Source organism: Ovis aries, chromosome 14 (genome assembly GCF_016772045.2).
Source record: "Ovis aries strain OAR_USU_Benz2616 breed Rambouillet chromosome 14, ARS-UI_Ramb_v3.0, whole genome shotgun sequence".
NCBI lineage: Eukaryota > Metazoa > Chordata > Mammalia > Artiodactyla > Bovidae > Ovis > Ovis aries.
This window is the reverse complement of record NC_056067.1, coordinates 62,773,691-62,888,107: the sequence shown is the minus strand read 5'-3', so window position 1 is coordinate 62,888,107 and position 114,417 is coordinate 62,773,691. Positions and strand designations below refer to the sequence as shown.

Genomic DNA, 114,417 nt, shown 5'->3' with positions numbered 1-114,417 from the left:
CCCCAACGTCCCTGTTTGCTCAGATTTCTCCTGGGGCCTCGGGACTGTCGGGACTCATTAGGGGCGAAGTCCAAGGACAAGGAGATGGACAAAGCCTCTGCCCTCGAGGAGCTCCTGGACATAATCACGAGCTGTCCTGATGGAGGTGACATAAGGCCCTGTCAATCCTGTTCACTTGGGAGCCTCGCCAGGCCCTGTGCTGGCCAGGCTGCAACAGAGGTGTATCAGGCGAGGCTCCTTCCCCTTAAGGAGGACCCCGACAACAGAAAAGAAAAGATTCATAAAGTGTAACGGCCGTGAACGGTGCTGGTGGGAATGGGGCGCCAGGCCGCAACGCACAGGGAAGAGGGGAAACAGGAATGGAAGCTCTAAGCGAACCAGAGGTTTCGCAGGCAAACCTCCTCTCCTCCAACACAACTCGCCCTTAGAGGAAATCCACGTCCCCCGAGGGTGGTGGACTGCGAGAAAGTTTCGTCCAGCTTCTCTCTAGACTCACAGGGTTCAGGCGTTGAAGAGGGGCCGGAGGAAGGCGAATTGAGAGAAGGGGCTCCCGGGGATAGCCGAAGCTTTCCGAAGGTGGCCGAATGGAGACCGAGTGTTTCCGAAGCGATCCGAAGTGGGCAGGAGGCAAGAGGACGGACGGCGGCCCTCCTTCCGAAGGGCGTTTCCGGAGAGTTCCGAAAATGTCCGAGCGGGCTTGCTGCCTTCGTCGGGAATAGCCGACGGTCTACGAAGCTGGAGGCCCTTGAAGTCCCTGGAACTGGGGTTAAACAGTGCACGCACTCACAGGTTCATTTATCAGACAGACGTGTACTGAGCACCCATACTGTGCCAAGCATTGGGTGGCCATGTTGGAAAGAAGTCGCTGAGGAAGGGGACTTGGGGGGGGGGGGTCTCTGGAGCGAGACTTGTTCGGAAATCCGACCGTGGAGTTCCTAGGACACATGAAGGGTCCTCCCTAGCGGAAGGCTTCCGAAGGGCCCCGAACGGTTAGCGACTGGCTGGCGGAAATAGCCGAACCTTGACGAGCTGCCTCGGAGGCGGGGGGAGCCGACCGCACGCGCGTGCCCAGACAGGAAGCGGAAATGCGTGTCGGTATTAAAGGCGTCGCCCCGCCCCCGGCTTGCCTCTTTCCGTCTCCGGCCGCCGCACCGAGAGGAGGTGAGTGGAGGCCTCTTCCTCCTCCCGCGTGCCTAGCCCTCGTGCCCGATGCCCGTGTTTGTGCCCTGGCCTGGTCGCTCTCACCGCGCCCCTCTCGTTCTTGGCTGCTTTCCGGCGCTGCCGCCTTAGGTCTCTGGGTTCTCATCGCCTCGTCCCCTGTAGTGAGTCTCGGCCGCCTGAGTTCAGCCCCGCCTGGCAGACTTCTAGGCGCCCTCGGCCCACGTGGTGTCCCCCCCTCATTCCCCGCGACCCCCCAAAACACCTCTTTTCTGTGGTCAGGTTTCTGCCTGCTGCTCTCCTGACGGTTCCCCGCGCCCCTTTCCCCGCAGTCGCCGCCATGTCCGCGCATCTTCAGTGGATGGTCGTGCGGAACTGCTCCAGCTTCTTGATCAAGAGAAACAAGCAGACGTACAGCACCGTAAGTGGGGCCCCGACACGTCGGTCGGAGGGAGGGGCCTGCACTATCGCCCCTCACGACCGCGATGCGTTCCCGTTCCCAGGAGCCGAATAACCTGAAAGCGCGCAACTCCTTCCGCTACAATGGGCTCATTCACCGCAAGACCGTGGGTGTGGAGCCGGCGGCGGATGGCAAAGGAGTCGTGGTGGTGATGAAGCGGAGATCCGGTGAGACTTTACCCTGGCTGGGCCCAGGCAACTGACCCCCATCCGGCGCAGGGGGCTGTGGCTTTTCAGTGTTGGTGCTTGTGCTGTTGAATCAGAATTCCTGGGCTCGGGGTGTTTGCTTGGGAGGCTGGTTCCTTTCCAAGCGAGCCTGCCAGTTACACGAGCTCATCATCTGAAAAGTGGAGCAATTAATAGGACCTGAGTCAGGACTACAAAATTGCTGCTGTTTGATGATTTTTTAAGAATAAATCCTTGAAGCACCCCAGGTGGAGGTGGGCGTTAGTCTCTCCAGAAGTGGGGAAACGGAAGCAAACGGGTGAGGGACCGACCGTTAGTTCCCACATGTGGGAAGTGAAGCTTCTGAAGCAGTAGATTCCCGTTGTGGCTGGAGGAGCGCAGAAGGAGGTCTCAGCATTCCACTACCCCCGTCCGCCGTAAACTGGTTTCCCCCACAGACTTGCTCTTTAGACTCTTAGAGGGGGGTCACGGGGAGGAGGGGTTTCTGGATAACAGCTGAGTTAGTGTAGCCCACCTTCAACACTTGCTTTTAAATGGGCGCTGGGTTTTATGAGAGAGGAACGAGTTTTTCCAGGTTCCTAGTTGATTTCTCTGTGGGTTTTGACCTCTGTGTCCTGTTCAGTGACAGCATCGGGCACAGCTGCTGCCTCGTGGTCTCAGGGACAAGGGTTAGCCTCTCTTCCCAAGAGTGCAGCCAGGGGCAGCCAGTTGCTTATGCTGTTAGGCTGCCCAGATCCCCACACTCTTGAGAACCCTGTTCTGGGGTGCTGGGTCCCCAAAACCTTGCTTTGCCTTGTTGGTGGCTCTTTCTGGGCTGTGAGAAACTGGGTTGACCTGAGGGGGTAATGTGGGCTCCCTTCTGGGGTCAGCGAAGGCTAACATCAAACCTCCAGTGTGGTACGGGGTCCTGGGCTTCTTGGGGGCACCCAGAGGCGCAGGATGCAACCAGGACCCCATCAGCTCTGAGGCACAGTAAAGGGGGGTGGGGTTTCGTTTCCATCCTGCCTGGGCAGTAAAGGGCAGACTCCAGCTGTGTGCAGGTGAGAGGCGGGTGCTCAGCACACACACCCAGACGCTCACACCGCCCCACCGCGCCCCCCCCCCCCCACTGCTGCCCTTCCTCCTCCAGTCCCTCCTGTGGCTCCAAATCACCCCTCATTGATCAGGGCCAGGCCTCAGAGCTCGGCCTTTTGGATTTTTGTTGCCCAGACTGGTAGCTTGGGCCTGGGAGGGTGTGGACGTGAGAGGAGCAGAGCTGCTTTCTGGGGAGCACTCACTACCTGGCCCATGCGGTGCCAAGTGCCTGCCTCGCTTGGGTTCGGACAACTGCTGTGCACATGTGACCTTACACGTGAGAGTCCATCTTTTGTCCAGTGAGCTGAGCAGCGTTGTCTCCGGGTTGGGGTAGGGAGGAGACACCTGCATCAGTGCAGGGCCTGGCCTGTGGTCGTCGCTGTGATTGCTCCCTAAGTGGAGCTGGGAGATGAGGCAGCCTCCCGCACTCAACACGGCCCAGCCACTCGGACTCTCTGGGTGGGATTCTGCCCTCACAACAGGTGTGGGCACCGACATTCCAGACCCCTCCTCTGACCCTTGGGGCCCCTCTTCTCCCCATCGCCCGCCAGGCCAGCGCAAGCCGGCCACTTCCTACGTGCGGACCACCATCAACAAGAACGCCCGGGCCACCCTCAGCAGCATCCGGCACATGATCCGGAAGAATAAGTACCGCCCGGATTTGCGCATGGTGAGCGGGGCTGGACCCGTGAGGCGGGCAGGGGCCCGGGGCACCTGGGCGGTGCTGCAAGGGGCAGTCCTCTCCTGACTGTGGAGCCGGACCTGCGCTCTGGGAACACAAGGTGGGGGGCACAGACTCCCAGGGAGGTGACCTGAGCCCGCCTCGCCTACAGGCCGCCATCCGCAGAGCCAGCGCCATCCTGCGCAGCCAGAAGCCTGTGATGGTAAAGAGGAAGCCGAGCCGCCCCACCAAGAGCTCCTGAGCCTCTGGCCTCCCTTCCCCAGAGCAATAAAGCTGTCAGCCGCCTCCACCTGCGTTTTCTGTGCAGCCGCGAGTGCGTCCCCGCTCCCATCTGTCCCCCAGGGACTGCTAACGCCACAGGTTCCCCAGCATCTTCGGTCTGAAGGGCCAGCTCCAGGCGGGGGGCCTGAGTCCATGGCCCAGCGTTTCTACCTGTCTGGTGGTTGGTGCACATTCAGACACTCGGGAAACTAGGAACTGCACGTGAAATAAAGCCTGTAATCATCACAGCACCGCACGCTGCCAGCGCATGCTGAAGCTTCAGGATAGACCTATGTGGAAGTTCCTGGTCTCCGAGTAGTGTCTCTCCTGAGGGGTGGGCATCTGGATGGAGGCTCAGCGCACCTCCTGTTTGGGTAGTTCTGTGGCCTGTGAAGGTGACGTGTGTGCTGTCTGGGACCTTGGCTGTGGACTGTTGTTCTCTGGGGTGGTCTGGAAGCCCCACGACTGACTGTGGTGGGAAGGAGGGGTGCAGACTGACCCTGCCCTCAGCTGAGGGTCCTGGGTAGCCCACAGTCTCCAAGGGGACCCTGCAGGTGTGAACTGAGGATCTTGGGACTTAGGGGTGGGCAGGGCCCACTCATTCCTTGGCCTTAGGTTCAGGGCCAAGTGCCCATCTGGGAAAGGAGCCTGCCTTTGGGGGCACCAGGCAGCTCCTGAGTCCAGGACCCTGTGGGGCCCTGTCCCCAGCAGCAGAGGGGAAGGAAGGCAGGCTGCAACGGCCACATCCTTGCACAGCCTCTTGGCTAGGAACCCGCCTGGCCAGCTGTTTGCCTCCTGCTGCATTGGGAGTGAGCCCTCAGGCCCTACAACCCTGACTTCACCTGCTGCCTCAGATGCCTGCCCCCGCTGCGCCCAGCCCCCCTCAGCTCTCCCTGCTCGCTCTGCGGCAGAGCCTGCCTCCAGCCCTTGGCAGGCGCACAGCTCTGCCTCTAGGGTCTGTTTGCTGGGTCTGAAGTCAGGTTCTGCTGCTGGCTTCCCGGTGTCTGTTACAACCCGGATGTAGCACCGCAGCTGGGTGCCTCCCGGGCACCTTCCAGCTGTTTCTAGCCTTCCAGCTGTTTCTAGCCGTGTGGTCTTGGGCAAGTGCGTGCGGCTTTCTGTGCCTCTTAGAATTGAGGAGGTTCATGAGTGCCTGGGGGACAGCCTGCACGTGGGAAGTGTGGTAATCAGCTGTCGGTACGAGGTCGACCTGTGCCACGTGTACGCGTGTGTACACAAAAGCATCTGCACACACTCGTGGAGTGGCTGGCTTCCAGACACCCCGTGAAGCAGACATCCCATCCCCACCTCATACATGGAGAAAGTGAGGCTCAGATGAGTAAAGGTTCCCCACGTCACGTCTCCTGGCATGTTCCTGGTGTACCTACTGCGTGCCAGCCATCCTGTCTTCCTGAGGACCCTGCCCCAGCTCTGAGCTGGGATCAGGAGCTCCATCTTTCCTCAGCGGACATGATCTGTTCTCAAGCCTGGTGGGGCAGTCTATAGTTCCGGTGGAACTTCAGTGGCTTAACACTTGCTCAGAGCTCTCTCACGGTTCCTGTCCCACTCCATGGAGAGGCAGCCCCTGGCCGTGGCCAATACCCCCCCTCCCCCGCCCCCGAGCTGCCACCCGGCCGCCTCTCACTGAGCCTCACTGTTCTTTGGGAGGTGCTTGCCCACACTGAGCCTTGGTCCTGGGCACACCCACCCCAGTGAGTGTTTAGCCCAGCAGGTCAGAGGCATGCAGCCGTGGGTGTCCACTGTGCCGCGTGGCAACTGATGGTCAGATGCAGGGGTCTCCTTGTCTGCCCCGGATCCCTGCTGCTGTGGGCGCTCAGCACACGTGCAGTCCAGCTGGGCAGATAAACATCCTGGCAAAAATGCTGGACGCCGTGACAAAGGGAAAATCTGGAAAGCAGCAAGAGAAAAGCAACTCGCGAGGGAGGGCCAGACTGACTGCTGTCTTCTCAGCGGGGACCGCGGGGCCAGGGTGGGGAGAGCGGAAGACGAGTGCCCAGAGATGGGCCCCTGCCCCCCCACAACACCCCTCTCCGTGCCAGTGGCCAAGCTGCCTGGGTGCCAGTTCTGGGCTGCGGCACTAGTCTCTCTGGGCCTCGGCTTCCCTCTGTGCTAAGCGAGCTCCTTTCTTGTCTGACCCCTTGGGGCTCTGAGAAGCAGAGATCTTGGCTCCGTGTGTTGCATTGTGTCCGGCGGTAACCTAGGAACGTTTACAGAGTTGAGTGTCGGGCACGCCCTTGGCAGCTGCCCCACACAGGGTCACTCAGTAGTGGAAACCTGCTCCTGTCGAGGGAGAGGCTGGCCTTGAGTGGACTTCTGTCTGTATGGTTACCTCAGGGCTCCACCACTCCGAGGCTGTGCAGCCTTGGGCGGGTCCCTTGACCTCTCTGTGCCTATGACACGTCTACTTCAGTAGATCTTACTTCCTAGGGTTGTTGAGGTTAAATGTGCAAAGAGCTTGTGAAACGGCCTGCTGGGACAAGTCCGCAGATCTCCCTTGCATGTATGAATGGGTGCAGTTTATCTTGAGCAGATGGACTCAGAACGAACACAAACGTCCTTCCTTGTCTACAGCTATTTGCACACAAAACGGTGCTCGGGCGCTTTCTGAGCACTCGGAGGACAAATCCAGGTGGTAATGCCTGCTGCTCCCAGTCTTTGTGAGCTATGTGAATACCCCTGTGCCCTCTGCTGCATTTCCTCCAGGCTGTCTCTACCTTGTCCAGGAATTTTAAAATGTTACTCTTGTAGTCATCTGCTGTAATAAAACCTACTCTTTGAAGTCTTCTGTTAGGAAAATAACGTGTGCATGTGGTTTGGAGACATGCAAGGAGCCCAGGATCCCAGTTGGGGACCCAACCATGCCATGTGGCATGTGGGATCTTAGTTCCCTGACCAGGTATCGAACCCACGCCCCCTGTAGAGGAAGCACAGGGTCCTCACCACTGGAGAGCCAGGGAAGTGCTCGCGCCCCTTGGCCAGGCTCTCTCAGCCACACCAGCACAGTGATTTCAGCAACTTCGCGTTTACAGAGGAGACGCAGCCAGGAGGCACCCCGTACTGTCTTCACAATTTCTGTGTAAATCCCAAACTGTTGTTAAGCCTATTAAAGATGACTAAGTGTTCGCCTCTCAGGTTGAGAAAAAGCCAAGTTGGATAAAAATCAGTGCTGTTGAGGCTGTGGGCAGGGGTGGGGTGGGGGTGGACACAGGTTGCTGGCCGTGTCAAGCGGTGCAAACCCTCGGGGGACGACTTGGCAGTATCTGTACAGTTACACACGGATGTACCCTCTGGCACAGGAATGTCACAGAAAAGGGTGACTGCAGACTTCTTGTGTGTCCCGGGCTCCATGCACCGAGGTCATTTCTTCCAGTGTTGTTGGTTTTTTTGCCATACATTGGGGCGCGACTGAGAGCATGGAAGGGCTGGGTGCTACAGGCCAGCCTGCCAGACATGCCAAGTCCAAAAGCCCAGGTGTGACATGTGCAGGTCACTGCCAGGTACACACAAACGAGACAATGGACGTGAGAGCGCAGGTGTTAGGGGACTTGCCCTGCTGGTCCAGCGGTTAGGGCTTTGCGCTTTCACTGCCGAGGGCACGGGTTCAATCTGGCCAAGGAACTAAGATCCCACAAGCCGCGTTGTATGGCCTAAAAATAGAAATAATAAAAAGAACATATGCTTAAATTTGGGGGGCTTTCTTGGTGGCTCAGTAGTAAAGAACCCACCTACCAATGCAGGAGATGCAGCTTCGATTCCTGAGTCAGGAAGATCCCCTGGAGAAGGAAATGGCAGCCCACTCCAGTATTCTTGCCTGGAAAATCCCATGGACCGCGGAGCCTGATAGGTTACGGTCCATGGGGTCGCACAGAGTCAGACACGACTGAGCGACTTCACTTGCAGGTGCCAATGTCACCTTCTGGTTAAGTCTGAAAAGAGAAATGGTAGCATATTTTATACAGTGTTGGCATGTTGCTCTTTCTTACGTAGTATGTTTTGGACATTGGTCCATCTCATAATGTGCTTCTTCATGTTCTTTTTTTGTGTGTGTTCTTTTTTTAAAAATCAATTAATTTTAATTGGAGGCTAATAACTTTACAATATTGTAGTGGTTTTTGCCATACATCGACATGAATCAGCCATGGGCGCACATGTGTTCCCCATCCAGAACACGCCTCCCACCTCCCTCCCTCCACGTTCTTAAAATCCTGAAAGCCAGCAGATGCGCAGAGAGGCACACATGTACACACTCCTGCTTTGCTCCGGGGCTCCTTGCTGGTCAGGGGTAACCGGTATCCTGAGCCTTGCGGAAACAGTCTTGCTGTCAAACACAGCGTGACCACCGAGGTACGTGTGTTTAGCAGCAGAGCTGGGTCTTGATGGTTCTGGAACAGCATGCGATGGCATTCGGACTGGGGGTCTCCTGAAACTTGCTTGTTTGGCTGATGGCAAGCTTTTCTATGCTGCTGGGAGTGATGGCCCACTGCTCTGGTGTTGCATAGTATTGCTCCTCAACTGTATACAGGCATGTTTATGCTGCTTGCAACTTGGGACAAATGTGTATATTTACACAAATGTGTATATATTATACAAGCTTTGCAGCTCGTGGTGTGTGCAAGAGCGCTGAGTAATGACATACTTGTGCTTCCGGCCTTTCCAGTGTGTCTCCATGTGACTGATTTCCCGCTCCTGCCAAGGGTGCACCGTGGACTGGGAGAGCATCCGTGGCTCTGCACTTGGCCTTGCCAGGGCTAGCGGGGTCATGGGCTTCTGCTGTATTCTTCCCACCACTCGTGATGGTGGGAATCTTGTCTGTTTGCCTGGTGGTTGCTGGGATTCCCCCTTTTGTGACGGTGTTTGTGCAAGAGCCTCTGCTTTCACATTTCTACTGACCTGTAGGCGCTCTTCACACATTTCGATTTGTCTTTTCCCTTGTGTCTTGTTAACTGTCATCTTTCCCACTGAACAGAATGCCTTGATTTAAATTACATCAAATTCTGGGATGTACTTTACAGAGTGCAATACACCGATTTTAAATATACACTTTCACATAATTATGCAGCCATGTGAGCCCCACGGTAACCGATGTCTGGAATGTGCTCATCACCAAGGCTCTGTGTCCTTGATCCTCCCTGATACCAGCCAGCCAAGGGTCTGCTTTTGGCTGCCTTCTAGAATTTCACGGAAGTGGAACCAAATATTTTGTACTTGTACACGGCCTCACTCAGCATTTTGTGTGCTTAAGTTTTCTGCCGAGTGACTGCACAGCTCCTTCACTCATCTGTTGATGAACGCGTCCGCTGCCTCCAGTCTCATTACAAAAGAATCAACTGTGAAAGTTGGCATACCAGTCTGACGGGCCTTCATTTCTCTTTGTGCTTTTTGATCACTTCTGACGTTGTCCTAAGGCCCTGCAGAACCTGATGGCGTCCCCCTCTGTGCCTTCAGCTCCCTGCTGTCCCTTCGTGCTTCTCCAGGCTTTGCAGCCTCACCCTGGCCCTCCACAGGTGCAGTGACTGCCACTCTGCACTCCTGCAGATGAGGAAACTGGGCAGGGAGGAGGGCCACGACCCAGACCCACCCCTCTTCCCACAGGGACAAGCTCCTGCAGACAAGTTTTCCCCAAGGGTTCATCAAACAGCTCCATCTAATCAACTAGGCCCTGCCAAAGGGCCAGGTCAGCCACAAATGGGGGCCATGGGGTGAGGACCCTAGCAGCTTCCAGCTGAGGACAGCCCCAGGCCCACAACCCAGGAATAGAAGCCTGCAGAGAACCCGAGAAAGGAGCGGGGCCTGATCAGCTTCACCTGAGACCTGAGCAGCAACCTGCCCACCACAAAACCGGTGTCATGAGGCCTGGCAGGAGAGTCAGAGGCCCCCGAGAGCATGCTCTGCAGCCAGAGCTGGACCAAGAACCCGGAGCAGGGCAGACACATGGGGCCCGCACCTGCCGCCTGGCCAGACCCCACCAGTCCACTGTGCCTGTTTCAGGACAAGGTCAGGAGCGATCGGGACCAGGCCCCACCAACCACTGCACCCCAGACGGGCCAGGGTGCTCGCTGCTCACAGCCCAGGCGGTGGAGGCGCAGAGCTGCTTTTCCAACTTTATTTAGAAAAACAAATCCAGGTCCCAGTGCCCTCATGCCCTCCCCCACCCCAGCCATAATTTAAATAACTTAGAGACAGAGTCGGGTCAGGTGGGAAGGGAGGGGAGAGAGCCCACTACAGGCGCCGCAGTGCCCGCTTCTTGTCCGTCTTTTTCTTGGCTGCCAGCTTCTTGTCACGCTCACCCGCGTGCTTCTTGGCCATGGGCCCCTCAGCCCCTGCTGGGCCCCCTGGAGCTGTGGGGTCAGCAGTGGAGGCCGCTGCCCCGCTGGCCGTTGCCCGGCCGGGCTCGGGCCTCCCGCCGCTGGGCCCGCAGGCGCCGCCGTGGATCTCGGTGAGCAGGCGCGCGCGGGCTGCATACTCCTCGTAGTTTTCCAGCAGCAGGCGGCCCGCCTCCTCATTGAGGGCCGACTCGGGGTTGGGGTGGATCAGCAGGCACTTGATGGTCTGTGGGGAGAGGGCCAGGGTCAGGGGCCCGCCCCCAAACCTCTCAAACCCCACACTGCCCCGCCATCAGTGCCCCGGCGGGACAGGGGAGCCCAGGTACCGGCCCGGCAGGCCACACTCACCACCCAGTGGGCACACGGGTGCTCGGTGAGCTCACCCGCAATCTCTCTGGCAGCCGCTACCAATGCTCCAGGGAGAGGAGGAACAGGTCTGGGGTCAGTTTACTCTGGTGCTCGACCCTCCCCATGCCCTGCTGCAAACCCCAACTCTCCGTCCTCCCTACTGTTTGCCCTAGGGGCTCATTAGAAAGTCAGATTTTTAAAAAACTTTTACCTTGTGAGGCAGGTGGGGAGAGGCACCAGGTGACCTCCATGCTCTAAGGGGCCCACAGGGACCCTGGGGCCCCACCTGGGGGGCAGGTGGGCATGGCTCTCCAAGGGGCAGCAGCTCTTTAGCGTCCTCCCACTGAGGGTGGAGCACCCCAGCAGCGACAATTAAAGACGTCCCGGGGGCACAGAGCCACCCCTGGGTGAGAAACAGCGGAATCACAGCGCTGACGGCTGCACTCGCCGTTCGGTGTCGGAAAGGCTCTCCAACCAGACACTCGGCCTGCGCCTGCAGAAAACTATCCCCACACAAGCCCCTCACCCGCCCCGTGGCAGAGTTCCCTGGGCGCTGCCTACCCTTCTAGAAAAGCTGGAAACCTGGACTCTCATGTGGAGGCCCCCACCACTTCAGCGTTGATTGTTTTAAAGAGGAACAAGGCTCTGTGGCTTGGACGTGACTGGGCCGGCCAGGAGGCAGGCCGGGTGCAGCAGAACTCACCAGAAGCACGTGCCGGATGCCCAGCTCAGCGGTCCAGTCCCTCTTGAGCACGTTGACACATATCTCGCCATTGGCGCCCACATTCGGGTGGAAGATCTTTGTCAGGAAGTAGCCCTTGGGCGGGGAGGCAGGGAAGTCCTTCCCCAGCAGGAGTTTCATGCGGAAGAGGCCTCCGGCGTAAGGGGTCCCCTCTGGAATGCAAGGAGGGGATGCATCAGGAGGCTCAGGTCTTCCAGGCACCCCCAACACCCAGCCTCCCCAGTCTGTCGGTGAGGCAAATGCCCCCTCGTTTACTTCCCCAGACTGGAGAGGACAGGGCTAGGTTCCCAGGTGCCTGCAGGCACTCCCCCCCAACCCCAGCTCAGAGCTAACCAGACTGGTGGTCCCCACCCACGGAGGCTCCTCAGTCCCTGCTGAAGCCACAGCACACCATTCCCAAGTGGCACAGACATATATGGCCCCTCTGTCCCCCGGAAAAACATGTTTGCAAGTCTCTCAGGCAAGACTCAGGACAGTTCTGTCCACTCCAAGGTCTCCCTGCTGCAGCCACAGCCCTCTCGATCACTCTCCTGATCAGGTCAAAAACCCGTGGGAGCCGTTTCCAGGGCTGTTCTTGGTGCTCCAGCCCCCATGTCCAACCCATCCAGTTCCCCCCATAAATGTGAGGCCCCCTCCAAGTCCAGCAGAACCACTTCACTCACCTGATGGATGCCAGCCTCCAGCCTGCAACCCCACCCAAACCCCCACCGAAGTCACAGTGAAGTCCTGCTTTAAACCCACCAAGGGCTTCCTTTCTAAACTCCTGAAGAGACCTACAGACCCTAAAAGATCTGCTTCCTGTAAGCTTCACCAATCGTTTTTCTTCTGTTCTTATAAAATATCTAATACACCCCAAGACTGCCAAAAGCTTTTTGGGATCCTCACCTCCCACCGAGCCCGCATCAGCATGGGGGTGAATCACCTTCTCACCATCTCAGAAAGCCTTCCCGGACCCACTGCCCACAAACCTGATTCCAAACTAGGTCTTTTCGTTACATGCTCTTCATTTAAGTCGTAAAAATTCAATAATCTAAACGTAGTGCACGTGAAGTGACACGTTACACCAACCTACAAGATCAAACACCCTAGTGGCGTGGTTATTATCTCCCCCAAGCCTGCGTCTGGCTTATTCTCTGCCTGGTTCCCAGAGCCCCCGACACTGCCGACAGGAAGGAATCTGAGATGGTCCACCCCGCCCTCCAGGCCTTTGCTGACACTTCTCCCCACCTGGCATCCTTCTCCCAATCCCACAGAACTCCTACCCAACTTCAGGATGGAGGAAACACGCAGAGCCAAGCTAAGGACCCATTACATGCTCTCTTTGTCCCCAGTTTTTCTCACCAACATTTAATGGAGAGTACACAATTATTTGTCACTCCTAGTGTCCAGCCCTGCACACCAGGAACACACGTAACAGGTGTGTGTGCTTGTCCTGCCCACCCTTGCGTCCCCAGGGTCTGGCAATCCACTTAAGAGTGGGAGCTTCCTATCCTGGCTCTAGGGTGACTAGGACCTAGGAAGCGCACTCCTCCCTGTCGATCCGACACTCACCAGGGCCCTCAATGGTGACCTGCAGGTCGGTAAGGTCCTCCTCGTTGGGAAAGACCTTGATGCCATCAGGTGGGTCAGCGGTCAGCGTCGTCACCTCCTTGTACACCAGGCGGATGATGTGGGGGGGCAGGTTCTCCACGTTGGAGTTCTAGGTATGGAGACAAACAGGTGAGCCACGGGCAGAGCCAGGGCCTGGAGCCTCTTGCAGGATCTAGGAGTCGGTGGAGTCCCGGGCTGGTCAATCAATCACCCCGAGCTCCCGAAACTCCCAACCCAGGAAGACTCAAGCGACAGCCCCAGGCTAATCCACTAGAAATGGGAAGCATCTCCGAGCTCCTGCGGACGACTCCACCTTCCCCAGAAGCCCCCGAAGCCCGTTCGTAGCTCCGCACAGGCTCCCCAATGATTCTGGGTAAGCCCGATGCCTACCTGGGTCCCTTTCCCCCATCTAATCTTGTTAAGACCATCCTGGAAACCCCAGATCGGTCCTGGAGACGGCCGCAGAGTGGTGTTGTTCCCGGAGCACCCACAGGCCTGCCCCAAAGGCCGGAGCCCTCCCCGGGACTCGGCCGGGCCTTCCCCTCCGCCCCGCCTACATGAAGGCCCCTGGGCCCAACTCAGGCCTCGGACCTCCAGGTGGGCTCTCCAACCCCTCAAACCGCCCGCGAGAGGGTCCTGAGACCACGCCTCTTCCTCTACGGGGGGGTACCTCGCCTACCCTTCCCGGGCCTGGGCGCCGCACTCACCATGACTGCAGCCGGCCGGGGGCGGGTCCCCCCGGCCCCCTTCCCGCGCTCTCCGGCCGCCTGCCGGGGCGGGGGGCCCAACTGCTGTCGCTGCGGCCCTAACGAGGCCCCAGCGGCCCCGCTCTGCTCCTCTCAGCCTCCGACGTCCGCCGCGAACCGCAAAGCAGCTTCACCCGCCCGAGTGACCGGCCGCAGGAAGCCGGCCGCGCGCGCACGGCCACCCTTTTATATCCGCCCACAGGCCACGCCCCCCTCACGGGCCCCTCTCGCGGCGCCTCGACCCGTGACGTCAGCGCGCACGGTCTTCGGCGTTCGACGGGCTCGCTCCCTTCCTGCAAACTGCTGGCAGAAGTTGGAGAGGGGGCGCGCGGCGGGCTGGCCACTCGGGGCGCGTATGGGTCCGGGAGGGGATCCGGGAGAATGGAGAGGTGGAGAAGGGGGAAGCAGAAAGGAAGAGGACGTAAAGGGCGACGCGAACGCTGATTGGGCCGTTTGAATGAGACGCCTGCGTACGCGCGCGCCCTGACGCCCAGAAATCGCGCACGCGACTAACGGTCGGCCGTGGAGCCTGGGCGGGGCGAAAAGAGGTGGGACTCGCGGGGTTTAAAAGGATGATAGAAGGCATTCCGACCAATAGGGACGCGCAGTCGTGGAGTGGCGTCACGAGACACGAGCGGGCCAATCCTTGACGTAGAAGGCGGTACCAGAGGGGCAGAGAAAAGGAGAATGACCAATGGGGGCTCTGCCTAGCGCGGACCCAGACTCTCACAGCCAATGAAGTTCGTTGGTTTTGTGTATGCAAATAAGTTCGCGGACATTCGAGCCCCTTCCTCAGCCCGTCGTGGGGGTGGGCGCTGGCCGTCGCGGTACGTTTCTCTTCGAGGCGCCATTTTGTGGTGGGAATGACGTGTGACCTGCGTGCTGCATAGCGGAGGTCCCAAGGCCAGTCAGCCCGGCGCTGAAGGCTTAGAAGCCTTGACCTCCAATGTGTGACCTCTGGCCCCGGCCGGGCCTCAGCCTCCTGTGAGGACGGTGTCTAATAAAGGAAGAGCCTTCAGGCCTTGCTGAGGGCCGGGCCTTACCTGTGACTGACCCCGTTCTTCCGCCAACCAGGCCTCGTCAGGACTCCTTTTCCCTGTCTGGGGACCCGGCCCGGCGGCCACGTGTCGGCGCCCTTACAGCAGGACCCCCGGGAGTTGAACCACCGCCACAGCTACTGTGTGGCCCAGCGCCCCCGCCAAGGTCTCTCAGACCCTCTAGAGAGGGTCCCGACAAGACCCCAAGTGGGACCCTAGCTTCTAGAACTGGGGCAGAAACATGCAGAGACGGCCACCGCCCTAGCCAAAACCAGTGTGTGGCGGGTTGACTGCACTCGGGCACCCCCCACTCCTCACCTTAAGTCCGGCCTAGTTAACACGCAAGGACTCTGATGGAAGAGGGGTTCTAGTGACTTGCCCAGGGGCCCCCACTCGAGACGAGGTGGAGTTGGGGGTCAGACTGAGCTGTAGCTCCGGAGTCCACCCGACTGACAAGGACTGATGGTGCTCATTAGAGTGATGGTTACTGATTCATGCTTGCTGGCCAAGGCACTGTTGTAATTTATTTGCATGTCTGATCTCATTGAAACCTCGAAACAACCCGGTCAGGTGGATGTTATGAGGTTCCTCTCTGGACACTGGCAGTTATTCAGTATGCTTTGGGTTTTTGAGCACCTTCCTTGGTGACTCAGTGGTAAAGTCAATGGAAGAGACTCCCCTTCGATTCCTGGGTTAGGAAGATCACCTGGAGAAGGACATGGCTATTCACTCCAGTATTCTTATCTGGAGAATCCCATGGGCAGAGGAGCCTGGCGGTCTACGGTCCATGAGGTTGCAGAGAGTTGGGCAAGACTTAGTGACTAAACAGCAACAGCCCTGTGGCAGGTAAGATGCTTTGGGGATACAGCTGAGAGTAAAAGGGACAAAATCCCTGTGCTCAGGGTGCTGACAACCTCGTGGGGAAGCCAGACAGTAAACAAGTAAGTATATCCTATTACGTCGGCGAGTGATAAAGACATCGGATCAGTCAGGGCCCGGGGTGCAGGGAGAGAGGGCTAGGGCTTCTCACTGACTTGTCGGAGGAAGAATTGCCTGAGCACCATATGGCAAAAGCTCTTCAGAAAAAGGAACAGCCCATACAAAGGCGAGGCGAGGGGATCACGTGTGGTTTGTTTGGGGCGCCACCGGGAAGCCGGTGAGGCTGAGTGGGTGGTGTGTTGAAGCGTTCAGGTCCTGGAGAGCCGTTGGAGGCTTTGATGGGGCATGGGTGGGAGCAGACAGGCCGGTGAGCACGTTGATGGCAGGGCGGGTGGGAGACGTGCTAGGGATCCCTGACGTGGACAGGTCCTGAGGGAGAAGGAAGGACTCTCCCGCAGCCTCAAAATTGGGCTCAGCGAACCTTCTCAGTCAAGGTTTTTGATTCTGCAGGCCACCCATCTCTGTCCCAACCGACTCCGTTCTGCTGCCCTAGGCAGAGCAGTCAAGTGGATGTGCAGATGAAGGGCGCTGCTGTGTCCCAGTCAGCCTTTGTTGACAGAAACAGGTAGTAGCTGGGGCCGGTCCTCAGGGAGGCTGCCCTTTACCGACACCTGAAATTCCAATAGGCCCCATCTCTGCTAAGAACTTCTCATGATCTTTGCCTTTTTTGGGGTTTCCTGTGGTAAGGGAAAATAGACACAGAAGCAAAAGGTAATAAATAAAATACATGGTAGGTTAGAAGGGAGTGAGTGCCATGGAAAAAGAGAAAAGTAGAGCAAGGGAGGAGGAGTTCGGGTGGGGGTGCCAGATTGTGGGATGCCAGCTGGAATGAATTTTAAGCCAGGTGGCCAGGGAAACCTCACCACTCAGGTGTCATGTGAACACAAGTTTGAAGGAAGAGAGGAAATGAGCTATGTGCTTATCAGGAAGCTGTATTTGGGCAGTTGAAACAGCTGGAGCAGAGGTCTAGCACATTTGAGGAACTGCAAAGGAGGCCAGTGTGGTTGGAACAGAGTGGGCAAGGGGAGAGTATGGGGAGATGAGGTCAGAGAAATGTCTGTGTGGATGGAGTTGGGGAGGGGATATCATGCAGGACCTTGAAGGCCGTGATTAGGACTGTGGTCTTGTCTCTGAGGGAATAGGGAGGCACTGTCAGATTTTGAGCAGAGGACTGCAGTGGTCTCACTATGACTGCTGGATGGAGAAGAGGATGAAGGAGGATGCTCATGGGGATGTGGGCAGAGCCAGGGAGGCCAGAGAAGAGGCTGTTGGAATAACCCTGAGAAGACATGGTGCTGCTGGTCAAAGATATATAAATGGCCGGTAAGCACATGATAAGATGCTCAGTGTCATCAGCTATCAGGGAAAGGAGAATCAAAACTGCAATGAGATATCATCTCACACCACCAGGGTGGCTGTAATCAAAAAGTGAGATAATAGGTGTTGGGAAAGATGTGGAAAAATTGGAACCCTCACACAGCTGGTGGGAATGAAAAATGGTGTAGCTGCTTTGGCAAACAGTATGGCAGTTCATCAAAGGGTTAAACCTAGAGTTACCATATGACCCAGCAATTCCACAGCTAGGTACATACCCCAGAGAAATAGAAACATGTCTACACAGAAAGTCATACACAGATATTCATAGCTGTGCAAATATGCATATCATGTTTGTAATACCCAAAAGATGGAAATAACCAACATATTCGATACCTGGGGAATGGGTAAACTAAATGTGTATGCTTACAGTGTCAGATCAATACACATAGAATGGAATGAAGCACTGTCACCTACTACAGAATGGACAAACCTCCAAAACGCTGTGCCAAGGGAAAGAAGCCGGTTACAAAGGACTGCATTTGTATGATGCCATTTATGTGTAATGTCTAGAACAGCTGAATCCATGCAAACAGAAAGTAGATGAGTGAGTGTCTAGGGCTGAGGGATGGGAAATTGCTGTCTAATGGGTAGATTTGGGGGCAATGAAAATACTCTAAACATGACTGTGGTGATGGCATAGATGTGTGACTCTGCGAGTATACCAAAACACTTTAAATTGGTGAGTTTTGTGTATGGTGTGTGAGTTATATCTCAAAAAGCTGTTGTTTCTTAAAAGAATTTTTTGAAAACCCTCAGATGGGAGGAACTGAGAGAAGGGCAGAGGAGTGGGGAAAGAAAGGTCTGACTGGGAAAAGTTCTGGGCTGGGAGAGGTGGGCGTGGTCGGTAGGGCACTAGGGAGCCAATGAGGAATTCGGACCCAGAGACGTGAATGGATTTGTTGTGATTCTAGCTCAAGGCTGCTGGTTAGAGGCTTGACTGGAGGGCCCAGAGTGGAGGCAAAACTTCAACAGGAAGTTGGTTGTGGCTTGGGCTGGGATGGTGGCCATAGCCATGGTGGGAGAAAAGTGGGCAGATCTGAGGAGTCGGGAGGTGGCCTAGTGATGGGGCCTTTTGAGTTAGTTTGGGAGATGGATGGGCAGGAGATGGGCTGGGAGAGGGGTGTCCTTCCTTTGCTAAGTGCTGGAGGCCCAGAAACTTAACTTTTGCTCAGTGAAACCCAAATTTCTAGCTTTAGAAATGAACCTTCATTTCTTCTGTTCATATGTATTAAGTCATGAAAGAAATACATGTTTGGAGGGAAATTCACAGTGATTGCAGTGAAAGGAGGAAGCACAGCTCTAGTCCTCCTTCCCCTCTCACGTTCCCATTCACCACCCCTCACGTAGCTGCCGTGAATATCTGGTGTCTTCCTCCCCACACTACTTGCACATTTACATTCCCACACATCCTTCCTCAGCAGCGTGCACTCTGATCCTCCATAAGAACCTAGGAGTTTCTAGCATTCTCCAGCTAATGGGTGTTTACGCTGGTCTAGTGTGTGGTTAGGAGCTGCAGTGAGCATCCTTGGGCAAAGCTGTGAGCTTTCCTGAAGGGGAAGTTCCTAGAAGTGGAATTGCAGGCTCAAAGAGCACAAGTGTCTGAAGTTCTGCCAAGTAGCCCTTGGCAGGGCTCTCCTTATTTGGATCCCCACCACTAGGATCTGGTCCCTTCATTCAAGTATTTATTTATAGCCAGCTGTCTGCCAGGCTCTGTTCTGTGTGCTTGGGATACATCAGTGACCAAGACAGGAAGCAAGGAACCACCTTCCTGGGGCATCCATTCTGTGGGGAGACAGATGATAAACAGTAAGCACTAAATTCAGGGTGGCCAACTGTCCAGGTTGCCCACAATGCCAAACTTTAGTGCTGACACGGGGAAAGTCCCAGGCTAGTTGGTAAGAAAAGTTGGTGGTACAAAAAGATAATTACTATAAAAATTAGAGCAGCTAAGGCAAGACGGTTCAGTAACACTAGGCGGAGAGGAAGGGGGAGGGGGAGAATTTTTAGATTAGAGGAGTCAGGGTAGACCTTTATTGAGAAGGAAACATTTCCATAAACATTTAAAGGAAGTGAGGGAGCAAGTTTTGTGAATATCCAGAAGAGAAAGACTGTTCCAGGCAGAGGAGGCTGCCGATGTCAATGTCCTGATGCAGAAATGAGACCAAGCATCAGCAGTCTCTGAAACGTGTGTCCGTCATGGAAAGACAGAAGTGCCTTGTCTCTCTCCTGTGTTCCCCTTCTTCTCAGTGAGGCCGAGCATCTTTTCGTGGGTACATGCCTCCATATTTATTACTGAGTCCGTGGTCTGTGGTTGCTGACAAGTTCTCTGCCCCTTAGTGGCCATAGTATTTTAAAACGGCATCTGTAGGGGCTGTGGTAGGTGATTAACAAGAACCACTTTCTTCTGTGTCCCTGAGCAGAACTTAGAACTCTCTCCAGTGGTCAGAGCTAGTTAATCGGTAAATATAAATTCTTAAAGAGATGGGAATATCAGACCACCTTACCTGTCTCCTGAGAAACCTGTATGCAGGTCAAGAAGCAACAATTAGAACTGAACACAGAACAACGGACTGGTTCAAAATTGGGGAAACACTGGGAAAAGAGTACATCAAGGCTGTATATTGTCACCTTGCTTACTGAACTTATATATAGAGTACCTCATGTGAAATGCCAGGCTGGAGGAATCACAAGCATCAGCCTGGAGAAGTATCAACAACCTCAGAGATACAGATGATAACACTCTAATGGCAGAAAGCAAAGAGGAACTAAAGAGCCTCTTGATGAGGTTGAAAGAGGAGAGTGAAAAAGCTGGCTTAAAAAACTCAACATTTAAAAAACTAAGATCATGGCATCTGGTCCCATCACTTCATGGCAAATAGGTTGGGAAACAGTGGAAACAGTGACAGACTTTTATTTTCGTGGGCTCCAAAATCACAGAATGGTGGTTGCAGCCATGAAATTAAAAGACACTTGCTCCTTGGAAGAAAAGCTATGATGAACTTAGTATATTAAAAAGCAGAGACATCACTTTGCTGTTAAAGGTCCCTGTACTCAAAGCTATGGTTTTTCCAGTAGTCATGTATATATGTGAGAGTTGGACCATAAAGAAGGCTGCTGCTGCTGCTAAGTCACTTCAGTCGTGTCCGACTCTGTGCGACCCCATAGATGGCAGCCTACCAGGCTCCCCCGTCCCTGGGATTCTCCAGGCTGAGTGCCACATAATTGCTGCTTTGGAATTGTGTTGCTGGAGAAGACTCTTGAAAGTCTTTGGGACAGCAAAGAGATCAAACCAGTCAATCCTAAAGGAAGTCAACCCTGAATAGTCATTGGAAAGACTGCTGCTGAAGCTGAAGCTCTAATTCCTTTGGCCGCCAGATGTGAAGAGCTGACCATTGGAAAAGACCCTGATGCTAGGCAGGAGAAGGGGGTGATGACAGAGGATGAGATGGTTGGATGGCATCACCAACTCAGTGGAAATGAGTCTGAGCAAACTCAGGGAGATAGTGAAGGACAGGGAAGCCTGGAGTGCTGCAGAGCATGGAGCCCCAAAGAGTCAGACCCTACTTAGCGATGGGACAACAGTGCCTGCAGTGGATCAGGTGCTCCCTCTAGTGACAGCAACAGTGAACTGCACTGCCTGGCTCTCAACTTGCTCCAAAACCCCAGACTGCAGGGCTGACTTCGCCTTGGATAAAAACCGACTTTAGCTGCCAGAGGATTCCTTAAATGGTTGTAAAACTGACTTCTCTGATGCGCGACAAGGTTAACTAGAACAATGCCTGATGCTGGCAACTGTGGGAGCAAATGAGCATTCTCACATACATGGACTTGGCAAGGCTCTAGGAACTGCATCTTGGCCTCATGTAGCAAGTCTTAAAAACACACCTCCCTCCAACCCAGAAGTTCACCCTCCTAGGAGCTCATCCCAGGGAAAACTATGTAAATGCTCCATGTGGTGTGCAAAAACATATTCCTTAAAGTATTGTTTATCATAGTGGAAAATGGGAAAACCCCAGATGTCTACTGGTAGGGACTGAAATAAAAATTATGCTGCTCCTTGGACTCCAAAACTCATGAAAGATACTGAGAAGCTGTTCAAGTCTCGAGAGACACAAGAACTATTTACAACACCTAATCCCAGGGTAGCAGGGGCTGAAAAGAGAATTTCTCCAAAGGACAATATTGGGACAGTTGGTGAAACTTCAACATGGACTTCATCAATGTTAAGTCCTTGATTTTTGATAACTGTACTGTAACTGTGTAAGAGAATGTCTGTGTTTTTCAGAAATGTTCCTTAGGGGCTGCTCACTCTCAACTGTCTTAAAAAAATATTTATGTGGGAATAAAACTGGAAAGCAGTGTAATGTATTGCTAACAATTGGTGAGTTGACAAAAGCTGTGCAGGAGTTCTTGGGCTTATTCTTGTAGTTCTTGTACATTTGAAACTTTATAAAGTTAAAAAGACACGAAAAGAAAAAAAGGCATGTGCAGGAGAAGGCAATGGAACCCACTCCAGTACTCTTGCCTGGAAAATCCCATGGATGGAGGAGCCTGGTAGGCTGCAGTCCATGGGGTTGCTAAGAGTCGGATATGACTGAGCGACTTCACTTTCATGCATTAGAGAAGGAAATGGCAACCCACTCCAGTGTTCTTGCCTGGAGAATCCCAGGGATGGGGGAGCCTGGTGGGCTGCCGTCTATGGGGTTGCACACAGTCGGACACGACTGAAGTGACTTAGCAGCAGCAGCATACAGCATCTGGTACAGATATCAGAAGTTCACAAGCCTACCCCGGCAAATGCAGGTTAAGAATACCTGCTCAGAGGCTGAACTTTTTTTAATCAACACAGTGAAGTTGCAAATTGAGCAAGTGTTAGGTTACAAAGGCAAAACTCTTGCGCCAGATCTTGTCCTTGACTTGCCCAACCAAAGCATGGGACATGTGGATCAGATTACTTTCTTGTTTGAGCAGAAATGAAATAGTTGACAGGCACATAGAGGGTACGTTGAATGAAAAATAGGTAACATTTAAGCCCTGGCATTACAACTGCATGGGAAGGGAATGAGACTCCTGTCTCCCATATCACCCTCACTCCTGGGCATCTATCTACTTAGTGAGGGCAATGGCAGCCGAAGTTGGCACTGTTGACATTCAGATTTAAACTTTTTTTAAATTTGAAAATATAAAAAAAATTTAAAAAACAAATTTAAACTTTATTTTTAAAAACTAGGTGTAAAAAAGTGTTAGTTGCTCAGTTGTGAGCAACTCTTTGCGACCCCGTGGACTGTAGCCTGCCAGGCTCCTCTGTCTATGATATTCTCCAGGCAAGAATACTGGAATGGGTAGAATTCCCTTCCTTCTCCAGGGGATCTTCCCAACCCAAGGATTAAACCCTGGTCTCCTGCATTGCAGATGGATTCTTTACCATCTGAGCCACCAGGAAAGCCTAAAGGTAGGTTAAACAAATACAAAAGAGTCACAAGTGCAAGTCAGTCAGTCAGTTCAGTTGCTCAGTCGTGTCTGACTCTTTGGAACCCCACGGACTGCAGCACGCCAGGACTCCCTGTCCATCACCAACTCCCGGAGCTTGCTCAAACTCATGTCTGTGGAGTCAGTGATACCATCCAACCATCTCATCCTCTGCCACCTCCTTCTCCTCTTGCCTTCAATCTTTCCCAGCATCAGGGTCTTTTCCAGTGGGTCAGTTCTTCCTATCAGGTGGCCAAAGTATTGGAGTTTCAGCTCAGCGTCAGTCCTTCCAATGAACACCCAGGACTGATCTCCTTTAGAATGGACTGGTTGGATCTCCTTGTAGTCCAAAGGACACTCAAGAGTCTTCTCCAACACCACAGTTCAAAAGCATCAATTCTTCAGTGCTCAGCTTTCTTCATAGTCCAACTCTCACATCCATACATGACTACTGGAAAAACCATAGCCTTGACTAGACGGACCTTTGTTGGCAAAGTAACGTCTCTGCTTTTTAATATGCTGTCTAGGTTGGTCATAGCTTTTCTTCCAAGGAGCAAGCGTCTTTTAATTTCATAGCTGCAGTCACCATCTGCAGTGATTTTGGAGCCCAAGAAGAGAAAATCTGTCACTGTTTCCGTTGTTTCCCCATCTATTTGCTGTGAAGTGATGGGACTGGATGCCATCATCTTAATTTTCTGAATGTTGAGTTTTAAGCCAGCTTTTTCACTCTTCTCTTTTGCTTTCATCAAGAGGCTCTTCAGTTCCTCTTCACTTTCAGCCATAAGGGTGGTGTCATCTGTGTTTCTGAGGATATTGATGTTTCTCCTGACAACCTTGATTCTGCCTTGTGCTTCATCCAGCGTGGCATTTCACATGATGCTCTCTGCATATAAGTTAAATAAGCAGGGTGACAATATACAACCTTGACATACTCCTTTCCCAATTTGGAACCAGTCAGTTGTTCCATGTCAAGTTCTAACTTGCTTCTTGACCTGCATACAGATTTCTCAGGACGCAGGTAAGATACAAATGCAAGAGAGTACAGCAAATAGCCCCCAGCCATCCAGTCCCCTTCTCCACAGGCAAGGTGCATCAGCAGAATAGGCTGCAGGGTCCCACAGTAACAGCAGCCCCAGGTGCTAAAGCAACAGGGTTTGTTTATATCTGGCATGTCTAATAACGTCTGGGAGGCAGGAAAGTACTTTCCTAGTCTGTGCCCAGGAGGAGAACCTCTGAGTGCTCAGTGATCCCATACTTAGATGCAGTGCATCACCACGCTGCCTCTCCTTCCGCCCCACCCTCCAATTACCTGCAGACAAAGCCTCCAACACAAAGAATAGATGGACGAACAACCCTTACATGGACCAGATGGGGGCATTTTACCAGTGACCCGACATCAGTGTTTGAAGGCATTACTCCCTTCTCCTCCCATTAATCTAGAGTCAAACAAATGGACCCAAGCAGGTGAAATCTAGCCGGTGGTGAACATGTCACGGAAGGGGAGGAGTCTTTCTCAACTGCACATCACACTCTGTCTCCCAGCGAGCGCTTCCCTGCAAGGATGGTTAGGTTTCATGTGTCAGCTTGGCCAGGTGACAGTGCCTGGTTGTTGGTTCAGACACAGCCCTGCTATTGCTGTGAAGGTATTCTGTAGACACCTACAGCCAGCTAACTTTGAGTAATGGAGGTTATCCTAAATCATACGGTGGGCCACATGCAATCAGTCGAAAGCCTTAGAGCAAAAACCGGAGGTTTCCGGGAAAAGAATGAATCCTGCCTCAAGACTGCAGCCTAGAAAACCTGCCTGAGTTTCTGAAGTGCCTTACAGACTGAATTTTCCAGCCCCCACAGGAGATGCAGGACACACAGTTTCGATCACTGGGTCAGGGAAGATCCCGTGGAAGAGGGCATGGCAACTCACTCCAGTATTCGTGCCTGGAGAATCCCATGGACAGAGGAGCCTGATGGGCTCTAGTCCTTGGGGTCACAAAGAGTTGAACACTGCTAAAGCGACTGAGCAGGCACACTCACACAGGCCAGTTCCTTGACAGAAATAGACACACACACACACACACAGACACACACACAGAGGCCAGTTCCTTGACAGAAATAGACACACGCACACACACACACACACACACACACACACACACACACACACAGGTTCTGTTTCTCTGGAGTACCCTGACTGATACAGAATAAAATCTAATATTTGAGATGCAAACACTTAAATCCACTAGAGGGGAAGGGGTTTTCTTGGTGATAAAACTGATACTGGAATGCCCTGCACACACGACTCAGAGAGGCCAGCAAACTCATGCTTTTGATGTAATGAGAGCTGGCAGTTGGTAAACAAGCATTTAGATGCTCCTGGAGTAGGCTGGCCTAAAGTTCATAAAGCCCTGCCTTTGGGGCACCTCCTGAGACAGAGGGAGGGGACAGTTCTGTCTTCACTATGCATATATGTTAATACACTGGGCGGGAAGAGAGAGGTGTGGAAAATGCTTCCTGGTTATCACAAAAACTGACACTTAGACTGTATTCTGTCACACGTCTTGTTATGGGTTGAATTTTGTCCCCTCCTCCCACCAAAAAAAAAAACTGTTTTAGTCCTAACCTCCAGGACCTGTGAATATGGCCTTGTTTGGAAATAGGGTCTTTGCAGGGAAAATCATTGGGGTGAGCCCTATTCTGTCATGACTGGTGTCCTTATGAAACGGGACATTTTGCCAAGGAGTCGGGCGTACAGAGGGAAGATGATGTGTTGAGTGCCAGCACTGCCCGCAAGCCCCCAGAAGCTGGGGGGGGTGGGGAGGGCACGGAGAGATCCTCCCACCCAGCCTCAGGAGGAGGGGGCCCTGCCGGCACCTCCCCCTCAGACCTGTGGCCTCCAGCAGCTCCAGGTGGTACTACTGTTACCACAGCCTAAGGAAACTAACAGCTCCCCCAACACACACACTTTAATGATATTCAGTCAAAAAAATTGATGTAAGGAGGTGCAAACAAATAGAATCTGCAAACAAATGCTTAAATGCTTAGAGTCAAGACATGTAGGAAGAAATGAAGGATTTAAAAGCATCTGGCAGGGCAGCCTGACTCCTCACCACCCATCTGCAAAGACACGCAGATGCTCACCCTGCCTCGGCCACAGCGAGGACTCCCCAGTGACCTGCAGACGCGGAGGTGGAACCCCATCCTTTCCACAGTAAACCTGAGGCCGGGGATCAGGAAAACGTGTTTATTAAAAAACAAAAATACCCAGTGCAGCTTGGCTGGCTGTCCTCAGTAAGGAGCTGGGGCGAGCCTGGTGTTGGGTGGAGGAGCAGGGTGGGGAGGGGTAAGGAAGCAGGCAGAGCTGCAGGTCTTCTGGTCCAGAATGGATCATCTTCTCTCCATACCGCCCTCCACTGCCCCCTCACTGGAATGGTTGTGTGTGTGCGCGCGCACACGTGCGCACACAAGCCTGTATGGTGTAGAAGGCGGCAGGGCAGGGGGGAGACAGACGGCGAGGTCTCAGCTCTGGAAGCATCAAGGGAGTCTGGCAGGACATGCCCACTTCCTCACCCACCTCGAGACCTCTCCCCACTATGGCTTATTTGAGATAAGAGGTCAAGGCCCCAGGGTCGGGCAGCCTGTGTCGAGTGAGTGATGTGTGGTGGGTGGCGGGGGGTGAGATGCCTGGAATCCAGGCCAGGAAAGAGCGAGTGGAAGGGGAGGGGGCATAGAAAAGATGAGAGGCCCCAAACCCTGCAGATGTGGGGGCTGGAGAAGGCTGAGTGCTCCCTGGGGGTGGTGAGTGGAGGGGAGGGGCTCTGGCAGGGCAGGTGCTCAAGCTGGCTCCTTTTGGGGGAAGTCACAGTCTGCCCTAGGGACCCTGGGCGTGTTGAGGCCCTTGCAGGGATTGGAGGAGCCCAGCGGAGCAGCTGCAAGCAGGGGGCTGAAAAACTGGCGCTGGGGCCCTGGTAGCCTGGGGCTGGCCCCTCAGTGTCCTCAATGTGGTGGGAGCTGTGCTGTGCGTGCTCAGTTGCTCAGGCGTGTCCAACTCTTTAGACCCCATGAGTGCTGCCCTCCAGGCTCCTCTGTCCATGGGGTTTCCCAGGCAAGAGTACTGGAGGGGGTTGCCGTTTCCTCCTCCAGGGGACCACGGTGGGAGTCGAGGGCCAAGTTTCTGCCCCAGGCTCCTGACAATAAGGGATGAGCTGAGGTGCCGTTATTTGTGGGGAGAGGAGAGGAAGGGGGGCGGCCCAGAGGAGGGAGAAGAGGCCCCCCGACCTGGCCCTCGGGGCTGGGAGAGGGGGCGTGTAGCCCTTTAAGAGTGGGGGAATGGCCGCCCCCCAACATGGCTATGTACAAAGAGAATTTGGGCAAATTGTGCGTTGGGTGTTGGGGACTCCCCAGAGGGTGAGGGGGCAAGGGGAGGGAGTGGTGCTCCTCTGCCATCCCGGGGAGATGCAGAGCACACCCTGCCCCGCGGCTGGCAGGGGCGGTGGCCGCCGTGCTCCAGATGTGCCCTTCTGGGGCCAGGCAGCAGCAGACACCACTGAAGGCCCCGGGCAGGTCGGCAGCTGTTGGCCCGGCCCTGGGCGTCTCCAGGGAGAGTTTGGCCCAAGCCAATGGCATGCGGCACTGGGTGCGGCTCCGGTGCCAGGGACGGGACTGGGGCTGTGACATCACCCAAGAACTGGAAGGCCCCCCTCTGGGGATGGTAAGAGGTCTCTGTGTTGACCCTGTCACCGGTCAGATGGTTGGGTGAAGGGCAGTAATCCGGAGGGACTGCCAGGGGTGAGGGGGCACTGGCCAAGGCCAAGTCTCTGGTCAGGTTGAGGCAGGCATCAGCCTGAGTCAGGAGCAAGGCGGTGACATCACCAAGAAGGGCTGGGTAGGATGATGTCATCAGAGGGAGCCCCACCCCACACTCTTTTTGAGGGAGGGGGGAGAGAACACATATTGTGCTGGTTCCTCTAAAGGGAACGACTGTAGGTGACCCCACAAGACAATTGAAATACAGCTGTCATAGCACTTGGCTCCCAAGGGGATGGGTCTTGGAAGGTGATGATACACGGTTGACTTGGATCCTGATGAAGGACATAATTGGGTGTCTGGGATCCTGGGAGATGATGATGTCACAGTCATGGTGTATCCCAGTTGATGACGGTACCAAGGTTGAAGTGGATCCCGGGAGAGGATGATGTTGGATGTCATGGGTCCCAGGACACCATCAACTCTCATGGATGCTGGGGGCTGGTGGCATCGTGGCTGAATCAGATCCTGGGAGGTGATGACAGCACAGTTGTGAGGGTCTGTGGGAAACTGGGGCATCATCAGTCCTAGTGGATCCTGGTAGAAGATGTCACCATCAGCCATACTGGGTTCTGGAAGGTGATGACATCACTGGTCATGGTGGATTCTGGGGGATGATGACATCATCAGCTGTGATGAATCCTGGGAGATGATGACACCGTGTTGGTGGAGAATCATGGAAGATGGTGACGCCACTGGCTCTCGGCTACCTTAGAAGGTGACACTATAGTTATGATGAATCTTGGATGAGAACGAGACCCTCGCTGTGGTGGATCCTGGGAGATGAACACGCCGTAGATCACAGGGAACCCTGGGAAATGACGTCATCATCAGGCATGGTTACCACGGGACCCCAGGTGCAATGCGGCCATGAGTGGTGGAAGTCTTGTCAATAGCAGGCACACCCCACTCCCCACCCCAACAGGAGGCCAGGACTTTGCAGAGTTGATGATGTCTGTAGTTGTGGCAGAGAGATGTGGGGCCGCCTGAGTCCCCAGGACTCCAGGAGCAGTGGAGTGGCCTCCTCGGGAGCAGAAGCCAGTCTGGGAGTGCGTGCTGTCCTCCAGGAGTCACCAGGAGGTGACATCCCTGCACGGGGGGAGGACCCCTGGCGCAGCCTCGCTTGAGGGGAGGGTCTGGTGGAAATAGCACAGGGCTTGTCCCTGGGGTCAGGGGAGAGAGCAACCAAGCTAAGTCATGGTGGGACAAGGCATAAACTCTGGTGACACCATCACAAGGAATGGCCTTCCAGAGCAGGCAGTGTCTCCGGTGGTGACGTCACAGCTCCGGGGCCCCAGGGGCGGGCTGTCACCTCTGGCCGCAGCTTCCCCACAGGGAAGCCGCCCCAGCAATGACACCCGGGGTAGCATCTCAGGACCGGTCCCTTCCTTGGCAGCCCCCAGGTTAGTCGTGGGCTCTGGGCGGCCCACCTTGTGGATGCTGGGCCATCGCAGTGGACGTGTCTCACGGGGACATAATCTCTGCGCAGGCAGAGTCTGGTGCTGTGGTGCAGAAGGGCCTCACCCCGGAGAAGTCCCGAGCGGGCTGCCCGTCTTCGGGGATGACATCACAGGGCAAGCCAGCTCCTCTGGCGATGGTGTCACAGGAAGGAAGCAGAGCCCCCGTGGCGACGTCCTAGAAAGGAGGCCTTGTGTCTCGTGAGGATGTGAGGCTTTTTTCCCTGTGGCGCGTCCCGGGAAGATGGCTTTGTCCGCAGGCACGGCTTCATAGACAGAGGCATCTTCTTTGGAAGAAAATATTTTCCTGGTGACGATGAGGTCCACAGAGGCCTTTGGTGCCAGAGACAACATCAGAGGGTGAGACTTATCTGTGTAGTGACGTCACAGGAGGGCTCCTTGTCTCTCGGGACGATGTCATGGGACAAGGCATTGCTCCTCTTACGACGTCACTGGAGGGAGGTCTTCGTGATGACACTGTGGAGCAGACATGGCCTCCAGCGATGACTGTAGTGGGCCTGTTCCTCTGCGATGACCTCATGGGAAGCAGGGTTTGTCCCTGTGATGAACACAGACGTTTTTTGCTACCGATGACCTCACATACAGGCCCCTTCCTCTGTGATGACGTCATGGGAAGGAGGCCCTGCTTCAGACTGTGTCAGGATGAGGATCTTATCTGCCACGACATTGCAGAAGGAAACTTTTTCTTTCGTGAGTGTTTCGTCCAAAGCCATGTCCTTGGAGGTAGCCCTCCTGGCCCCCGCAGGTCTGGATTCCAGGCCCGCCAGCCGGGTGTGGCAGGGGGTGCAGGCTGGGATGGGGGCCGCAGGCCACAGCGCCCCAGCCCCCAGCCCGGCCTCGGACACTCAGACAGTCACCTCGTTCTTGCTGGCCGTGCGGAGGTGTTGGGGCAGGTGATGGCCGGGGATGAACTGCAGCTGCTCCAGCGTGCCCTGGCGCTGGAAGGGCGGCCTGCGGGCCAGCGTGCCCCCACCCCCACCGGCGTCTGACATCCAAGCTGGCTGCGGCGAGCCGTGCAGGGCGTGGTGGTGGTGCGCGTGCAGGCCGGGTGGCGGCGGCAGGCCATGCAGCGGCGTGGGGGGGCCCCCGGGCCCCAGCAACAGGTTGGAGTGGGAGGCGGCCAGGCTGGTGCGCGCAGTGGGCTCGGGGGGCAGCGCGGGGCTGCGCGGGGGCGACAGGAGGCGCTCGCGGCTCTGGCGCAGAGCCTCAGGCGACGACAGAAGCAGATGCTCCTGGGACACGAGGCGCGCGCGCGGCAGCGTGAACTCGTAGCGCGACCGGCCCCCGTCGCCCAGCAGGTGCTCCTGGGACATGACGCGCCGAGGGTGGGGCGCGGGGGCCAGGCCCAGCTCCTCGGGGCCGCCCCAGCCTTCCATGCGGTAGCCGCCCCCCGTGCCGGGTCGCCGCAGCGCATGCAGGGGCAGCGTCCCGCGGGGCACCTCCGCCAGGTGCCGGCGCTTCAGGTAGGCCTCGTCCAGGTCCTTCTCGGCTGCGGGAGAAGCGGGGGAAACCATAGAGCTGGGCCCCTAGCCGGCCCAGAAGCTGCCTGCCTCCCTGGGCCATCCCTCTGCCTCTCCTTGCACTGGGCTCCCACCCCCAGGGAGCTCCAGACATCACTGGAACTTCCTGGGCATTAGCCTGGGCAGGGGCACGGTTTTAACCAGTGGGAGCAGTCAAGCTAGAAGAATGCATGTTCCCAGGCCCAGCTTGTGGTCCTGGCGCGGTAGATGAGGAGGGGGATTGTTTTTTAAATCGCTTGGGAATATCCTTTCTTTTGGGCGTAGAACCTAGCTCTTGCTTTTTGAGGAAACTTCCTTCTCTTTCATACTGTAGAAAGTGTTTTTCGATTCGACCCATTCATGGATTGTAAAGTCAATGTTGTGGGTAGAGACAGTATTTTACAAAATGAAATAGGATAGAAAATTATTAGAAAGTTTCCCACAATAAGAAAAAAGTGAAAGAAAGTGAAGTCGCTCAGTCATGTCCGACTCTTTGCGACCTCATGGACTGTGGCCCACCAGGCTCCTCAGTCCATGGGATTTTCCAGGCAAGAGTACTGGAAATGGGTTGCCATTTCCTTCTCCAGGGGATCTTCCCAACCCAGGGGTTGAACCCGGGTCTCCTGCACTGCAGGCAGACACTTTACTGCCTGAGCCCCCAGGGAAGCCCATCGAGAGAATAAGGGTGAGTGCTGTGCATACAATTTTTGTTTCAGCTGTGTGTGTTATTGAAATATCAGTGGTTGAAGTGACATAGTGTCTGGGATTTGTTTTGAAATAATCCACCAAAAGATGGGGTGGGGGAAGGAGGGAGCAAGAAAATGTTAACGCTGGGTGATAGGAACCTAGGGGTTCATTTTGTCATTTCTCTGCTCTTGAACCTCTTTGAAAATGTCCACAATAGCAAGTTTCAAAACTTCGCTGTAATTTAAAAATTGCCAGTGTATGTGGGTTTCATGAGACACAGTATAAAAACCCTTTCTGATCATGAATCTGTTTAAAATGTGTGGCGCCTCCTCCACGACCAGGAATGTCCAATCAAGAGTCACGGTGACTGGATCTGGGACAAGCTCCTGACCCTTTCTTGGCCAGTGGGGTTCAGGTTTGGGAATTTTGCTGCAATCACTTGGAGACACTCTTCTGGTAAGAACTGCCCTGAAGATTCTCAGGGCAGTCTTTGCCATCACAGGGGGAGATTCTGTCTGAAAACGAAGCCAGCCCACTGTTCAGCAGAGCTGAGAGAGATAGAATCTTGGTGCCAGCTCTTGAGCACCTGGGTTCAGCCACACCTGAAGTTTGTGGCACACAGAATTTGCCTTATCAAGCCAGCGTAATTGCCTTTCTTTTCTAAGTTGTGTTTCAGCATAGTTACCTTTTTTTTTCCCTTTAAATTGTGTTTCTATTAATTGCAAATACAAGTCCTGATGAATGCAATAGATCTTGTGGAGAGGACCATGGATTTGCATTTATGAAGCACCCTAAGTGGTTAATTGCGATGCAGAATGACCTTGGGTCTTTCTGGAAGCCCTTGGAGAAAAAAAAAGAACCCTAAACGGGTAATCGAGAGCTTGAGCAAACGCTCGAGCCACTGTCCAGGGTCCTGAACCCAGGCCCTGCCCCTGCCCCGCCACCCAAGCAGCCTCCCTCCCGGGACTCACCGAGCCTCTTGAGAGAGGAGTAGCGGTTGAGCTCCGATTTCACGGCAGCCTCGTAGGACGGGGGAAGATGTGAGAGGTTGTGGAAGGACCGCGAGCAGGACAGCGTGGAGTAGCGCAAGGAGGGGCTGGGCGGCGGGACGGCCCGCCAGTCTGGGGCAGGGGGCACGGCCGGGGTCAGTCCAGGCCAGTCTGGGGCAGAGGCACGGCCGTGGTCAGTCCGGCCCTGCTCCCTCGGACCCCGCGGTCCCGCCCCCGCCCCCTTGGAACTTCAGCAGCCTGGGGTTCCAGCCCTCAAAGCTGCAGCAGGCCAAGCTCCCTGTGCTCACCCCACCACGCCCCCTCGGGGGCTCCTTGCTGGGGAAGGAGCAGGAGGCGCAGCCGGCGCATCCTGTGTGCCCCACCCCAGGCAGGAGGGCGCACTGCAGGCCGCTTCCCGCGGACCGCTTCGGGGTTATCCGGCTGGTCCGTGAGGACAGGCTCCCATGGCATCCCCCGTCCTACCGGGGCGCCTGGCTCCGACTTAGTGCCAGGTGGGGAGGGAAGGAGCCCTGCCGCCCGGGTGCATACCCAGAGTGGCAGCGCGGTGTTTGGGGCTGCTGACGCTGAGGTGCAGGTAGTTGTGGTGCAGGTTATCTGTGGGGACCAAGAGGGGCGTCACTGCCGTTGCCGGCGGCCAGCGGGCACCCCGTCCTGGTGCGTGCGCAGGGCTTCCTGCTCGCGCCTTCCTGGTCCCCAGCTCTGCAGTCTCTGCCCTGACTTCCTTCTCCCTCCTGGATCGTCACACCAGCCTTCCGCCCAGCTCCAAGACCAGCCCTGCCACGGCGCTACACACACACACACACACACACACAGACACACACACACACACGCACACACAGACACACACACACACACACACACACACACACACACACACCCCTCTGCTGCACGAAACCCTCCGCCGGTCTCACCATCACCGATGGGACATAGTCTAAGCTGGGGGCGGCCTCTGAGGCCTTCCGACCTGCCCTCAGCCTCATCTCTCACCCTCCCCTCAAGCCCTGCTCCCCTCTGATGCCCAGCGGGCCAGCTCAGCTCTGCCACAGGGCCTCTGCACGTGCTGTTCCGCTGTTTTCCGCGCGTTGAACCCCTTCCTCCCCTTCTTTGCCTGAAGACCTCCTTCCTGCTCATCCCTCCAGATCCAGGTCAAATGTCTCTTCTTCATCGCTAGTATTCAAAGCCCTCTTTTCTCCTGCGTTCCTGACCTCAGATCAATCCGCATACTTTACTGCCTGGACCCGCCTCCCAGCCTCCTGCGGAGCCTTCCTCCTCTCATTTCATTCCCTGCATAAGGGTCCCAGAGACATAGTCCTGCCCACTCGGCACTCTGCTCCTCTCCTGCTCTAAACTCCTCCCTGGCTTGCCATTGCCCTCAGGACACAGAGCTACTCAGCTCAGCCCGGTGCCTGCCCACCCTCTCCCCAGACTCAGCTCTGGGCGCCTCACAAGCTGAGCTCCCCCTGCCCAAGAAACTCCCCTCCGTCCCCTGGCCACTGCCCCGAAATCTCTTTCTGAGGGCGCCTCCTCTGCCTCCCCAGACGAGACCCTCTGACCCTCTCCAGCCGCCTGGACCTCTCTGCCGACGCTCTGGCCACGCCCCGTAAGAAGAGCGGTGATGTGAGGCGACCCCTCCTCTGATGCTCATTTTATGGATGAGGAAACTGAGGCCCAGAGAACTGAAGCCGGTCGCCCCAGGCCACAGTGGTAGAACTAGGATTCTAACCAGGCGTCTAGCTCCAGACATTCTAACTCAATGGCTACCTGCGTCCTTGTGTGTCACCAGCTGCTGGGTGGTCTGACATGAGTTTCTCAAGCGCAGTGGCTTGAGAAACCGTCGACGCGCCCACGGTACCCACCTAGGGTGCCCACGGAAGGGCAGGGAGGGGGGCGGACTCACTGCAGCGTCCGGAGCAGTGTCCGGAACAGGGCTCAGCCCGGACTGTGCGGGGAAGGCAGATTCCGGGGCGGTGGGAGGCGGGGCCACATGATGGGGCGGGGCCGAGGGCCTCCTCAGCCCCGCCTCTGCTCACCGAGATTGGACGGCTTCACCGGGTTGTAGAGGTTCTTGGGCGTCCTCGGCGGCATGCTGTCTGGGCCTCCGACCCCTGGGGTAAGGGAGCTGCTTCGTGCCCGGTCCGGGCGGGCCCCGGGCCCCGCCTGATGTCTCAGAATGTCCACCAGAGCCCTGGAAGGGGCAGAGGGATGGTCAGTGGCCTGGGGGCTGCGGGTAGGGATGGAGAGAGGGAGGGCGCAGGCCTCTTTCTCCTCCCCTTCTCACCTTTGCGGGTGTCTTAGTTCGGCTCGACTTCTCGCCTTTGGCCACGCCCCTTGCTAGCGTCAGTCTGAGCTCCGCCTGCCTCAGGGTCCCTCCGACTCACTTTCCCAATTCATCTGGACCCTACCCCTTGTGTGGTCCCTTCCACAGCGTCCTCTCTGTGGCTCTGCGCCACCCCGAACCTGGGACCTTACCCCTGTTTCTTTTGCTGCCGTCCCCACGGCGCTAAAACCTTAGATTCACCCTAGACTCTTCTCTGTCTTTCCTCCATGGCCCTTAGTAATTCCCTGGATTCGCTCTCCAAAATATATCCCAACCATTTGTCGCCACCTCTGCGGCTAGCAGCCTGCTTCTCGCCATGGACCCCCCTGCCCTGCCCGTTTCTGCCCTTGTTCCTTGCGGCTAAGTTCACATGCACAGCCCAGGGCTCAGGTGGCCGCACACGGAGCTCAGGACACTCCAGTGCCCCCCCCCCCCCCACGCACTTAGGGTGAACCCACCTCCGCCTGTTTCTGTCCACCCCCTCCTCACCCACTGCGCTCCAGTGTCGTGGGCCTCTTCACAGTCCTTCCAACACGCCACCCCAGGGCCTTTGCGCTTACGGACTCCTCTGCCTGGAGTGCCCTTTCCATAGATACCTGCTTGGTTCTCTCTTGTCCTCCAGGTCTCTGCTCAGAGAGGTCTTTCCTGACCCCTTCATGTAAAACAGCACCTCCCCTCCCACTCACAGCACGTCACACTGCGTTTCTTCGCAGCAGTCATTAGCATCTGAAAGCATACTGCCCAAGTGCAGGGCTTCCCTGGTGGCTCGGAGGGCAGAGAGTCTGCCTGCAGTGCAGGAGACCAGACTCGATCCCTGGGTGGGGAAGACCCCCTGGAGAAGGAAATGGCAACCCACTCCGGTATTCTTGCCTGGAGAATCCCATGGACCGAGGAACCTGGTGGGCTATGGTCCATGGGGTCCCAAAGTTGGACACGTCTGAGCAACTAACACTGCTTGCTTACTATCTTAATGATAACGGTAGCCAGCATTTATTGAAGGCTTACCATGTGCCAGGACTGGACATGAATCAACCCAGTTAATCTTCATTGCTGTCGGAATGGGTGGGGAACAATGATTAGCCCCACTGTACAGACACAGGGAACAGGCACAGAGAGGTTAAGCAACTTTCCCTGGGCCACACAGCCCGCAGGCAGCTGACCTGGGATTAGAAGCCAGGTTCACTCGTCAGTGCAGGGATTTTGTCTTGTTCACCGCTGTGCCCCAGCTCCTGGCTCACAGAAAGCGCTCAAGAAATATTTGCTGAATGAAGGCCTGAGCCAACCTCGTCCCTCCCTAGCCTGTCACTCCAGTCACCTGTATTCTCAGACCCGCCCGTCTCCTCAAGGCTTCCGCTGCCTCAGCCTCTGGCCATGCGGGCCCACCCCCCTCACTCCATCTGGCCCCGCCCCCGCCGCCCAAGTCCAGCCCCCAGCCCCCCCCCGCCCCCCGGCCCCAGAGTGCACACACCTGGGCACGTTGATCTCCCTGGGCGCCCTGGGCGCACGGGACGCCTTGCTGAAGGCCACTTTGGCGCCGACGCCCACGGCCAGGGCGAAGCTGATGACCCCGCACACCACGTAGGCCGTGCTGCCCCCTGGGCCCTCGCCCCCACGCCCCCCAGCGCCCCCCGCCCGGCCCCCTTCCAGCCAGCCGGCCTGGCCGGGCCCAGGCCCCCCGCCCGCACCCCCGGCGCCCCCGGCGCCCCCGGCCAGCGGCGGCGGCGTGGTGGCCCAGCGCGGCGTGTCGTAGTTGGAGCAGGAGGCCTGCGCCAGGCGCATGTGGCGGTGTTCGCAGCAGAAGCGGTAGTGGCAGGTGCCGCAGCAGAAGCGGTAGGAGCCGGTGCTGCAGTTGAAGGTGGCGTCGTACTGGCCCATGACGTCGTAGTAGCCGTGGCACAGCTCGGCCGGAGGGGGCGCGCGTGCAGCCGCGCCCGCCGAGCTCGGGGTGCTGGCTCTGGTGCCGTTGGCCCCCGCGCCCGCTGCACCCCCGCCGCCCGTCAGCGCCCCGGTCAGGCGCCGCAGGTGCGCCAGCAGGGCGGGCAGCGGACCCGGGGGCTCGGCGCTCGTGGCGTTGGACGGACGCGCCCCAGCCTGGCCGGTAGTCGAGGCCAGGAACAGGAGGGTCCCGAGGAGCAGGAGGGCCGGCATGGGGCGCGCAGGAGCACGGCCGGGGCAGCCAGGCTGGGGGGAGAACCGAGGCTGGAACGGTGCACGGAAGAAAGGCGCCAGAGGTACAGAAATGTGGAGATGGTGGCGGGAAAGCATGAGGAAGGCAGCCCAAGGGAAGACAGAAGCACGGGGAGGGGGCGAGCAGGAGCCCGGAAAAGGGGGGTCCGTGCATGGGCCCGGGGTTGGCCAGGCCCAGGGGGCAGTGGTCGGTGATGCGCGAGCCACAGAAGAATGTCCCGATGCCGCGGAAGGGGAACAGCAACGATCACGGGCAGAGAAAGGGTCAGAGAGAGATGAGTGGGGAGGCAAGAGAGGGAAAGTGGACAGGGGTGTGAAGAAATAAGAGGGACGGAGAAAAACCAGAGGAGAGATGGAATGGAGGGAGAAGAAACCGAGGAGGCAGGTGAGGGAGAGGGCGGAGGCAGAGGCCGAGGGGAGCCAGCGAGCCAGGGCGGAGGCGGGCAGGGTCAGCGTCAGCGGGACCGAGGGCGGCAATGAAGGGGGCACGGTGGGGTGGGGTGGGGTGGGGAGACGGGGAGGAGAGAGAGGAGGGGAGACGGGGAGGAGGGAGAGGAGAGTAGACGGGAGGAGAGAGAGATCCGAGTTGAGAATCTGAGTTTAGATCAGGAGGCGGCGGGGAGGGACCGCCCTACACTACTGCCCGGGGGCGGAGTGCACTTTGTAGCGGCTGTCCCTGCACGTGGGGTAGCAGCAGCTGCTGGGTGCAGGAGGGTTCACACCCCCCACCGCATGGGGGCAACATAGGGTGCCTCCAGGCATTGCCCAGTGTCCCCCTGGGGGCACATTTACCCTCAGTTAGAACTGCTGGCTTACATCCCTGTGGTCTTCAGTTCTCCCAAGGCTTATTTTTTCCCCTTTATTTAGGTCTGATAGTCAAGGGGTCTTGAGCCTCTGTCTCCCTTCTCTCTCTGCCCCACCCCCCACCCTTACCCCTCACACACACACACACACACACACACACACACACACACAATCTTACAATTTCAGCTCTGAAGTGTCTCCTTGCACGGCTGGCAAGTCAGAGTAGCAGTGGTTCATCTCCCAGCCCCACCGTGTGCCAGGTGCCTGGCACTGGACACACCTAAGTCCTCACGTGCCTCAGTTTCCCCATCTGGAAACTGGGGGTAAGGGTGGCTATCACTGGGTGGTTGGAAGGACGAACCCACCCCAGTATTCTTGCCTGGAGAACTGCCTCGACAGAGGAGCCTGGCGGGCTGCAGTCCATGGGGTCGCAGAGAGATGCAACTGAGCGCACACTCAGAGGGCTCGAGCAGCGCCTGGCCAGTGCAGGCACTACACTCCCCGGAGGGGACACAGGGTGAGAGGCGCCAGACGGACAGGTTGGCCTCGCTGTGTTTGCAGCAGCAGGCCGGCAGGCGGTTCCTGGGGCAGTGTTTACTGAGGCTGGGGGTGCAGTGGTGGGCGAACCGCAGGGTTCCGCCTCTGTCTTTATGGGGCTGGCATTCTGGCACGCAGACAGAGCCAGCACACAGGCACGCATCAATGGGCTGCACGCTGAACACTATCATGAAGAAACGCTAAGAAATTATGAAGGAGGCCATGAAGAAATAAAGCAGCGGGAGGAGGTGGGAGTGAGGGTGGGTGGGGGGACGCGTTTAATAGACGTCTGTCCGCTGTTATTTTTACCCTTCCTTCCTCCCCACTGAGCACACGTGTATCTTGGGACCACAGCATTATCAAAGGCTGCTGGGGACTGGGATGCTGAGAGGGCGGTGGGAGGCTGCGGCGCCACCCGCGTTTCCATGGGGCCCCAACCTTCCCTCTCAGCTCTGCTCTGGCCCCTGTCCTGCACTCCCCGCTCACTGCCTTCTGGACGCCCCCACTTGGTGTGTCACAGTCATCTAAGAAGTGCCTTGGCCCACACTCGGGAAAGCACTGCGGCAGCTCCTCAAGAGTTAAACATGTAGGGACTTCACTGATGGGCCAGTGGTTGAGACTCTGCTCCCACTGCAGGAGTCACAGGTTCTGTCCCTGGTTGGGAACTAAGATCCTGCATGCAGCAGGATGTGGCCAAAAAAAAATTAGAGTTACCACATGACCCAGGAGTTCTCCTCCTAGGTATCAGTCCCAAAGAGTCGAAAACATAAATGTCCTTAGCAGCATGGTTTACAACAGCCCCAGATGGAAGACCACCCAAGTGCCCATCAGTTGATGAATGGGTAAACAAAATGCGGTCTAGCCATTCAGTGGAATAATACTCAGCCACAAAAAGGGACGGAGCACTGATAGATTCTACATCCTGAAGAACCTCGAGGGCATTAAGAGAGAAAAGCCAGACACAAAAGGTCACATATCCATGATTCCGTTGATCTGAAATGTCCACAACAGTCACATCCATGCAGACGGAAGCTGATAAGTGGTTGCCTGGGGCTGAGCGCAGGTGGCAAGAAGAGCTGACTGCTCAGTGGGGGCAGGACCTTCTTTGGGGGTAATGAAAATGTTCTGGAACTAGACAGTGATGGTAGTCACACAACATCATTAAATACCATTGACTTGTACACTTGAGATGGTTAAATTTTGTGTTACATGTATTTTACTACAGTTAAGAAACAGAAAAACAACCAACATACCTCAAATGGTGTCACAGCTAGACTTTGAACTCAGGGCACCACCGCCCATTGAACATGGATGCCCCTGTCCCACACAGAGAAATGCAGGCCCTCATGCTTACAAAGATACCCCTTCTGAGAGCGACACGTGCCCGTGGCGACGTGGACTTCTTCATTCATACAAGGGCTGCCACGTATGGTTGGGCAGGTTGTGCGCTGCACAAGAGTGTCTGGCAGAGAGACTGGCTCTCCTTCCCAAGGCACGCTGGCGGGGCAGCATCCATCTGTGGGAAGGGGCACTCCTTCCAAACACACGCGAGGGTGCCATCTGCCTGCTAAGTCCCAGATGCTGGGGGGCTGCACAGGGCCAAGGGGTGCCTTGGTCCCATCTGCCCGCATGGGCTAGCAGTGTGCAGGCTCAGTCCCTGTGCTGTGCCATGCCTCTGGCGGGGCTGCATCACAGAACTTCTCCCTCTGCGCCCAGAGCGCCCTGGTCCCCTCCAACTCCACACACAGGCGCATTCCCAGGGAAATTCCAGCTCCTGGTCATTGACAGCTCCGGGGAGTTGGGCAGGAGGAGCGGGGCATACACCCCCTCAGGTCCAGCAACACACACACACACCGACACACACACGTGGCCCCTGTGTCAGCAGGGGCCCCTGCGTCCCACCTCTTGCCCTGCAGCACCTATCCCTGCAGACACTGGGCCAGATGCGTGGATACAGAGGACCGGCCTTCCTCGGCCTCATAGAACTCTGCACGGATGCACAACAGAGCTTGTGTATGCAGCGACACAGGACACAGCACGCAAGGACACCCAGGGTCGTCCTGGCAGCACGCCCGAGCCTTCTCCCAACACACATGCAGGACAGCTCCCTGTGGACACACAGCCCTGCGTCTCTGGGCATTCCCGCCCACAGCACCCAACAGTCAGACAGTCTCAGACACCACGACACCCTGGGACCACACACAGCTCCAGAGCGACACCCTGGGACCACACAGAGCTCCAGAGTGTGGCCAGAGGCCCACCCCAGCCAGCTGCACCTGGACACGCTGCCCACCGCCCATAGACCGTGGACGCTTGTATCCCAGCCAGACGGGCAGCCTTGTGGGTACACAGGCCAGTGCAAACCCCGTGGCGGAGCGTCTGGAAGCAAGCATGTGACCCTCCGTCAGACACGCCCAGACAGCACCCCCTCCCCGACACACACACACACACACACACACACACACACACACACACACGCAGGAAGGCACGATCCTCCTCCTCCCCCAAGCCGTCTTCTCCCTCCCCGCCCCGGGCACAGCCAGCAGCTCAGGGCCAGAACCCAGGATCCTAGTCCAGGACCTGAGAGAAAACAGATATGGGCACAGAGCTCGGGGAGCCAGTGTGAGACAGGGTCCCTGTGCTCCTGGAGAACCCCATCTTCCCCCTGCTGCCCTGCCAGCACTGCGCCCCACACCGCACCCCCACCCCTCTCCTGACCCTGTCAGCTAGGCTGGGGGGGCAAGGACTGCCTTGTGAGATGCCTGGGAGCAGAGAGTGAGAACAGGATGCCGGAGGACGGGGAGAGGGTCTTGGGGTGAGGGCAGAGGGTTAGAGAGAGGGAGGGGTAACGACCCAGAGAGAGGGAGACACAGAGACTCAGGGAGAGGGACAGAGACCCAGGGAGAGGGAGACGGGGACCCAGAGAGAGAGACGGGGACCCAGAGAGAGAGAGACATCCAGAAAGAGAGATGGAGACCCAGAGACAGAGACCAAGACCCGGAGAGAGAGAGACATCCAGAGAGAGGGACAGAGACCCAGGGAGAGGCAGACGGGGACCCAGAGAGAGAGACATCCAGAGAGAGAGATGGAGACCCAGAGATAGAGACCGAGACCCGGAGAGAGAGAGACATCCAGAGAGAGGGACAGAGACGCAGGGAGAGGCAGACGGGGGCCCAGAGAGAGAGACGGGGACCCAGAGAGAGAGACATCCAGAGAGAGAGATGGAGACCCAGAGAGAGAGAAATATAGAAACTCAGGGAAACAGAGCCTCAGGGAGAGGGACGGAGACCCAGAGAGAGAGAGACGGAGACCCAGAGAGAGAGAGACGGGGACCCAGAGAGAGAGACGGGGACCCAGAGAGAGAGACGGAGACCCAGGGAGAGAGAGACATCCAGAGAGAGAGACAGAGACCCAGAGAGAGAAAAACATAGAAACTCAGGGAAACAGAGCCTCCGGGAGAGGGACAGAGACCCAGAGAGAGAGACGGAGAGGGACAGAGACCCAGAGAGAGAGAGAGATGGAGACCCAGAGAGAAACATAGAAACTCAGGGAAACAGAGCCTCCGGGAGAGGGACAGAGACCCAGAGAGAGAGACAGAAACCCAGAGAGAGAGAGACCCAGAGAGAGAGAGACAGGGAGAGGGTCAGAGACCAAGGGAGAGAACAGAGGTGAAGAGAAGGGATATTCTCCTCCTTTCAAAGAAACTGAAGATATTCAAAGAATATTCAAAGAGAAGAGGGCAGAGACCTGGGAGGGCGAGCAGTGACGGGGAGAAAAGACCCGGAGAACTGGGGATCAAAGGAGAACGAGAGAGAAGGAAAGAGACAGCCCGAGAAGGACAGAGGCCCGCAGGGGGCGGAGACCCAGAGAAAGTCAGAAGCCTGATCTCGGGCTGCAGGGAGCTGGAGAGTGGTGGGCAGGTGGGCGCTGAGGGTACGGGGGTCCGAAGGCGAAGGGCGGGCGGGCCTCCTGGGAATGTCTGCAGTTGAGGGCGGGTTTGGGGTAGGGATGTGGCAAGAAGGCAGTAGGAGGGGCGATCCGGGTTCAAGAGGAGGCGGACTCGGCCGCAGGGGTCCAGGTAGGGGGCGGGGATCCCAGCTCCCGGCGGGGGCGGAGGGGTGGAGGCACCCGGCCCCGCCTCCAGCTCGCCGCCCGGGGGCGGGGTTTGAGGGAGAGACGCGGCGGGTCCCCACGCAACCCCGCCGCCCTCCGGGTGCCTAGGCCTTCCCGTCCGCTCTCTCTCACTGGGAGTCTCTGCGTCTCCCTGTCCTGACCTCCTCCGGGGATCTCGTGCCCACTGCCCCTCCCTCGGCCCGCCGGCCAGTCTCATCTCTGCAGGGAGGTGCCCGGGGTCACGGGCTCTCTTAGCCCGTCTCTCTCCACGTGTCTCAGCGCATCTCTGCATCCTGCCGTCTCTGCCCCCACGTCTCCTCCGCGTGCCAGCATTTCCTCCTCCCCTCTGCCCCGTCAGTCTCTTCTCTGCACATCCCCGTCTCTCGCTACCTCTGACTGCGTGTCTCCATCTGTGTGTGTGTCTTTCCCAGGTTTGCTGTCAACAGATCTCTGACCCTGTGAGTGTCTCTGTGCCCCTTCCGACCCCGGACCACCCATCTCCCTTCCTGGGCCCCTCGCTCTCACTCAGGCTCAGGTTAGAGGGGCGGGGTGGGGGGGCGCTGCAACCGGAGCTGTGTGTTCCCAGCGCAAAATAGACTCCTGTTGCCATGGCGACGCGAGCGCGGCCTCCGAGACGCGAGGCTTCAGGCTGGGGGGTGAGGAGGGGGGACACTTGGATCCGGAAGGCGGGGGCCGGGGGCGCTAGCGCCCGGTCCCAGGGGTTCCTGGAGGAGGGGGAAGCAGGGACTCCTAGGTCCCTGTGGAGAGAGGGCCCTGGGCGCTCTGACGCGGGGTCCGGGGACCGGGCCTTCTGAGCGAGGTCTGGGATCCAGGGACGTTGGGAGGGGGGTGCTCTGATTCCCCAATGGGGGCGGTCTGGCTGAGAGCTCTGACGCTTGGGTCCCTGGGGGACTCGGATTGCCTTCTTGGGCCCCCAAAGATTGCGAGATGGGGGTGGGGGAGCCTGAGAATCTAAAAGGGCTGAGCGGCCCTGACTGGGGGGCTCGTTGAGTCCCGACTTCCAGATTTCCAAGAGGGCTGTAGAATTCTGGAAGCCCGCATGCGGATCCCCGGGCTCCTGTGTCTTAGGGGAGTAGGGACCACTCAGATGAATCTATCTGTCCTTCCCATCCATCCGTCCATCCATTCAACCGCATGCCTGTCTCTCTTCCTTCCTCCGCGTACCCAAGTCCCTCCTGCCTCAGTTTCCCCCTCCGCACCGGGGTGCGGCCGCGCTCACCTCACTTTCCGGATGCGGGACCCTGGGGGAGTCGGGGGGTGGCGGCGACGTGGGGGGCCGGCCGGGGGAGGCAGAGCGAGCGCGTGTCTGCGAGCCAACCCGGCTGGGCGTGTGCGCGCGCGCTGCCTGAGGGGCGGCCGGCAGAGTGTCGGGGACCCGGGCCGGCAGTCCCTTTGCGGGCAGATGCGCGCCGGCTGCGGTGCAGATGTGAGTGGCCGCCCTCGCCTTTGCCTTGCGCCGCCGGCTCGGAGTTGAGCGGAGGCACCACCCCCTCCCCACCTGCCGGGGACCCCTCTTCCCCCGCCGCCCGCGGGCCCCGGTCGCCCCCGGGACACCCCCCAGCCCAAGAATGGTTCGGCCCACAGTCACATCAGTGTTTATTCTCCGCGAGCGGGTCCCACACAGACTGTGACGCCCTCCCCCCTCGCCGCCCCTTGGAGTGGCCCGGGGCCGAGCCCCGCCTCCAGCCCGGCTCGACCAACCCTCGCCCAGCTCTGGGAGCTTCATTTGCATTTCCGGGAGCTGCGGCCCAATGGGAAGGCGGCACCCACCGCCCTCCCGAGGGGGCGGTTCTCCCTGTGGACTGCACCACTCTCGGGACCCGGCGACGGGGGGAGAAGGCGCGCCTGCCAGAGTCCCGAGGACAGAAGAGGGTGTCTCCGCTCAGCGCAGGGTGGCGAGGTCAGCGGAAGAGGGGGTTCTGGTCTTGGAAAAGGCCCAGCAGCCCGCTGTCGGGGCTGGGCTCCTTGATGAGCTTCTGGATCTGTAGGGGGAGTCAGGGGTTCCCGTTTCCACAACAGATCCATTTTCACCTCCCTCGCCAACCGCCCCCCCCCCAACCCCCGGGCAGTAACTGGCCAAACTCACCGCCCCTCCCCTCAAGACGTCTGCTGGTGGTCTCCCTTTCACCACAGCTACCAGGGGTCGTGCCTGATTATCTGTCGCCTGGGCCCACCTTGCCGGCTTCGACCACTGAGGGTGACTGACTGTCCTGGGGCTTCCTGTGTACACCTGCTTCTTAAGTAATCTCCCCTCTCAACTCTCAGGTCCAGCCCACGCCTTGCGCCTCAATTCTGGAGGCACTTATGCAACTGCCTCTCAGATGCTGGTGGTCATTTGACCTTCCGCCCCCTCCCCCATCAGTGCACAGCCTGAGCGGCCGTGCTCAACCTGGAGCCTCTCTGGGCTGCCTTTTCATGCACTGCACCCACCAGCAAGTCCTCTCATGCTAACCTACAGAAATTACAAAATAAAAGTGAGCCAGGCCTGTAACCATGCTGCCTCCACCCTCGTTTCCCTCCTTCCTACCCCATGTCCATTAGCCACCCAGCACCACACACAGATCTGACAGTGTCCAGCTCCCAGGTGCAACCGCACCAGAACCTTTGGGAAGACTCTGCTCTGGCTCCTCCCTGCCCCCCCCACCACCACCCTCCTCCTCCACCCTGAGCTCACGGAGCCCTGCTGTGGTTCCTTGAATAAGTCAAGCTTAGTCCCACGTTCAGGCTTCTGCCCTAGCTGTCCACTCTGCCAAGAATGCGTTTCGGATGACTGGTTGCTCACCGCCCCCACTCCAGGTCTTCACTTTAAGGCCACCCCGGGGGCCTCTGTGCTGCCGGCCCCCATCTCATCTCACACACCCCACAGATAGCCTCCCCAGCTCCTGGCTGCCATGTGAAACTGAATACAGATTGTCTTTTTCTGCGATTGCCCCTGGACCTGCCACACTGGCTGGCACACAGTAGGTGCTCAGTAAATGCTCAACAGACCTGATCTACAGGAGAAGGGGCAGATCTCAGAGGACTGGGATATTAGCATATTCCGTTACCCTAAGGGCCAAGGTGCGAAGCCGTGGCAACCCAGTCAGACCTGGGTAGTGGGAAGGCCACTTGAGTGGTGGCTGTGGAGGCTGGACCTGAATCCAGACTGGAGGAGGAGGAGGGGTGCTGGGGAAGGGCCGGGGGGAGCCGTCGACAGGGTCCCCGTGGCTCCCTTCCATCTCCACCTTGCTCTAAAGTCCCCTTCTTCCAGGAAGCCTCTGGACTGCCCTCAGCAACCCGTCCTGGCACACCCGGCCCTGCCCTGCTTTCTCTGTCTCTACAGCCCTCAGGGCCAGTCAGCTTCTCTGCTTCGGGATGTACGGCAGCGTTGACCTGCAGTGTCCCCTGGGGGCGGCAGCTTGCTATGTTCCGGGATGTATTCTGCCACTGTACCGTGGGCGCTAGAAAGGCATTTGCTGTTTGAGTGGGAGAAGGGGGAGGTCGGGTGTGGGGGGATCCAGTACCTCCTTGAACTGAGGGTGGGCAGCATCGCCCATGAGCTGCAAAATGAGCCCCTCGCTGGTGGAGAGGAAGGCGCCGCTCTGGCGCATCCGCGACAACGCCACCAGCCGGTCCACCTGGCTGAGGGGGTGAGGGAGAGGGTGTCTCGGTCCGCACCGCAGGCCCAGACAGCCGGTGAATTCAGCAAGGATCCACCCCCGGGTTCTCCCTGGGTGCCCCAAACCCAACCCACACGCACCTCACCCCTGAGAAGAGCTCACCTCCGGGAGGTACAGGCGTCCACCACCACGTGGACCTGCAGCCCGCGATCCAGGAGGTCCAGGGCCGTTTGCTGGGGGTGGAGAGAGGTCAGGACCACCCCAGCCAGGAATGACGGGGGCCAGGGTGGAGCTGAGGGCGGATCAGGGCAGGAGGGGTGGGGATTATAGCGGGATCCTCAGCAAGAGGAAAGCCCAGGGGTCCTGAGTGGAGGTGAAGATCCCAGGTCAGGAGGGGAGCCACGGGTCAGGAAGGAGAGCGTCCAGGGTTCTGGGTTTTCAGGTTGGGGAGGTCTCAGGTGGAGAGGAGGTCCTAAGGGTCAGTGGGGGTCTCACCAAGATGCAGGCTTGTGTCTCCAAGCCACACAGGAGCACGGAGCGCAGCTGGGGCCGCGCGTCCAGCTCCTGCTGCACCACGGGCACCATGCTGAAGCAGGTCTTGGAGTGCGGCTGCAGGCCCTGGGCGCCCAGCTCGGGCACCGTGGGGCCCAGGCCCTGGGGGTACTGCTCAGTCAGCACTGTCGGGACATTCAGCAGCCGGGCCACCTGGCGTGGGGGCACAGGAGCACAGGTCTGAGCCCAAAGAGGGGCTGGGGCCTGGACTCCTGGTCTGAGGGACGAGGAGCTGGAGGGCTGGACCCCCGGGTCTGAGGGAGGAGGTGTGGGGGCTGGACCCCCGGGTCTGAGGGAGCAGGGCTGTACCTTGAGCATGCGCGCAGCCACGGAGACGATCTGGCGGAAGTACACGACGTGGCGGAACTTCTCCTGCATGTCGCACAGGAAGAGCATGGAAGATCCGGGGAGGACGCGGCCCAACGCGGGCCTCGCAGCTGCCATGTCCTGGGATGGGCAGAGGGCCCAGGGAGTGCGGTTAGGCTCAGAGGGGGCTTCTCTGCATGTCCGGGGTCCACACACTCACCCCCTAGACTCCCCCTGTGACCCTCCTGCCGCCCCGGGGGAGACTGAGGCTCTGAACGCACGGCCAGCCCGAGGCAAAGCTGCACCGCCCCCCCCCCACCTCCCACCGCCCCCCACGGCCTGTGATCCCTCAGGTCTGACTGCCTCTCTGAATACAGTTTGCCCACTCCTGAGACTCACTAGCTGAACCCCGCCGCCTCGGGGTCTTAGAAAGAAAGGCTGGGGTACCCGCGGCGTGGAGTATTCGGCCACAAAAAGGAAAGGAGCGTGGACGCCCCTCGCCGTGATGCTGCCGTCACAGAGCACCGCGCAGGAGTCCCTTTACAGGGACTGTCCACCGAGACGGAGCGGGCGGAGGAGAGCCTGCAGAGGGGCCCGGAGTTCCCGTCTGGGGATGGAAGTGCTTTGGGACCAGAGAGCAGTGCTGGGCGCACGACATTAGCAACACCCCGAATGCCTCCTAACTATACGCTTTAAAATGGTCGGGATGGGAAGGCTTAGGTTATGGATATTTTGCCACAATTTTATTTTAATTATTTTTATTTTGTTTAATTTCTGACTGTGTGGCAACTGTTCCCCAACCAAGAATGGCACCCGTGCCCTCAGCATCAGAAGCACAGTCTTAACCACTCCCCGCCCCCACGGGCCTCCACGGGAAGCCCCTCCCACCATTAAAAAGAAAGAAAGCAATGTAAAAATTAAGGCGGGCACTGGTAGAGTCACCTGGCCAGCAGCCCTTTTAAAGGGGAGGACACTGAGGTCCAGGGCAGGGGTCCATGAAGGCCGAGGTGCTGCGGGGACTAGAGGGGTGACTGCCCCCTCTCCCCATCAGGGCCCCGGGCACCCCGAGTCTCACGGTCCCAGCCCATGTTACCAGAGACTTGTCTCTGGTTCCTGGAACTGATGCACAAACGGGGAGTCCTGGCTTGCGTCTGCAGCTCCCCCCATCTCTGCATGTCACTCGCTTATTTGTTAATTTATTTAGGAAGCAAAGGCCCTGCAGACCCAGTGCACCCAGCGGAGGGCAAGCCAGCTGACCCTTGCTCAGGGCAAGTTTCAGTGTCGGGAGTCCCACAGGTGTTTTTGGCTACTCTTTAAACTGAGCACATCTCCCACTGGAAATGTTTCCTACATGGAACATCTAAAGTTTAAAACCTAGTGGATGGCTAAAATGGTGAATTTTATGCTATGGGAATTTTGTCTCGAAATACAAATGGAAGGGAAATTCCCTCAAAAATGAAACCACACTGTGTTACTTCATTGTGTAATTAATTACAGCTGTGGCCAGGGTGAGGCTTTCTGGGGAAGCTACTCTGTCTTGGCAGAGTTCTCCCAGAGGAAGTGGAGAGAGAGAGAGAGCAATCTTTTTGAAAACACACAGGTGACCCTGTTACCCCATCTTAGCTCTCCCCCAGGCCTCAGGGCTTTTCTCTGTCTTCAACACTAAGAGGTACCGTCCCCCCACAAGGCGCTGGACTACCACATCCCCCTTCAGGGCCTTTGCCCAGGCAGCTGCCTCCACCTGGAGCGCTCTCCTCACTCCGGTTCTGGGTGGTAACTCTCCAAGAGACGGAGGGACAGGGTCAGGAGCAGGCAGGGTGCTGGAATGTCCGTCTGTGAGGGGCGCCTGCAGGAGCTCCCCTTTGGGATGGTAGGAGTATAAACTGCAGCAAGCACCCCCTAGGGAGAACCATGTGCCCACAGTTCTCAAAATTACAGATTCACAAACCCTGTGACCCAGGGAACTCATGCTAAGTGTTTAGCCTACGTGCATGCCTGCAGACATGCCTGTGAAATGACCCGTTATTCATTATGGGACAAGGTTATTCACTATAGACCCCTCCCTGAGCAAAAGAACAGAGATAAATCTAAACATCCATGGTTAGGGCACTGGTAACCACAAGGAAGATCTAAGTAACAATGTGGAGAAGTGTCTGAGAGATGTTAAGGAGGGGAGTGACAGGGGGGACAGACGCGACAAACATAGTGTGTAAACAGTGCTCCCATTTGTGCCAAAATGCAAGAAGGAAAAAAGAAAAGCCTACATACAGCTGCAATCCGTATTTGCTCTCTGGCGAGCACGTAAGAACAGGCTTTCTTTGCACGGACTGGTCTCTGAGGGGCACAGTGTGAAGGATGTTTGACCACTGTGTGTACGACTCCATTGCTCTCGAATTTTTGACAGTGTGTAAACAGGTTCTCCAGTCAGGTAAATACAATACAGTGAATACAATACAGTAAAACGTTTACATAAGGCCAGAAACCAGCCAAACCCATCGGTGGCATTAAAGTCATTATAATGATTGTCCTTGGGCAGCAGTGATGAAGGAGGGGCTGGGACTTTGCATCGGGGGTGTTTGGTTTCTGCGTTTGTATGCTGTTCACATACTCTTTGTGAAGATGCGTGAGCTGTGTATCTGTGATTTGTACTCTTCCCGACACGTGTAATAAACTTCCACAAGAAAGTTTTGAAAATAGAAAACAGGGAGGCCTCGCTGGCCGCCTGTGGGGCTGGACTGGAGGTGGAGGCCGGGAGGGCAGGGTCCAGTCCAGGCAGCGGGGACGGAGAAGAGGGGGCAGGCGGGCCTGGTTTCCAGTCGTCAAGAGGGTGGGCTAATTCCCTTGAAGAGCCCACCAGACTGAGGCAGAGGAGATGAAACACGTTGGGGCGGGGCCTGGCTGGAGACAGAGTTTGGGGGTGCTCTAGGGGAGTGTTGAGGATCCAGAACGCAGCTCAGGGCAGAGGAAGCCCGAGGCCGGGCGGAGGAGCGGCCCGCGATGGGGGGCCACCTGCGGGGCGAATCGGTCTGTTGAGATCCCCCAGGTGACCCGGGGGCAGTGCGTCCGCACTCAGCCTCGCTGGCTGTGTGACCCTCAAGTTTCACGCTCCGTCTGAGCCGGTTTCCTTCTTGGGGAAACAGCCGCCGCGCAAGGGTGATGCGGACACTCGGCGCGGAAGGTGGAATCGGCCCTGGCCAGCCACTAGCGTCGGGCGCGGGCAGGAGTCCTGCCCCGGCCGCGTCCCCTCGGCTCCGGATGGCCCCGCGGAGCCTTGGTCCCCCCAGCGGCAGGCGGGGAGGTCGGTGCCCCCACAGCGCCGGCGGGGCCTTACTCGGAAGGCTCCGGAGGAAGCCGGGCCTGCCCTCCGCAGGTGAGGCCTGCAGTCACTCACCCGCTGCCGCCGGACTCGCGCAGCTCGACTCCTCGGGTAGGGTCCGCAGGCCGGGTCAACGTTTCTCACCTTCTGGACACGGAGCCCCACCCCGCGCCCTCCACGTCCCGCCTCCCGAGCCGATCCGCCCAATAGGCACTCGCCTAGCTCTGCTCCGCTCCGTTGATAGCCAATCCGAGAACGCCGCTTCTTCCCACCCGCCTCGGGGAGGGGGGCCGTGGGCCAGGCTGTCCGTCTTGAGGGCGTGATTGGCCCGCCTGGGAGAAAGGCAGAGGGTCGGGCCAATGGAGAGTCGCGAAAGGCGTGCGTGGCGTGTCTAAAGGCGGAGCGGTGAGCCAAGTACAGAGAAGTCGGGACTGCAGCCCCAGAGGTTGGTGGGTCGCGATCAGACCGACTGTCAAGTTTGAACGACAGCGGCGAAGGGCGCGAGATGCGCGGCGCAGGGGCAGACCTTGGGTCCGAATCTGGCCCTTCTAGCTAGAGACAGAAATTTAGACCCACGGATTACATCTTGGAATGTGAAGTCAAGTGGGCCTTTGAAAGCATCAGTACGAACAAAGCTAGTGGAGGTGATAGCATTCCAGTTGAACTGTTTCAAATCCTGAAAGATGATGCTGTGAAAGTGCTGCACTCAATATGCCAGCAAATTTGGAAAACTCAGCAGTGGCCACAGGACTGGAAAAGGTCAGTTTTCATTCCAATCCCAAAGAAAGGCAATGCCAAAGAATGCTCAAACTACTGCACAATTGCACTCATCTCACATGCTAGTCAAGTCATGCTCAAAATTCTCCAAGCCAGGCTTCAGCAATACGTGAACCGTGAACTCCCTGATGTTCAAGCTGGTTTTAGAAAAGGCAGAGGAACCAGAGATCAAATTGCCAACATCCGCCAGATCATGGAAAAAGCAAGAGAGTTCCAGAAAAACATCTATTTTTGCTTCATTGACTATGCCAAAGCCTGTGACTGTGTGGATCACAATAAACTGTGGAAAATTCTGAAAGAGATGGGAATACCAGACCACCTAACCTGCCTCTTGAGAAATCTGTATGCAGGTCAGGAAGCAACAGTTAGAACTGGACATGGAACAACAGACTGGTTCCAAAGAGGAAAAGGAGTACGTCAAGGCTGTATATTGTCACCCTGCTTATTTAACTTATATGCAGAGTACATCATGATAAACGCTGGACTGGAAGAAGCACAAGCTGGAATCAAGATTGCTGGGAGAAATATCAATAACCTCAGATATGCAGATGACACCACCCTTATGGCAGAAAGTGAAGAGGAGCTAAAAAGCCTCTTGATGAAAGTGAAAGAGGAGAGTGAAAAAGTTGGCTTAAAGCTCAACATTCAGAAAACTAAGATCATGGCAACCAGTCCCATCACATCATGTCAAATAGACAGGGAAACAGTGGAAACAGTGGCCAACTTTATTTTTTTTGGACTCCAAAATCACTGCGGATGGTGATTGCAGCCATGAAATTAAAAGACGTTTGCTCCTTGGAAGGAAAGTTATGACCAACCTAGACAGCATATTAAAAAGCAGGGACGTTACTTTGCCAACAAAGGTCTGTCTAGTCAAGGCTATGGTTTTTCCAGTAGTCATGTATGGATGTGAGAGTTGGACTAAAAAGAAAGCTGAGCACCAAAGAATTGATGCTTTTGAACTGTGGTGTTAGAGAAGACTCTTGAGAGTCCCTTGGACTGCAAGGAGATCCAACCAGTCCATCCTAAAGGAGATCAGTCCTGGGTGTTCACTGGAGGGACTGGTGTTGAAACTGAAACTCCAGTACTTTGGCCACCTGATGCGGAGAGCTGACTCATTTGAAAAGACCCTAATGCTGGGAGGGATTGAGGGTAGGGGGAGAACAGAGGATGAGATGGTTGGATGATATCACTGACACAATGGACATGGGTTTGGGTGGACTCTGGGAGTAGGTAGGTGATGGACAGGGAGGCCTGGAGTGCTGTGGTTCACGGTGTCGCAAAGAATCGGACATGACTGAACGACTGAACTGAACTGAACTGAACTCCCAATTCACTGTCTGCCTTTTCAGCCCCTCAACTGCACACCCGTCCGTCTTACACTCTCCTCCGGCTCACTCCGCTCCAGCCAGGCTGGCCCTCAACGTCCCACCGTAGGGCCTTTGCACCAGCTGGTCCCTCTGCTTGAAACCCCAGACTTTTCACAGTACCAGCTCCTTGTCATTGAAGGCCTTCCCTGACCACCCTGTATGAAGGAGTCCCCCAGTCGGGTTGCTATCTGATCAATATTTTCTTCCCAGCACTAATACCAATCTGAAATTGGAAATTTATCTTGCCTTTAAAAAAAAAAAAAAAGTATGGATGTACTCATTTATTTTCAGTGCTCCCAACTTTACCCCCCACCCTGCCATGTCAGCTCCACGAGGGCAGAGATGTCTGTTTTATTCACTGCTGAGTCCTCACACCCAGATCTGGGCCTGGTATGCAGTAGGCGCTCCGCAGATGTTTGGGAATAAACAAGACGAGACCAGACACTAGACAGAGCTGAGCCAGGGTGAGAGGGAGCCGAGGGGGACAGTCACCGAGGAGGTGGGGCTGAGCAGAAAGAAGGGAGAAGGTGAGGGAGGGAGAGAGCACCCCCTCCCCCATCCCAGAGGCTGAACTGGGGGCCCTGGACCTGGGAGACGACCCTTGAGGCCGAGGCGGGAGTCTGGGCTTGATTCCCGTGGCCAGAGGTTGCCAGGAAGGTCGTGGATGGGACAGGAGACTGCCCGGCAGGCAGCTGAGGAGCTGTCATGGCGGGGGCTCTGGTCCCTCTGGGAGCCTGGGCTGGGTTGTGATTGGATGTCACGGGAAGTAGGTCCCCCAGCCTGCAGGGGTACCCTGAGAAGGGCAGGCACAAGACACCTCCCACCTGCCCCCCTCAGAAGCCAAGAGCTCCTCCCCTCCCCCCAGGGAACTCGGGGGAGGGAGCAGGGGGTCGTAGAGCCGTGTGTCCTGCCTCAGGGCCGGCTGGCCCGGCACACAGAGGGACAGGTCAGATGGGGCTGAAGGACACGCCGGGGGGAGCGCAATGTCCTCAAAGAGGTCGAGGGTGGAGGCGTCCAGGGCAGCGAGACTCAGGCTGGGGCCAGCATGCAGTGCCTCGGTGGGCGCCACGGCACAGGCCACTCCCAGGAAGGGGGAGGGAGGTGGTGGGGGCGGCCTCTGGGGCAGCGGTCTTTGGGGAGGCGCCTCCTGAGACAGGATGGACACGGCCAGGCGCTGGGTGGCAGCTTCGATCTTGGCAAACTGCCTGCAGAAAGAGCCGGGCGTTACAGGGGTGACCGCGAAGAAATCCCCTCCCGTCTGCCATCCCCGGAGTGACGGAGTGACGTGTCTCTTCTCTCCCTTCCCATTTGTCTTTAAGCTACTGTCTCTGCCCTGGGTCCGTTTCCTTGAGTCCCACAGTTCAATGTCTCTAACCCCATCCATGGGCTTTCCTGGTGGCTCAGATGGTAAAGAAAATGCCTGCAATGTAGGAGACACAGGTTCGATCCCCGGGTGGGGAAGATTTCCCTGGAGAAGGAAATGGCAACCCACTCCGGCCGGCTACTGTCTGTGGGGTTGCAGAGTCGGACAGGACTGATCAACTGACCCTTTGTTTCACTTTCAACCCCCATCCATAGGGAAGCTATGAACAGCTGTGGCGCTTGCGCATTGCGCAGGGCAGCACGTGCCGTCCAACACTGTGCGCACTTGAAAATGTTTGTTTCTGTTTGCCCGTGCTGGGTCTGTCGCTGTGAGGGCTTTCCCTCCTTGGGGCGCACAGGGGCTCCTCTAGCCGGGGTGTGCGGGCGGCTCATCGTGGTGGCTTCTCTGGTTTTAGAGCACGGGCTCTAGGGTGCACGGGCTTCAGTAGCTGCAGGCTCGTCGTCAGTCATGTCTGACTGTTTGGGACCCCATGGGCTGTAGCCCACCAGGCTGCTCTGTCCATGGAATTCTCCAGGCAAGAATACTGGAGTGGGTTTGCCATTTCCTTCTCCAGGGAATCTTCCCAACCCAGGGATTGAATCCAGGTCTCCTGCATTGCAGGCAGATTCTTTACCACTGAGCCATCAGGGAAGCCCCAGGGCCTCAAAACAGGACTGCATTTGGAGATGGAGTCTTTAGAGAGGTGATTAAGTCAAAATGACGTCATCAGGGTGGTTCCTAACCCGGAAGGAGGAGATTCGGACACACCGAGGAAGGACCACAGGAGAAGCCGAGAAGCCGAGGAAGAGGCCTCTCTCCGCCAGCACCTTGGTCTGGGGCCTGAGGCTCCAGAATCGTGAGGTTGTCCTCAGTGCCCGGCCCGGTCTGTCATGTTTGATCGTGGCTGTTCCAGCAGATGAATGGAAAAACATGGTGTTGAACAAAAGCAATGAGAGTTAGTCCGTGCGTGCTGCTGCTGCTGCTGCTGCTGCTAAGTCACTTCAGTCATGTCCGACTCTGTGCGACCCCACAGACGGCAGCCCGCCAGGCTCCCCTGTCCCTGGGATTCTCCAGGCAAGAACACTGGAGTGGGTTGCCATTTCCTTCTCCAACGCATGAAAGTGAAAAGTGAAAGTGAAGTCGCTCAGTCGTGTCCAACTCTTTGCAACTCCATGGACTCCAGCCTACCAGGTTCCTCTGTCCATGGGATTTTCCAGGCAAGAGTACTGAAGTCGGTTGCCATTGCCTTCTCCCAGTCAGTGCGTGACACCATAGAAATAAAGTTCAAAACCAGGCTAACTCGATTAACAGGGAGAGATGTCAGCATGGCGACTCATGGGAAGGAGATCCCACCAGGATCTCTGGGGGCAAGAAATGCCCTGTTCTTGGATCTGAATGTTGATTTTATCAGCGGGTCCCCTTTGGGAAAAAAAATTCATTAAGCTCCGCGCAGATGATTCATGCTTTTTTTTTTTTTTTTTGGTATTGTTAAACCTGCAGGGAAAGGTTTATTTAAAAATGTATCCGTTGAAACTTCCCTGGTAGTCCAGTGACTAAGACAGCCTGCTGGGTCACTGATCAGGGAAGACCCCCACATGCCCTGGAAAAAGTAAGCCAGAGCAGCACAACTGGAGCCTGTGCGGAAGTCCGTGCTCCCCAAGGAGAGAAGCCACCTCAACGAGAAACCCACGCGCACACCTAGAGAGGAGCCCTGCTCGCCACAACTAGAGAAACCCACACAGCCGCGAAGATAAATAAAAGTTAATTAATTAATTTTAGAGAATATATCTGATGGGACTTCCCCGGTGGTCGAGTGGCTAAGACACCATGCTTCCAAAACCGGGGCCCTGGGTTCGATCCCTGGTTGGGGAGCTAGACTCCCTGCACTCCGTGCCGCGGGGCGCAACTGAGACCCAGAGCTGTCGGATAAATAATCAATTAAAGTTTCAATAAAAGAACTGCTGCGTCAGACAACCGTCTTTCGACCTTTCTGCAAGTTTGAAAATTTTCACACGGAGTTAAACAATCTCTAGCGTGGGTGGAGGGGGACCCGGGGGGAGCGGGGCCTGAGGGGACCCAGAGAGAGGAGAGCGTGGGTGGGGAGACACAGCGGAGCTCGCCCCTGCCCTGGATCTTGCCGGGCCGCGCCTGCGTGCCCAGGGGGATGTGCTCACCGTGGGCGGCCCGGGCCTCGGGGAGCCTGGAGCAGAGACGCCGTGGGGGTGGGGACGTCTGTGCTGTGGAAGCTGGCCCTGGGGGGCGGGGAGGACAGGCAGGGAGCTGCGGGGGGTGCCCAGCAACGGCATCGCCACGGGGTCCAGGCTGGGGGCGGGCTGAAGGTGGGGAGGGGTCCTTGAGCAGTTGGTGAGGAGGCTGGCTCTGGAACATGGGGCGGGACCGTGTTTGGGGGCAGGTGGGTCTTCCATCCTGGGCTCCCTGGAGGAAGGCCGCTTGCGGCAGGGGAGAAGCGGTTAGGCTGGGCGGCTCCCACTCATTCACGTGTGGTCCAGGATCTCCTGGGGTGAGTCCCCGCAGCCATCCACTTCCAGAAAATCAGGAGCTTGGGCAAGTCACTTTCCTGCTCTGTGCCTCAGTTTCCTCATCTGAAAAGGGAGGACTGTGAGAGCACCCGCCTCCCGGGGCTGCTGTCAGCGACTCCTGAGCTTATGCTCACTGTAAGGGGCATCGGGGGCTAAAACGAAAGCGCTTAGAACAGTGCCACGGAGAAGGCGATGGCAGCCACTCCAGTGCTCTTGCCGGGAAAACCCCGGGACAGGGGAGCCTGGTGGGCTGCAGCCACGGGGTCGCTAAGATCAGACACAACTGAGCAACCTCACTTTCACTTTTCGCTTTCATGCATTGGAGCAGGAAATGGCAACCCACTCCAGTGTTCTTGCCTGGAGAGTCCCAGGGACGGGGGAGCCTGGTGGGCTGCCGTCTATGGGGTTCCACAGAGTCGGACATGACTGAATCGACTTAGCAGCAGCAGCAGAACAGTGCCAGGCACATGGGAAGTGCCCGATAGGTTTTAGCTCCCATCGCCACCACCCTCATCCTTACCATCACCTCAGCCTCAGCACCATCACCATTGCCACCATCACCACCCTCACCACCATCACCATCCTCACCACCATCACCATCCTCACCACCATCACCATCCTCACCACCATCACCATCCTCACCACCCTCACCATCACCACCGTCGCCATCTTCACAGTCACTCCCATCATCCTTACTGTCACCTTCATCATCACCACCATCACCACCCTCACCCTCATCACCACCCTCACCCTCATCACCACCCTCACCCTCATCACCACCCTCACCCTCACTACCCAGTCCCTGAGACGCTGTATCCAGGCAGGACTGCAGAGTGGTCCACAGCATGACTCAGACTGCCTACAGCCGTCTCGCCTCTCTAGCTGTGTAGCCTTGGACCAGTCATCGCATCTCTCTAAGCTCCCTCGCCAGTAACACGGGGAAAAGGCAGAACCTACCGTGCAGGTTTGTGGGAGTGTTAAGCGACCTAGCGTATGTCAGGGCCTTAGGACAGTGTACCTGGCACACAGCAGCCTCAAAAAATGGTCACTGCCGTAGGGTGAGGGGCGAGCACAGGGCCAGGTGGGTGTGCGGGCGTGGACAGACTGGGCAGAGACCCAGAGGAGCAGAGGTCTCCATCCACGTGCCCGGAGACAGGGCAAGGCGTGGCCCCCGCAAGAGGCTGGTGCAGAGCCAGGTGGGGAGCTGCAGCTGCAGGGGAACAGGGTCTGGCAGGGCAGAGCCTCTGTGCTGAGGGCCACGGGAGCCACAGGAGAGGGTGCTGGAGCACGACAGAGGCCGAGTGTGCATGGTGTGTGGGTTAGGAAGGCGCTGCCTTCAAACCGCCCCGGAGTCGGACCCCGCCTCCATCGTCTGAGCCACCACCATCCCTAGCCACCTGCACCCCCGATCGACAGCCTGAGGGTCCTTTCAGACCCCACCACGTCCCCGCCCAGAGCCCAAAACCCTCAGAGGCCCACGAGGTCCCCGGATCAGTCCCTTCTCTGTCTTGAACCTGAGTCCCTCCCCTCACTCTGCTCCAGCCTCCCCAGGCTTGCTCCCTGGCGCCTCTGGGCCTTTGCAGTGCGCCCCCTTCCAGAGCTGCCCTCTTCATCTCCGAAGGGCTACTCCCTCCCCTCCCCAGGGAGGCCCTCCTAGACACCTTTCCTAAAATGCCAGCTTGCCCCCAGCATGCCCTCGGCAGCACTCACCACTTTCGAACATGCCGTATCGTTTGTAAAAACAGAGGTAAAATTCACAGCGCTTAAAAGGAACCATTTTAAAGCGTGCAATTCAGTGGCCTTCAGTACACTCATGATGTCGTGCAAACACCCCCTCTCGTTAGTTCCAGAACTTTCCATCACATCCCAGAAGACCTGGCGCCTGGTAGGCATGGCGCCCCAGCCTGCCCCCAGCCCCTGGCACCCACCAACCTGCTTCCTGCTCGGTGGCCATGCCCCTTCTGGATGTTTCACAGGAATGGACTCGCGCAGCAGGGGGCCCTCCGGGTCTGGGTCCTTTCACTCACCATCCTGCCATGTTGTGGCCTCCTATGGTGTCAGTCACTTCTTTATTTTTTTTCAAGTCTTTATTGAGTTTGCTAAATATTGCTTCTGTTTTATGTTTTGGGGTTTTTTTTTTTGGCCACAAGGTATGTGGGATCTTGGGCCTCCCTGGTGAGTCAGACAGTAAAGAACCCACCTGCAATGCGGGAGACCCGGGTTTGCTCCCTGGGTCGGGAAGATCCCCTGGAGAAGGGAAAGGCTACCCACTGCAGTACTCTTGCTTGGAGAATCCCATGGACAGAGGAGCCTGGCGGGCTACAGTCCACAGGGCTGCACAGAGTGGGACGCGACTGGGTGACTAACACTTTCACTTTTATGCTATGTGGGCTCTTAATTCCCTGCCCAGGGGCTGAACCTGCACCCCTTGCCCTGGAAGGCAAAGGCTTAACCCCTGGACCGCTGGGGAAGGCCCCGCTTCTTTATTTTGACAGTCCCTTATCAGCTGCCTCCCCACTGGAACACAAACTCCACGAAGCAGAGAGTTTTTCTGGCTATGCCCGTGGCATGCAGAGTCTTGGTTCCCGGACCAGGGATTGAACCCACGCCTCCTGAGTGGAAGCACAGAGGCTTAACCACTGGACCGCCAGGGAACTCCCGAGGCAGAGAACTTTGCTTCCTACGGATGGGTCTCTGGGGCCGGGCACACAGTCGGCACTCTGTAGATGCATGTTGGGGGCATCTGGCCCCGGGGTCCCCCCCCCCCCCCCCCGCTTTGTGCTGTCTGGGCCTGAGTCCCACCCCAGCCCCTCCCAGTCCCCTCCCACCCTGCCCCCCTCACCTGCAGATCTGGTTGTGTAGGAACCGCCTGTGGTTGGGCCTCCTTTTGGGGGGCCTGGCCCGCCGCGGGTGCAGGGCACGTAGCACGTGGGCAGCCGCCCCGCTCACAAAGGCGCACAGCTCCCGGGGGCCTGCCTCGGAGACTCCAGGGCCTGTGGGAGCCCCGGGGTGCATGGCTAGCGTGACGGAGCGGCTCCCCACAATGCTGATCAGAGAGCAGCCACCCCCGCAAATCTGCGAGGGGCGGGGAGCAGCTGGGGCTGGCCAGGGACAGGCACGGGAAGAGAGACGGGGATGGGGGACCTACAGGGAGGGGGGACCTCGGTTGGCGGAGCAGGGCCCGGGGAATCGGAACCGTCCTGTGCCCTCACCTCGGCCCTGAGGTGTGAGGAGCCCATAGGTGGGGGTCTGATATAGGCCGGCCAGGGGACAGGGAGGGGAGGGGTCGTTCTGTGTGTCCCCCCCAAAGGCCCAATTAGCACATAGTTGGGCCTGGGATCTGGGACAGGCATCGAAGGTGGGGGGGTCAGAGAAAAGCGCCTGGAGATGGCCAATTAAGGGGACAAAGGCCTCATTAGGGAAGCGGAGCCAGGAGTGAGTCAACCTCGGCGATTAGCCTGGAGGACCCGTAATTGCAGCCTAGGGGAGGGGGTGCAGGGAGGCTTGGGTGCCCAGTGCCCAGAAGGAGTGGGCAGTGCCCCCGGGAGTGTGCTGAGCACCTCCAGCTGTGGGGCAGACACCCCACATCTGCCCAGCCCCCACCACACCTCTTCCCCAAGCCTTCCTGCCCCTCTGCTCCAGGGCTCAGGGAGGCCTGCTCTGCCCACGGCCTAACAGCTGCAGGGGGCTGGCATGTAGGGGGCGGGCTGACTCCCAAACCCAGACTTTCCCACCTCAGCTTCCGAGTGAGCAGGGGAGAGAGGCGGGGACCGCCTGCAGGCTGGGCCTGGCTGCTCAGGTTATGGGGGGGATAACCTGAGGGGATGCCAGCCAGATGGGACCGGCCTGGTTTCCCCCCAGGCATTTCACTGAGGGGCTGGGGGGCTGGCCCTGGGGCCTTGCTGGTGTGGGAGGGGCCTCTCCGCGTTTGAGAAGACCGGTGGGAGTCTGTGTTGGGAGGTACATGAGCCCCGTGGACGCCCCAACACGTGGCCACAAAGCTGGCGGCTTCACACCATGCACTGGCTTCCCCTGCAGTTCTGGGTCAGGATCGCGCTGGGTCCCCTGAGCTGAGGTCAGGGCATTGCTTCTGGAGGGTCTGCTCCTGCCTTGCCCGGCGTCTTGAGGTCGCCCGGAGTGCTTGGCTCATGGCTCCTTCCTAAGTGAGTCCTCCTCCTCCGACGTCTCCTTCTGACCCCGCCCCTGATGGCTCCTTCCGGGCTCTCCCTGGAGGCCACGGCAACTGGGTCAGTGGTTGCAGCCCAGGCCGAGCCGGGGGCTGCCCGGCGCGGAGGCGGGGCGCCGGGCGTGCTCCGGCATCCAGGCAGGGAGACAGACGGACACAGCACGGTGAGGAGGAGCCCCCGGGGTCCCCAGCGCCTGACACGCTGCCCCTTGGCGAGGCCCCCTGCCCCCAGGCAGGCACAGGAAGGCATGAGTGTCGCTGTTTCCTGAAGGAGAAACGGAGGTCAGGGCACACGCGCACCCAAAGCCACTGCAGCTGAGCTGGGATTTAGCGCATGTCGGGAAAAAGCTCTCAGGAGGGAAACGAAGAACTTTCTGGAAGCTCTCATAGGGCGTCCTTTATGACTCAGCGGTGAGGAGGCTGCCGGCCAACGCAGGGGATGCAGGTTTGATCCCTCCTCCGGGAAGATCCCACAGGCCGCCGAGCAACTGGGCCAGCGCACCGCAACTACTGAGCCTGCGCTCTGGAGCCCGGCAGCCGCGAAGACTGAGGCCGCGTGCAGCAACTATGGGGCCGCACGCCCAGCGCCCGGCGCTGCCCTGAGGGAAGCCGCTGCAGTGAGAAGCTAGCGCGCCGTAGCTGCAGAGCAGCTCCGCTCGCCGCCAGCGGAGGAGGCAACCAAGACCCGGCACAGCCGAACATAAATAAATCTTTTAAAAAGCTCTCAGTCGTTAAGTACTAAAATATGTTATTTTTAAGTCCATCCATTATAAATTTCCCCCTGAACGATTCCCAGGTAATATTATCAGCAACAAATTATAAACGACTATAACACGGCTCAAGAAGAGAAGATACATTACAGGAGTCTCCCCCCACTCCCCGTCCACCTTTTTTTTTTTTTTTTTTTGGCAGAGAGGCTTCAGGGGTCTTAGTTCGTAGACCAGAGATTGAACCCAGGTCCTGGTAGTAAGAGAATGGAGCCTCTTGGGAATGCTTAGCAAGCCATCCTTTTGAAATGAGAGCTATCAGATGGGACATAGCATAAAGTATTGGAACTTCAGCTTCAGCATCAGTCCTTCCAGGGAATATTCAGGGTTGATTTCTGCCTGATGAACTATGGACTGAGGTTTGTGACATTGTACAGGAGACAGGGATCAAGACCATCCCCATGGAAAAGAAATGCAAAAAAGCAAAATGGCAGTCTGGGGAGGCCTTACAAATAGCTGTGAAAAGAAGAGAGGAGAAAAGCAGAGGAGGAAAGGAAAGATATAAGCATCTGAATGCAGAGTTCCAAAGAATAGCAAGAAGAGATAAGAAAGCCTTCTTCAGCAATCAATGCAAAGAAATAGAGGAAAACAACAGAATGGGAAAGACTAGAGATCTCTTCAAGAAAATTAGAGATACCAAGGGAACATTTCATGCAAAGATGGGCTCAATAAAGGACAGAAATGGTCTGGACCTAACAGAAGCAGAAGATATTAAGAAGAGGTGGCAAGAATACACGGAAGAACTGTACAAAAAAGATCTTCATGACCCAGATAATCACGATGATGTGATCACTAATCTAGAGCCAGACATCTTGGAATGTGAAGTCAAGTGGGCCTTTGAAAGCATCAGTACGAACAAAGCTAGTGGAGGTGATGGCATTCCAGTTGAGCTGTTTCAAATCCTGAAAGATGATGCTGTGAAACTGCTGCACTCAATATGCCAGCAAATTTGGAAAACTCAGCAGTGGCCACAGGATTGGAAAGGTCAGTTTTCATTCCAATCCCAAAGAAAGGCAATGCCAAAGAATGCTCAAACTACTGCACGATTGCATTCATCTCACATGCTAGAAAGTAATGCTCAAAATTCTCCAAGCCAGGCTTCAGCAATACGTGAACCGTGAACTCCCTGATGTTCAAGCTGGATTTAGAAAAGGCAAAGGAACCAGAGACCAAATTGCCAACATCCACCAGATCATGGAAAAAGCAAGAGAGTTCCAGAAAAACATCTATTTCTGCTTTATTGACTATGCCAAAGCCTTTGACTGTATGGATCACAATAATTCTGAAAGAGATGGGAATACCAGATCACCTAACCCGCCTCTTGAGAAATCTGTATGCAGGTCAGGAAGCAACAGTTAGAACTGGACATGGAACAACAGACTGGTTCCAAATAGGAAAAGGAGTACGTCAAGGCTGTATACTGTCACCCTGCTTATTTAACTTCTATGCAGAGTACATCATGAGAAACTCTGGACTGGAGGAAACACACGCTGGAATCAAGATTGCCGGGAGAAATATCAATAACCTCAGATATGCAGATGATACCACCGTTATGGCAGAAAGTGAAGAGGAGCTAAAAGCCTCTTGATGAAAGTGAAAGAGGAGAGTGAAAAAGTTGGCTTAAAGGTCAACATTCAGAAAAGGAAGATCATGGCATCTGGTCCCATCACTTCATGGGAAATAGATGGGGAAACAGTAGAAACAGTGTCAGACTTTATTTTGGGGGGCTCCAAAATCACTGCAGATGGTGACTGCAGCCATGAAATTAAAAGACGCTTACTCCTTGGAAGGAAAGTTATGACCAACCTAGATAGTATATTCAAGAGCAGAGACATTACTTTGCTGACTAAGATCTATCTAGTCAAGGCTATGGTTTTCCTGTGGTCATGTATGGATGTGAGAGTTGGACTGTGAAGAAGGCTGAGCGCCGAAGGATTGATGCTTTTGAACTGTGTTGTTGGAGAAGACTCTTGAGAGTCCCTTGGACTGCAAGGAGATCCAACCAGTCCATTCTGAAGGAGATCAGCCCTGGGATTTCTTTGGAAGGAATGATGCTAAAGCTGAAGCTCCAGTACTTTGGACATGTCATGCGAAGAGTTGACTCACTGGAAAAGACTCTGATGCTGGAAGGGATTGGGGGCAGGAGGAGAAGGGGACGACCCAGGTGAGATGGCTGGATGGCATCACCGACTCGATGGACATGAGTCTGAGTGAACTCCGGGAGTTGTTGATGGACAGGGAGGCCTGGCGTGCTGTGATTCATGGGGTCACAAAGAGTCAAACACGACTGAGCGACTGAACTGAACTGAACTTCCTTTAGGGTTGACTGGTTTGATCTCCTGGCAGTCCAAGGGATTCTCAAGAGTCTTCTCCAGCACCTCAGTTGCAAAGCATCGACTCTTTGGCACTCAGCCTTCTTTAGGGTCCAACTGTCACATTCTGTTACCTCACTGTTAAGATGGGGATGAGAAGGTGGCCCAGGGAGAAATCCCGCAAGCTCCCACAGCGACTAAGTGGCAAAGATGGGGTTTGAACTTGAATCTGGAAACCGCATGGACCGGACAGAGGAGCCTGGCGGGCTACAGTCCACGCGGTCACAAAGAGCTGGACACGACTTAGTGACTAAACAACAATGCCCAAATCCAGGCCTTTGCTTCCCGGGCATGTTCACCATCCAGCCGTGCCCCAGGTGGCAGCCCAGTGGGCAGTGGCCAAAGCCCGGCCGGGCACAGGGCTCAGAGAGGGCACCAGGCCAGCTGCAGCATGGTAGCAGCGGCCACTGAGTGTGGCGGCCTGCATGGGGCAGGCGACCCGTGCCAGTAGCAGGCAGCCAGCAACGTTGCCGGAGGTCCGGTCCCCCTGGCAGCGTGTTGTGAGCTGCAGCCAGTGCGGCCAGTAGCAGAGGGTGGACCAGATGCCCTGTATCACCCACGCGAGCCACAGCTCCAGTGTCCTAAGAGCTGTCCCTCCCACCCCCAGTGCCACCCGTGTGCCACGCCACAGTCGGGGACAGGGCAGCGTAGATGCAGCGTGGGGCCCTGGGCGTTGGGTCCGCCTGGGGGCATCACGGGCCTCCTGTGCTGCACCCTGGCCCTTTCACCATCCGTGTGTGAGTCCCCCTGACTCCAGGGCTGGCTCTGTGTCACCCCTGCTCTCTCCTCTGTGCCCAGCTCTCCTGCCCCGCCCTGGGTCTGCACATCTCTCTTCTTTGCGGTGTCTCTGATGACGCCCCCGACTCTGTGCTTCTGGCTTGTCTCACTGTCTCTGTTACCACCTTGTCACCATCTCCAGAGCATCACTCAGACTTCAAATGTGTCTCCGTCTTGATCTGGGCCGACTGTGTGTGTGTGTGCACGTGTCCTAGACAGGCATGTGGTGTCCTAGCTAGGTAGGCCTGGAAGGTTTCCTGACCTGTTGCTCTCAGGACCAGAGGGGAAAGTCCAGGATGCCTGGGCAGCGGAGTGCTGGGGGGAGTGGACCTCCAGGTCTCTGCAGGGTTAGAGGTCAGAGCTCAGGCCCCAGGACAGGCAAGGGGCTGCCCCTGCGTGGCTGGCATGACCTTTTGTCATCCCAGCTCCAGGAGTGGACTCACATCCAAGCTATCAAGGGTCACAGGCAACAACTGCTGACCACTCCGTCCCCGTGGGAGGACCACCGGCCTGCAGGGTGTCGCCTGGCTGGCCCACCAGGGGGCGCCAACGTCTGAGGCCGGCCTTGGGACACCCCGAGGGAGGGACGTGGCTTGCACTTTTGAGCCACTTTCCTTCTCCTGTCTCCGTCCTTTTAAAAAAAAAAAAAAAAAAGGCAAAAAAAGTCTTTAAAAATATTTATTTATTTGGCTGCACCAGGCCTTAGTTGCACATGAGGGATCTTCCAGCTGCGACGTGTGGGGTCTAGTTCCCCGACCGGGACCCAGGCACCCTGCATTGGGAGCGCAGTCTTAGCCACGAGACCACCAAGGGAAGTCCCCCGCGTCCGTCCTTTCCTAACAGTAATTTTCAGTGCGTTTATTTTGGGCCGTGCTGGGTCTTCATCGCTGCGTAGGCCTTCTCTAGTGCAGTGCTCTGGCCTCTCGTCGCGCCGGCTTGTCTTGCAGAGTCGGGGCTTTGCGGCGTGAGGGTTCCAGTAGTTGTGGCTCCCCAACTCTAGAGCTTGGGCTCAACGGCTGTGGTGCGTGAGCGGGATGCGGGAATCTTCCGGGATGAGGGATCAAACCCGAATCTCCTGCGTTGTCAGGTGGGTCCTTTACCTCTGAACCACCGGGGAAGCCCCGCTGTCTCCTTCCCTGATGAAAGTCCCTGCAGCTGGGGGTCGGCTTCATCTGAGGACCTTCCCTTGCAGCTATGAGAACGTACTCACAGACTCCTTTCTCCTAGCCCAGCTCTCGGAACTGGTGGTAGAGGGTGCATGGAGTCACGCAGCAAGCATTTATGCAGCACCTGCTGTGTGCAGGGACTCAGGATGCAGTGGTGAACAAGACAAGCACAGTCTGTCCCTGCAGGAGTCTGGGAGGGAGCCGGCTGTAAACTGGAAATTACAGTTCCAGAGGTGCCATGAGGATGCAGAGGCTGGACAGGAAGTCGCAGGCAGGGGCGATGCTTCAGGTGGAGAAACCCTCTCTGAGAAGGTGATAATTGTCTGGCAAGGCTAATGTAAGGGGTGGCAACCAGGAGCTTCCCAGGTACAGGGCACAGCGGGTGCAAAGGCCCTGAGGCAGGAGTAAGCTTGAAGGGAGGGAGGGAGAGGGAGAGAGAGAGAGAGCGATGTGAGGAAATGAAGTCAGAGAAGTGGTCAGGGGCCAGACACGTGGGGCTTTGTAGGCTAGGCAGGAGTTGGGTTATGAGTGCAAGCGTGATGGGAGCCATGGAAGGTTTGGGACAGAGGTAGTTCCCGGGGCTCAGGGCCCTGCCCCAAACCCCCTTTGCTGGCCTCGCTGACCCTGCCCCTACATCCCTCTCTGGTGTGGGGAGGGCGTTTCAGGACCCCGATGGGAGTGAAAGGTTGTTGTTGAATCCGGGGCCAGAGACGAGGCTTGATCGCTCAGAGCTTTCCTGTAACAAAGTTTTATTAAAGTATAAAGGAGATAGAGAAAGCTTCTGACATAGGCATCAGAAGGGGGCAGAAAGAGTGCCCCCTGCTAGTCTTCAGCTGGATGTTATATAGTCACCAGCAGTCTGTTAATGAAAGAGAGGAATGTCTCAAAACTTAGAATGGCACCAGACCCCTCGCCCATAAGATGTATTTTGGGATAATCTTGGCTCCAAATGGTTCATCTTGGGCCATAAAAGGATTAACTTGAATCTTGAAGAAGGGCAGATCACCATACAAATAATTTCATTTACATAGGAACAATATCGGAGTATAACATACTGGTTTATCAAGTAGGTTCTGAGCCCAAAAGGCAGAACTGACTTGAAGACAGAGTTTGGGGTAAATGCATAGTACATTAGCATAGCTTAAGATAAACATTTCCATAAGAAAAAGGCAATGGTTAACTTCAAGTGAAACCAGAATGGCAACACAGAATTTTAAGAGAAACCTCCTTTTAAATTTGTATAGAGAAGGAAAAAGTATCCCTAGCTTGTTTCCTCTTGCTGCTTAAGAGAGATAAAAATGTCTGACACTTGCAGGTATTTCCTCCATTTGGAGACCCCTGGCCTTCCTGCCTGTTACCCTCTCAGGAGCCTAGACAAGGCTTCTCCCTCCCTGCCTCCGCCCCCTCCCCCACCCCGCCCCTGTCATAGGCTGCCTCCCTCAACCCAGTCCAAGAGGGACTTTGTCCCCATAATATTTTCTTTTTAAAATATTTATTTATTTATCTGTGCCAGGTCTTAGTTGCGGCATGCAAGCTCTTACGGCCTGTGGGATCTAGTTCCCTGCCTAGGGGTTGAACCCCAGCCCCCAGCATTGGGAGCTGGAGTCTCAGCCGCTGGACAGCCGGGGAACTCCCTGTTCCCCACAGCATTTGTTGTAAACATTTACAGATGAGAGGTTCCTGGCGTCCTCAGCCCATAACCCAGAGGCGCCGGCACCGTCACGTTTGCTTCATATCTCCTCTTCTGAGAAGAGGGATGGGTTCAATTATGTCTTCCTGAACTCGTGTGTTGAAGTCCCAGCCGCCCAACCTCAGAAGGTGACTATGTTCACAGATAAGGTCTTTACAGTGGTAATTAAATGAAAAGGAGGTCAGTTGAGTGGGCTGTAGTCCAATGAGTGGTGGTGGCGGTGGTTTAGTCGCTAAGCCGTGTCCGACTCTTGCGATCGCATGGACTGTGCCCACCAGGCTCCTCTGTCCATGGGATTCTCCAGGCAGGAATACTGGAGTGGGTTGCCATTTCCTCCTCCAGGGGATCTTCCCGACCCAGGAATCAAACCCAGGTCTCCTGCATTGCAGGCAGATGATTTACCAAGTGAGCTATGAGGGAAGCCCCAATATGAGTAGTGTCCCTATTGCTGTCGTTCAGTTGCTCAGTCATGCCTGACTCTTTGCAACCCCATGGTCTGCAGCATGCCAGGCTTCCCCGTCCTTCATTATCTCCCAGAGTTGGCTCAAACTCATGTCCATTGAGTCGGTGGTGCCATCCAACCATCTCATCCTCTGTCACCCTCTTCTCCTCCTGCCCTCGATCTTCCCCAGCATCCGGGTCTTTTCACATGAGTCAGTTCTTTGCATCAGGTGGCCAAAGTATTGGAGCTGCAGCTTCAGCATCAGTCCTTCCAATGAATATTCAAGGTTTATTTCCTTTAGGATTGACGGGTTTGATCTCCTTGCAGTCCAAGGGACTCTCAAGAGTCTTCTCCAACACCAGTTTGAAAGCATCCATTCTTTGGAACTCAGCCTTCTTTATGGTCCAACTCTCATATGACTACTGGAAAAACCATAGCTTTGAGTATATGGATGTTTGTCAGCAAAGTGATGTCTCTCTGCTTTTTCATATGCTGGCTAGGTTGGTCTTTTCTTCCAAAGAGCATCTTTTCATTTAACTGCTGCAGTGACCGTCTGCAGTGATTTTGGAGCCCAAGAAAATAAAGTCTGTCACTGTTTCCGTTGTTTCCCCACCTATTTGCCATGAAGTGATGGGACTGGATGTCATGATCTTAGTTTTTTGAATGTTGAATTTTAAGCCAGCTTTTTCGCTCTCCTCTTTCACCTTCATCAAGAGGCTCTTTAGTTTCTCTTCACTTTCTGCCATAGGGGTGGTGTCATCGGCATATCAGGAAAGCCGTGGTGTCGTCCAAAGGCATGAGAACCAGAGAGCTCACCAGAGCCTGGGTCTGAAGACACGAGAACCAGGAATGGCGAGTGCAGGCAGAGAGCAGGGTTGTCAGGCAGCTCAGATCGTCAGGCAGACGGTGAAGTCCACCTCCTTCCACCTTTTTGTTCTGTTCGGGCCCTCAGTGGATCAGATGGCATCCACCCACACAGGGCAGGGCCCCCAGCACCGCTCAGTCTACTGATCCAGATGCAAACTCTTCCAGAAACACCCTCACAGACACATCCAGAAATCACGTTTAACTGCCGGGCAGCCTATGGTCCAATCAAGGTTACTCATGAACTCTCACGTTTCCCGTAGATTAACTCAAAGTCAGCTGATGAGGACCCCTGATTGCCCGTGCTGAGAACGGGTCACAGGAGTGAGGGACACCCCCGCCGCACGCAGGGCCTTTGGGGCAGGAGTGATCCCTGTGCTCCCCAGGTCCTGGCCACCTTCAAAGACTGCAGGCCTCCCTCAGCCCTGTCCCCCTGGGAATACTGTCCCGACTGGCCAGGCGGGGGGCTCGAGGCACTGGGGCTGGACGGGACCCCTGATCTCTTTGGAGGGGGTTCCTCCCCCTGTAAAGCACTGAGGCGGGGTGTCCTCAGCCAGAAAGAAGAATGCCTTGGGGGACTTCCCTGGAGGCCCAGTGGTTAAGACTCCATGCTTTCACTGCAGGTGGTGCAAGTTCTGTCCCTGGCGTTCAGCCCCTGGTTGGGAACCAAGATCCCGCCTGAGGACTGGAGAGGCAGAGGTCCAGATGTTGGCTTGGTGCCCCGTGGAGCCTTCACTGCCTGCCCCTAGCCCTGGACACATCCCCTCGCCCATCTCTCCTGCTGGTTTCTCCCGGAGACGCTTAGCAGCACACAGCCATTGTTTAGTTCAATTCAGTTTAGTTCAGTCGTGTCCAACTCTTTGCGACCCCATGAATCACAGCACGCCAGGCCTCCCTGTCCATCACCAACTCCCGGAGTTCACTCAGACTCACGTTCATCGAGTCAGTGACACCATCCAGCCATCTCATCCTCGGTCGTCCCCTTCTCCTCCTGCCCCCAATCCCTCCCAGCATCAGAGTCTTTTCCAATGAGTCACCTCTTCACATGACATGTCCAAAGTACTGGAGCTTCAGCTTTAGCAGCATTTCTTCCAAAGAAATCCCAGGGCTGATCTCCTTCAGAATGGACTGGTTGGATCTCCTTGCAGTCCCAGGGACTCTCAAGAGTCTTCTCCAACACTACACTTCAAAAGCATCAATTCTTCGGCGCTCAGCTTTCTTCACAGTCCAACTCTCACATCCATACATGAGCAAAGGAAAAACCATAGCCTTGACTAGACAGACCTTAGTCAGCAAAGTAATGTCTCTGCTCTTGAATATGCTATCTAGGTTGGTCATAACTTTCCTTCCAAGGAGTAAGTGTCTTTTAATTTCATGGCTGCAGTAACCATCTGCAGTGATTTTGGAGCCCAAAAAAATAAAGTCTGACACTGTTTCCACTGTTTCCCCATCTATTTCCCATGAAGTGATGGGACCAGATGCCATGATCTTCGTTTTCTGAATGTTGAACTTTAAGCCAACCTTTTCACTCTCCTCTTTCACTTTCATCAAGAGGCTTTTAGTTCCTCTTCACTTTCTGCCAGAAGGGTGGTATCATCTGCATATCTGAGGTTATTGATATTTCTCCCAGCAATCTTGATTCCAGCTTGTGCTTCCTCCAGCCCAGCGTTTCTCATGATGTACTCTGCATATAAGTTAAATAAGCAGGGTGACAGTATACAGCCTTGATGTACTAGTTTTTCCATTTGGAACCAGTCTGTTGTTCCATGTCCAGTTCTATCTGTTGCTTCCTGACCTGCATATAGGTTTCTCAAGAGGCAGGTCAGGTGGTCTGTATTCCCATCTCTTTCATAAATTTTCCACAGTTTCTTGTGATCCACACAGTCAAAGGCTCTGGCATAGTCAATAAAGCAGAAATAGATGCTTTTTCTGGAACTCTCTTGCTTTTCAATGATCCAGCGGATGTTGGCAATTTGATCTCTGGTTCCTCTGCCTTTTCTAAAACCAACTTGAACATCAGGAAGTTCACGGTTCACATATTGCTGAAGCCTGGCTTGGAGAATTTTGAGCATGACTTTACCAGCATGTGAGATGAGTGCAACTGTGCGGTAGTTTGAGCATTCTTTGGCATTGCCTTTCTTTGGAACTGGAATGAAAACTGACCTTTCCAATCCTGTGGCCACTGCTGAGTTTTCCAAACTTGCTGGCATATTGAGTGCAGCACTTTCACAGCATCATCTTTCAGGATTTGAAATAGCTCCACTGGAATGCCATCTCCTCCACCAGCTTTGTTCGAACTGATGCTTTCAAAGGCCAACTTGACTTCACATTCCAAGATATCTGGCTCTAGGTGAGTGATCACACCATCGTGATTATCTTGGTCATGAAGATCTTTTTTTGTACAGTTCTGTGTATTCGTGCCACCTCTTAATATCTTCTGCTTCTGTTAGGTCCATTGCATTTCTGTCCTTTATGGAGCCCATCTTTGCATGAAATGTTCCCTTGGTATCTCTAATTTTCTTGAAGAGATCTCTAGTCTTTCCCATTCTGTTGTTTTCCTCTATTTCTTTGCATTGAGTGCTGAGGAAGGTTTTCTTATCTCTTCTTGCTATTCTTTGGAAATCTGCATTCAGATGCTTATATCTTTCCTTTTGTCCTTTGCTTTTTGCCTCTCTTTTCACAGCTATTTGTAAGGCCTCCCCAGACAGCCATTTTGCTTTTTTGAATTTCTTTTCCATGGGGATGGTCTTGATCCCTGTCTCCTGTACAATGTCACGAACCTCAGTCCATAGTTCATCCGGCACCCTATCAGATCTCATCCCTTAAATCTATTTCTCACTTCCACTGTATAATCATAAGGGATTTGATTTAGGTCATACCTGAATGGTCTAGTGGTTTTCCGTACTTTCTTCAATTTAAGTCTGAATTTGGTAATAAGGAGCTCATGATCTGAGCCACAGTCATAGGACATGCGTTATTATTTCCCGTTTATTGCCACCCCTCACCCCCTGTAGAGGCTCAGATGGTGAAGAGTTTCAATGCAGGAGACTGAGGTTCAAACCCTGGGTTGGGAAGATCCCCTGGAGAAGGAAATGGCAACCCACCCCAATACTCTTGCCTGGAGAATCCCATGGACAGAGGAGCCTGGGGGCTACAGTCCATGGGGTCACAGAGTCTGACGCCACTGAAGCAACTAACACTTTGTAAACTCACTGGGGCCCAACTTTTGCTGCACCCCACACCCCCGGCCCCCGGCCCGCGTGGCTATGTCCCAACTCTTAGAGCGAGGCAGGGGGAGGGTCGGGGGCGCGACTGAGGGTCTAGAGGCTCCGGAGCCTGGACCGGGTGCCTCTGATGACCTCCTGTGATGTCTGTGTCCGCTGGCCCCTCTGGGTCAGGGCCCGTGACGTCCGGCGCAGGGTTGTGCCGAGGAGTCCACAGTCAAAGCTCCGTGGGCTCCAGTGCAGGCAAGGCTGGTGAGGGGCACGACTCCTCCCGCCCGTGTCCCTCGGGAGCCAGACATGGTGCTGGCTTTCCATCAGGCGCCCCACAGGGCTGTTACTGCTGCTTCGAAAATGAGCTTGCCAGATCTGCAGATTTTATTTTCCCTTCCCCAAAGAGGCCCCAGGCCCCAGAGAAGGGGATCCCGCTGCTCATGGGGGCTCCTCCCTCCTTCCCCAAGCCCGGGTCAGGGGCGGGGCCTGGCGTGTGGAAGAGCCAGGGATACAGACCCCGGGGGCGCAGACTGCAGCTCTTCCCTAGCCCCGCACTTGTCCTCCTGGACCATTCAGTGCTCTGCTCAGGTATCCCTCCAGGGCCTCTTTTCTGGCAGGGGAGGTAAAGAAGAGCTAAAGGAGAGCAATGTTGGGGCTGAGCTGTAAGACAAGGGCTTTATATTCATGAACTCACTGGGGATTTCATAAAGACCCTGCTGGTCAGGACAGGTCTGACCACTCAGATAACCCCAGCCCCAGCCTGCCTGGGGGCCTTGGGGAACTGCCTTTTGTTGTTCAGTCGATAAGTCGAGTCCGACTCTTGGTGACCCCGTGAACTGCATGCAGCAAGCCAGGCTTCCCTGTCCTTCCCCATCTCCCGGAGTTTACTCAAACTCATGTCCATTGAGTCGGTGGTGCCATCCAACCATCTCATCCTCTGTCGCCCCCTTCTCCTCCTGCCCTCAGTCTTTTCCAGCATCAGGCTCTTCAAATCAGGTAGGCGAAGTATTGGAGTTTCAGCATCAGTCCTTCCAATGGGTATTCAGGGTTGATTTCCTTTAGGATGTACTGGTTGGATCTCCTAGCAGTCCAAGGGACTCTCAAGGGTCTTCTCCAACACCACAATTCCGAAGCATCAATTCTTAGGTGCTCAGCCTTCTTTATGGTCCAACCATCTGGGAGGCTGTAGAACTTCACTCATTCAAGAGTGCCGCCTGCTCCTGACAGGGCCCCTTGTTGGTTGTTGGGGACACCTGGGTGGCAAAGGCAGACCCCACCCCTCTGACATGGAGCAGAGATGAGCATGTAATGGGACTTCCACCTAGCAAAGGGGAGACCGTTCACCTCAGCTTGGTACTGGAACCCGGCCCAAACCCACGGTCTTCCAACTAAGATCACACAGCTGGTCTCATGACTTAATGAAACTCAGATTCTTGAGGTCTCATCACACAAAGAATTCAGTGAGACAAAGTGATAGGAATAAGTAGAGTTATTGGTATAGGATGCTTGTAAGAGGTGAAATTGGGCAGGTGAGGGAGCTCTGCCCGCAAGGATTAAAAAAAAAAGTTGCTCAGTTGTGAGGGACTCTTTGCAACCACAGGGAGTGAAGACCCACCAGCCTCCTGTGTCCATGGCATTCTCTAGGTAAGAATACTGGAGCAGGTTGCCATTTCCTTCTCAGGGGATCTTCCCAAACCCAGGGATCAAACCCGTGTCTCCTGCATTGCAGGTGGATTCTTTACCATCTGAGCCACCAGGGACGCCCCTCCCTGCCACCAAGGATTAAGTGGGCTACAATTTTACAGTTAAAGGAACACGGGGGAGGGAACACGGTCCAGTAACTTTCTTGAGTGATCATCAACTTACAGTGGCCTCCCAAAGTTTCCTAGGTTTCCCTATCTGCAGCTACCTATATGACTATCCGATTCTATCCCTAACATAGCGACTTTCCAGTAGGAATTGAGAAGGAATGGGGTACGGGGTGACATGAGGCATGGCCATCAGGCCGAGGGGCGTTGCCTTGGAACAGTGGTTCTCAACCAGAGTACTGTGGCCAGGCCTGGAGGGGGCCGTCTTAAGGTGTGCTAGAGAGAGCCCTATTGGCCTCTGGTGGGTGGGGGCCAGGCTGAACCAGCTTGCAAGGTACAAGACAGCCCCCACAGCAAGGAGAGGTCAGCCCAGATGTCAGTAGCGCCCTGGCTGAGAACGTGGGTTGGAGGGCCTGCAGAAAAGCCGGTGTGGCTTGGAGGCTGGTGAACATGGTAAGGGCAGACAGGGGGTTCAGAACGGTCCCGGCGGTCCCTAAGCCCCCAGGAGTCCTTAGTGCCCTGGGCGAGCCCCCTGCAAAGCCAGGCCCAGGTTGCCCGACAGCCGCACTCGCGAGCAGGCGACAGACGCCCGCAACCGCCAACACTGCGGGCCTCGGTTTCCCTCTTGGGAGTAACGGGAACCCCGAGGACCTGGGGGTGGGCCAGGAGTGACAGGGCGACCCCTGCTCAGGATTCTATCACAGACAAGAGGGAGTCGATGCTGGTAAAGGGGCACGTCCGACCCCGCGCCCCGACCCGTCTTTGCCGGGCCTTGGTCCCATCCCAGCAACCGCCTCTTGGATCCGATCGTTGGTCGGGCTTCCGGGAGAACTACAACTCCCAGGATGCTTCGCGCCGTAAGCGCCCGAGAGCGCCGCGGCCGCTAGCGGCCAATGGGGTGGAGGGGTGGGGCCTTGGCGCACGTGGCGTCCTGACGCACGGGCGGCGACGTCGGGGTTTGTGTGCGCGAGAGGCCGCCGATAAAGGTTGGGTGCCTCGCGCCGGGGGCCGTTGGGAGGGAGCGCGCCCCCGCCCCCTCCCCGGCCCCCGCTCCCGCCCCGCTGCCGCCGGGGCCCTGCCTTCCCGTCGACCCCTGCGGGAGGGCCCTGGGCCGCCTCCGCTCGTTCCCCGGTCGGGGCCACAGGTGAGAGACCGGAGGGGCGGTGGTGGGGGAGGGACCGGAGGGCGGAGACGTTGGGGAAACGGCGAACGTGAAACCGGAAGGGGTGCCTTAAAGGGAAGGGTCCTGCCTCACCTCCGACTTTTGTCCGCCGGGCTGGCCCCGCCCTCTTAAAGGGCAAGGGACCGCTCTTTAAAGGGTCGGGGCAGGTACTGCAGCTCGTAAGGTCTCCCTTCTCCCATCGCCCCTCTGCCCCACCCCGCACCCCCAGAAAGAATTCGCCTCTTAAAGGCCGCTGACAGTGTCCCACACGCTGAAGGAAAAGCTTCTGAATCCTAGTGGCTTCAAAGCAAGTCCCTAGTTTAGCTCAGCAAGCTAGGTGGGTACGCGGGCGCAGAACCCTCTTAAAGGGGAAGCTGGGCCTGATGGAAGGGTGTTGCCTGGCCTCTTGACGGGTTGCTGTTGACCGGATCAGCAGGGTCCGGTCCCTTCCAGAGCACGGCTGTCTTCTTAAGGCATGCTGCTTTCTGAAAGACACGTGCAGCTTCCTGGCGTAGTCTCTTAAAAGGAGGTGCTTCCATTTCAAAGGGGTCGCTCATTTTTTTCTCAAAGGGGATCTTTATGGCCTGTGCAGAGAGGATGCCCCGCTTTGTTTCACTCAAGATGTGTTCACCGAGCACTCACTCTGTGGCAGATGCATTCCAGACTCTAGGCGCCGGAAAGCAACAGTGAACAAGATGCTATTAGCATCCAGTGGGCAGAGGCCAGGGGCTGACCAACTTGCTGTGCAGGGAACAGACCCCTGGACCCCCGACCAGCCCCAGATCTCAACAGCGCTGATGCTAGGAAACTCTGATTATGAAGTAGGTTAGAAAGTGATAAGCCCCATGGCGGGGGTATAATAAGGCAGAGAAAGAGATTGCAGCGTGTTGGCAGGGACTGCAGAGTTTAGTAGGGTGATCAGGGAATACCTCCCGGAGATGACGTTTCCACAAAGCCTTGGAGGTGAGGGAGGGAAGGGGCCTGTGTGAGGGCCCCAGGCGGGAGCAGGCATGCCTGCAGTGGCCCCGGGAGCAGGGAGCTATGAGGGTTGGAGAGGGCAGCAGGCAGAGAGTCAGGGAGGGGAGGAGGGCACAGGCCGTGGGAAGTCTGTAGGTTTTGGGGAGGGATCTGTCTTCTGCTGTCAGATGGAAGCTGTGGAAGCCTTTAGCACAGAGCAATGAGATGGTCTGTGTCAGCAGTTTCCATTCAGCCTCTGTGCTGGGAACAGGCTGGGGGTGAGAAGAGTAAGGATGGGAACTAGGAGAACTGTCAGATTCCAGCGATGCTCCTGCCAGAATAGGGGAGACAGCTAATGGACTGGTCAGAGAGAGAGGAATCGAGGGTGCCCGGGGACTTTTGGCCTGAAGAAAAACAAAGGTGTTTTCAGAGATGGAGAAGACTCGGGGTGAGAGAGATGTTTGCAGTGGGTCGGGACACAGAGGGGAGACAGCAGGACAAGAAATTGGAGCTGGAGCTAAGTGTGGGGCCTGCTAAGTGTGAGGTGTCTCTTAGGCACCCAGCAGGGGTGTAGGTGTCCAAGGTCAGGTGTCAAGTGGGGAGGAGTTTCGGAATGGTCCCGTTTGTAGATTGTGGAGCCTCAGGGAGAGGATGGGTGCAGAAGAGGAGGGCTGGCAGGTGAGGAGAGCGGGGAGCCCAGAAGCCAGGGCAGTGGTTCAAGGAGAGAGAACCACGGTGTCTGCGGACCACTGAGCAGAGACCACTGGCTTTAGCACCATGGAGGCCACGATAGTGGGGAGGGTCTGGTTGGCACGGTTTGAGATGGGAGGAAGGGTGTACTGATGGCATTTTGGGGTGGCTTTGCATGGAGACAGAAAGGAGGCTACAGCTGGAGGAGGAAGTGGGGTGAAAGGTCTTTGTTCTTTTTAAAGATGGGAGACTTAGCCCGTGGGTGCAGTGACGGGGACGGTCCAGGAGGTGAGGAAAGTCAGAGTCTTTGGCCCAGATGCAGGAGGCAGATGGCAGGGCTGGGGGGGCAGTTCAGGGCTTCTCAGCCTCAGCACCCCTGGCATTTTGAACCGATGGCTCTTTGCTGTTTGGGGGGTGAGTGGTTCTGTCCTGTGCATTTAGGCTGTGGAGCAGCGTCTCTGGCCTCTGCCCCTCCAGCTGACACAGCCAACCCAGTCTGCAGCCATGACCAGATGTCCCCGGAGTGGGGGTGGAGTGGGGCCTCGTTGAGAACCACCGGTGTAATTGCTGCATCACGGGAACATTCTGTTCTGGTTGCTTTTATTTTCTCAGCCACAGGGTCAGTGGCAAGTGCCACCTGCTAAGAGCAAGAGGGCACAGGAGAGAGAAGAGAGAAGACGCGCCAGGTGTCACCTGGTGGGCAGTGCAGGGCGATGGGGAGGGAGCTTTGAGATCCTTGGGCTTGGATGCGCAGGGAGACGGAGGCCAGGCGGCTTCGGGTCACCAGCAGCACCGTATGCTGGGTAAGGTGGGGGCGAGGGTCTGGATGGGGGCTAGGGTGCTGGCTGCAGGGTCAGTGGTCGGTTCCGGGTTCAGCCGCCAGAAGGGGGCGCTGGAGCAGGATGCGTAGTGGAGAGTAGGTGTCGGAGAGGCTTCATCTAGAGGGAAAGGGCTTGGGCAGTGGGAGCAGGTACTAAGGCAGGATGGAGGAGGAGGTCTTTAGAGGGAGCCAGCCCAAGGATCCGGAGCCAGGGCGCTAGAGACCTGGCGTCCTTTAAGGACACTCCTGTCTTTATGGGGACGGGGCAGAGAGCCCTTCAGCCTCCTGGAGGGGATGCCCCGTATCAGGGAGTGACCAGCTCCTCCCAGTCAGTACACCCTTGAGCACCCAAGGCCTCCATCGCCGGCAGCCTCCTTCGCGGGCAGCCTCCTTGTCCGAAGGAAGATGCTCCCTGCCTCTGAAAGGGCCAGCCTGTGGGTGTGGGGCTGCGGTGGTCTGGCGTGTGAGTGGAGGTGCGGGGAGCCCCTGGCCTGCCTTGACCCCACGTCCCTCCCCAGGTGTGATGGTCGGCTCCCACGCGGACATGGCGCCGGCCTCGACCGCCGAGGGGGCCAGCGAGAAGCCCGGGCCCGCGGCCCCCGCCCCACCGGCTCAGTATGAGTGTGGGGAGTGCGGCAAGTCCTTCCGCTGGTCGTCCCGCCTGCTGCACCACCAGCGCACGCACACGGGCGAGCGGCCCTATAAGTGCCCCGACTGCCCCAAGGCCTTCAAGGGCTCGTCGGCGCTGCTCTACCACCAGCGGGGCCACACGGGTGAGCGGCCCTACCAGTGCCCCGACTGCCCCAAGGCCTTCAAGCGCTCGTCGCTGCTGCAGATCCACCGCAGCGTGCACACGGGCCTGCGCGCCTTCACCTGCGGCCAGTGCGGCCTGGCCTTCAAGTGGTCCTCGCACTACCAGTACCACCTGCGGCAGCACACGGGCGAGCGGCCCTACCCCTGCCCGGACTGCCCCAAGGCCTTCAAGAACTCGTCCAGCCTGCGGCGCCACCGGCACGTGCACACGGGCGAGCGGCCCTACACCTGCGGCGTGTGCGGCAAAAGCTTCACACAGAGCACCAACCTGCGGCAGCACCAGCGCGTGCACACGGGCGAGCGGCCCTTCCGCTGCCCGCTCTGCCCCAAGACCTTCACGCACTCCTCTAACCTGCTGCTGCACCAGCGCACGCACGGCGGCGCCGCCGCTGCCCCTGTCCCGGGGGCCGGCCCCGGGCCTCCGCCGCGCGAGCCCGCCGCCGGTGGCAAGGTCCTGGTCTCTGACGCCTACCTGCAGCGGCCCTTGCCACCGCCCAGCCCACCCGCGCCGCCGCCACCCGCGCCCCCGCCCGTGGTGCCCGAGCTCTTCCTGGCCGCGGCCGAGACCACGGTGGAGCTGGTGTACCGCTGCGACGGCTGCGAGCTTGGCTTTGGCAGCGAGGAGCTGCTCCTGGAGCACCAGCCGTGCCCAGGGCCCGAGGCGCCGCCCCCGCCGGCCGCCGCGCCCTCCGAGGCGCCCAAGGCCGACCCACCGCCGCCGCCGCGGTCCCCGCTGCCCCAGCCTGCTCCGGCCACCGCTGCTGCCCCTGGCTTCGCCTGCCTCCCCTGCGGGAAGTCCTTCCGGACGGTGGCCGGCCTCTCCCGCCACCAGCACAGCCACGGGGCGGCGGGTGGGCAGGCGTTCCGCTGCGGCAGCTGTGACGGCGCCTTCCCGCAGCTGGCCAGCCTGCTGGCACATCAGCAGAGCCACGTGGAGGAGGCCGCGGCCGGGCGCCCGCCCCCCCAGGCCGAGGCCGCTGAGGTCACCTGCCCGCAGGAACCACTGGGGCCCGCGCCCGGCCCTCCGGCCCCTGCACCGGCTCCGGCCTCGGCGGAGCGACCCTACAAGTGTGCCGAGTGCGGCAAGGCCTTCAAGGGCTCTTCGGGGCTGCGCTACCACCTGCGGGACCACACGGGCGAGCGGCCCTACCAGTGCGGCGAGTGCGGCAAGGCCTTCAAGCGCTCATCGCTGCTCGCCATCCACCAGCGTGTGCACACGGGCCTGCGCGCCTTCACCTGCGGCCAGTGCGGCCTCACCTTCAAGTGGTCCTCGCACTACCAGTACCACCTGCGGCTACACTCGGGCGAGCGGCCCTACGCCTGCGGCGAGTGCGGCAAGGCCTTCCGCAACACGTCATGCCTGCGCCGCCACCGGCACGTGCACACGGGCGAGCGGCCCCACGCCTGCGGCGTGTGCGGCAAAAGCTTCGCGCAGACCTCCAACCTGCGGCAGCACCAGCGCGTGCACACGGGCGAGAGGCCCTTCCGCTGCCCGCTCTGCCCCAAGACCTTCACGCACTCCTCCAACCTGCTGCTGCACCAGCGCACGCACTCGGCCGAGCGGCCCTTCACCTGCCCGGTCTGCGGCCGCAGCTTCGTCATGGCTGCCTACCTGCAGCGGCACCTGAGGACGCATGCCCCCGCGGCCCCCGCGGCCGGCCCTCAGCCCCCGGCCCCGCTGGCCGCCGCCCCTGCCCCGTCGGCCACCCAGGATGTGCACGTCCTCCCCCACCTCCAGGCCACGCTCTCCCTAGAGGTGGCTGGGGGGACGGCCCCGGCCGCGGCCCCCGGCCCCGCCGCTCCCAACTCGCAGACTTTTCTCCTGGTGCAGACGGCTCAGGGCCTGCAGCTGATTCCCAGCAGCGTCCAGCCGCCCACGCCCCCGCCCCCGCCAGCACCCCCCAAGCTCATCCTGCTGCCCTCCTCCGGCCCCGCCGGGGGAGGCAGCTGCGCCCGGCAAGGCCCGCGGGCCGCGGGGAAAGCTGGGCCGGGGGCTGGAGTAGTCTGGCTGCCGGGCCCTGGGGGGTTAGGAGTGCAGAGAGGAAGCAACGCTGCGGGGAACGTGGGAGGGCAGAGCCTCATAGTTCTGCAGAACGTGGCGGGTGGGGAAACAGGCCCACAGGAAGTGAGTGGGGTTCAGCTCCAGCCCCTTCGTCCAGCCCCGGAACTGACCACCGTCCAACTCCAGCCGGCCCAGGAGGTGACCACGGTCCAGCTCCAGCCTGTGACGGGTCCGCTGTCCAGTTCCAGCGGGGGAGCCGTGACCACCGAGGCGCCTAATCTGCTAGTGGTTCAGAGCGGGGCAGCTGAGGAGTTACTGGCGGACCCCGGCCCAGTGGAGCCTGGCGAGGGCGAGGCCGGCCCGGGGGTAGTCCCAGATGTGCTCTTTGAGACGCTGCAGACGGAGGAGGGACTGCAGAGCGTGCTGGTGCTGAGCGGGGCCGACGGGGAGCAGACCCAGCTGTGTGTGCAGGAGGTAGAGACCTTACCGTCGGGTCTGGCCGAGCCGCCCGCCTCAGGCCCGCCCGGACAGAAGCTGCTCATTATCCGCAGCGCCCCAGCCGCAGAGTTGCTGGAGAACGGCAGCGCTGGGGGAGGCGCCGCTGCGCTGCAGCTACTGGCGCCCCCCCCACCTGGCCCAGCCTCTGCTCCTGCGGGCGTCCCTGCGGCCCCGGGCCCCCAGATGGTACAAGTGGTCCCCGCAGGAGCGGCACCCGGGGGCGTGGCCCCACAGGGCCTGCCTTCCATCCAGATTGTCCAGACTCTGCCCGCGGTCCAGCTGGTGCACACGTTTTGAGTCGGACCACGGGTATCTCTTCCCGCCCCACGAAGAGGCCCCCACCCCATCGCCGCCTGGGCTGGGCTGGGCGGAGGGAGCTGCAGGCTGGGCTTGCAAATAAAGACCAGAATCCCCTCTCGTGTTTTTTCTTCTTATTGATGGGGTGGGAGGTCAATGTCATGCCCATAGCCACCACTTGGGAACTGGTGGGGTCCCCTGCTTCCTGGTTCGCAGGTGACTTTGCGTCTTGGGGCCAGCCGCTGCTCCTTTGTGGGGGCCCTGTTTATCCATTTTTTAAGAAAAGGGACGCAACAGTCACGGTATGGGGGAGGCGCTGGAATCTGGAACCCCGGTTCTGCCACTTCCTCTGTAAGTCACTGCACCCCTCCTCGTGCAGAAAAATAGGTGGATGGCGGGACTGCTTATCCCAACGGTCACTGAGAGCCCTGGTGGGCAGGTGGGGAACCTGTGGGTCTGAGACGCTGTCGCGGCCCCGCCCGCGAAAGCCGGGGAGCCAGTGGGAATCAAGCCGCCTTCGCGGCCTCACCCCCGCGCTCAGGTCGCTTAGCAACCAGAGGCCTTCGGGAAGCCGGCCGGGGCGCGCGCTGGGTAAGCCCCGCTGCCCGCCCACAGCCGGTCTATAGTTCCAGGCCCTTCAGTCCGGCCCCCTCCCCTGCCAGCGTCCCGCACGCCAGCTCTCTCCGCCGCTCCTCCCGGCTCTAACCCGTCAGGCCGGACGCTTGGCAACGGTTGCTAAGGCCGAGAGCAGGCACCGCCCCGCTCCCAGCGCGCGGGTCTGACGTCACTTCCGCCGGCGACCCCTCCCCGACCCTGCCACCCCCCGCATCTTGTTAAAAGCCGGAGCGACCCACAGAGGTGTCTGAAAGTCCTCGTTCCTGCCACAGGCGCCGCTCGGGGGCGGCCGGGGGCAGAGGCCCTGGGAGCGGGGAGCGCGGTCCTTTCCCTGGCTGGGGGGGGTTCACTTACCCCCAGGGCAGCTGCGGGGCCTGGAGGCAGCGCGCTGTTGGCAGGTGTTGGCGGGCACCAGGCTTTTAGGCGTGGGTCGCCGAATACCGCCTGGGGCGAGGGCTTCACCCGAGAGGCTTTCGGAAGGTCGCTGGGTTGACCGGGAAGCCTGTTCTGTCTCGGGCCTCGCCTGGAGGCCGCCAGCATCCCGCTTCCTGACCTGGACACGCTGCCGCTGCTGGCCCGCAGCTCTGGGGCACTTTGGGGAACAAGAGGTGCCCTCCTGACACTGACCTGCTTGTTTTCGCCAGGTGCACGCCTGCTCCTTTGGGGGCGCGGGAGCCTGGGGGCTGCCATGGCCCCCAGCCACCTGTCGGTGCGGGAGATGAGGGAAGATGAAAAACCCTTAGTGCTGGAAATGCTGAAGGTGAGAGTCATTAGCAGCGCCACTGAGCCCGGGGGCGTGGGACGGAGGGTACCACTTGGGGGTGGGGGGCGGGAACCTAGAAAGCCCGGGAGGGGCGGGGACAGAATGGGGACACCAATGAGCTTGGGAGGGCGGGGACAGAATGAGGGGCACCAGGGAGCCCGGGAGGGGGCGGGGGGGCATCCCGAGTGGCTTCAGCCACCCTCCTGAGCCAGCGGTGACCCTGGAAATCAATCTTTTGCTCCTAAGGCACTTCCAGCCTTGGACCCTCCTCTTTCTAGTGCCTTCTCCCTAACCTGGAGATTGAGAACGGTTTTGGGTGTGTGTGTGTGGCCACGCCACATGGTACGCGGGATGGTAGTGCTCCCCGATCATGGATCCAAGCCGTAACCCGCGCAGTACAAGCCCTTCCATCTCCTCACTTCCCCTCAGCCCTGTGCCCCGGCCTCCTCCTCCTCCAAGCCTGGCCCTCGAGGACCCCCAGGCCCTTCCAGCTTCCCCGCTCGGTGGGGCCGCGCCTCTGTCCAGTCTCCCCTGTTGCCTCACGCCTGCAACTCCACTGAACCCGGAGCGCCCACCGTTCCTAATTCACCAGCTCCCTCATTCAGAGCCCAGTGTGCCAGCCAGCAGTGTGTTCACGCCACGGCAAGCTTGCCACAGGCCCCGGCTCACTGCTGTCCCCTCCCCTCCGATTGCTCCCACCCCAGGCAGGGCCTGCCTCCGCCCCCACTGCCTGCCTCCCCCACGCTGACTGCTCCTCCTGCCCGCAGGCTGGCGTGAAGGACACAGAGAACCGCGTGGCCCTTCATGCACTGACCCGGCCGCCGGCCCTGCTCCTCCTGGCTGCGGCCAGCAGCGGCCTTCGCTTCGTCCTGGCCTCCTTCGCCCTGGCCCTCCTCCTGCCCGTGTTCCTGGCTGTGGCGGCCATGAAGCTGGGCCTGCGGGCCCGCTGGGGCTCGCTGCCCCCGCCCGGCGGCCTCGGGGGGCCGTGGGTGGCAGTCCGGGGCTCGGGGGACGTGTGTGGGGTCCTGGCCCTGGCCCCAGGCACCGGTGCTGGGGATGGGGCCCGGGTCACCCGCCTCTCGGTATCCCGTTGGCACCGCCGCCGAGGCGTAGGCAGGCGCCTGCTGGCCTTTGCCGAGTCCCGGGCGCGAGCCTGGGCTGGCGGCATGGGGGAACCCCGGGCGCGCCTGGTGGTCCCGGTGGCCGTGGCAGCCTGGGGCGTGGCCGGGATGCTGGAGGGCTGTGGCTACCAGGCCGAGCGGAGCTGGGGCTGCATGGGCTACACGCTGGTGCGCGAGTTCAGCAAGGAACTGTGACTGCAGACCCTAGCAGGAGGAAAAGCAGCACTTAGTGAGCACCTGCTGTGTGCAGGCACTTCCACACCATCCTTACCCCCCCCCCCCCCCGCCAGGGCCCAGCAGCTGAGGCCCGCAGAGGGCAAGAGACCCTGCCACAGCCTGATGCCCATCCATAGTGTTTGAACTTCTTAGAGAGTTCAACCCGTCCAACCCCTGCCTCAGATTCTGTCTGCGCAGAGAAATCTTATCTGTCTGTCTGCCAAGCCTGTGTTGCTTGTGCTATGACATGTGGCAGGAGAGGAGGCCGAGCAAGTACGCCCCCCACTGGGGTTAGGACTTGGCAGGGGTACCCCAAACAGGGACGAGGGCCCCCCTCAGCCCCGGGGAGGTAGGGTGGGGGGCGATGCCCATGCTTGGAAGGGGTGAGGCTGCAGAGGCAGAGAGGGGCTGAGCAAAGCTTCTGCAGGGGAGTGTTGTCTGCCTGGAGAGAGCCCCGGGGAGGGGGTGGTGGGCACAGGGCTGCCTGCCCAGCCCCTCCCCAGGAAGGTGGGAGCCCAGAGGGGCGGCCAGACCCATCTGGTTTTTTACACCCGTTTGTTAATAAAGCCTGTAACCGCTGCTCGCCATCTCTCTCTGATGCCTTTTCCAGTCTGCCTCCACACCCACCATTTCTGTCTGGCCCCTCCTTCCCGAGGTTGACAGTAATTGTCGGGAGGGGGGAGTGTGCTGGACTGGGGGCAGGGGAGGCGATGAGCTCAGGCAGCCCAGCTCCCTGCCAGCCCTCTGACTCACGCTCCCCATTACCGAATTTTTTCCGCCTCACAGCTGCTTAGTGCAGAGAGAGAGAGAGAAAGAGTACGTTCCTGTGCGTGTGTGTGTGTGTTGTGTGTGTGTGTGTGTGTGTGTGCAGTCGTCCTCCCCCACCCAAGTCTTGACCCTTGGCCCTCTCGACCCCTGACCCCAGTTTTCTTGGGAGACACACAGAGGGCTGATGACTTCTGCCTGCAAATCCACCAGGGGGAATGGAGAAGGGAGTCTCTCTGTCTCCTTTCCCAGTCCAGGAAGTCCTTCCTGGTGTCTGCCTGCAAGCCCTCTTGCTGCACCAGGTCCCCAACCCGGCAGCTGATGTGAGCCCACCCTCAAAGCCCTCTGCTTCCGGCACACCACCCTGGCGGGACAGGAGAAGCAGCAGATGGGTGGGCGCCCCGCCCTCGCACCCTGTCAGGATCCTCCCCTGCAGCCTGCTGCCCCCCAAGCCTGAGTGCGGCACTTCTGGCCAGCCGGCTGTCTCCTGTGTGGGTGTCTGCAGTTGGACACCCTCCCTCCCGCCCTCCACCGCCCTCCTCCACAGGCCTCAGCCGCCGGCCAGCCCCCTCCCCGCCCCGCTCCTGTCCCCTGCTGCCTCCTCGGCAGCCTCTCTTCCTCCTGCAGAGCGTCCAGCCCCCGCCCGCTCCTCCCCGGGTCCAGGGCTCCTCTGGCAGGCGCTCCCCTCCCTCCTGCGTCGGCGGTCCCCTCCTCCTAGCTCCTGCTCCCGTCCACTTCCACCCTGTCCCCACCCTGACTCTGCAAACATGAGGGTCCTGGCCTGCCTCCTCGGTGAGTGACCCTTCCCCTCCTCCGGGACTCAGGGTCCCCGGGCCGGGCCCTCTGACCCCTGAGCTGACCCACTGCAGAGCCTCTGAGTTCCAGGGCCCCGTCCCTGTTGCTTGGTGGGGGGGATGTGGGGGAGCACAGGACATCTGGCTGCCTCTGACTGATCCTCCAGGGACCTGGCCTCAGGCACCCTGAGTCCCACCTTCTCAGGAGACCCCAGGACTTCCTCTCCCCTCCATGAGCCCTGACCCTGCAGAGGGGGTTCACCCATCATTCACCTTTAGCCAGGCCCCCAGTGGGGAGAGCCAAGGGCCTGGCCCCCTGCCCAGACCTGAGGCCTCCGGGCTCCACCCATCCCAAGGACCTGGGCCTCGGCCAGGCGCTGGGCCCAAGTCCTCCTTCCCGGCGGCGGGGTTTCTGGTTCAGAGGAGCGAGGACCTCACTGCCTCACCCCTCCAACCTCCCTTCCAGTGGCTTTGATGGGGACCCAGGCTGTTGGTAAGTGGCCCCAAACACGTCTCCCATCTGGGTGCGCTCAGCTCCAAGCCTTCCCCACGCCCGGCCTGGGCTCACCCTCCCTTGGACCCTGGCCACCCTCGTGTGCCCACGACCCCCACACCACTTCTGCAGGACCACACGGTCACCCAGCTTCCTGCTTCCTAAGGGGCTCCCGGTCATGCCCCTGCAGGACAGCCCCCAGCCCCTGCCCTGCCCGCCAGTCCCGGGGTCTCCAGGATGTCACAGCCTCTCCTCCGTCCCTGCAGAGCGGCTGCGTCTGGCTGATGGGCCCCATGGGTGTGCGGGCCGCCTGGAGGTGTGGCACGGTGGGCGCTGGGGCACCGTGTGCGACGACGGCTGGGACCTGCGGGACGCTGCTGTGGCCTGCCGGGAGCTGGGCTGCGGGGGTGCGCTGGCCGCCCCCGGGGGCGCCTTCTTCGGGGAGGGTGCGGGGCCCGTGTGGCTGAGTGAACTGGCCTGCCGGGGTGGGGAGCGGCAGCTGGGCCTCTGCTCCCACCGGGGCTGGAAGGCCCACATCTGCTCACACGAGGAGGATGCGGGGGTCGTCTGTGCAGGTAAGGGGTCCTCAACCTCCTCAACGCCCAGGGACCCTCAGCCCAGTAACTAACTCTGAGCATCCAGAAGTCCAGACACCCTACCCCTGCCTCACTGAGAGACTGCCCTCTCCATAGCACTGGGGTGTTAGACGGTGGGTGTTGGAAGAACATCCTCCAAACTCTTTGGAAGGAACTTTGAGATTGATAAAGCTGGCAGCTCTGTAAAGGACAACTATGAAGTTTATCATGAACTCACACGGGGAACTCAGACAGGATGGATCTTGCAGATGGTGAGCCAGAGTTATTTATTTGCACCTGTGCTTCCCCCCACCTAAAGAGGTGCAGGAAGACTTAAAGGGGCCAGAGCAGGTCTGCACAGACTGGAACGGGGGATTGTCCCTTCCCTCAGGGGGTCTCATGACTATTATTTCTCATGGGCCACTTATCAACTGTGTCAGCAAAAAGCATCTGTCTTCAGAGAGAGGAAAGCAAGGGTAAAAACTGATAGGGAACCTACTTGGCTTGGGTGAAACTCAGCCATGCCAGGCAGGGTGGGGTGGGGGCGACCCGGGCCTGAGACGGGCCCACAGGAGGGAGCGTGGCCTCCAGCAACAGGCTGCTGTCCCCAAGGCCAGCGTGGGACAGACTCCAGGGACCACGACGACCCACCTTCAGTCCTGGATGGGGACCCCTGGCCGGGACCGGCAGGGGAGCTGAGCGCCGGCTCTGAGGAGCCCCCAGTGACACCTGGTGAGCCCCTTCCTGTGCTCTGGCTCCTGCTTTGGCCGTGAGGGAGAAGGGACAGAGGCCTGACTCCTCCACCCTCCCCGGGCCCCCGGTGATGCCCCCTTCAGACCCTTGGGGACTCTCAGGACTGACCTACAGCCCCAGGTTCAGCTGCCAACCGCCCTCCCTACTGTCCCCCTCCTCACCTAGCCCCCCGCCCAGCCGGGACCCCCCAGAGTGGCTCCCGGAAGAAAAGCCCCCGGCTGCCCAAGCCGGCCAAATCCACCAGGGCCCCAGTGCTGACTGCCGGAGCCCCCCGCCAGGGTAAGTCCGAGGCAGGCCTTCCATCTGCAGCAACTCCAGAAGGGGTCAGGCCCTAGGCCCCCCAGACCAAACTGGGGACCCTCAGGTGCAGGGTAGGGGGGCACCATGTCCCCGGGGATTCAGCCAGGTCCAGGCTCCCTGCCTGGTCAGTAGACCACTCGTGGCAGGCCCCCAGGCCCCGTGCCCTGTCCAGACCCTGACTTTCTGCCACTGGCCGGCTGGCAGGCTGATCTCAGTCCCCTGACCGCACGGGGCCTCCGTTTTCCCAGACGGAAAACGAGAGTGTACCAGCCGCCTCCACTAGGCCCCTCACAGCTCCCCCTCCTGCCCGCTCCGCAGAACGGCTGCGCCTGGTCTCCGGCCCCCACGGGTGCGCCGGGCGCCTAGAGGTGTGGCATGGTGGGCGCTGGGGCACCGTGTGCGACGACGGCTGGGACCTGCGGGACGCTGCCGTGGCCTGCCGGGAGCTGGGCTGCGGGGGCGCCCTGGCCGCCCCTGGGGGGGCTCGGTTCGGCCCGGGCGCGGGCCCCGTGTGGATGGACGATGTGGGGTGCGGAGGCGGAGAGCAGGCCCTGAGAGACTGTCCCCGAAGCCCCTGGGGCCGGAGCAACTGCGACCACAGCGAGGACGCAGGACTGGTCTGCACAGGTACATGCCCCTCCCGCGGGCCACGCCCCTCCCGCGGGCCACGCCCCTCCCGCGGGCCACGCCCCTCCCGCGGGCCACGCCCCTCCCGCGGGCCACGCCCCTCCCGCGGGCCACGCCCCTCCCGCGGGCCACGCCCCTCCCGCGGGCCACGCCCCTCCCGCGGGCCACGCCCCTCCCGCGGGCCACGCCCCTCCCGCGGGCCACGCCCTCCCGCGGGCCACGCCCCTCCCGCGGGCCACGCCCCTCCCGCGGGCCACGCCCCTCCCGCGGGCCACGCCCCTCCCGCGGGCCACGCCCCTAAGATGTCATTACTTTCAAAAAGATTTCTCCAGCCCCCTTCCCTCCTTCCTGTCTTCCTTCTTCCCTCTCTTCTTCCTCTTTCGCTCCCTTCCTCTCCCCCTTCCTCCCCTCTCTCCCCATTTTTCCCCCTGGCCCTGTCCCCCTCCCTCCTCCCTCCTCCGGACACCCACACTCATTCAGCCTCATGCATGCGGCCACTGACCCAGACCCCTCTTTGCTCTGCAGGACGAGGACACAGCCGGCAAAGGGCGGGGCGGCGCATGGGTGTAGGGTGGGCAAGTTCAAGGACCCACTGGAGGCAGATATCCACCCACCCATCCAGGCAGGGCCAGGAAATGCTTCAGGGAGTGGGTGGGAACTGGGAGAGGGAGCTGAGAGCCGCTCCGAGCAGCACCCCCACCCACAGATGGAACCAAGGCTCCACCAAAGCATGACCTCTGGCCCTGCTGCACAGAGGGATGATGTCCAGGTCTGGCGTGTGGGGTGTGGTGGGGGTGGAGACCAGGGCGACACAGGTCGAGGGACCTGTAGCCGTGAGGTTGGTCCCTCTGAGGGCCGTACCGTGGGGGCTGAGCTATGGCCTCTGAAGCCTGGAAGGTCAGCCCAGGCTCCCCAGGGCGATTAAGCTCCGGGGAGAAGTTGGGAACCCCATGGAGGGGCCGGAAGCTTGGTGTCTTAGCTCCACCGCTGCTCCTCGTGGTGTGCCTTGCAGGAGCTTGGCACGTGCAGCTGGGTCATGCAGGCCAGGGATGTGGCACCCTCTCTGGTCTGTCCTCTTTAGACACCGACTGGGGGTTGGAGATGGAGTCCTCACTGCCCAGAGCTGGCCCTGCTCTCATGCACAAACACCTAACAGAAATGCCCCCAAACCTCTGGCCCAGCTCTCAGCACCCCTGCTAGGGTGACTGGTGCGTGGTCTACAGACCTTTTGGGGGGGGTGACTGGGATGCAACCAGGAGATGTGGCTGGACATAGTATGGTGCTCAGGACAGCGCCTGTGTCAGGGGAGCTGAGGCTGAGAAGCCCTGCTCTGCAGGCCTGAGGAAGGCAGCTGGGCATGGGGACCTGCTTGGGGAGGTGGGGGTGGGTGTTGGCAGGTGTGCCCTGGGCTCTCCCTGGGGAGGCAGGGATGTGCATGGGGCAGTGGACGGAGCAGAGCTGGACTCTTGCAGCGTGACTTGGGCCTGGAGCAGAGGGATGCAAACTGGGGGTTTGTGTATTTTCCTGGAGTACCCCCCCAGTGCCTGCACTCCGTCCATCCAGATGGTCCATGTCAAAGCCTCTTCCTCACTTGTGAGGATGGAGGGTCCACTCTGCAGCCCTGTGCTGGGTGTGAAGCAGGACCCACACACGGCCTAGGCCTGCCCCCTCATCCTCACTGCTGCAGTTCCTGCCTGTCCACTGCAGTCTCCCTCCTCTCTGCTTTACCCTCTTCTCCACATCCAGGTCCGGCCCCCCGGCTGCGTCTGGCCGACGGCCCTCATGGGTGTGCCGGCCGCCTGGAGGTGTGGCATGGCGGGCGCTGGGGCACCGTGTGCGACGATGGCTGGGACCTGCGGGATGCCGCCGTGGCCTGCCGGGAGCTGGGCTGCGGGGGCGCGCTGGCCGCCCCCGGGGGCGCCTTCTTCGGGGAGGGTGCAGGGCCCATCCTTCTGGATGACCTCCGCTGTCGGGGGAACGAGACGGCTTTGCGGTTCTGTCCGGCGCGGCCCTGGGGTCAGCACGACTGTCACCACCGGGAGGACGCTGGGGCCGTGTGTGATGGTGAGGGCGGCCCCGGGGAGAGGCCAGGGAGGGAGGCCTGGGGGGCTTCGCCCGGAGGGGCAAGAGCTGGGGTGCTGTGTGTTTCCGAAGCTTACCCCTCCGGGTGTCCGCACTCCTTCCGTCCAGGTGGCCCGCCACGCCGTTCATGCTCACATGTGAATCCCCACTATGGTGGTCCTGGGCTGGTGGTCGGGGAGCCGCCCACCACACAGCAGGGGCTGGTGGTCACCTCTCCCCTCCCACGCCCCAGGTATGCCTCTCGGGTATGTCCCTCCCACGGCCCCCGCGGCAGGCAGCAACAGCTCGGGGCCCAGGGGGGCTGCTTCCAGGCCCCCACCCCCCACGGCGAGCCTGGCCCCATGGACGCCCGGTGTCTCAGCTCCGCCTGTCCCCCCGACCACCCTTCAGGAGCCTGGGCCGGACGCCGGTGAGCCCCCCGTCCTCCCCTGAACCCCAAGTGTGGGGCTGAGCGTAGGTTTCCTGCCCTCCCCCTCCCACAGCCCCCAGGGGCCCCTCCCCACTCAGAGGACAGAGGGGAGGAGAGCACAGAGCGTCTGGGCCAGCTGGGGTCTCCTCCTGGGTGAATGCACAGAGGGAAGACGGTGGAGGGCCCACTTCGAATTATCTGTGTCCCCCACCCCCACCCCCACCCCAGGGTCCCCCCAGCTGCGCCTGGTGGCGGGACCTAGCAGGTGCTCAGGCCGGCTGGAGGTATGGCATGCGGGACGCTGGGGGACCGTGTGTGACGATGGCTGGGACCTGCGGGACGCGGCCGTGGTCTGCCGGGAGCTGGGCTGTGGGGGGCCACAGCAGCCCGACCCCACCGCCGGCCGTTTCGGCTGGGGCGCCGGCCCCATCTGGCTGGACGACGTGAGGTGCACGGGGACCGAGGCTGCCCTGGCTGACTGCCCCGCCTCTCCCTGGGGGAAGCACAACTGTGCCCACAACGAGGACGTTGGAGTCACCTGTGCGGGTGAGGAGGCCTCGCCATCTGCTGGCTTCCGGAGGGCTTCCTGGAGGAGGGAACAGGAACTGACATGGGCACTAACGTTGACTGAGAGCCTGCCTCCTAACCCCTGCCCCAGGAGGGCTGTTTTCACACGTGAGCCCATTCACACCTCAGGATAAGTCCAAACTGATGGACTTTATGCCCATGTGAGGGCTTCCCAGGTGGTGCAGTGGTAAAGAATCCGCCTGCCAATGCAGGAGATACCGTTCCATCCCGGGGTCGGGAATATCCCCTGAAGAAGGAATTGGCAACCTGCTCCAGTATACTTGCCAGGGAAATCCCATGGACAGAGGAGCCTGGCAGGTTGCAGTCCATGGGGCTGCAAACATTTAGACACAGCTGAGCGACTGGGTGTGTGCACGCACACACACACACATACACGCATGCACACATACGTGCACACACACACACCAGTTTTACTGATAGAGATGGTAGTGTGAGTTGCTTGGTTGTGTCCAGCTCTTTGCGACCCTGTGGACTGTAGCCCACCAGGCTCCTCTGTCCATGGGATTCTCCATGCAAGAAACTGGAGCGGGTTGCCATGCTCTCCTCCAGGGGATCGTCCAGACCCAGGGATGGAACCCAGCTCTCCCGCACTGCAGGCAGATTCTCCACCATCAGCAGGGAAGCCTGGTGATGATACTGCAGCACAGAGAGGCTGAGTAACTTGCCCAAGGTCACACAGCAACTAAGCGGCACAGCTGGGGTCCTTCCTCCTTTTCTTCCTACCAAGAATCACGAGGTCTCCCTCCTGGAGGGGAGCTCTGTCCTCTCTGAGATGAAAGGAAGCAGGCACAGGGGCACCGAGAGATGGCGAGAAGCCAGTGTGATGGAGGGCCCGCTGAAGCGAGGTCAGCCTTGGCCTCTGTTCTCTCCCGCACCATTGTTTCATCCAGCGGCAGACTCTGAGCCTGGTACAGGGGGCTCAGAACGCGAGGGCTCTGGCCTCCAAGAAGCCCGGGGCTCACTGAGGGACAGAGACGCGAGCCCGTGTGACACGTTGTCACTCGGGAGGTTCCCCAAGACCACCCTCAGGTTCCATAGTTTTCTAGAAAGACTCACAATGGTCAGAGAAGCTCTCAGACTCAGGAGCAGGGGTTCCCGCAGCAGAAGGGCTCAGATTCACATCATGAGGGATGAGGCAGCTGGGGCAGGGTCGGGAGAGACCCTTGTGAACCCTCCTCTCCCAGGGGAGGGGTGCAGACAGCACTTAATCCGCTCCGCTCCCAACACCGGCAATGACACGCGGCCACACACGTGACACTTTCCCAGCCGGTGGCAGAGCGTTTTCAGGAGCTGGATCCCCCCATAGGGCTGGCAGCCCATGGCGCTCGCGAGCCACGCTGTTAGCAGGGATGACCTGGCTGGTCCCAGGCCCCCAGGCGAGCAACACGCTCCAACCATGCAGGACGCTGCCAGGGCTGGGAGGGTGCCCCTGCCTCCAGCAGCTGGGGGCGAAGGGCCAGAACCCCTCTGTGGGCCAGATTGACCCTTGTTCTGCACCACTCACCCTCGGCATCACCCACAGCGTCCAGCACCTTCCCTGTGCTGCCCAGAAAGATGTTGGGTGAGCCGTGGAGGCTGGAAGCCCGAGGAGGCTGGAAGCCCGAGGCTGGGGCATGTTCCGTCTTTCCCTCTCCTCCTCAAGGCTCTGGGAGACACAGCAGGGTTCTGAGCTGGGAAATGGCCCGGTGCCACCCTGGTGGGGCGGTGACCAGTCAGCAGGTACAGAGGGAAGGGCAGCGGCTGGGCAGACAGGACAGGTCAGAGTAAGCGGGCGAAGGGGGGCAGGTAGCTCAGGACCGCAAATGCTCAGAGGCAGGATGGGGCAGGGGTGGCCACCGAGTGCCCTGGGCCTGGCACAGGGCCTGGCTCATAGGAGATGCTCAGATGCCACCTGTTGCTGAGGCTGAGTGCTCGGGAACTCGGTGGCTGTCTGCAGGGGGTGACAGGAGAAGGCGGGGCCTGGCTGGGGACCTCACAGTGTCTGCTATCTCCCCTGCCGCACCCCCCACCCCCGTCTCCAGGAACCCCCGGCCTGGACTCCATCTCAGACCCCTTCAGTTGGAGCTGGATCCCCGGCCTGGGCAGAGACGTGGACGCCTGGCTCCCGGGGGAGCTGGCCACCAAGCCCTCTGCAAGGCGGACCCCGAGCGTCCCCGAGAAAACCACCACCAAGGCTCCAGGGAAGACGCCCAAAAGCACCAAGAAGTGGGTGACCAAGAACGCAAAGAGACCGACAACTCAGCCCCCGGCGATGCCAACCACTAAGCACTCCAGGGTCTCGGGCACCCAGAGTACCCCCGAACTGACCTCACGGACCACCAGCACCAGCACCCCGGGCACAGGGGCCTCCCGAAGACCCACCTCCGAGTTTACCACCAGGCTGACCACGCAGGCCCCCCGCAGGCTGACCTCGCACACCACCGTAACTCGGACTTCTCGAAGGACCTCTAAGACCGTGGTGACGCCGGCCACCCAGGGCCCCCGATTAGTGACCTCTGAGGCCACAGTGGAGCCATCTGCTGAGCTCCCAGGCCAAGCTTCTCTAGAGTCATCCACGGACCCGGCCCCCTCCCCCACCGGCGCAGCAGGTGAGCAGAGGAACAGGAAGGCTGAGGCTGGCCCCTCCAGACCCCCTCTGACCCCTCCTGATCCTGGCTTTCCACCAGCAGGCCCGTTCCGGGTTCGTCTGGCGGACGGGCCCAACCGGTGTGCCGGGCGGCTGGAAGTGTGGCACGCTGGACGCTGGGGGACGGTCTGTGATGACGGCTGGGACCTGCGGGACGGCATGGTGGCCTGCTGGGAGCTGGGCTGCGGGAGGGTCCGGCCTCGAGTGGGCAAAACCCACTACGGCCCCGGCTCCGGGCCCATCTGGCTGGACGACGTGGGCTGCAAGGGCAGCGAATCCTCGCTGAGCGACTGCCCGGCCCGGGCGTGGGGACAGCACAACTGCGACCACGAGGAGGACGTGGGGCTCACCTGCACTGGTAAGGGGGAGTGGAGCGTGGAGCGGGGGCGGGGCACGGGGCGGAGGGGCGCGGCCGGAGTCGCACCTGGAGGTCCTGGCAGGGGCCTCCAGAGCCGCAGTGGTAAGGACTCCTGAGACGGGTCGGGGCTCGCCCCTCCCCCCTTTCCTCCCCAGGCTACGCAGACGAGGAGGACTATCCCCCCTGGACGTGGGACCCCACCTCAGGGGAGGACCTGGCCAAGGGGACCACCGCTGCAGGGGTGCCCGGACACACCCTCTCCAGGGAAACGACGGGGAGCCCAGGGGCCCCTGCCCCAGCAACGAGGCGCCTTCCGAGCACAGGTGAGGGGCAGGCGTGGGGTGGGGAGGAGCGTCTCCCTGCCAGGCTTCCTGAAAGACCCTCCTGAATGAGCTGGCCCAGGTCTCCGAGACCGCAGGCAGGTTTTTCTCGGCTCCAAAGACGCTAAGAACTACCCCTCCCTTGGCTCGTCTGTAACTGTCCTACAAGAGCCTAGAAGAGGAGATCCCTTCCTCTGCCCCGCCCTGCGTCTCAGAATCAAGCCAGGCTTGGCAGAACCCTGCTCCCTGTCCTCCTGCAGATCTTCTGGGGCCTCTGGGAATCAGCCTTGATGTCAAAGCCCGTGTCCCTGGAGGCAGTGCCTCCGCAGAAGTTCCCCAGTCCCCACACGGAGGGACATGCTGTCACCATGCCGCCGCCCCACCCCAGCCCCTCAAGCCTGTTCTCTGAACCCATGCTCTGGTCTGGGCAGGGCTGAGGCTTGGAGGCGGGCTGGGGGCCTTCGGATGGACGGCTTTCCCCAGCCTGACCCCTTACTCTGGCCAGTGGGGCAGCCTCCAGCCCCACAGCTCCAGCCCCGCTGCCCCATGGCCTCTGTCTCCCTGTGGCCTGGTCACACTCGGGCCTTGACCGGCTCAGATGGTTCCCATTTCTGTGTGTGTGTGTACACTGGGGCCTTGACCCGCTCAGATGGTTCCCATTTCTGTGTGTGTGTGTGTACACTCGGGCCTTGACCCACTCAGATGGTTCCCATTTCTGTGTGTGTGTGTGTGTGTGTGTGTGTGTGTGTGAGAGAGAGAGAGATCTCTGTTCCAGCCTGCTCAGTCTCTCTTGATCCTTCTCTGCTCCTCTTTCTCACCTTCTTTTTTCAACTTCTCACCCTCCGCATCTCGATCACTGTTTTTTTTTTCTTCACCGACCATGTCTCTTTCTCGTCACCTTCCTCATTTTCTTTCCTTATCAAGTTCATGTCCCACCATTACTGTTTCTCTCCGCCCTTCCCCACCTCGGTCAACTTCTTTTTATCCCCGCCCCGGCGTCTGGCTCTTCCCTTCCATTTCTCACTGCCCACCCTCCGGTCTCTGTCGAGGGCGGGAGCGGGAGCGAGAGGCGGGGCCTCGGCGAGGGAGGCGGGGCCTCGGCTGGAGGGGCGGGCGGGGGACGTCAATGGCCCAGCGCCATGTGACGTCACAGGCGCGGTACGCTTCCTGATTGGCCAGCTGGCCCACTCCGCAGCTATAAAAGCGTGAAGCGCGCTGTAGTTCTCTTCCCTCCCCCACCCCTACCCGGGTCTGTCTGATGCTTAGGTGTCGGGGCGGGGACACGTAGCAGGCCTTGGAGTCGACGAGATTTGGGGTGGGGGGGGCACCCGAATCGTGACTTAGGGCTCAGTTTCCAGAGGTGCCGTGCCGTGTGGCCAGGATTCCAGAGCCTTCGGTCTCTGTAGCCGGGCGCCGGTCCTTCTCGTCGCGCCCCCTCGCGGCGGAGACGGTCGGATGCTGGGCGTGCGCAGCTCTGAGGGCGGCGGTGCGCGGGCCCCTGAGACCCCACCTGCTCCTGGTTGGGGAGAGGGGGTGCGTGAGCACAGATAAGTACGGAACTGGGCACTGCGCGGTGGAAATCCCAGGGGTCACATGTGCAACCTTAGTACTGGGAAGAGGGGCAGGGTTGGGTGGGCAGAGGTGGAAACGACAGAAATTCTGTCCTTATTAGCAAGGTGGCCTTGAAAAAAATGATTCCTCTTCATTGAGTTGCAATTCCTTACTTCGAAAAAAGCAAATTAAAAAGCTGCAGCTCCAGGGTCCCTGGAAAGAGTCAAGGACAGTGCCAGGAACACATGCCATTAACTGGGTAACATAAGTCCTGAATCCCATGGGTAGAGAAGCCTGGCGGGCGACAGTCCATGGGGTCACAAAGAGTCGAACGCAACTGAGCGACTAACACTTTCACACTTTCATAGGTCCTGGTGTTGCCCCTCTGTTTCAAGTGGGAGGGAGGGGAATGAGGCTCCGGAGAGTTGAACTCAGGAGCCGAGGCTGAGATCCATTTCAAACGATTTCGCACACAGTTTGCTCACTGGACTGGGGAATTACTGAAGTCATTGCAAGTGTGAATTCTGCAGTGTGGCTACCAGGGTTCCAGCTGTGACTCCACTGGAATTAGAACAAGGGGCTGGGTGACCTCAGGTCCCAATTCAATGAGCAAAATGTGTGTGAAATCACTTAAAACCGCAATGCACTGCTTGTTAGAGTTATTTACCATAAATGAACAACAGCTGTAGAATCCCAGGGACACCGCGATTATTTCTAGTAGAGCAGTGGGAAAAAGCTCGCAGAGGAGATGGCATCCTTTCCACCAGGAGACCCCACAAGGAAGGGGCTTCTCTGAGCAGCGAAGACTGGAGTTGAGATAATTGCATTGCCCATTGAGGACACATCATCTCAGGTTTAGCTATGTCAGTTTCTATTGTTGCCATAAGACCACCACGCGTTTGGGGCTTAAGACGACACAAGCTTATTATTTTGCAGTTCTAGAGGTCAGAAGCCCCACTGAGGTCTCTCACTAGTTGAAATGAAAGATGGCAGGGCTGTATTCTTTTTGAGGCTGAAGGGAAAGATTGTTCCTGTGCCTTTTCTAGCTTCTAGAGGCTCCTGTATTCTTTGGTGCACGCCCCCTTCCTCCATCTTCAAAGTCAGCAATGTTGCATCTCTGTGGTCCTTTTTTAATCTTTACATCTTTGTCACTACAGTGAGGATTTGTGTGTGTGTTAGTCGTGTCCAACTCTTTGTGACCCCATGGACTATAGCCCACTAAGCTCTTCCCTTCTCCAGGGGATCTTCCCTGAGACTAGAGACTGAACCCATGGCTCCTGCACTGGCAGGCAGATTCTTTACCACTGAGCCACCAGCGAAGCCCGCGGCTGGGATAGATTCTCGAAGAATAAGGATTTATGTGATTAGATCAGTTTCCCTTGGGTTAATATAGGATAAACCCTTCATTTCAAGGACTGGGCCCTTAGTCAGTTTGCAAAGTCTTTGCCATGAAAGGTAACATATTCACAGGTTCTGAGAGTTAGAGCTTGGACATCTTTGGGGAGCATTCATCTGTATTCCACGGGATCTGTGTTGAATGAATGAATGAACAAACAGTTGTGAGATCGCCGTGTAGGTCTAGAGAGAGTGCACAGGAGATGAAGATGGAAGCTTATGAAGGTTGAATTGTCTTTCCATTTTATTTGAAGCACCATTTCTTGAGGCTTCCTGGATGATGGAGTTTAAAGACACAGGCATTAGTTCGTGCCTCAGGTGTTTGCTGTGTGGCAGGCATGAGTCCCAACCCCTGGGAACATGATGGACAGAGAAAGGGAGGGGAAACGGGGGGAGCGAAGAATTGTCATTTAAAATGGGATGGTTAAGAGATGACTTACTAAGGAAATGCCAGTCAAGTGACAGCCTCAAGAGGTCGGGGGCACTCCCCTGCTGGCCCAGTGGTTAAGACGGCCCTGCCAATGCAGGGGGTAAATCCCACCTGCCATGCAGTGCACTCAAATAAAATGAAAGGAAAGGGAAAAAAAGAAGGGGAAAGCCATGCAAATACCTGGTTGGAGAGTGTTCCGTAAGTGCAGTCCGCAAGCGCGTGCAAAGGCCACGAGGTGAGAGTGTGCTCAGCTGGTTCGAGACACAGCAGTGAGGTCGGTGGGGCAGAAGTGGAGTGCTTGGTGGGGGTGGCAGCAGGGGGTGAGGGCTGTGGTCCATTGTAAAGATGTCAGCTGTGATGGGGAGCCTGGAGAGGGAGCTAAAGGCGCTTTCCGGGCAGAGGGATCAGCATGTGTAAAGCCCCTGTGGTGGGGTCTTGAGAGAAGAGCCCACAGCCTGGCTAGAGTGGAGTGAGCCAGGCAGGGGGAGTGACCAGGGGTGAGGCCAGCCTCGGGCTTTATTTCTGTCTGCTCCCACAGGGAAAGAGGTCTCCATTCAGAACCAGGTAGGCCTGCTGGATCTGAAGCCCAATGTTGCTCCTTAGCTGTGTGACCTTGCCCTCTCTGGGCTTCAGGTTGGTCATCTGTAGTGAACCTGCAGCTTCTTTGCCCACCAGCTCCCCATGAGCTTGCCAAAAATTAACATGTCTTTCAGCGGCAAGGATTTGGGATAAAGGCAGGCCTGAGGATCTGCACCCACTTGTGAGGGCAGCTGGACAGCATCTAGAGAGACGGGTGCTCCTCTGGTGGTTCCGGGGGAAGAGTCTGCCTGCCAGTGCCGCCTGTGCCGCGGTGTCCTCTGCGCTGCAGGGCGGACTCCTACCAGGGAAGCCCTGTGCGTCCCCTTTTCTCGGTGTATGTTTTAAGGGAAAAATCAAATCGATCACACACGAATGAACCATGAACGAGCATGTGGCCATTTCTTAGAACACATTTCGAGAACACACAGGCCCAGGGAGCATGCCTGCCCTTGGTGGGCTGACATTTCAACAGGGAAAGCAGTTCCTATTTGTGTTCTTCTCGATAGAGTCCTCCTAAAACCTGGCATCCTGGGAAGAAAGCCTCAGAACACAGCGATAGGGATTACTCAGTTCTCTCTATTATTTCTCAAGGTGACAAGGATTGTCGTGAGCCTTCCCGGACGGGGGACACACCTTCAGGAGGAGTCCCGGCCAAGGAGACACCCACTGCAGCCACGCCTGGCCCCCCTGGCACCACCAGGAGCTCAGGCCACCCCTCTCTAGCTCCCAGACTCCGTGGGGACACAGGTGAGGCATGTGGCGGGGGTGGGGCGGGGTCCAGGGTGTTTGTGGGGTGGGGTTGAGAGGTGGTGGAGAAGGGAATGGCAACCCACTCCAGTATTCTTGCCTGGGAAATCCCATGGACAGAGGAGCCTGGCGGGGAGTCCACAGGGTCATAAAGAGTTGGACACGACTCAGTGGCTCAACAACAACAGAATGGAGAGGTGGACTGCAGATTTCCCAGTGGTGACCCAGCTCTCACCCCAGAAAGACCAGGCAGAAATATATCCTGAAACCAAGGGTTGTTATTGACACCGCTGGCCTTCAACTGGGATAACTGGAAACACGTGAAGACATTTCAGGTTGTCACGGCTGGGAGAGGGGAGGCTAGTGGTCCCTGGCGGGTCTAGGCCAGGCTGCACACGGGCCCCCACCACAAAGAACCAGCCAGCCCCTTATGTCAACAGAGCCGAGGTGGAGAAGCCCTAACCTGTACCATGTTAGTCACTCTGGCACATCAACAAAAGCACGAGAGGAAACCCTGTAAGAGGATGGGGGAGAGGTGCACACAGGCGATCTGCAGACTAGGAAGCCCGAATGCCCAGCGAGTACGTCTGGAAATGCGCACGCTCATAACGAGTCAGGAAATTCAAATGAAAACAGTGACAAGCGTGGAAAAAAACCGGAAAGCTCAATAATACCCATTGTAGCTGTGGGCATGGGGAGACAGGCATCCCCACTGGATAGAGCAATTCAATAAAAGGGACCTAGCTGAGCGACTTCCCTTTCACTTTTCACTTTCATGCATTGGAGAAGGAAATGGCAACCCACTCCAGTGTTCCTGCCTGGAGAATCCCAGGGACGGGGGAGCCTGGTAGGCTGCCGTCTATGGGGTCGCACAGAGTCGGACACGACTGAAGCGACTTAGCAGCAGTAGCAGCAGCAGTGATGTTTAGTGAAATTAAATATGATTGTACGTTACCGACCCAGCAACCCTGCTCCTAGATCTGTTTGTTGTTGTTCAGTCACTAAGTCATGTCTGACTCTTTGTGACCCCATGGACTGCAGCATGCCAGGCCTCCCTGTCCTTCACTATCTTCCAGAATTTGCTCAAACTGATATTCATTGAGTCAGTGATGCCATCCAGCCATCTCATCCTCTGTCACCCCCTTCTCCTCTTGCCTTCAATCTTTCCTAGCATCAGGGTCTTTTCCAATGGGTCGGCTCTTTGCATCCAGAGAAATTCTTTCACAGGCTTACAAAGGAATATGTGTGAGGATGTATTAGGGAATGGGAGGCAACTTAAGTGTCCAAGAGAAAGGTAAGGAAGAAGAGAAATGGTTACACCTGATGGATTCTGTGCAGTAATTAAAGCAGTGGCAGGCTGTATACGCAGCAACATGCATAGGTACTAACGACATAACACTGAGAAGTTCAGAAACAGAATGAGCTTTCCAGCAGAATGTTATTTGCAGAAATTAAAAGCACAAACCCCAAAATATACATACACTTTTGTATTAACTTGAAAACATCTGTGCATTCTATGTTGTTTAAGACCACACACGAAGCACATTAGACTGGAGGTGCCTGTGGGAGAGCATGAGGGGAATGCAGATGGGGGCTACAGAAGAGAGAAAAACGAGAGGAGACTTTGCAGGAGCTATTGATGACAATGTACAGGGGAGTATAGTTAGCTCAACTCTCTGTTCCTTGGGTCTAAAAGCCAACACCACTGTAGGTATCTGAGCCCCTGTGCACACAAACCAAGCTGAGATTCTTGAAACGATAACTAGGAACAGTCACCATTTATGGAGCAATATACCATGTGTCAGGCAGTATTCTGTGCACTCTATGTGTGTTAGTCTTTAACATTTATATATGTTAATCCTTGTAGCAGCCACACAAGGACTAATGAGTGATGTAGGTGTTATAATTGTGCCCGTTTCACAGATGAGAGAAACTGAGGCACAGATTGCCTGTGGCAATATAAGTGATGATGAGAATGCTTATTACCTGCTTGGCGTTGCGTAAGCACTCTGTGCACGCATAGTCTCGCTGAACTCTCATGATTATAGGGGAGATACATGGATCATCCATGGTTTACAGAAGGGGAAGAAACGGAGATTCGAGGCAATTAAGTCATTTGCCCACGGTTACCCAGTACCACACAATTGCACTCATCTCACACGCTAGTAAAATAATGCTCAAAATTCTTCAAGCCAGGCTTCAGCAATATGTGAACCATGAACTTCCAGATATTCAAGCTGGTTTTAGAAAAGGCAGAGGAACCAGAGACCAAATTGCCAACATCTGCTGGATCATGGAAAAAGCAAGAGAGTTCCAGAAAAACATCTATTTCTGCTTCATTGACTATGCCAAAGCCTTTGACTGTGTGGATCACAATAAACTGTGGAAAATTCTGAAAGAGATGGGAATACCAGACCACCTGACCTGCCTCTTGAGACACCTGTATGCAGGTCAGGAAGCAACAGTTAGAACTGGACATGGAACTACAGACTGGTTCCAAATAGGAAAAGGAGTACGTCAAGGCTGTATATTGTCAACCTGCTTATTTAACTTATATGCAGAGTACATCATGAGAAACGCTGGACTGGAAGAAGCACAAGCTGGAATCAAGATTGCTGGGAGAAATATCAATCACCTCAGATATGCATATGACACCACCCTTATGGCAGAAAGTGAAGAGGAACTAAAGAACTTTTTGATGAAAGTGAAAGAGGAGAGTGAAAAAGTTGGCTTAAAGCTCAACATTCAGAAAACGAAGATCATGGCATCTGGTCCCATCACTTCATGGGAAATAGATGGGAAACAGTGTCAGACTTTATTTTTCTGGGCTCCAAATCACTGCAGATGATGATTGCAGCCATGAAATTAAAAGACGCTTACTCCTTGGAAGGAAACTTATGACCAACTGAAAGGTTGTTGAATTACGACGCCGGGATTCTTGGCCCCGGAGGAGAAGAATTCAATCCGGGGCCAGAGACGAGGCTTGATCGCTCAGAGCTTTCCTGTAACAAAGTTTTATTAAAGTATAAAGGAGATAGAGAAAGCTTCTGACATAGGCATCAGAAGGGGGCAGAAAGAGTGCCCCCCTGCTAGTCTTCAGCTGGATGTTATATAGTCACCAGCAGTTTGTTAATGAAAGAGAGGAATGTCTCAAAACTTAAAATGGCACCAGACCCCTCGCCCATAAGATGTATTTTGGGATAATCTTGGTTCCAAATGGTTTATCTTGGGCCATAAAAGGATTAACTTGAAGAAGGGCAGAGCACCATACAAATAGTTTCATTTACATAGATTAGAGGAACAATATCGGAGTATAACATACTGGTTTATCAAGTAGGTTCTGAGCCCAAAAGGCAGAACTGACTTGAAGACAGAGTTTGGGGTAAATGCATAGTATATTAGCATAGCTTAAGATAAACATTTCCATAAGAAAAAGGCAATGGTTAACTTCAGGTGAAACCAGGTGTCATTATGGCAACACAGAATTTTAAGAGAAACCTCCTTTTAAATTTGTATAGAGAAGGAAAAAATATATCGCTAGTTTGTTTCCTCCTGCCGCTTAAGAGAGATAAAAATGTCTGACACTTGCAGGCTATTTTCTCCATTTGGAGACCCCTGGCCTTCCTGCCTGTTACCCTCTCACAACCTAGATAGCATATTGAAAAGCAGAGACATTACTTTGCCAACAAATGTCCGTCTATTCAAGGCTATGGTTTTTCCAGTGGTCATGTATGGATGTGAGAGTTGGACTGTGAAGAAAGCTGAGCACCGAAGAATTGATGCTTTTGAACTGTGATGTTGGAGAAGACTCTTGAGAGTCCCTTGGACTGCAAGGAGTTCTAACCAGTCCATCCTAAAGGAGATCATTCCTGAGTGTTCATTGGAAGGACTGATGTTGAAACTGAAACTTCAGTACTTTGGCCACCTCATGCGAAGAGTTGACTCATTGGAAAAGAACCTGATGCTGGGAGGGATTGGGGGCAGGAGGAGAAGGGGACGACAGAGGATGAGATGGTTGGATGGCATCACCAACGCGATGGACATGAGTTTGCGTAAACTCCGGGAGTTGGTGATGGACAGGGAGGCCTGATGTGCTGCGATTCATGGGGTCGCAAAGAGTCGGACACGACTGAGCAACTGAACTGAACTGAATTGAACCCAGCTAGGAAGCAGAGGATCTGGGGTTAAAATCCGGACGGCCTGGGTGGAGGCCAAGCCCTTTACTCAGCTGTTCCTTTGACCCTGCAGGGGGACATGATGCATCTCAGGGACCCTGCAGAAAAGTGGAATTCAGTCAAGCTGTGCTGTTCAATATGGTAGCTACCAACACAGGTGGCTGTGTAATTAAAAAACCTGAAAAAGGATGGACCCAGTGTTTAGCACATGAAGCTGTACTCACTGTTTTGTAATAACCTACATAAGAAAATCTGGGCTTCCCTGGTGACTCTGTCTATACAGAATTTGCCTGCAATGCAGGAGACCCAGGTTTGATCCCTGGGTCAGGAAGATCCCCTGGAGAAGTGAATGGCTACCCACTCCAGTATTCTTGCCTGGAGAATTCCATGGACAGAGTAGGCCTGCAGCGTACAGTCCAGGAGGTCACAGAGTTGGACATGACTGAGCGACAAACACTATACAAGAAAATAATCCAAAAAAGAAGAGAGATATATATATACATTTATGAATGACTGAATCACTTTGCTGTACACCTGAAATTAATGTAACATTGTAAATCAACTATATTTTAATAAAAAAACTTACAGTGCTTGCTTCCGCAGCACATATACTAAAGTTGGAACCATACAGAGAAGATTAGCATGGCTCTTGTGCAAGGATGACATGCTAATTTGTGAAGTATTCCATACTTTTTTGTTGTTTAAAAACATTTACAAAAGGAAATCCATTCAAAGTAAAACAAAAAACAAGTTGAGAACTTCCCTGATGACGTAGTGGATAAGAATTCACCTGCCAACGGTTTGATCCCTGGTCTGGAAAGATTCCACACGTCGCAGAGCAACTATGCGTGTGCTCAGCAACTATGGTAGTCAGCGCTCTAGAGCCTGAGAGCCACGTGTACTGAAGCCCAGGGGCCCTGGAGCCTGTGCTCCCCAACAAGAGAAGCCCACACAAAGCAACGAAGGCCCAGTGCAGCCAGAATAAAAATGTTAAAAATTGAAAAAGGAAACATTTGGTTCCTTAGTTGAACCACATTTCAAGTGCTCAGAAGCCACAGGTGACCAGCGGCTACCATACTGGCCAGCACAGAACATTCCCACTGCTGAGAAAGTGATAACTCACTGGCCCAGACTCTGGATGCAAAGGACTCGGGCTCAGACCTTGTTCTTGTAACCTTCAAACTGTGTTTGTGTGTGACCTCGGGCACATTACTTGCCCTCTTGGCCTGATTTTCCTCATCTGTCAAAAAAGGTTAAAAATCACATTTATCTGGAAGCAGGGCCTGGAAGAGGGGAAGGTTTCTCCCTTGTTAAGGCCTAAAATTTGGGGGCATTCCAAGCATTTTGTGATGAAGATAAAATCTTAATACCATTGGTTAAAAAAATAGAAACGAATGCAAAAACAATCCACGATGAAGTAAATAAAATTTTAACTTAAGTCGGATCCGACCTACCTCACCAGGATCTGACAGACAATTTTAGGGGGGACTCCAGTGAGGTAGGCCGGATCCTGACTTGAATTAAAATTTTGACTTTTTGTTAACTGCGGATCTTTCGCATTAATTTTGATTGTTTAAAAATAGGGCAAGAAGATACTGGTCTTGATTACTTGATTCCGACCCCTCCTACATTCTTCTAGCAGCTCCCACGCCCTCTGTCTCTTTATCTCCCTTTATCACCCCATTTCTGCCCTTCCGCCCACTCTTGCATCCCACATCCCCGGCCCGCATTCTCCTGGCTCCCTCCCGCATCCTCCCACATCACCTGCACACCCCCCCACCCCAACCATCCTGCATCCGGCTCTCCCCGCGCGCCCATCCCCGCATCCTCCAGAGGGGAGGACGCCAGGTGGCGCTTGGAGACATCGGAGCATGCGAGGAGGTGGGGCACTAGGGCCGGGTGAAGTCTGCCGGCGACCCGTGACGTCGCGAGGCCCCGTGCCTCCCCATTGGTCGCACCGTGTGGAGGGCGGGGCGCGCCGCGGGGTGGGCGGGGCGGCCTGACCTCGGTCGTCTGTCTTTCCTCCGCCAGGCTCCCTGAGGAGACGGTGGCCAGAGCGCCGACTGCGGCCCACGACGGCCAGGACTGCGCCCGCCGCCCCTTCCCCACCCCGCTCCGCCGCGCCGGGGCCAGCCGACCCTCCACTGACCTCCGCCTCCGCACCGCCGCTCATCCGCACGGCGGCCTCAACGCCGGAGGAGACCCCTGACGGGACCTCCGCGGTGCCGTCCAGCCCGGCCGCGGCCTCTCGGGGGAGCGCCCACCACACCTCGACGAGCCCCGGCCTCACCGTGCCCTCCCCTGACGCCTCCGCGGCCCCCGCGCCGACCTCTGGGCTTTCCCCCACCACACCGCCCCCCGCGCCCAAGGAGCTCACCTCAGACCCCTCTGCGCCGGCGGCGGCGACCCACCTCTCCCCTACCTCAGGGCCGGACAGAGCCCCAGGCCGGGGCACGTCTCCACAGCCCAGCGCAGTTCCAGAACCTTCCAGTTCCCCAGACCGCTCCACCGGGCCTCACCCCACCACCGCTCCGTACTCCACCATGACCTCTCACCCCGCAGCGACCTCTCATCCCACCTCGGCCCCGTACTCCACCATGACCTCTCACCCCGCAGCGACCTCTCATCCCACCTCGGCCCCGTACTCCACCATGACCTCTCGCCCCGCAGCGACCTCTCACCCCACCACGGCCCCATACTCCACCATGACCTCTCACCCCACCACGGCCCCGTATTCCATGACCTCTCACCCCGCAGCGACCTCTTACCCCACCACGGCCCGGTACTCCACCATGACCTCTCACCCCACCGCGGCCCCATACTCCACCATGACCTCTTACCCCGCAGCGACCTCTCACCCCACCACGGCCCCGTACTCCACCATGACCTCTCACCCCACCACGGCCCCGTACTCCACCATGACCTCTCACCCCACAACAGCCCCGTACTCCACCATGACTTCTCACCCCACTACTACCCTTTATCCCACCTCGACCCCTCATGCCACCACCACCCCTTATCCCACCACGACCTCTCACTCTACAGTGACCTCTCGCCCCACTACTGCCCTTTACCCCACCACGAACCCTCACGCCACCAAGACCCCTTATCCCCCAACCACCGCTCACTCTACCTCAACCCCTCACCCCACCACGACCCCCCCTCCCATCACTACTGCTCAGTCCACCACAACCCCTCACCCCACTACGACCCCTCACCCCATCACCAGCCCTTACCCTGCCACGACCCCTCAGCCCATCATGACCCCTCACCCTGCCACGACCTCTCACCCTACAACTCCTCACCCCATCACCACCCCTTACCCCACCACAACCCCTCGCCCCACCACGACCCCTCACCTCAGGACCACTACTTACCACACCATGACTCCTGACCTCACCTCAGCCTCTATGGTCACTGCCAAGTCCGTTCTGACTCCCTTGGGAACAGAATCTCCCTCTCCCTCTCTAGTGAAGCCCAGCCTGCACCCCCAGATGACCTTCATGGGGGCCCCTCGCCCCTCCACATCTCCAGCCTCAGAGTCCAGCCTGTCTCCTGCCCCAAGCATGGACATACCGTCCACTGAGAACTTCAAACCAACCACAAGCCAGAGCCCCCAAGTAACCTCTCCGCCTACCCAGACTCCACACTCAGCCCCTGACCCCGCTGTGACCCCTGTGGGGTCATCTGGGGACCATCTGGCTCCTATGGCCCACCCCTTGGATCAACCGCCCCCTGACCACCTCTCCCTCCGGCCAGCTCCCAGTCCGAGCTCAGGCCCTCCGGGCCCGTGTGAGGCCCCAGTGCCGCCTGTGAGGGTCATGGCTTGCGAGCCACCTGCCCTGGTAGAGCTGGTGGCCGCTGTGAGGGATGTGGGCAGCCAGCTGCAGAGGCTGACCCAGGCCCTGGAGCGAGATCAACAGGAGCGCCGAGCCCTGGGACTGGGCTTGACCCAGCTGGTGGAGGCCGCCCAGGGTCTGGGGCAGCTGGGTGAGGTGGTGAAGAGACTGGCAGAGGTGGCCTGGCCCCCTACCACACCTGTACCAACCACTACCACCCCTGAGTGGGAAGATAGGCCTCTGCGGGGAGATGTGTGACCTTATCAGAGGGACTTAAGCCACTCCCCAACAACAACAAAGGAAAACCAAAATATCTACTTAAAAACAAAGTGTGAATGATGTTTCTGGGGGACTAGGGGAGGAGGAATCACAAGACCGATCTGTTTGTGAATGCCACAGGCACCACACGAGGCAATCAAGGTGACTGTGGTGGTTATGATGGTCATGATGGTGAAGAGGAGGAGGTGATAGTGATGGTGAGGATGAAGGTGACCCTGGTGATGGTCATTCCATTAAGGTGGTGATGGTGGGGGCGATGAAGGTGACCGTGGTGATGATGGGCATGAAGCTAGTGGGGACAGCTATCCTGATGGGAATGATCGTCATGGTGATACTATGGTGGCGATGATGGTCACGAAGATCACGGCGATAGCTGTTGTGATGGTGGTGTGATGACAACGATGGAAGTGGTCATGGCGATGATGCCAGTGAGGTTGAAGACAATCGTGGTGACAGTGGCGATGATGATTATGGTGATAATGAGGGTGCTGCAGGTGATCATGATGGTGGTGACGGTCTCCAAGGTCACAGTGAAGACTATCATGGTGACGAATGATGGAAGTGATGATGGTGGTCGTGATGGTGAGGATAGTGGAGGTGACGGTGGTAATCACGATGGCAGTGACGATGGTGATGATGAAGGCCCACGAGGGCAGAAATCTTTGTCCACAGACGTATGTCCAGCTCTTAGAATGGAGGCTGACACAACATGCCCCCTTCATTAATACCTTCTGAATGACTGAGCTCATCGTCATAGTGATAATGACTAATGTTCTCCGGGCGCTTCCTACGGGTAAGGTTCTGTGTGGAGGGCTTTGCACGCATGATGTCATTTTATCTTCATGAACAGCCGCTGAGGAGGGTACTGTTTCTACAGCTCAGCAGGGAGTGGGTGAGCTTTGGAGCCTAAATGCCTGAGTTTGAGCCCTTGTGGGCCTGGCCCTGAGTCAGTTACCGCTTGGTCTGAGTTTCCCCATCTCTTAAAGGGAGATAACAATATACACCCTGTGGGGCTGCTGTGATGATTAAATGATAGATTAATGCCTATATGAGAGTGCTTAACACAGGGCCTGGCTCTTGACACCTGCTCTCTATGTGATAGTTATTACTGTATTATCCCCACTTTATAGGTCAGGGCACTGAGGCACAGAGACGTTTGGTCCTGTGCCCCAAGTCACCCAGGGAGTATGCAGTAGGCTCATGACTGGAACCCAGGCCCATCTGACCCACGGCCCTTGCTCATAAGGTGTTACATGCCCCCAGTCAGATCACCCTGGCTTCGAGGCCATATGCTGGCTGTGGGGACTCTGGAAGTTAATTTGCTTTCTCGAGTCTCAGTTTTCCCATCTGTACAAGGGGGGAGTAGTGGTTGTGCCTCCTGCCTCCTGGGGTGGTCGTGAGGATTAGAGGAGTTACTGCAGGTGACAGCAGAGCTTGGCACGAGTCAACAAGAATGGTCGCGACCACTCCTCACAGTGCTTGTCTGTGCCCCACACAGTGGGGGCTCTCTCTCTCTCTTTTTTAGTATGTTTTTGGCTGTGCTGGGTCTTCACTGCTGTGTGGGCCTTCTCTAGTTCCAGGGGGTGGAGTCTCTTCTCTGGCTGTGGTGCAGGGCTTCTCATTGTGGTGGCCTCTCTCATTGCAGAGCTCGGGCTTGAGGGTGTGTGGGCTCCATAGCTGAGGCCGTGGGCTCAGTGGTTGCAGCTCCTGGGGTCTAGAGCACAGGCTCAGTAGTTGGGGTCCCCAGGTTTAGTTGCTCCAGGGTATGTGGGATCTTCCTGGACCAGGGATCGAACTGGCATCTCCTGCATTGGCTGGTGGATTCTTTACTACTGAGCCACCAGGGATTCTTTACCACTGAGAGTCCGTTGTGGACTCTCAATAAACTCCCTCCCTCCCTCCCTCCAGCCCTCAGAGGGAGCAACTTGACCCCTGTTTCAGAAAGGGCTTTGAGGCTCAGAGAGGGTAAGTTTCTTGCCCAGGGTCACACAGCAGAGCTGCAGAGCTGCCTCAGAATAACACGGTGTCAATCCCTCAGCTCCCCTCCTCCCCCCTCTCCCCAGACCAGAGCCTGGCTCTGAGGTCCTGGAAGGTCACGGAGCTGGCGCCCCCGTGGTCAGGCAAAGGCCAGCGGGGTCCAGTTACTTGCTGGGGGTGGGGAGGGAGATTGTCTGGGGGTCTTGGTAGATGAGCTGTCTGTCCCTGCCAACAGACCAAGGAGCAAGCCGAGAATCCTCTGTTCCCCCCGGGTCCCATTAAGCCCTATGACTTAAATAACTGCTGACTGGTGCCCCGGGGAGGGCGTCTGCCTGCATTCCCCTCGCTGTCCCGGCTCGTCGGGGCTCCAAGAGCGGCACCCTGACTCGGAAGCCAGAAGCGCCCTCTTTCATCCCCAGATGGGAGCAGGTGCACCCTGGCTCCAGGCCCCCCGAGAGGGTCGCCCCTGGGGGTTCAGAATCCTGGCTCCACTGTCTGCAAGCCAGGGTGGCGGGGTCTCCCGGGCCCAAGGTCCTTCCACCCTCTGCCAGCCCCAAAGAAGCGGGTGCTTAATTATCCGGTCACTTTATCCCCGCTTGGCCAGGCAGCTAAGCCCAAACATCTGGCCCCGGGGCCCACGGCCAGGATGGGTGGCCAGCCCCCACCTACTGCTGGCCCTGGCCCCGGACACCTCCCCCAGGACATCTGAGCCCGCTCCTCTGCCTGCCAGCTTGCAACAAGCCCAAAACAGTAGCCGCAGAGGCCTAGCAAGCTTGACGCAGAGAAAACATTTGACAAAATTAACACCCATTCATGGTTTACAAACGTACGCATACGCATGCACACGCACACACTGTTTGCAGAGTAGGAGCAAGGGGAGCCCCCTTAATCAGATAAAGGGTGGAAAGGGAGCCACAGGTCTGTCATTTCCCCACAGACGATGTGACCGGCCACATCGAAAACTGCACGGAATGGAGCAGGCAAATGTTTAGCATGGATGACGGTTCAGCTGGGATGAGGGGTCAGTACTCTAAAATAGTGTTCTCACCATTCCCTGCACCTCCAAGTGTGTGTGACCCATGGATCTGAAGCGTCGGCCTTGCCTCCAGGAGCTGGTTAGAAGAGCAGAATCCCAGGCGCCATCCAGACGCCCCCTGGATAAGCATCTGCGTTTTAACCAGGCCCGGGTCGGTGTGCGGGCAGGGGCAGGGCGGGGCTGGTGGTGATGTGTGGGTGCAGCCCAGCCATTTGCATGTCTGAACTAAGCATGAACTGCGGGCTACGCGCAGTGTCTCTGAGGCCTTGCACAGCCGGCCCAGGCAGAGAAGGGAGTGCGTTGGGTGCAAACCCCACTGGTTTAATGCTCTGCAGCCATTAACCGGCCTGACGCGGGTCGTGAATTTTGATTCTGTTTTGGGACCGGTGATTCTGTGTTTTGAAGCTGACAGGACAAGGAAGCAGGCTCTGCGTGCTCCTGCAATGATGTCCCACTTCCCTGATGGGTTCTGGTGAACAATTCCTGGCTGGCTGCCCTCAGGCAGGCTCCACGACCCCCTACCCTCTTGAGGGTCTGCCAGTGATTATCCTGGTGCCCAGGGAGCGTGACATTCAGTAGCAAATGGGGGATGGGGAGGGAGGGGGAAAACATTTCTTAAAAAAAATTCTTTTCTTTGTCTATTCCTTGGCTGCACCATGCAGAATCTTAGTTCCCTGACCAGGGGTCAAACCCATGGCCCCTGTAGTGGAAGCACAGATTCTTAACCACTGGACCACCAGGGAGTGTGTTAGTCACTCAGTCGTGTCTGACTCTTTTCGACCCCATGGACTGTAGCCCACTATGCTCTGTCCATGGAGTTCTCCAGGCAAGACTACTGGAGTGGGTTGCCATGCCCTCCTCCAGGGGATCTTCTCTACCCAGGGATCAAACCCAGGTTTCCTGCATTGCAGGCAGATTCTTTACCATTTGAGCCACGAGGGAAACGCTAAACCACAAGGGAAGTTCCAGAAAAAAACTTTTTTTAAAACAAGAAATCCCACATTTTAATTTGGCTACACCAAATTTTTGTAACTGGTCCTGCTTGCATGCTTGGGGTTCCCCAGCTGGGGTGTAGCTAGACCTTCCTTGGTGATCACAGGCCTGTAGACACTGGGTGGGTGACTGGGGAGTAAGACCCAAAGACTTTGGAATCAGACTCTGCCACCTTTTGACTTTAGGGTCTTTGGAAAGTACGGCCTCCACAGTCTTGTCTGTAAAGAGGAGAGAGATGTGAGCAGGTCCTGTGTGACGATAGGTTCTGAATTTGACACTTTTAGGAAAAGGGCAGGGTTTTCCCTTTTGTTTTTAATGGGAACTCAGAACTTGATCAGAGAACCTGATCAAGGTCGCAGCGTGAGAACCTGGAATTGCCTGTGTCTTTGTTTTTTTTTTTTTTTGGAGCAGTCTCATTGAGATGAAACTTCCATGCCAAATTCACCCTGTACAATTTTTTAGTGAAATATAGTTGATTTACGACGTTGTGTTGGTCTCAAGCATCCAGCGAAATGATTCATTTATGCATAATGCGTTCTAAGGTTCTTTTCCATTATAGGCTGTCATAAGATGCTGTGTACGGTTCCCTGGGCTGTACAGTAGGTCTTTGCTGATTTATTTGGCTGTGCTGAGTCTTAGTCGTGGCATGTGGGATCTAGTTCCCTGACCAGGGATCGAACCCAGCCCCTGTATTGAAAACATGGAGTCTTAGCCACTGGACCACATAGTGAACTGTATCAGTTCAGTTCAGTCGCTCAGTCGTGTCCGACTCTTTGCGACCTCATGAATCGCAGCACGCCAGGCCTCCCTGTCCATCACCAACTCCCCGAGTTCACCCAGACTCACGTCCATCGAGTCAGTGATGCCATCCAGCCATCTCATCCTCTGTCGTCCCCTTCTCCTCCTGACCCCAATCCCTCCCAGCATCAGAATCTTTTCCAATGAGTCAACTCTTCGCATGAGGTGCCCAAAGTACTGGAGCTTCAGCTTTAGCATCATTCCTTCCAAAGAAATCCCAGGGCTGATCTCCTTCAGAATGGGTGGACTGTATAGTGTGTATATTTTAATCCCAAACTCCTAATTTATTCCCCCTTTCCCCTTTGGTGACCATTAGTTTGTTTTCTAAGTCTGCAAGTCTATTTCTGTTTTATAAATTAGTTCATTACTATCATTTTTTTAATCTACCTATAAATGATATCACATGGTATTTGTCTTTCTCTGTCTGACTTACTTCACTTAGTATAATAATCTCTAGGTCCATCCAGAATTCACCCTTTTGTATGTACAATTCAATGACTTTAAAAAATATGCTCAGAGAGTTATGGAACATTCACATAATCTAATTTTAGAGCTTTTTCCACCACCATCACCACCCCCCAAAAGAAAACCTGTACCATGAGCAGTCACCCCCATTTGCCCTGGTGATCACTAAGCTTCCTTCCTCTGTGGATACAGAGAATCCTACAACAGATGGTCTCCAGGTTTTTGAGATTCATCAGTGATGTGTGTGTCCGTGCTTCTTTTATCTGCCTGCCAACGCAGGAGACACAGGAGACACAGGTTCGATCCCTGGGTCAGGAAGATCCCCTGGAGAAGGAGATGGCAACCAGCTCCAGTATTCCTGCCTGGAGGATCCCATGGCCAGAGGGGCCTGGCAGGCTACAGTCCAGGGGGTCACAAAGAGTCGGATAGGACTGAGCACGCACACATGTGATATTCCCTTGTACGGATAGACTGCATTTCTTTCTTTTTTCTTTGGCCATGTGGTGAAACTCGCAGGATCTCAGTTCCCCGACCAGGGACTGAAAACCCCGTCCTCTGCGGTGGAAGTGTGGAGTCCGAACCACTGGACTGCCGAAGAAGTCCCTAGGCCACATTTCTTTTATTGCTATGCCAGCGACTTGACGTCTGGGTCGTGTCCACTGTTTGGCTACTGTGAGCAATGTTGCCATGAACACTCGTGTGGACACATGTTTTTATTTCTCGTGGGCATCACCTCGGGCCGAAATTGCTGGGCTGTATAGTTACTCCATGGGATTCCCTGGTGGCTCAGTGGTAGAGAAGGCACCTGCCAATGCAGGAGACGTGGATTCAGTGCTGGGGTCGGGAAAATCCCCTGGAGGAGGAAATGGCAACCTGTTCCAGTATTCTTGCCGGGGAAATACTCCTGAGAGGAGCCTGGCGGGCTGTAGTCCATGGGGTCATAAAAGAGTTGGACATGACTGAGCCACTGAGCACGCACGCATAGTAAGTCCAAAGTTAATTAATATTCCGAGGAACTGCCGGGCGGTCTTCCAAAGCGGCTGCCCCATTTTTCGCATTCCCCCAGCCCCACAGGAGGGCTCCAGCTTCCCTTCTTCGCCAGCACGTGTTGCTGTCTGTCTGCGTACTCCGGTCATTGCCTGGGTCTGAAGGCTTTTCAGCTTTCCTTTCCACGTAGCTGCCCCAACTCCCATCTCCTCCAAGGGAGGGGCGGTCTCACACACCCACACTCACACCAACACACATGTGGTCAAGCCCCCAGCCCCTGACGGCTGCGGCACAATGCCATGCACCTCGGACCCTTGAAGGGATGGCCTGGATTAGAGTCCTCCTGCCGCCTGACTCACTGTGTGAGCTCAGGCAGGTGCCTCGGTCTCTCTGGGCCCCCTGCGCCTGCCCCTGGAGTGGGGAGGGTCTGAGGGACCCCCTCCAGCATCAGCAGGAATTGCCACCTGCCAGGAGTTGCTTGAGGGGTGAGCGGCTTCCTTCCTGTGAAGTGTAAGATCGGTATCCTGTAATTAAGTAATGCTTAATGACCACCCCTGGGGCCCTTCCTCCTGCCCCTCCTGAGGCCCTTCGCTGGTCATTATCGCCTCCTTCCAGTTAATCCCCAGCTGCCGCCACCAATTTGCACCCTCCACCCTGCCTTGCTCCTCTTCACTCCCCCCTCCCTCGGTGCCACCCCACCCCAGCCACCTCCAGCTTTTCGGGGACACACTGTTGGTCTTGTTGCTTGGGCTGCTCATGGGGGAGGGGACAGGAAGTCCTGCTCTTGCTGCCCCCCCTCACCCAGTGCACCCACCATCTTATTCTCTCCCACAGCCCCCTACTCCAGGAAGCCCACTGAGATTGCCTGGGACACGAGCCCATGTCCCCAGGTCTCTGGACTGAATTTAGATGGAAAGGGTCCTTGGGGGTCCTTCCACCACACCCCCCTCCCCACCAGACAACACCTCGGCGGCCGCAGCAGGGGCCTGGGAGGGAGTGCGAGGGCCAGGGAGAGGGTGACATGCGATCCGGCCTGAGTTGTAGCCTTTCTCTGGGCGGGCAGCCAAGGAGGCCACGGAGAGGAAGAGAGAGTGTTTGCAAACAGGGTAGCTGCCAAGAAGGGGCCGGGGTGAGGGCGGGGGGAGGTGTGAAGGAGGGGGCGCCCAGCGGTGACTGGCAGCCGCGCCTGGGACTCTGCCTCCCCTGTTACACACAGGCGCGCACACGCGCACACACGCGCAGGCTCAAGGCCTGAGGCGCACACACGGGTCCAGTGGCCACACACAGCAAGGTGCTCTCCACTCTCTACCCTCACACGTGGCCACACAATTCCCTGAGCACACGGGGTCTCGCAGGCGCACAAACACGCAACTCGTCGTCCACGTGGAGTGAGACACACTCAACCCTCACGTCTCTCTATCACTCACACACACACCATTATTTGCACACACACACAGGCTCAGGTGGGTGCTCATGGACACAGAAATACACACAAGTTTCAGGTAGGAACTTGAGAAATGCACGCTCCAGTTCCTGCCCGAAAACAG

At 57.5% G+C, this 114,417-nt stretch overlaps 8 protein-coding genes and 1 non-coding gene across 22 annotated transcripts; 5 read left to right on the top strand and 4 right to left on the bottom strand.

Annotated features, from left to right (window-relative positions):
• The first annotated feature begins 1,127 nt into the window (after positions 1 to 1,127).
• Positions 1,128 to 3,848, top strand: RPL28 (ribosomal protein L28). Of its 5 annotated transcripts, none has more exons than XM_004015420.4 (5): positions 1,128 to 1,161; positions 1,491 to 1,579; positions 1,662 to 1,785; positions 3,429 to 3,547; positions 3,711 to 3,848. In XM_004015420.4, the coding sequence occupies exons 2-5, from the start codon at positions 1,499 to 1,501 to the stop codon at positions 3,798 to 3,800; spliced, it is 414 nt and encodes a 137-aa protein (XP_004015469.3). In that variant the 5' UTR covers positions 1,128 to 1,161; positions 1,491 to 1,498; the 3' UTR covers positions 3,801 to 3,848. The 5 variants fall into 5 exon arrangements, with proteins under 5 accessions (XP_004015469.3, XP_004015470.1, XP_042088398.1 ...); XM_004015421.4 differs by having other exon boundaries at positions 1,441 to 1,579; XM_042232464.2 differs by having other exon boundaries at positions 1,128 to 1,290.
• A 6,080-nt stretch (positions 3,849 to 9,928) lies between these two features.
• On the bottom strand, positions 9,929 to 13,752 carry UBE2S (ubiquitin conjugating enzyme E2 S). The gene is made up of 4 exons (XM_004015419.5): positions 13,552 to 13,752; positions 12,806 to 12,953; positions 11,216 to 11,406; positions 9,929 to 10,390 (listed from the first exon to the last, which is right to left on the bottom strand). Exons 1-4 carry the CDS (start codon positions 13,552 to 13,554, stop codon positions 10,061 to 10,063), a joined length of 672 nt encoding a protein of 223 aa, XP_004015468.2. The 5' UTR covers positions 13,555 to 13,752; the 3' UTR covers positions 9,929 to 10,060.
• A 90-nt stretch (positions 13,753 to 13,842) lies between these two features.
• ZNF628 (zinc finger protein 628) lies at positions 13,843 to 80,331 on the top strand. 3 transcript variants are annotated; one of them, XM_042232456.2, is made up of 3 exons: positions 73,929 to 74,119; positions 76,397 to 76,587; positions 77,123 to 80,331. In XM_042232456.2, exons 2-3 carry the CDS (start codon positions 76,581 to 76,583, stop codon positions 80,212 to 80,214), a joined length of 3,099 nt encoding a protein of 1,032 aa, XP_042088390.1. In that variant the 5' UTR covers positions 73,929 to 74,119; positions 76,397 to 76,580; the 3' UTR covers positions 80,215 to 80,331. The 3 variants fall into 3 exon arrangements, with proteins under 3 accessions (XP_060254159.1, XP_042088390.1, XP_027834577.1); XM_060398176.1 differs by lacking the exons at positions 73,929 to 74,119; positions 76,397 to 76,587 and adding an exon at positions 13,843 to 15,473; XM_027978776.3 differs by lacking the exon at positions 76,397 to 76,587.
• On the bottom strand, positions 25,637 to 43,435 carry SHISA7 (shisa family member 7). Of its 4 annotated transcripts, XM_042232462.1 has the most exons (6): positions 43,085 to 43,435; positions 35,672 to 36,402; positions 33,917 to 34,071; positions 32,415 to 32,480; positions 31,848 to 32,036; positions 25,637 to 30,179 (listed from the first exon to the last, which is right to left on the bottom strand). In XM_042232462.1, exons 2-6 carry the CDS (start codon positions 36,349 to 36,351, stop codon positions 29,536 to 29,538), a joined length of 1,734 nt encoding a protein of 577 aa, XP_042088396.1. In that variant the 5' UTR covers positions 36,352 to 36,402; positions 43,085 to 43,435; the 3' UTR covers positions 25,637 to 29,535. The 4 variants fall into 4 exon arrangements, with proteins under 4 accessions (XP_042088396.1, XP_042088393.1, XP_042088394.1 ...); XM_042232459.1 differs by lacking the exon at positions 43,085 to 43,435 and having other exon boundaries at positions 35,672 to 40,404; XM_042232460.1 differs by lacking the exon at positions 43,085 to 43,435 and having other exon boundaries at positions 31,848 to 31,997; positions 35,672 to 40,404.
• Positions 43,445 to 49,780, bottom strand: ISOC2 (isochorismatase domain containing 2). The gene is made up of 6 exons (XM_027978778.2): positions 49,714 to 49,780; positions 46,326 to 46,463; positions 45,960 to 46,169; positions 45,627 to 45,697; positions 45,369 to 45,486; positions 43,445 to 43,847 (listed from the first exon to the last, which is right to left on the bottom strand). Exons 2-6 carry the CDS (start codon positions 46,458 to 46,460, stop codon positions 43,767 to 43,769), a joined length of 615 nt encoding a protein of 204 aa, XP_027834579.1. The 5' UTR covers positions 46,461 to 46,463; positions 49,714 to 49,780; the 3' UTR covers positions 43,445 to 43,766.
• C14H19orf85 (chromosome 14 C19orf85 homolog) lies at positions 50,057 to 58,765 on the bottom strand. Its single transcript, XM_042232463.2, has 2 exons — positions 58,531 to 58,765; positions 50,057 to 52,990 (listed from the first exon to the last, which is right to left on the bottom strand). Exons 1-2 carry the CDS (start codon positions 58,701 to 58,703, stop codon positions 52,543 to 52,545), a joined length of 621 nt encoding a protein of 206 aa, XP_042088397.1. The 5' UTR covers positions 58,704 to 58,765; the 3' UTR covers positions 50,057 to 52,542.
• A 669-nt stretch (positions 80,332 to 81,000) lies between the features above and the next one.
• NAT14 (N-acetyltransferase 14 (putative)) lies at positions 81,001 to 83,508 on the top strand. Of its 2 annotated transcripts, XM_042232457.2 has the most exons (4): positions 81,001 to 81,072; positions 81,474 to 81,589; positions 81,839 to 81,934; positions 82,360 to 83,508. In XM_042232457.2, the coding sequence occupies exons 2-4, from the start codon at positions 81,518 to 81,520 to the stop codon at positions 82,906 to 82,908; spliced, it is 717 nt and encodes a 238-aa protein (XP_042088391.1). In that variant the 5' UTR covers positions 81,001 to 81,072; positions 81,474 to 81,517; the 3' UTR covers positions 82,909 to 83,508. The 2 variants fall into 2 exon arrangements, with proteins under 2 accessions (XP_042088391.1, XP_027834578.1); XM_027978777.3 differs by lacking the exon at positions 81,839 to 81,934.
• Positions 83,509 to 84,369: 861 nt separating this feature from the next.
• On the top strand, positions 84,370 to 106,664 carry SSC5D (scavenger receptor cysteine rich family member with 5 domains). Of its 4 annotated transcripts, XM_060398175.1 has the most exons (15): positions 84,370 to 84,486; positions 84,955 to 84,981; positions 85,248 to 85,556; positions 86,169 to 86,288; positions 86,475 to 86,588; positions 86,928 to 87,236; positions 88,983 to 89,300; positions 89,551 to 89,727; positions 89,956 to 90,273; positions 92,337 to 92,903; positions 92,982 to 93,299; positions 93,455 to 93,622; positions 98,166 to 98,321; positions 104,528 to 105,206; positions 105,240 to 106,664. In XM_060398175.1, the coding sequence occupies exons 1-15, from the start codon at positions 84,462 to 84,464 to the stop codon at positions 106,591 to 106,593; spliced, it is 4,959 nt and encodes a 1,652-aa protein (XP_060254158.1). In that variant the 5' UTR covers positions 84,370 to 84,461; the 3' UTR covers positions 106,594 to 106,664. The 4 variants fall into 4 exon arrangements, with proteins under 4 accessions (XP_060254158.1, XP_027834575.2, XP_027834574.2 ...); XM_027978774.2 differs by having other exon boundaries at positions 92,985 to 93,299; positions 104,528 to 106,664; XM_027978773.2 differs by having other exon boundaries at positions 104,528 to 106,664.
• On the top strand, positions 103,084 to 103,190 carry LOC114118151 (U6 spliceosomal RNA). Its single transcript, XR_003591694.1, has one exon. It is a non-coding gene; the product is annotated as a U6 spliceosomal RNA (small nuclear RNA).
• Positions 106,665 to 114,417: the final 7,753 nt, after the last annotated feature.

Coding starts and splice junctions, on each gene's coding strand:
- SSC5D (XM_027978773.2), top strand. CDS start 84,462: ATGAGGGTCCTGGCCTGCCTCCTCG. Junction 89,301..89,550: donor CGCTGGGGCCGTGTGTGATG/GTGAGGGCGGCC, acceptor CCCACGCCCCAG/GTATGCCTCTCGGGTATGTC. Junction 93,623..98,165: donor GAGGCGCCTTCCGAGCACAG/GTGAGGGGCAGG, acceptor TTATTTCTCAAG/GTGACAAGGATTGTCGTGAG.
- ISOC2 (XM_027978778.2), bottom strand. CDS start 46,460: ATGGCAGCTGCGAGGCCCGCGTTGGGCCGCGTCCTCCCCGGATCTTCC. Junction 45,698..45,959: donor AGACACAAGCCTGCATCTTG/GTGAGACCCCCA, acceptor CTCCACCCCCAG/CAAACGGCCCTGGACCTCCT. Junction 43,848..45,368: donor CCCACCCTCAGTTCAAGGAG/GTACTGGATCCC, acceptor CTCCCCCTACAG/ATCCAGAAGCTCATCAAGGA.
- SHISA7 (XM_042232459.1), bottom strand. CDS start 36,468: ATGCTTTCCCGCCACCATCTCCACATTTCTGTACCTCTGGCGCCTTTC. Junction 34,072..35,671: donor AGGGAGATCAACGTGCCCAG/GTGTGTGCACTC, acceptor TGCCCCTTCCAG/GGCTCTGGTGGACATTCTGA. Junction 32,037..32,414: donor ACACCGCGCTGCCACTCTGG/GTATGCACCCGG, acceptor CCTCTGCCCCAG/ACTGGCCTGGACTGACCCCG.
- UBE2S (XM_004015419.5), bottom strand. Junction 11,407..12,805: donor GGTCACCATTGAGGGCCCTG/GTGAGTGTCGGA, acceptor CTTGCATTCCAG/AGGGGACCCCTTACGCCGGA. Junction 10,391..11,215: donor GCATCCGGCACGTGCTTCTG/GTGAGTTCTGCT, acceptor CTCTCCCCACAG/ACCATCAAGTGCCTGCTGAT.
- NAT14 (XM_042232457.2), top strand. CDS start 81,518: ATGGCCCCCAGCCACCTGTCGGTGCGGGAGATGAGGGAAGATGAAAAA. Junction 81,590..81,838: donor TAGTGCTGGAAATGCTGAAG/GTGAGAGTCATT, acceptor TTTGCTCCTAAG/GCACTTCCAGCCTTGGACCC. Junction 81,935..82,359: donor GTGTGTGGCCACGCCACATG/GTACGCGGGATG, acceptor TCCTGCCCGCAG/GCTGGCGTGAAGGACACAGA.
- C14H19orf85 (XM_042232463.2), bottom strand. CDS start 58,703: ATGCACCCCGGGGCTCCCACAGGCCCTGGAGTCTCCGAGGCAGGCCCC. Junction 52,991..58,530: donor CTACACAACCAGATCTGCAG/GTGAGGGGGGCA, acceptor CTCTTTCTGCAG/GCAGTTTGCCAAGATCGAAG.
- RPL28 (XM_004015420.4), top strand. CDS start 1,499: ATGTCCGCGCATCTTCAGTGGATGGTCGTGCGGAACTGCTCCAGCTTC. Junction 1,786..3,428: donor GGTGATGAAGCGGAGATCCG/GTGAGACTTTAC, acceptor ATCGCCCGCCAG/GCCAGCGCAAGCCGGCCACT. Junction 3,548..3,710: donor ACCGCCCGGATTTGCGCATG/GTGAGCGGGGCT, acceptor CCTCGCCTACAG/GCCGCCATCCGCAGAGCCAG.